The 144,179-nt window shown below is 46.9% G+C and overlaps 1 protein-coding gene across 2 annotated transcripts; it reads right to left on the reverse strand.

The window, feature by feature from the left end:
- Positions 1-16,079: 16,079 nt before the first annotated feature.
- NEDD9 (neural precursor cell expressed, developmentally down-regulated 9) lies at positions 16,080-73,458 on the reverse strand. 2 transcript variants are annotated; one of them, XM_075532387.1, is made up of 7 exons: positions 73,262-73,458; positions 47,941-48,384; positions 25,741-25,842; positions 25,041-25,142; positions 22,671-23,879; positions 20,423-20,512; positions 16,080-18,061 (listed from the first exon to the last, which is right to left on the reverse strand). In XM_075532387.1, exons 1-7 carry the CDS (start codon positions 73,271-73,273, stop codon positions 17,549-17,551), a joined length of 2,472 nt encoding a protein of 823 aa, XP_075388502.1. In that variant the 5' UTR covers positions 73,274-73,458; the 3' UTR covers positions 16,080-17,548. The 2 variants fall into 2 exon arrangements, with proteins under 2 accessions (XP_075388502.1, XP_075388508.1); XM_075532393.1 differs by lacking the exon at positions 73,262-73,458 and adding an exon at positions 48,475-48,624.
- Positions 73,459-144,179: the final 70,721 nt, after the last annotated feature.

Raw genomic sequence — 144,179 nt, forward strand, 5'->3', positions numbered from 1 at the left:
TTTTAAGGTCTTCTTCCACGTGGACTTGGCAGACAGATTCATTCAATCACCCATCCAGTTATCCAGTCAACAAGCACAGATTGAGCTCCTCGAGTGAGCCAGGCCTTGAGATGAAGAAGATGAGCTCATGAGACAAGATGCAATTGATGTGAAATGCACAACAGAATAGAAAGGTATGGAAGGAAGAAATTAACAGTATGTCCACATGTTTATAGAGCACTTAGGAATTATTTTTAAAGGTTCTATCAATAGAAAACTGGCTGAACAAAATGTGATATACAAGGGGCTTTCAAAAATTCCTGAAAAATTCCATTTCCTTTCAATTTTGTTTTCCCACAGTTTTCCCCAAATTGTCTACAGAGGGGCTCTGGGTCTCCACTCTGAACTCCCCCTCATTCACAGTGCTATGAATTTTTGTTCTGGGTCTTTGATGCCTGATACCTCATACCCTCGACACCTCATGATCACACAGGCTAGTGTGCTTCTTTCCTGTGGGCTTATTTGCTTCCCTGCTAGATGGCTGCTTGTTTATCTTCAAACCTTTAAGACCCCAGATGCTATATCTTCTGATAGCTGGGCACCATCAGCTTTCTTCACCACGTTTGCTTATGCATCCATTTTGTCTTCAGCCATCGTGTCGGGAAGGTGAGCATCATGGAATGCCAGGTTATTAGAACAAAGTGTTCTTGTGTTGAGAGAGTACTTGAGTAGAGGCCCAATGTCCATCTGCTACCTTGATACTTAACATATAAATACATGTACATAGATCTATTTCCCTATCATGATATATAAACATGTTTACATATGAACATGCATGTATTTGAACTTTATAGATGCCTTTTGCTTCCTAGTTCTTTCCTCTATTTCCTTTTACTTTCCTCTTGTCCCACTATAATGTTCGGCCTTCATTCATCTTTCAGTAATTCCTTTCGGTTACATTGCCCTTGATTAAGCCCCACCAGGCATCCTACACCCTTCTCTCCTTCGATTTTAGATCACTTGTTGTCCCCTTGTCCCTGAGTTTGTTCACACCACTTCCTTCCCCCACCTCTCCTCTCCCATGCGCCCCCAGAACCATAGGTCCCGTTGTTTTCTCCTCCGGATTTTTTATCCCCCTTTCTTATCTAGATAGACTTGTAGAGATAACAATAAGCACAAAAACCAGGCAGAGCAAAGCAAAACAACAAAAGAAAACAACAACAACAAAAACAAATAACAATAATAAAAAAAAACAATGACAAAAAAACAAAAAAAGCCTATAAGTAGTTCAAGGTCTGTTTGTTGACCCTTAGGAGTGTTCTCTGGTGGAGTCTGATGGGCTGCCACACCCTGGCCCCAAAGTCTATTTTTGGTGTTCCCCAGGGACTTCATTGCTTTGACCCTCTTGCTGCTCGGTTGTTCCTCATTGAGGGACACTGAGGCACAGTGCGGGAATTGTGCCCAATTTGACCCCACCACACTGGGACAAAACACTAAGGGCATGCAACCGACCTTGAACTATTTATTGACTTTTCTTTTTCTCTGTGCATTTGCTGCTCTGAGCGGCAATATCGTCCTTGGAGATTGGTGGGCCAGGATGTGTTTTATTCTCTCTTCTTCCCTTTGTTTGCTCTCCCACAAAATTTTTGAAGCCCCCTCATATATTTATATGTTTACATAAGGAGCTTTGGTGGTCCTATTGGGTAAGTGTTGGTCTGCTAATGACAAGGTCAGCAGTTCAGACCCACCAGCTGCTCCAAGAGAGAATGATGAAGTTTTCTGCGCCTGGAAAGAACAGCAGCTTTGGAAACCCAAAATTGGGGTGCTGTGAGTCAGAATGTACTTGATGGCAATGTATTTTTGTTTTGGGGGTTGTATGGGGTGGACACAGATGTAACGGAGTATTTTTCCACCATATAAAAGGATGAACTTCTGATATTTGCTGTAACATGGGCAAACCTTGAAAACATTATGCTACATGTAAGAACAAAAAGTCATATCATTGTGAATGAGGGGGAGTGTGGAAGGGATACCTAAAGCCCATCTGTAGAAGACTGGACATCCCTTATAGAAGGGTCCAGGGAGGAGATGAGCCAGTCAGGGTGCAGTGTAGCAAAGATGAAACATACAACTTTCCTCTAGTTCTTGAATGCTTCCTGATCATTATCATGATCCCAATTCTACCTTACAGTTCCAGCTAGACCAGAGGTTGTACACTGGTACAGATAAGAACTGGAAACACAGGGAATCCAGGACAGATAAACCCCTCAGGACCAATAATGAGAGTAGCATTACCAGGTGGGTAAGGGGAAGGTGGGGGGAGAAAGGAGGAACCGATTACAGGATCTACATACCCCCTCCTTGGGGAACAGACAACAGAAAAGTGGGTGAAGGGAGATGTTGGACAGTGTAAGACATGACAAGAAAATAATAATTTATAAATTATCAGGGGTTCCTGAGGGAGGGGGGCGGGGAGGGAGGGGAAAATGAGGAGCTGATACAAAGGGCTCAAGTAGAAAGCAAATGTTTTGAGAATGACAAGGGCAACAAATGTACAAATGTGCTTGACAAGATGTATGTATGGATGGATTGTGATAAGAGTTGTATTAGCCCCCAATACAATGATTTTAAAAAGAAAAAAAGAAAACACTATGCTAAGTGAAATAAGCCAGACACCAGAGTAGGAATACTGTGTAATTCTACTTAGATGAAATATCTAGCATAGACAATTGTGTTGGTTATGTAATTTCATGTCAACCTGAAGATATCTAAAAGTGTAGGGGTGGAGTTTAGCCTGTCAATCAAGTCATAGCCTAATGGTGCCTCTTTGTGGGCGTGGCCTTCTCATAAGGAGGGCCCTGGGAATCTCCCCTTCTCTCTCTGCCTTCACCTTCCTGCTGGCAGACTCTGGTTGTTGCCAGAAACGTTTGATGTTTCCAGTGTAACATCAATGGACTCCTCGTGACTTTGGACCCACTGACTTGTGATCGTCCTGCCTTTTGCATCATTGCACGTGACTGTGTGAGTCTGAAGAGGAACTTATGCTACTTATATTCTGCCTCAGTGTAAGAATGATTTGTTCTAATAATGTGGCATTTTATGATACCTTTCCGACACAACTGCTGAAGACACAATGGGTGCATAAGCAAACGTGGTGAAAAAAGCTGATGTTGCCTGGCTATCAAAAGAGATAGCATCTGGGGACATAAAGGCATGTAATTAAACAAGGGTCCATCTAGCGGGAAAGCAACAATGCCCACATGGAAGAGGCACACTAGCCTGTGTGATCATGAGATGTCTGTGGGAAGAGGTATCAGACGTCCAAAAAATGTTTAGAAAATAATGATGCAACATATGTACAAAATGTTTGATACAATTGATGTATGGATTGTTCCAAGAGCTTTAATAGACCCCAATAAAATGATATTTTAATTAAAAAAAGAAGAAGTTCAAAACCACACAACCAACTCCACGTGAAGGGGTGTGGATGCAATAGAGACCCAAAACTCTCCTGTTAGGTAATTAAACAGTCCCTCTCCGAAGGCCCCCACGGAATGGATAAAAATCCAGGGTGCAGTATGGCACTGATGAACCACAAAATTAGCTGCTAGTTCTTGAATAGTTCCTCTCCCTACTCTTAAGGCTGCTATTTGTTTTAACTCATTAATCATGTTAGGTTTGCGTATGTTCATTTGTATGTTCATATTGTATATTTGTAGATTGTTCTGTACAGGAAAGTCAAGATGGATAACCCTGCGGAAGTAGTAATAGGAGTACTAGTTCCCTGAGGGTACCGGGAGAGAGGAGGAGGTGGAGGGCAATGGGGAGCTGACAGCATTGATGATTATATAACTCCCCTCGGTAGGATGGAACAACAGAATTATAGGTGAAAGGATATATTGAATTGTGTACGATATGTCAATAAAACTATTACTTAAAAAAGCGGGACTAATGGACTAGTGTTGGACTTATGGACTTTAGTTGGTCTGGGCTGGGATGTTTTCTTGATATACGATGACTCCTTGATCTAAAGCTCTTCCTTACGTGTACACTAGTGTAACTGAATTCGTCACTCTAGTCAAACGGGCCTAACACAGCAATATGTAGAGAAAGACAGACCAGTGGGGACTAGGCGGCTCGGGGCGAGAGGGTGGGAAGTTATTGCTTAATGGGTACAGGGTTTCTGTTTGAGGCAATGAAAATGTATTGGAAACAAATAGGTGTGATGGCTGTACAACCCTGTGAAGGTAACTAATTCGTTAATCAGTTCGAAAAACCAAATTGTCCAGTTCTCCTTTCAGCAGCACTGTTTCGGTTATGATCATGAAAAACGTGGTAATGGATATTGGTGGCGGTTGCATAGCCTGGTGAATGTGATTGATGTCACCAAGCTGCATATGTTAAAAATGCTAAGACGGCCAGTGTTATGTATTTCGATTATATCTATAGGTACAACAGTAAACATTGTTCTCCTGGGCCCATGTATTCCCTCAGCCCACAAGGGGGCGCTGTGTGAAGCTACCCTGAGGCCTCATAATGCTGCTTTAGACTTCAACTATGGGGACTCAGTAATCGAAACTTCAAAACCTTCTGGTGGCCAGACAGACGTTGTATGGGGGGTGAGTGTGAGTGTGTGCTGGCCGTTTCTACTGGCTGACAAATGAAGGCGTCTCGGGAGCCCTTTCCAAAAGTGAGCAGCCTCTTGGGAAGTTTGCTCCCCTTGGCCAGCAGCAGAGGACGGGCTCTCTGTTCTTGGGGGAGCAATCGTGCACAGGCCCCTACAAGTCCCCTTCTTCGTATTCCTTGCAGGTCTATTGATTTCTTGCTGGTTGATTTTTCCTTTTGTCAACAGGATGAGTGTGGGGGGGGGGTGCGGCGGGGTGGGGTGGGAGACACCTATTATTGAAGAAAAGCCTCTTTAGTCCCTTCCTCTTGCCGATCGGCCGTCTAGACAGATGGGTAGAAACAATTGCCTGAGGGTGAGGACAACCTTCACTCCGTTGTCCATTTATAGTTTTACATCCTTCTCAAATGACACCCACACTGGTCCTTTGTCTTGGTATTTCAACATCATGTGAGATTCCAGACCATGTTGCTTCTCTGACTGAGGTGGAAAATATGCCATTCACGGCCTTCAGTTTAGAGACATCAGTGCTTGGAGGAAGCCTTTAAGTCACAAAGGGCCCAGAGGGTTCTGAAACGCCCCGTGTTGTGACCTCGGTCATAAAGGAAACTCATAAACTGCCTCTGGGTGGTAACTGCTGTGGGAGGGCGGCCCGTGTCTGAGGGCGCTCCCAGAGACAACGAGGGCATGTTTTCGTTTAGCATCATTCCCTGCTGACGTTTGTCTCCCTGGGAATTGTCTGGGAGGAGACAAACTAAGGAGCCTTTTCTGTGAACTCACAGTTTTCTTAATTATGGTTGCTGGGAACTGTCTTAAATCAGGCAGTTGGCTATGGTTCTCCTCACCTGGCCCCTGCCCCCAGCACCCCATAAGCTGCCGAATAATTGGCTTCAGAAACATCAATTCTGAGATAAATAGTCAACTCTGAGAAAAAAGTCAGTGCTGGATCGCTGCAGTTTCTTCCCTGCACACGGGACTGTACTCATGAAAGACACTCAAAGGGCTGTTTTTCGTTTCTTTCCAACCACAAACTCGACATGTGCCTCGCTGTTCAGGATTCAGGAGGAAAGACAGTGGTCTTGCTGGCAGAGGTGATTCAGTGTGGGATTCCTGCCTTCCACGTGGGAGGACTGGGTGAGATTCCTGGACAAGGCACCTTGTGTGCAGATACCCACCCCACCCTTCAGCCTTACGTCCTCTTCTGCCAGTGCACACCTGAGATGGGCTCGGGTGAAAGGCCTGGCCATCTGTTTTTGAAAGTCAGCTAAGGAATCCCAATGTTCAGATCTGTACCCCTCGATGGGAAGGCCACAGAGGTGGGCAGCGTTTTGTTTCCTGTGCCTGCTGGCGGAGCGGTTGAGCCTTGGGCAGTGGTCGGTGACCGAGGGTGATGTGACAGAAGCTGACAACACTGGCTGTGGGTTTACTAGAGCTTCTTGGAGATGTGTTGGAGTCTCTTGACTGACGCTGCCCCCTTTTCCTCACCTTCTGCCTGGCCTCGCGTCCAGTGCTCTTCAGGAAGAGGTGTAGGAAGTATCCTTTCCCCACAGGATGGTTCCATGAGGCATAGACATCTTTATTATTACACTTACAAGTACACCGGGGGGCTTCAGAAGGTTCATGAAAAAAGAAAAAGCCATGATCTTTTCATTCCATGTTTTCCCATAAGCTTTTTGAAGCCTTTTCATCTCTAGCTTTGAGAGAGACTATTTCTACAACACACTTGTATGTGCTGGAAATATATCCATGAACATAGTACAGCATGTAGTGTGGCAAGTTATGAAAATGTCTTAGCCATAGCCAAACTCCCTAAGGGAAGCACTTGTTGGTTCTGGGGGCTCAGGACTGTCGTCTAGGGGACCCGAAGGCCAATGAGCATCTCAGTCCATGGAGGCCATGTTCTACAGCTCACGTGGTGAAAAGCTCATGTGCCATCATCTAGGGGTGCAGTCAGTGGTCACTCCCGTCTGGAGCAGAGAAGAGTGAAGAGAATCAGACATAAGGAAACATTTCGCTCCAACCGCAGTCTCCACAACCATGAGACCAGAAGAACTACATGGTGCCCAGCGTTCACTGCGGACCGCTTTGAATGGGTTCACAAAAGCAAGTCCTGCAGATAGAGTGAGTGGCAAATGTGGAACAAGACTCAAAAGAAAAAGCACTAGGCTTACACCTCTGATACAGACTCGTGGAGCCTCCGAGACAATGACTTGTCAACACCCTTTAGGCCTGGAATTGAACTTACCTCCACAGTTCAACTGTGAGCCAAACAATAGACAGGTTAATGAGGCGAGACATAACACCAGGGAGATACCACACTTTTTAGGACAATCAGCCGTTTGAGATCCAAGGACAGCATTGGTCTAGGGGCGAAGCTCAGAAGGCAGAAATGATAGGAAAATGGTCCCCATAGGGAGGAAGTAGAAAGAAAGGTGTCACCTTGTGGGGACTGCAATCAATGTCACAAATAAGAAGTGCACAAATTGTTGACTGGAAAACCAAGATGCTCTGTACACTTTCAGTCAACTCACAATAGAAAACCAACAACAAACCACAAAAAACCTAAACGTTGGTTCTTCCTAGTTTGTGAATGGTATCCACAACCAGGAGCCCCCAAGCTAACCCCCTCTCCACCATGTTCATGTCTAACGCATCCTGAAATCCCCAAACCTGACTGGTTCATTGCCATCCATTTGGACTCTGGCAACCCCCTGCTCCCTAGAGGTTTCTTCACAGTTTTCGTTCAGGAAGCAGATAGGGAGGAGTTCCTGCTGTGATGCTGCTGGGTGGATTCGAACTGCTAACTTCAGGTTAGTAGTCAGCACCGCATGTACCACCCAAAGACCCGAAATCATCACTAAGCCTGCTTTGTGGCATAACCTAGGCTCTGTCCACATCTCTCCTCTCCCTAATCCCAGCTTCCACCACTGCTACCATCTCTCCTAACTGAACTCCCGGGACCACCCAGGCTCCTGCTACCTGCCCTCCACTCTTAGCCACTCTCCACCCCATGCTTCCGTTTAAAACACCTCTGTGGTTCACTGGATCAAACCCAGATCTTTCCTGTGGTCGATGCCACTTCCTGGCAGGGCACCTACCCACCTCCAGCCTTCTCTTTCTACGCTCCTCATTCCCTCTGTGCTCCGTGGACACTGGCCTCCTGAGACCCTTTCAACTCGGCAAGATCTTGGGTTCTCAGGGCCTTGGCCGCCTCTCTTCCCTCCGCTTAGAACATTCTCCATTCTCTACCCTCCTCTGATCTCAGACAACACATCTTTTCCTGGAGGAAGCTGTCCCTGCCCCTCACACAAGCTTTGGTCCCTCCATGTCCCTCCTTTCACCCCCACATATCTTTCCATCAGAACACTGAACAGTGTTCCGGGGCTTCTTATAGCTTTTGGTTTTTGAGACCAATAATTCTTCTGTCTTACCAGATGTTAGGTTCCATAAAAGCCAGGGAAGGGCTATTACCCCCCTCACACACACACTTTTTTTTACCCCCTTCTCACTTTTGTAACTCCAGGGCCAAGTACACGAGGTCACCAGGAGTCAACAACGCCTAACAACCACATGAAGAACTCACTGCCATCAAGTCGACCCTGTAGGCCAGGGTAGGTAGAACTGGCCCTGTACGTTTCTGAGACGTCAACTCTTTACCGGAGTAGAACCCCCATCATTCTCCCGAACACATGAAGAGGTAGGGAGAAATCGGAGGTCGCAGTGGAGCAAGTTGTTGGCTTGCTCACGCAGACACGTGTGACTTACGTGATTGATCTCATTTCCTTTGTTTCACTGGCTGTCCAGAAACCTCAAAACCAGTGTCTACAAGACCTCCTGAAAAACAAACCGAACTCACTGCCATCAGGTGCAGGCCGGCTCATAGATACCCCTTGGGTTTCCGCCACTGTAACTGTTTACAGGAGTAGAAAGCCCAGTCTTTCTTAGAGCTGCTGGTGGTTTTGAACTGCATATTGCAGCCCAATTCGTAACCATAACCACGCCCACGGCCGTACAGCGTGCATTTTTGTGTATGAAGTACACCGACAGTTCTCTCTCATATTTTCCCTTTATGAAGTTGCCTTCTTTTAAAGAGCGTATTTGCGTTTCAATCTATCTTGGGGAAGGAGACTGGTTATACACATTGATAACCAATGCAATTTTTAGACTGTCTTAAAAACGCATTTTAAAGAGAGCGATATTCAAAACGATTCAAAAACAAATATAGTCACATTCAGAATTGTAGGCAGATATCTTTGATCCACGTTTGGCTCTTGCCCAGTTTTGGGTCAAGCCACCCATTGCCTTCTTCTCGGGTGATTGGATGTAAATACACCGGAATAAACGACATCCTCTGTGGGTGGTTCCCATGGTTTGGGTTGGCCACTAACCTTAAGGTAGCAGTTCAGACCCACAGCCCCACGGAGGAAGACAGGCCTGGCCATCTGCATCCGTAAAGATCCAAGCCAAGAAAATCCGAAGGAACATGTGCTCTGCCCCTACGGAGTCATCAGGACTCCGAAGTGAATTGAAAACAATGGGTTTCATTTGTGTGTCTGAATGGTCTGTGTCCTGCGGGACAAACCCTCTTTCTGCTGACCACCTTGAGACACTGGTCCAGCTATTGCATCTCTCCTCGAGTTAGCCTTATACCCATGAAACGAGAACAGGGACTGCGAAGACACCTACTCTGAGCCTGCCGAGAGCATGCCTGACGGGGCTGCTGACAGAAACTAGACCCAAATAAGTGACCGCCGCGATGAGTGGCACCGACTGGAGAGCAGTGAGTTGATGGTTTTTAGTCATTGAGACTATTACAAGGAACCCTGGTATAGTGGTTATGCATTGGGCTGCTAACTGCAACGTCAGCAGTTCAAAACCATCAGCTGTTCTGAGAGAAAAAGAAGGGGTGTTCTACTCCTGTAAAGAGTTACAGTCTTGGGAACTCACAGGGGCAGTTGTACCCTGTCCTATAGGGTCACATTGGGCACCGACTCAGTGGCAGTGAGTGCTCTGTGGTACTGTCAGCAGTTCGAGTCCTCCAGCCACGTCTGGGGAGAAAGAAGAGGCTCTCTGTTCCCATAACGACTCACCTTGGAAACCCTTTATAGGCTCACTATGACTCAGCATTCACTAGAGGGCAGTTTTTATTTTTTTGTATTGATACTATTATTTATAAAATAATGTGTTCATTGTTCTCCTATCTTAACCTAGCCAACGTGTAAACACTTTATTTAGAGCATCTCATTCGTTACTGCCATCTTTTCAAGAAGCTTGCCCACGCAGCAGGCACCTCTTTTTAGATTCTTGGGTAAATGAGACAACCTGTCTCTATCTTTTTCTTTTCCCATCTGTGTGTGAGTTTCACTTCTCCCACTTGCTTGGTTTCGACCCAAAATGTACTTCTGCTTTAAAACGACTCAGGTAAAAAGGTCTTGCCTAAAACATTGCTGCAAACATCTTAGTCCAAAGGCCTGGATGGTTTGAGGGGAGTTTATCTTCGAAGCCAATCATGGGTTTGCTCTCTCCATTCTTACCATAGACACCCAGAGGCTGGGAAATGAAGGCTGAAGTCCATCAGTGCACATGTTTCGGTGTCTTGTACAGACTCACGAAGAGCATGCGAGCTGATATAGGTTCTCAGACGCCATTAAAGGTCGAAGTTCTGACTTGGGGCTACATGCCAGTGGGATCAATGAGAGTTCTGTGAGATGAATTTCAGTGACGAACCTCATCTTTTTGAGGGGACAGGAAAACCAAAACAAACTCTCTGGATCTCCTAGACCATGTTTTCATAACTGCGAATGGAGAGAAAACACTTTTAAAAACAAAGCCGTGTCACTAGGCAGTTTCCTTGGGAGAGTTTTTTCAGATGCTCACGAGTACGCCGCCTCCCAGGAAGGAATTCATTGCTCGTTCCTTGCAGTCTAGGAAGCCCTGGCTCTTGGCGACCTATGTGCCCACAGGACAGAACAAAATGTGGCCTGGTCTTCGTGGTGCTTGGTATGCGCCAGTCCAGTGTTGTGGCTGAGGCGCACAGCATGACATTTTCCAACGTTGTTTCCAAGGAACATCTATTTTAGATGTAGTCTTCAAAACATCTTTGTGAACCCTGGGCATGAAAGAAGCTAAAACACCACACAAGACCTCTTTAAGGCGCTGGAAAGCAAGTGTGTTACTTTAAGGACCCAAGTGGGTACACCTGACTCAAGCCGTAGTATTTCCAATCGTCTCATATGTATGTGAAAGCTGGACACTGAATAAGGAAGAATGAAGAAGCATCAATGCATTTGAATTGTGGCACTGGCAAAAATATTCAAAGTACCACGAACTGTAGAAAGAACAAACAAATCTGCTTTAGAAGAAGTACAGCCAGGATGCTCCTTAGAGACAAGGAGGATAGCATTTCTTCTCTTGTACTTCGGGCACGTGGCCAAGGGAGACCAGTTCCTGGAGGACATTGAGCTTTGTAAAATGGAGGGGCAGTGGGACGGAGGAAGACTTTCGACAAGGTGACTTTATCAGTGTCTGCATCGATTGGCTCTAACATCAGCACAACTGTGAAGCGGGTGCAGCACCACACAGTGTTTCCTCCCGTTGTCTGTAGAGGGTTCTCAGTGGACAGGCCTTCACCACTGTACGCCCTAAGTTTGGGCCTGTGCTTTTCAGTTGGGCGTTGGTCTATGATCTGCCCCAAAGTGCTTGAAGGGCATGTTTACTTTTGGCCAAAGAAAGGCTGGAACCAGGTCCTGTAAGTCCCTCTGAGTGCAGAGTCACCATCTCTGGGGCTGAGGGTTTTGGCGGGAATACCGATTCTCCTGCCGAATGGGGTCGGAAATGGAATAAATGAATCTTTGTTGCCTTCCATGTTCTCTGGCGAATTCCTCAACGATTATGAACAATGGTGCCAGGACTTCTGGGAACACATTTAAGCCCAGATGAGCTTTTACTGACTGGGGGGGGGGGTGGAGGGGAGGGGCAGGAACCACATTCATCTTCCTGGTGCATCATGGACATTTTTCAACTCAAACCTGCAAGCGGGTCAATGCCAGCTCCCAGCAAGCCTACAGGACAAGAGCGCTTCCGACACTGCAACTCTTTACGGGAGTAGAAAACCCCCTCTTTCTCCCGAGCAGTGGCTGGTGGTTTCAAACTGCTGACCTCTTGGTTTGTAGCCCAATGCGTAACCACTACACCACCTGGGCTCCTCTGGATTTTTTTTCAGCACAGACTAAAGTAGAAGCAGATTACAGAGCTAGCCTGGATTTTTGACCCTTTATTTTTTTGCTCTTTTACATTTCTGGAAATCGATGATACTATTGACTTGGTGTTGGTGGGGAGAACACAAGAGTTATTTGGGGAAATGCTTGTGTATCTTAAAAGTTTCTGTCTTAAGATAAATTCTGACCATTTTATATCTCATTGCCATTGCCACCACAATCGAGATCAAGATATTACACAGTCCAATAAGGTGGCCATCAGTCCACGTCCAGCTCCTTACAACGAAACTTGTTAAAGTTATATAAAAGGAGAGCCGTTCTCATTTGTGCTCAACAGACCCACGTGACCACTGCATTGCGCCACGCAAGGTGTAAAATGATTCCCAAACTGCAGCAATTTCTATTGGCTATCTCTGATATAAAAGCAATTCCATCACACCAAAAGTTGCCCTGTGTTCTTCCCCAGATCGTCCCCAGTCCCCAGCCGGCCTCAGGAATCCCTGATCTAATTTCTCCCACTACAAATCAGATGTGTGTTCGCTCCAGCTTACGTAGGCACTCATTACTTGCCTGACTTGTGTTCAATGGAATGCTTCTGAGACGGCTCCATCCACTTTCATGCTTTGCATGCTCAATTAGGTCACACCTGTGCATTGCCTAAGGACCCCTGGTGCCATGTGGGTTGCTTCAGGGTCAGGCTACTAACTGCAAGGTTGGCACTTCAAAAGCCCACCGGTGGCTCTGCAGGGGAAAGATGCAGCTGCCAGTCCCTGTAAGGAGTTACAATTTGCTGTCTTGGAAACCCTACGTAAGGTGGATTAGACGTGGTGGCAGTAGGTTTGGGATATTGGGTGAACATACTATTATTTTTATTACGGACTTGTTGGAAATTTCTACTTCGGGAATACTATGACAAAAACAGTTGATTTGGGTGTGGACATCTGTTTTCAGTTCTCTTGGGTCAATGACTGTACTTCGAATCTCTGCATTACATAATAAGTCTATGTTTAGTTTTATGAGACGTTGCCAAAGTATTTCCTGACGTGGTTGCACTGCGTGGCGTGCCTTCCAGCCAGAGTTCCAGTCGCTCCATCCTGTAAATTACTACGGGTGCTTCGGGTGTTTGCTCTCTTCATTTCTAGAAAAGGGGTTTCAAGGTAGCCACTTCTTACTAGAAGTTTGTACGTTTCTTCTTTCAGTGCTCTCGGTTTGGCTTCATGGGCTTGGAAACTCCGTGACTGGATGCAGGTATATTTGGGATGGTAATGGCTTCTTTATGAGCCGCTCCTTTGATCGTGATATGTCCCTATTTGTCCCTGAATTCTACTGTGTGTAATACTAAAATTGCCACTCCAACTTTCAATGTTTATTACAGAGGGATCGATCCGTTTCTTTCTTTCCTTCTCTAGGTTCCTTTAAGTGAGTGTCTTTTCAATAGCATAGGGGTTGGGCCTTCCTTTTGAGACATTCTGACAATCTCTGACGTCTACCAGGAGGGTTTAGATCACTTGCCTACAGAGAGGAAAAAAAGGACAACAATCCTTTATTACAAATGACTTCAAATATTCGGCACATATTTCAAGTGTACAATTTTGTTAATTTTGACACTGTGAAAACAATCGAGAAAAGAGACCCTTCCTTCACCCCTAAAAGTTTCCCTGTGCTTCCTTGTAATCCACCCTTCTTCTACCTCACCCGCACTACCATTGGTCAATTCTGACCTAGAGCAACCGGATAGGGCAGGATGGAACTGTCCCTGTGGGTTTCCAAGCCTTTAACTGTTAGGGACTAGGAAGGCACATCTTCCTTCTTCGGCCTGGCTGGTGGAGTTGACCTGCTGACCGGTGGTTAGCAGTCCAGTGCACTGTATCACTCTTATCCCCAGGCAACTGTGAATTTGATTTCTGCTCCTTGAGACGAATTCCCATTTCCAAAAGTTTTTAGAAGCGGAAATGTCCAGTGTACCTTTTGGGGGTGGGGGTGGGTCTGGCTTTTTGACGAAACATATGAATTTGAGATTAATTCAGTTTTAGTTTTTGTATGGTTTTTTAAAAATCAGATTAGCTCATTTTGTGGACATACCACAATGAGTGTATTCATTCCCATTGGTGAACATTCAGGTTGCTTCCAGATTGGGACGATTACAAGTCAAGCTGCTATAACCATTCATCCGCAAGGTCTTTGTATTGACATAAGATCTCATTTCTCTTGGGTCTTCTCGGCCTCCCTTAAAATGTATGTGGTAAAGCTTCAGTGATTTGGGAAGATGCCCATTTGAGTTTTTAAAGGATTTATGTTAAAAATTTTATATCAGCCCTGACCTCAAAATAATTTTTTTAATGGCACAAAAGTATCCTTTTCTTTGAAGGCACCCTAAAGAGACCACCACAGTGTATTGCTGACAGCAGGTGTCTGCAGCCATCCTCTGGCCGGAGGTGTGTTTCAACAGACTTTACTTGCAATAAACCCATGCAAGGATGAATTGGAGTCTGAACAGCCATACATTTTGGCTTCCCCTTCTATTTTTTTCTTTTCTAATCTAAAAAAACTGTGGTCTATCATAATCACAAAGATTTCATGTTTTCTTCTAGACAGTTTTAAGTTTTACAGCCTAGTCCACGTGAGTTTTGTTTAGGATGGGAAGTAAAACCCGATGTTAATTTCTTTTCCCATAAAGGTCTCTAGTTATTCCAGCATCATTTATTCCAGACAACTTTTCTTGTCCCATTAAAGTGCCCTGATGCTTTTGCTGTAGGTCAATTAAGGTCCTGGTGACGTGGTTACCAGTTGGGCTGTTAATTGCAGTTCAGCAGCTCAAAACGATTAGCCATTTTTTACGAGAAAGATCAGGTTTTCTGTTCCCTAAAGATCAGCAGCCTCAAAACCCTACAAGGGGCAGTTCTACTCTGCCTTAGGGTCACAATGAGTCCGAATAGACTCGGTGGCAGTAAGATTCTAAGAAATTATTATGAGCAAGCAACATGATACATTATATTCAACTATTATGCCCATAAAACCTAGTAGAATACCAGAAAAACTTAACCAAGGATTAAACACGATAATTTGCATGGTTATAAATTTTGTACTTTCATTAAATAGTTTGCTTTTTAATTATATCCTTATGTCTATTCCAGGATGGAATAATTTCCTTTTTGACTTTAAAGCCACATGAATAGTTACATCCATATTATGCCACTACCCAGTACCTAAATAGGCTTTCTGGTGCCAAGAAGCCTTGTTGAATATATTTACACTTGGGAACAGCTTTAAATGCCAGCATTTTCTTGAAATGCAAATACTTAGGAAGTGACCCCCAAATTAAGAAAAAAACACAAACACTTAAAAATGCCTTGTTTCTCTTAAATGATTCATGACAAGCATCATTTAACTTTCTACACTAAGAGTACCAATCTAGCCAAGAGTTATTTCTGTGAGAGGAATACAGAAAAGGAAATACAGTGGCTACCAAAAAAGATCTAACTTTTTAATGATTTAAAAAATAGCTTCTACATACAGGATCGCGTCAGAGTCAACATTTTTATTTTGAAAACTCTTTGACATGTCACCACTTAGCTTAGAATAGGTTTTTCATCTCCTAAGACATAGTATACAAAAAAAAGCCCATAAGGACAGATTATTATTATTTTTTTTGGGTAAGTGTTGATTTTCAGCAACTCCCTTCTGCCCCACACACTTGCCATGTAAACCTTGTAATCCTGGAAGAGAACTTTGGAGAATTACAATAGCAGTTGTTTTAAAAAGCACCTTCTATAAGTTCTGCTGATAAAACATGTTCTTTTCCTAGCCACCCTGTGATTGTTCATTTCCCTTCAATTCTCCCCCATTCGAATACCTTGGTTGTCCACCCCCCTGACTCAGAGTGACTGATGTTGAAAACAAGAACATTAAATTCAGTCAAGGCATATATTGCAATATGTATATTGCAATATATATAAATGTTTGCAGACATAAAAGCTCATGACACACGGAATCCACGAACAGGAATGGGAATAGCAATACCAGAAGGGTAGTGGAAAGTGGGTGGGGGAGGGAGAAATGGGAACCGATCACAATCAACACATAACCATGCACACACACCCTCCACAGGGAAGAACAACAGAAACCATGGGGGAAAGGAGACAGTGGTTGGTGTGAGATATGAATAAAGTAATAATTTATAATCTATGAAGGGGTCACGAGGGTGGGGTGGGGCGAGGGCTCAAGAGAAAGTAAATGTCTAGAAAAGAATGATGGCAACATATGTACAAATATGCCTGATACAATTGATTTATTGATGTTCTAAGAGTTGTAAGAGCCCCCAATAAAATCTTTTAATTAGAAAAACAAGCAAGCAAACAAACAAACAAAAAACCAAACATGTTTGCAAACCATCTAAAATAAAACCATCAAATAAGAACTGGACTGAAATACCATCGCTAGCATACCCTTTTGACTTGATAATCTATGCCCATTAGGTGGAAACCATTTCATTCTGCCCATGATGAGTCCATGCTATTGCCTTTGCTGTGGCCTCACTGACGGGGCGAGGAAGTGGACTATGGACTGATGTAACCGGGTGTTGAGATTGGGGCAGGGATTTGTAAATGCAAAGTCGCTGGGCCAGAGTTGTAAGATCAAATGGATTCTGTGTAGCTGCTCAGAGCACAGGGATGGCACATGAGTCTTGGGGAGGGTGCAAGATTAAGCAGTACATTCTCTTTAGAGAGTGGAATGTGGCCTGGTAGCGCCAAACAGTCAGACGACCAAAGAACTGGCATTTGCCTCGTCATGGGAGTTGTAGCACCGTGTGAATCTTGAGAGCCAGAAAGATGTCTACAGACGGAGCCGTTGCTCCTTATTGCAGATAATCAGTCTGATGTGTCTCCAGACATTCCTGCTACAAATAACACAGTCTCTGAAAATCTACCAACATCCTTTGGAAACCGCAGGGCTCACAAATACACAAGACCAAACAGTCACAAGGAAACACATGCTCTCATTTTATTGTGGCTCCTCTCAGCGTTCAATCACCTTAACCCTAATCACGGACATACATGTCTCCCATACATACCTCCCCATACATGCCTCTCCTCTCCAACACGACTCCTCTCTCCAGCACCGAAACCATTAGATCTGAGGTTAACATTGACTTTCTGTAACCTGACAACGGCTTTCCCAAGGGGACGCAGGGACATCTGGCCGTAATATGTTCAAGTCCACCCATTTGGAAAGGGGTTTTAAGACGAGAACAAGCCACGCCACGCCTTGTTTTGGGGGGAGTGGAAGGAGCATTGGTCAAACACATCGTCTCTGCTTCCTGGCCTTGGGAGTGGACAGTTCAGGATAACCATACGTGTACGTCAGACAGCCTTACCCCAGCTCCTATGCTTCCAACAAATATGCAGCATTTAGAGTTTACTAAGGTGCTTCTTAATTCATGGTTTTTTAAATGGAATGTATCAGAAAAACATCTTCAAACACAAATACACAGGCATACAAAGGCACGCGGACACGTTTCTGTACAATTTATACCTTAGATGTATACACAGGAACCCAAGAGGAAACAAAAAATTCCGTCTTCCATCTCCCTGAATGTGGTCTCATCCATAAAATGTATTTAAAATATTTCATATAAAACATCTACAAAAATAGATAGCCTTTACAAAAACCAGAGAGCATTTCCAGTTTCCCCGCCCAACCCGTCGGCAGGCTGCTGTCCGTCGTCCCCCTAGAACGTGGCCATCTCCAGCAAGGAGCGCTTGAACAGCTGCGCGTTCCGGGACAGGTCTGTCACCTGGTGCACCATCTCCTGCAGCGCGGTCGTGCTGGGGTAGTGGAGGGCGGCCGTCTTGGTGGCCAGGACGATGGCCTTGAGCTGTTCGCACAGCTGGTTGCTGGAGTTCATCACTTTGTGGCGGATGTCCGGCGCCGCGAGCTGCCTGGTGAGCGTGTCCCCGATGAAGACCAGTTTGTGCGCGCTGAGGATGACGAACTTGCTGTGGGCCACGAAGATGCGCGGGGGCTGCGCCGAGCTGACGCAGCTGAAGAGCGCGTCGATGGCGTTGAGCAGGGAGATGTAATGCGTCTCGCACTGGTCGTAGTAGAAGCAGAGCAGTTGCCGATCGGGCGCGCCCACGCCGCCGCTGCCCGGGGCTGGCAGGCTCTTGGAGGGCGTCCACTTAGAGATGTCATTCTCCACCGGCTTGGTGATTTCCTGCTCCAGCAGCTGAAACTGACTTAGCTGCAAGGAAGGGGGGAAAACCATTAAGGACCAGGTAGGGGCGTGGGAATTCTCTTTGGTAGGGGCGTGGGAATTCTCTTTGGTTGGAGTTAAAAGGCACCGGGAGTTGCCTCCCTAATGGGTGCCGGGCTTTCTGAAATGTGCGGCCTTGGCTGAGTGACCTTACTTCCCGAAGCTGGAACATAGGGGCTGAGAAGCATGCTCTCGTTGCCCCGAGGCAGCAGACTCAGGGTCGACTCCCCTCCTGGAGCAGACCCTCCGGCACCGCCACCACCCGGCAGGGAGAGCTTGGGTTTTGCTAGGAGGCGAGCAGGCTTGGGTGGAAGACTCAGGTTCAAGAAAGACCTGGCAGTCTCCTTTGGGAAAGTCTGCCACTCAACACCTCATGGGGCACAGCGGTCCAATCGTGTTGCGCAAGGGATCATCGCAGTGGTCAGGGGCTGACTCAATAGGAGCTAATCCCGTCAAGGGATCATTCCAGCTCACTGCTCCTATGATCAGCTCCCGCGGAAAGGCAGCACCTGAGCCCTGGTTTCTGCACCTTTACGCAGTCAGTTCACATTCCTAAGTGTTTAGGATGATGTGTGGTGTACCATGGAGTCTACGTAGATGTGTATTAAATTGTGAGCCAAATGTAGCTAGCACTCTGTCAAGTACATCACTATTTCTTCCTCCTCGTAGAATGCCTTTACTGAGCCTCTTCAAGAGGCTAAGAGGAAATGTCCATCCATGGGTCCTCTTATAGATACACTCTAATCCAATGGAGATCCTCGAGGGTGAAAATGGCCAGCACTCACAATTGCTCCGAAAAAAAAAAAAAAAACACGATGGAGCAAGCCTACGCAGGGGTGCCTCGGAAAAGAGGTCTGGGGATGCACTTCTGAAAAATCAACTGTTTGGGTTTTTTTTCTTCCATCTTAATATTCTAATGCTACAGGAAAGAACAAACCACTTATGGTAAAGAGTCTCGCTAAACATTCTGGATCCAAATTGTGCATCTTACTATTTGGTGCACAGGGTGGGGGAAAGAAAGGGGCTGGCAGTGTCAGACTAACGAGTGTTAACTTACTTCTTTTGCTCCCCCTGCCTCCCGTTAGTACATCATCGACACAGAGATTGTAATAATTTCCATGGTTTCCACCATGCCTTAGGTGAGAGCTCTCTTTTGCAGCTCAGGACTATCCTGAGCTTAGGGTTCTGCCAGTCCCTTGGGCTGAGTCAAAGCAGAGATATCTCGCATCCTTACTGCTCCCCTGAAAAAGGTCCAATCAGTTCTCCTTTTCTAAGGAACCTGCTTTCTTCCGAGGAATTGCTACTGTTTCAACAAGTTATCTAAAATCCTGTATTCTTGTTTGGCCAAATGTCAAGGCACCAATCAGCAGACATGGGGTGATTTTCCAAGGCTTTGTAATTATAGTGAATTCAATTTAATATAGTGGATGCTTTTGCAGAAGTCCCTGATTGGTGCTCAGCTGGTCACCAAAAGGTTAGAGGTTCTAGTCTACGCAGAGGTGCCTCGGAAGAATAGTTAGGCAATCTACTTCTGAAAAGCCAACCGTGAAAACCTGAATGGAGCCCAGTTCTTCTTTGGCACATGTTGAGTCACTATAAGTCGATGTCAACTCAGTGCCACCTGGTCTGGATCCTTCTGTAAACACATTCAGAAGTAACTCATTCCATGGGGGCAGTTGGTTACTTTTTATTTGATAAAGAAGTATCTGAAGTTCAGAGGTATTAACTGACATGCCTAAAGTCAGAGTTAGAAAGCAGGGATTAGAAAGTAGGGGAGGGGGAGAGACTGAGCCCCACAGGTCTCTTTTGTAGGAAGTTGATGCCCCATACAAGGGGGCTATCAGTAAGGAAGCTGAAAGGACCAGTCATCTGGCTGAACAGGCTTTGGATACCCTTTTAGGATTCCGTGAAAGGTAAAGTTATAAGGGAGCCAAATAAATAGGCGGATGGAGGCAACTGTGAGAAAGGAGGGAGGCACGATGTTGGTTTGTACAGAAAAGGAAGCACGAGGGAGGGCGAGCTCACAGTTCTGCTTCTCCTCAGATTTCACTCTGGTAGTTTCTGTTCTTGACTCAGCTTTGGCTAACTTACTCCTTGAAATCAACAGCCTGAATCCAAATGGTCCTAACATGTTAGGTGTGCAGGCTCAGCCTGGACAAACTGCTGTGTGGACGCCATCCTGTGCCACTCAGTCAATTAACAAGGCCGTCAACCTTCTGTTTGTTCTTGCAGCCTATTATATACCAAAGTGTCCCGGAGGGTCGTAATCTGGAGCCTTTGACGTGAGGTCCCTGCTAAGTGGGGCGGGGATCTGCTCCTCGCCAGGTGGCTCGTGCCTGGAGCGCATACCTGATGATGTTCCAGCTGCGCCTTGTTCTGTTTGATGATGTTTTCTTTTTCCAACAGCTCTTTCTGTTGCCTCTCAAACTCCTCTTTGCCCTGGTCATTTTCAACATAAGGAACATTATGTCACCACTGTGATGCACGCATACTAACAATTGCATTGACAAACATGTAAATACGCTTTCGTTTCCCACTGCCCTGGCAACTCCGCGCATGCCCTGGGAGCCCCAGACAGGGATGACGTGCTCCTGCTCGGCCAGATGTCCACAGCCCGCGTAGGTGGAGGCTGAAAGCCCAAACCACCTTCCACGTAGGGTGCCATGCTCTCTGATCCACCTTGTCACTTTCTGAGAACTACCTATGACCCCCCTCCACCCATCTTTATGAAACACTATTTCTCGGGGTTCTGTCCTAATAGATTATATGTGAATCATGAACTGCTAAACGCAGGTCTCAATCACTTCTACTTTTGTTGAATTATCTATAGACCTCTACTCCAAATTGGCATTTCCCAACCTGCAAAGTTAGACAATTCAACGAGGTCAGGGTTTAATACCTCTAGCTACTCACTCCCCACTCCTCTCTCCAGCACTGAGTGTAGCTGAAGCGCTTTAAGTTGCTTTCATACTCCACAATATGAGCCATGGAGCTCAGTTAAAATTGAAAACAAAACAAAACTATGATGGAATAGGAAAGCAGGTCAAAATTTAAATAATGGATCTTTAAGGAGGCGGCCTGGTGGTATAGTGGGCTGCGAACTGCAAGGTCAGCAGTTTGAAACCACCAGCCGCTCCACAGGAGAAAGATGAGGTGTTCTACTCCTGTAAAGAGTTATAGTCTTAGGAATTCACAGGGTCAGTTTTACCCTGTCCTATGGGGTCCCTATGAGTTGGAATAGACTCAGTGACAGTGAGTTAGTTTATTCATTTTTAATAGAGTTTAAGGAGCCCTGGTGGTGCTGTTGAGTCAGCATGGGACTGCGTACCATAAAGTGATGCTCTGTGGAGGAAGGGCAGGTTGTCTGTTGCCATCGAGATTGTTATCTAAGGTTGCTATGAAGGGGAATTGACCCAAGGGCAGTGGGTTTTTATAGCGCTTTATACTATGAGCTGCTGATGGCGAGATCGGTTGTTTAAACCCACCAGCTGCAACAAGCTAAGGAAGTTTGCTCCTTTAAAGATTCACCATCTTGGAAACTCTCTGTGGGGTTGCAATGAGTTGGAATTGACTTAACGGTACTGGCTTTGTTTGGGCTTGGAACCAGGATGTTACAGCGCCCTGGCTGCACAATGGCTAAATGTGGAGCTGTTAACCGAAAGAACCTATCAGTGACTCCGCAGAAGAAAATCTGGCAATTTGCTCCCGTAAAGATGACAGGGCAGGAATTCACATGGGCAAGATTTCCTCTCTTATGCAAGGTGGCTATGAGTCAGAATCTACTCAACAAAAATCAACACCAACGACAACAACCAAGTATTTTTACTTCTAAAGCGAAAAAGCAAGCTGCCAGGACACCTGGTCAACCTGTTGGGATTTTTCTCTTGTAGAAGGTAGATCGTGACCGTCCAATTGCCCACACGTAGGCTCAACTATAGGCCAGTTGGAAAATACTCAGTGGGCCTCTATGGAAGTTGAGAGACTGAAGTTTCTCTGCAAATAGTTACACACACACAAGCAATAAAGTAGACAGGTCTTAGTCCACTGTCAGAGTCAACTCGGACGCATGGCAACCCTGCAGGACAGAATCTAACTGTTTCCGAGACTGTAAATCCTGATAGAGCAGGCAGCCCCTCCTTTCTCCCAAGAGAGGGACCTTAGAAATTCTCTAATCTATCAGGTCTCTACTTTTTTTTTCATAACAGTGGTACAACCCTCCCCCCCCCCCAAATAAAGTATATTATGGTACAAAATACTAGAAAATAGAAGTGGAGCCAGTATAAATACGAGAGGCTCTACTGTCCTGTTTGCCAGGTCTCTTCCTGTTTTGCCTAAGGCATATCAACTGGATCTAATCCCACCTCATCTTTACCAGTAAGGAATAGAGCCTTGTTCACACAATCAGTGCCAAATAAGGTGTGGAGCCCAGGTCTCAGGGCTCTCAGTCCAAGGGTCATTGGCCCCAGAGGGGTGAACTACATAGAGCATTCGGCTTGTTCTTCCCCTGGGAGCTCAGCCTTCTATGTAGCCTAGCAGTTGTTAGCCCCAGGCAACCCAACTGAGTGTAGGTCTAGTTTGTTGAGCTTGCCTTCTTTACCTGGAGGTGGACATAGTCATAGTCATCCATCCAGCTCTTCTCCGAGCCGTCGCTGCTGCCGCAGTCAGGGGGCTGGTCCTTGGCCAGGCTTGCAGGCAATGCCTTGCCTTGGGCCTGCACCTTGCCACTGGGTGGGCACTCCGGTGAGTGCATGATGCTCTCGGGCCCATTCTTCAGAGGCAAGCTGCCCGGGCCTGGTCTGAAGACAGCCTCTGCATTGGTGTTGATGGTTGTGGTGAGCTGCTTGGCATCGTCGGGCACAGTCTTTGCCACCATCACAAACCTGTCCAGGTCATCGCACTTGTTTTGGGGCTTGTTGAGGGCCAGGAGATTCAGGGACCAGCTGCACTCATTTAAGTCATGGCTGGTTTGGCTGAGGATCTGGTGAGAGTCTTCAACTCTCTGGAGCTCCCGCTTCATTTTGTTGTGCAGGAGGAGGTCGGGGAGACAGGAGGCATTCGCTAGAGCCCCCTTGGCAAAAAGGAGGTACTCTCTCAAGAACAGCTCCACTTTCTCCACTGCCATGCGTATCTCGTTGATATGCCTCTCCATGTATCCGTAACACCGCCAGTCAGTGGTGACCAGGGCCATGAGGGTGCAGACACCCATCTCCAGGCTCTGCTGGAGCCGGTGGAGCCTCTCAATGGCCGTGTCTGGGTCCAGGAGGAGCCTTTTGTCCTGAGACGGAGAGGCTGACAGCGAGGACTCCTTGGAAGTGGTGGAAGACGTGGACATGTTACTCCGGGTACTGCCCGTACTGGAGAAAGATAACCGGTTCATTCCATCCACCACATCCTGAGACGCTTTCATGTCTGGCGGGTGATGCAGAGGGACATCATAAACCCCATCCCTTTCTGCAGGATTCGCCTTCTCACTGGATTCTGCTGGGGGTTCCAGAAACTGAACTCCCCGGGGAATGTCATATGCGTCGTTCGGAGTGCCCCCCAGGTGTCCTGGCGGTGGGGGCGTCTGACTCAGGGGCGTGCTCTGATGTCTTCGGGCCACCAGCTCAGTGGCTCCTGGAATGTCACCGTTGTATTTCATGGCAAGGTCCTTCCCCACTGGCTTGGTGCCAGCTGGAGGGATGTCGTAAATGCCCTCTGGCCTGATATCGGGCCTTCTACCCGGTCTCATTGGAGGCGGGAAATCATACTCTTTCTCTCGAAGCCCTGCTTCATCATGACAGGCAGAAGGTGGACTGGTGTACATCTGAAAAGGCAAAGGAGCAGTCAGTCAGGAGAATGAAACGCGTCTAGGTTGAGTTAGCTTGTGTTGTGGGTCTGTCACACACACACACACCCCTACCCCACCCTTTCTCGGGCACTTCCTGAGGCTCTGCTCGCTTCTGGTTTCCCGTCACTCCACGGGAGCTGGGATGTGGCGTCTTTCCCCTTGGTTCCAGCTGATGTTTCTGAGCACGTCCTAGATCTCCACCGTCCTGTTCCATGCCCTGTGGCCGACTCTGCCTTAACTCACCACCCCAGTTATCAGCAGACCTGAGGCTACTTCCCAGATCCACCAGCTCCGGGACCACGAATAAACCCTTTAAATGCTCCGGCCCTTATCTATAAGATAACAACACTTCCTGTGCAGGCCTGCCCTGTATAGTCCCAGAGTGGATCACGTGAGAAAGGGACTGAGTTGGCTGTAAAATCTTATAGGGGACCCATGATTATTATTTGCCAAACCGAACTAATTAGCTTCCTGCCCAAGTGGCCTCTCCTTAGTGACCACCTCATGTTTCCCCCTGAAGTGGGCCTTCTATATGAGGAAACTGGCATAAGTTCCCAATGAGTTGGCCTGCTGCCTTCTTTTCAGAAACACAATTCTTCAGTGGCCTCGCGGCAGAGATGAGTGTTTGTATTCTAGCCCATGTTCCAGGATGCCTGCTTTTGCGGCGCTCTGGCTTGTGTTAGCTCCCCTCAGGGGGGTGATCTTTGGAGTCCCTGAGTGGTGCCAATGGTGGGAGGCCTGGTCATCTGTTTCTAAGGAAACCAGCCCCTGGAAATACCACGGAACGCGGCGGTTCCACTGGGAACACACAGGTGGCCATGAGTCAGAGTCGACTTGACATCCACTGGTGAAGAGCTTTCTTTCACTACCACTGCCTTGTCTTCTTTCTGTCTGCGTCTCTTACCAAAATGAGTATGGAGTTTGCCCTTCTTGTTCTCTCTCTCTCACACACACACACACTCACACACACACACACACACGAGTCCTTGGGTGGTGCGAATGGCTGCGTGCTTAGCTCTTAGTGGATGCATGCAGGAAACCCTAAGGTGCAGTTCCGCTGCGTGTGCATGTGGGGGTCGCCATGCACGGACATCGGCTGGACACCAGGACAGCAACAGCCCTCCCCCCACTACTTACCCCTTTAGCGGGAGGGATGTCATAAACCCCTTGAGCTTTGCTGTCTCCCACTGGAACTGAAAACACGGGGGCCTTCACTGACGAGGGAGGGATGTCGTACACCTGGAGGAGAGCACTTGCGTTACCCAGAATGAAAATGTCGGATGGGGGGCATTTTCGAGACACAACTGCACGCTGCCTTCAGAGCCCCGCGGCACAGTGGGTTGGGCGCTGGGTCCAACGCTGTCTGCTAGGACCGCGGTGAGTCAGAACGGCCGGGGCGGCAGCGGGTTTGGCTTTGGGAGCGTTTCATTATGGATTGATTTCCCCGGCTCAAGGTCTGGCAGTGTCCCATGGAACAGAGGCTGACGGGAATTGTCTTTTCAGATGTTGTGTTCTTTTCCACAGAAAGAATACACACATGGCTGTCGGCTGAAGTCTTTACCCTGTCTGCACTTTAAACTGTAATTTAAATCTTCAGGCCTTCAACAAAAACGTTCTCAGATAAAAAGACTAGCCTTTCCTAATTAAGCAATCCAGAAAACATAATTTAAGTAACTTTGGCTAAAAAACAAAACCAAAAAACAACCGGCTTCTGGAAGGGTCTGGGTATAAGAGGCCTCCTGGAACTCTGTGACTCACCTTTCTCCCAGAGCCTACCCAATGCCTGAAGGCGGGCTCAGAGGGTCCCCTCCCCCGGCGGTCGCACCCCAGTACTTACCCCCTGAGAGGTGTGGGACGGAGGGATGTCATATGTGTCCTTGGGGTACTGGGATGAGTACTCGTACACGTAGCCATGGCCCGTCCTCACTGGCGTTATCACCTGTGGACCAGGGGACACGGAGATGTAAACTTCCAAGCCTGAGTCCCGAATGAAGCCCCCCCCGCCCCCCGCCCAGGTTCCTAGCCATGTACACCCCTCTTCTTCCCCCTGTCAAAGAAAAATACCAGGAACAGAACAGAGAACAGGAAGGAGACAGTCGCACACCAGGTGAGCAGACCTCGAAATCCTCCTCTGTTTGGAGGCACAGAAAGTTCTTGGGATGACTTTATCCCACACATCGTGGACTCACTTCAAAGTCGCTCGGACGGCCGTTTCAATTCCAGAAATACACTTCCAAGGGGAGCCATTTTTTAAACGTTGAAAGTCCTGGGTTCTCCCTTTGGAGTAATAAAGCTCCCTGCTGCCCCCGGGCCTGGGCCCATTTGTAAAGTGAAGAACAGAGTCCAGGCACTTCACATTCCTCTCGTGCCTTCCTTCCGGCAGGATGCCTCCTCGTCTCCAGACAGGATCATTAGGAGCCTCGCTCAAATTCCACCGGGCACTTGAGTATTTCACAAGGCTGATCCTCACACAGCGCTGCCAGCGTTCTCTAACTTATGAAACCAGTGAAACCCCGAGTCCGAGCGCTACAGGAGCAGGATTCAGTGCTCCTCTCTCGTGCCAATTATTTTCCCCTTTCCACCGGGGAGGCAAACACCCCAGACAGTACCTACACCGAGGGAGGGGTGCCAAAGGTCAACCACTCACCCCGACGTCAGCATCAATGCAAATGGAATGAATCTCACCTGGCAGCTGCGTGATTTCACAGCTACATACTGCTCTGGAAGGCTCCTGGTGGCCCAGTGGTTAAGCGTGTGGCTGCCACCCGAAAGGCTTGCAGTCCGAACCCAGCAGCGCTCGCTCGGTGAGAGGACGCTGTGGCATCTGCTTCTGCATGGACCGCAGCCTTGGAGACGCAGGCCGTACAGAGTTGCTGTCCCTCAGCAGTGAGCGACACTGGTACCCTGAGCACAGGGAGCACAGCTGTTTGGACTCAGTTCATTTTGAAATATACGTAAGCCTTCGAGTGTGCCAGGCTGGGGGTGTGGTGCCTGCAAGGTCGCAGGTTGAAATCCCCAGCGGCTCTGAGGGGCAGGGGTCTCTTCTCCCAGCAAGAGCGACAGTCGCAGAAACTCTCAGGAGCCGTGCTGCCCTGTCCTTCAGGGTCACGACGAGTCGTCACTGACTCGATGGCAGTGAGTTTAATTTTGATTTTTTGGAGGGTTTCTGTATCACCAGGGTCCTGTTTCTGCCTAGGCACCCCACCCCCACCCCAATCGCTACCCCTGCCCACCTCAAGTATAGTTCATGCCCTCTGCAGATATTGCAGGCAGACAGCACAAATTAGGAAGAGTAGTTTTTTGTTTTGTTTTGTCTTTCCCTAATAGGAAAACTCTGGCATGAGGCTGCTTGCAAAACTGCAGGAAAAGGACTCCACCAGGTGTGTCTTCTGCTGACATGCGTGGAAGGCAGCCCTCCCATCACCTCTCACCTCTCACTCCATGCCACCGAATCAATTCCAACTCCTAGTGACCCTAGAGCAGAGAAGAACTGTCCCTTTGTGGTTCCCAAATGTTAAATCTCTACAGGAGCAGACAGCCTCCTCTTTCTCCTGCAGAGTGGGTCTTGGGTTTGAACCACTGGCCTCGAGGTTAGCAGTTCAATGCCCAGTCCGCTGTGACACTACAGCTCCCTCTTCTCCCCAAGGGGTTATGAAATGTCTAAGTTCAATATGACTTTGTGCCAATCCCTGGTGCTTACAACTGCTTATGATTATGCTTTCCACCATATCTGCCCCTGGCCCCAAGGCAGGAGGAAAATGAGACTACTGCTTTAAGGTTTGTTGGCATGAAGCATAAAGAGCCATTTATAGAGCGGCCATTTATAGACCGTGCCAGGAAACCTTCCTTTTAAAAGCAGGATGCCCTCCTCAAAAGAGAAACACACTGTGTTCCCAATGCCCTTTACCATTTACTTTTTTTGCACTGATTGCCTAGGAGAAATGAGGGTATCTTCCTGTCTATCCCATCAGCTCCTCTGTAGCGCTCTATTTTGGCCTTATCATGCAGCCTGCTCACAACACAGCTTTCGCTTGGTCTTGAAAAGTTACTGGGAGGCTGGGTACGGCAGACACGCAAATAGGAAACCCAGGCAGGTGAAGCTCAGGCCCAGCTTGGTGTTCCTCTGTGGTTTACAACAGAGCGACGGGGGCTGGGAAGGAAGGGTGGCCGTGGCCTTGGCTGTGCTTGGTGGAATATCAACATGTAACATGACCCCCGGGAGGGGGGCTGGTGGGCGACACTTTTCCTATTCCTCTTCCCTGGCAGGGCGTGTTCCTGCTTCCCGGTATTTGAGGTCCCACTTCCTGCCAAATGTCACAGAACCTCAACTTGCTCTCTTTTTCTCATTTAGGGAATGCCTGTGGTCATCTGTTTTGTTTTTTTAAAAAAATTTGCATTCCAAACCCGTCATTTTCCTTGTTTATGCATTAAAAGAAACAGATGGCGCAAACCGCAAGGAGGAAAAGCCAACACAGAGTACAACCAAACCCCAGTGCCAGCCCTCGCCCCATGCCACCACTGAATCCACCGGGCCCACAGCATGTAGGGAGGCAGTCAGAGAGGGGTCCGATTGGTCACATCTGGGACATTCTCCCAAATCCTCAGACCATCGCTTGGGGGAGTGCCAGGCCAATTGGGTGTTCTCTGCTCCGCAGGCAGCGCGGACCGGGCTGTGCCCTGTTACGTGTCCAGTTTGTGGTTCACTAAAGTCCTTTTTCCTGCTTCAGAAATGCACAAGAGGATTTTCTACTCCCTCTCCCCAGCCCTCCTCCCCGCCACCACCCCCGCATTACTAACCCCAGCGGAGGAGGCACATCAAGGCCAGGTTTCCGCCAGGGCGCGGGAAGCTCCAAGGTGTCCGTGCCAGGAGGCACGGATGGGATCACACACAGGGCATCTGAGAGGGGCGATTCTTAATGAAAACAAGGCAGGTAGTCCTTCCCCCGCCTTTCGCTTGTTTTCCTTTCCTGCAGTCCTGCCAGTTGGTAAGTTCACCTACAGTTACAAGGGCTTGCCCTTGGGGTAAATTGCCACACACATTAAAAAAATGATCCCCTTCTTCATGCGTGTTGCCCCAAAAGGGGGCCCAACAGTGGGGTCTCCTGGGACCGACGACCCACCCGTCTCGCAACCCCTTCCCTGAATCCACTGCTGAGGATTTCCTTTTCCGCATGTGGACTTCCTATCCCTCCAGTCCAGGAGAAGGGCACCACGCTTGGTAAAGGTGGCAGAAACAAGAGGAAGACCCTCGAAGCAGTGCAGCCGCAAGGAGCTCAGAGGCAGCCAGGACGGCGAGGGTGGCGCAGGGCGAGCGTGGTTTTGTTCCATCGTACACGAGTCCAAATCGACTCGGTAACAGCTCGAGCGAAGGGCAGAGTAGAAATCTAGAACAGGCCTAGACTGTGGGAGAAATCTCCAAGGCTGGGCTCTGGCGGGGACAACCCAAAGTCCAAAGCCTGCGTTCAGACAGTTCTCTAAGTCCATCTGCTTACAGTAAAACCAACACACACTGATGGTGTTTGCTGCAAGACACGCCTCAGATCCTGGGTGGCCTGGCTGCCCCTGGAGATACTTTAGATGTTTTCACGTCTTCTAATTCTAAGAGCCACTCACGCACACACGCACGCACGCACGCTGAGATCTGAAAGAACAGTGTAGCTTGGGCGGCAGTGGGGCCCAGGGAACACAGGAGAACAACACATTCAACTAGGAAACAGTAACGTTTATGGTGATCAGAAATTTGGCAAAGAATCTGTTATAAAGGAGTAATGTAATCAATATCACTGACTTGTACATACGAAGAATGTTGAGTCACACACACACACACACACACACACACACACACACACACACACACTCCACGCCCAAGGAACCTGACGCCATCCTGGGTTTGCCCCTCATCCGCTCATCCGCAGTGCCCGGGCCTTAAGAGCCTGTGAAGCCCAGTAGGACGGTGCGGCAGGGCAGACAGACTCTCCCTGGGCCCAGAGGCGGGAGGGATTGCTCAGCCCAGCCAACACTGCTGTCCTGCAGACATGTGCCCTTGTCTTGCCAGAGTTCTCAAGAGAAGCCAGAAATCTGGATTTTTATGTGAAATCTTCTAATTTCCCAAATTGGCTCAAGTTTTTAGGAACAGTATCTTGGCCAAACCAAACATGCCTGGGCTGTCAGTCTTCACCTTCTTATGTGTACGTTTGTCCCCCCACTCCATGCCTTGGGAGCCTGGGAGGTCAGGGCTGGCAAGCCGGTCCTCGGCGCCAGGCCTTGGCAAGTCCATGCTCCCCCTGGTTTCCATACGTGCTCAGCACGCCCACACCACCGAGTCTGTGTCCAGGAAAGCTCTTCTTCCTTTCCACATGTGGACACCTTATCTGATCTCCAAGGTCAAGCTCCATGCCTCCCTCCCAGCGTGGGCGTCAGAGGCAGGCAGATGCAGGATCTCCCTCCTCGGGGACTCCTGGAGCAGTTCATCTGTGCGTCTCCCTCTCCTGTCACTTGTGCATTGGCCGGAATCAGTCATCAAGCCGTAACTGCTTTTGTTTGGGGTTTTTTTTTCTTCCAACTTTTTAAATGTATTTTTGTTGTTGAGAGCACACAGCAAACGTACACCAATTCAGCAGTTCCTACATGTCCCACGTAGCTGGCACTGTTTGGCCATCACACAACTGTCTCACCTTCCTTTTCTGTTCCTCCCCCATTCACATACACCCACCGCCCCTGAGGTGACCGTCTATCTTGCTGGTAACTGTTGTCAATTGTTCCCATATAACAACCAAGCCAGCAAGTCCATTCCAACTCACAGCTACTCAGTAGGACTGAGTCAATCGGCCTCTTTGCGTTTCTGAGAGTGTAAATCTTTACAGGAATAGAAAACCTCACCTTGACTCTCTGGAGTTGCTGGTGAGTTCGAACTGCTGACCTTGCGGTTAGCAACGCTATGAGTAACCCACTGTGCGAACAGGGTGCCTTTGATCCCAGAAGATAATTCTTAAAAGAGCATAAACGATCAAGGCAGACATTTTACTGGTTAAGCTAAGTTACCACTCACTTTTAAGATAACTTAATGGGATTTTTTTCAGCTTAAGGGTTAAAGATTATAAAATTTTCAGGGCAAGTTTTAGGGGTTCATCTACCTTCCCTTGATGGCACCAGCAGGGTTATAGAGTTCATAAATATTTGAAGGCCTGTTCTTTATTTTCATCCTCTTGATCAGGATTTGCCTATGAATCTTTGATCAGAATGTTTAAGAACGATCGCTGGATACTATCCAAGTTATCAAGTCTCATGGCAAAGGGGGCAGTGATTCATGGAGGCAATTTAGTCAAACACTCGATATCCTTGTCCTAACTCTCCTTTTATCCTCTGTTGTTTCCGGTGAATAGAATTCAGTGCTGTGCCTTGGATGGCTGCTTGCAGCTTTTAAGACCTAAGCACTAGGCTGTGAACTAACAGGTAGAACACATTATTAGGCCAGTTAATTCGTCTGCCGCGTGAAGTCATGACCTTCAACCCCCAAACCAAAGAACTAAATTCCACAAGATGTTTGGTTGTATGTGCCTAGGCAACCTCAACACCTAGTTGTTTTGTTGTAAATATACCTAACATTACTTTGGCCAATTAAACTTATCATTTATTGATTGCAACTCCAACAACTGGCTGCGCAGTCCCACCCTTAATCAATATGACGTTTCCATTACATTAACTCCCCTTTTCCCTCTCCTTCCTCCCCCTGGTCCCCACTAATCAACTTGGCTCTCTATACTTTGCATTCTCGTGTCTCCTTATATACTCCCAAACCAGGCAAGCAGCCCCACCGCCGACAAGTCGATTCTGATTCACAGTGACTCCACCTAGGGCTTCCGAGACTGTCAAACTGAGGCTAGGAGCCGACAGCTTCAGCTGCCTCTCTCGGTGCAGCAGGTCGTTTGAACTGCTGACCCTGAGGTTAGCAATCCGGTGCTAAACTGGCAGCACCATCACGTCCCTTCTGGCGCTAAAGTAAGGCTGAATAAGAATTGTGCACCCGTGTTCCGACTGAAAAGACGCAGGTAGGAACGAATGGCAGTTGTAACCCAGGCGCCTGTAGCAGTGCTGACTGATACACGTGTTGGCTGACGGCACGCAGAACACTCAGGAGTGTTCCCCAGGGAGCTGGTGTGAATGGTAACAGGGCCAGGAAGGGCACCCAATGATGTCTGTCCACAGAGCATAAGCTCCGTTTCCAGGTAAGGCAGTTCCAGCTGGACTGGAACCCATAAAGGGCTGGACGCTATCTTGTCAGTCACCCACAGTGGTTATGATGGTTAATTGTATGTGTCAACTTGGCTGGGCTGTGGTGCCCAGTGTGATCAAACACTAGTTTTAGCTGCACTAATAAAGTAGTACACGTGATTCAGTTAATTGGCCCTAAGTAAAGCAGATGACATTCCATAAGGGAAGAGGGGGGGGCAGACTCATCCAGGCACAGAAGGCCTTAAGCACTAAAACAGACCTTTCCTGAAAGTCTGGCAAGCAGTTACATGCTTGGCTGCCCAACCTAAAGACTGGAGGTTCAAGCCTACCCACAGGAGCCTCTGAAGAAAGGCCCAGTGACCTCGTCTGAAACATCAGCCTGTGGAATCCTACGGAGACCACTCGTTTCTGGCACCAGGAGGTCGCCACCACTCCGTGTCCACTTGACAGTAACTGGGGCCCTGTGATGCATTCTGCTTCTGGCCTGGACTGAGGCCCCCGGTCAGAATTCCTTCACTTTTCCCATCCCCTGACCTCTAGATTTGGGGATTTCAGATGTAGGTTTACGGAGTCCATCGTCTCCTTTTGGACTTGCCTGGTGCCCACAATCAGGTGAGACCATTCCTTAAAGGGAGACGCTCCTTTTAGTCCTATTTCTCCGACAGTGCGTTGGGAAAGTGAGGGAGCCGAGCGGATGGTGGGTGAAGCTGGGCTCCTCAGTCGCACCTGCATTTGGAGAAAGCCACTGCCGGAAGTCAAGGATGGGTAGATCCCTTCTCCTGTTGAGCCTGCATGTGACACTAACCCCTGGGGTCTTCTCAGTCACCAGCTAGAATCACAAGCTTTGAAGAAGAAAGACTCACTGCTTTCGAGTCAATGCTGCCCCACAGCTACTCCCTGTGGGTTTATGAAACGGCAACTGCTCGTGGGAGTAGAAAGCCCAGCCTCTCTCCCTCAGGGATGCCGCTGGTTTCAAACTGCTGACCATGCGGGTCACAGCCCAACGCACAACCACTGTGGCACCAGGGCTCCGGCTGCTTTGATGAAATGAAATAATAAATCATTTTTTAAAAAACCTTGTGTGTTATCTAGCTATCAGAAGGAATGTACATACAATGGTAAGGGTCAGGAGTCGTGCTTGCTTCAGCTCTGAGCATGTGTGACAGGCTTATGTCATAGGAGCTGTGTCCCGGGGGTGATGGCCTGGAAGACTTAGAGAACCTCAACTATAGACAGTCAACCAAATTCACTGCCACCGAGTTGGTTCGGCTCATGGTTGAGTGCCTATGGCTCACAGCAACCCTCTAAGGGGCTTCTGAGACTGTAGCTCTGTACAGGAACACACAGCCGCACCTTTCTCCCAGGGACCAGCGTGGCAGGTTTGAACTGTCCACCACCCGGTGTTAGCAGCTTAATGCTGAGCCCACAGCTCTCAGTCACAGCCCTGCCATTTCATTAGTGGTGAGCGTTGGAGCAAGGTCCTCATCCACTTTAAGCCTGCGTCCTCCACAAGTTAAATGTTTTTCCTCAGAGGCTACTGTATTCAATGAGATCAAGTGCGTAATGTACTCACCAAACTGCCTGGCACAGAATAAACCTTCAAACGTTAGCTCTTACAGTGATGTCACTGAGGCGATGCAGATTTTGCTTTGCACTTCCCTTTCTAGGAACGAGGGAGTAGGTAACGCAGATGAACGATATTGTTGGAAATTTTATGCACACACACATAGAATTTTTTTTAATTTGGAAAATTGACGAGAGATCTTAATAGTACCAGAGAGCTAAAAGAGCGTGAAGAATTTCCCGGTCAATATTTGTGAGAGGCGGAGGAATTCAGGGAGGTAAATCCAAAGTTCAAGGCTGCTTTTGCCCCAATTTTGTTCATTGGAAACAGGCGTCGACACTATTTTAAGAAGAATTTTGGGAGGAAGGGGGATCTGTGATCCAGGGCTCACTAAGGTATGGAAGCAGATAAGTCAGCTTTCACTTTGAGATGGGACCTATGGGCTGCTCCAAATACAAAGAGTAGAAGAGGCCACCCCTCCCCCCATGAAGGCTGCAGGCAGGCTTTGAAGCAGCAGGATTGCACAGAATATCTTAAAATCCAGGAGCTAGATTCGGGTAAGTCTATGATACACGTCCTTATGAGTTGGAATCAATTGAAGGTCTGATGCAAGGCAAAGAGACAAAAGTCCTTTCTTGAGGAAGAAAACATCTCCCCAGGCTTCAGATCATTGCTACAAATAGTTTTTAAAATGCAGTATTCAAAACACAGCTGAAGCTAACCAATGAATGCAGGAGCTGAGACAAGAGAAATAAGACAAACGATCGGCCGTCTTTGCTTTCTTTCTAATCGATGTACTAATAATCAGAACTACCAACGCTGTCTGCGTTCAAAACGTTTCCCGGTAAAATCGTAAGTGAAAACAAATCCAATCATACTTCCATGTAAGGGAGATTGGAGAAAGAATTCATCTTCACCGATAGCTTAAGCGTTTTCAGTTAGGTCTAAGAAGCAATTGGAATTTCAAATCCAAGTGGCTAATGACAAGAGAATTTGGTTCGAGAGGACCATTAGATTCAGGTCATGGCAACGGACAAACCCTGGGGAAAATGTGTGTAAAGTTATTTACCCAGACAAGGATAGCAAAGTCCCAAATTCCTGACACTTCCCAACCTGCTCTTTGGTGGAAGATCACAAGCTGTTTTTGCCACGAGGACCTCATCAAGAAGCAATTCCACCCCCCCCCCCCCCAGGGCCTCTACCAACATTTCCAAGGACAAAGAGAAACCATTAACAAGAGAGGGGAAAATACTGCTGTTTGACAGTTAACATCAGCTGGCGTGGATGACACAGATTGGATGATGACGAGCACACAGGTGGCTTCAACAGCATTGGTCATGTTCTGGTGGGTTTGTTTTATTTTTAACGATTGTTCACATAGTAACCAGAATTATAAAAATATTTTTGTACCTATTATATATGAGTGTGCATACATGTATTTGCAAAACAAACAAACAAACAAACAAAAACCAATCACACTGGCCTCAAGCTAATTCTGACTCATAGTAACCCTATGCATTTGGTTTCTGAGGCTGTGATTCTTTGCAGGCGCAGAAAGTCTCAGAGCAGCTGGTGGGTCCAAACTGCTGATCCTGTGTTAGCCGTCCAAGGACAGCCCATTGTTCCATGAGGACTCCTGCTATTTGCACATATCCCAAATAGATATGTATTTGTATTTATATGTATCAACAATTATACAAATCACAAAAATACAATGAAAAAGTTCAAACATTTAAACTAAATGTCTGGAAATAAAAATAATAAGAAATCCCACTCAGAGGGGTAGGGTGGACTTTTTGTAAATGGTCTCAGCTTCAATGTCTCCTGATTGAAGTATCCGTGTTGAAATCTCTATAGTCAAAAGCAACCATAGTCGTCATCTAAGTGAGGTGTCAGATAAATCCACATAGAAGAAGCACCTCAGGCTATTTGATCAAAGGATTAATAATGGTATAACCCATGATCAGAGAGGGGAATTGTATTGGACCTTAAAATTTGAGCACCCCCGTTTTCAGAAAGCTATGGATGGCAGTGAAAAATCCAAAATCCATTTGAAGAGTTCTTATGTAGACTAAGCCTCCCTCTCCGGCAAGGGACAAGTCATCTATTTTAGGGACTTGCCTGGGTGTATCTTTGATGGAGGTCACTCTACTGGGGGCAGTACAGAGGGTCGCATTGTCATGAGCCATTCCCTATCAGTTGTACCCTGACTTCCTTGGTTGGAAGTCCCTGGACTAATCTTGTAAGCTCTTCTATCCAACATAAGGTACATGTCTCAATCCTGTTCCCGCTTCTGTAGGCCCACTTTTAACTGTGATGTACTGATCTGTCACCAAGCCTGAATTTGTGAAGGCTCCTTTGTTCCATGCCTTATTTAACTAGTGTCCTATGAATCATTAGACACCATTATCACCTTGTGCTAATGGCCTTCCACATCTGGATGAAGTGTTTTGTGTGTTTTTGATAGCTTTGTCCTTAATAAGTATTCTCCTTAAAAAACAAACAACACTCCCCCTCCCCCGCCGCCAAATAAAAACAACCATAGGAGTGAACAGACTCACAATTATTTTGCCCTAGCCACATCTGTCCTGCCTTGGTTATTGACCAGTGGGGTTTACGCAGGCATCTGGGACAGCAGGAAGGTGTGTGACCAGCTTCTGGGGTTCCACCCTTAAGCCCAGTCAGGAACCAGGCAACCCAGGAAACGCAAATGAAATATTCGTGTCATGGGTAACTGGTGAGAAGTTAAAAGGGGGCATGGTGCCAGAATGGTGGTGATAAAGTTCGTGTGTTAACCTCTCTATTAATAGTACCTAAGATCATCTGAATTAAAAATTACATTTCACTGAATAGCAGTCGCCTACTTGCATTTTTCTTGTGAGGTAACTTTAGATCGATGCCTGCCTTTCTCTAATTCCCTCCCTGACTTATTTATATATTCGCTCTCTCTCTGGGTCTTGGGCATTAACCAGGGGACTGGGCTTCTCAAAGCTGCCTGTTGGCAAGGACTCACTTCATTTCAGTGCACGTATAAAGCAGGGGCGGCCACCATAGTATTTCTTAGGGTTTAGTCCATAAAAGACCCGACGCGTTCTCTTTAAATGAAAACCCTCCATAAAGAAACGTGGCCACTCTCCCCACACACTCATTTGAGCCGGGATCCAGTTTTCCAAAACTGCACAGCTAGAGTGGTGGGTCTGCTTCCATTCCCAGATTACTAGTTGCTCTTCTAGGACCAGAAGGAAAAGCCACATGCTGCCTCTCCTGGCTTTATTAATTCTCTATAAAGTCCCCCTGCCCAGTCTGGGTGTAGCAGTGAGCTCATTTATTTACTTGCGTAGCAACAATATCATGAAAACGCGGCCAGGCCTTAAAAATACTGAGCCGCGGCCATCCACAGTTAACCCTTGCCACGGCTTCCCTGGTGTTCCTGGAGAAGTGGTTCCCTCCGGGTGTGGATGGGGGCACCGTTTTCTGCCAAAGCCATTTTGATTCCTGAATTTATGCTGAAACTAAGCCGTATGCCCGCTCCACAGTGGCACGGGCTCATGAGGCGCACTCATCTGACTGGGCATTTGGGCGGAAGCAGCAGGTCGTGATGGAGACACTGCCCGATTGTTAAGCCCCCGCCATGCCTCCCCTGCTGCTTGCAGGAAGTGCTTTGCACAGCGAGGCTAAAGCATTATTTAGTGACGGTGAGACCAAGAGCCAAAGAACCCTTAGAGGCACTAAGCCCCTAATAAAATGTAAGAAAAAAGAAAAAAGAAAATGATGAGGGCAAAGAATGTCCAGATGTGCTTTATACAATTGATGTATGTATATGTATGGATTGTGATAAGAGTTGTATGAGCCCCTAATAAAATGTTAAAAAAAAAAAAAAAAAAAAGAACATGATGGGGTGTGATGTCTGGGTCCCTCACGTGGCAGAGGTCTTAATCCAGACCATGCCGAATACAGTCATGACAAGCTGAGACTTCTTCCCATAGCCCATAGATTGAAGTGCCCTTGGAAGGAAAGATACGAGAACACACAAGCGTTTTAGCTCTTTAAATGGTAACACAAATGCAACAGGACACTGAGCACTTGAGCTGGATTTTGAAACGGACTGAGAGCCGCTCAGAGGGGACGTGCTTATGGAAATGAGGCACAAACAGCGGCTGTCAAGTTCTTTCCATCCCCCAACACGCCCACTGGTGTACGAGCAGAACTGGGCTCCCTAGGCTTTTCAGTCGCTGGGTTTGGGGGCAGTAGACCACGAGGCCTTTCTTCCGAGGCGTCTCTGGTCAGATTAGCAGCCAAGCATGTTTGTAGCATTCATATACTTCCAGAAAGGGGCTACGAGACACTCAGCTTCATGAAGGAGGGGGAAGCTCGGAGGGAGGGGGAAAATGAGCTGATACAAATGGATCAGGTGGAAAGCAAATGGTTTTTTTTTTAGAATGATGACGGCAACAAATGTACAAATGTGCTTGACACACTGGATGTATCTATGGATTATGATAAGAGTTGTACGAGCCTCCAATAAAAAGATTTTAAAAAAGAGAGAGCGTGACTACGGGTGATGGAGCTGACAGCCCAGTGGCAGGACACGTGGGGGACGGGGCTGGGGCACTGCTGTTGTGAAGGGGTGGCCCTGTGGAAGGTTACCAGACCCACAGGAGTCTCTGCCAAGTCTGAGAGGGTTAAACAGAGGGAAGTGAGCAGATGATCATGCGTGGTAGCTCTTGGAAACATAACAGGGATGAGAGATCCCCCTTCATGAGGAACTCTCTGGAAGTTTTCTTGGTTGGTTATAGGAACTAAATTCGAACCCTCCCTGGATCAGCAGACCCCAAGCCCAGCCTCCTTAAATGCTGGCCTGCTCATGGCTTTCTCCTGGCTGGGCCATGGTTTCTGGATGGCAAGGAGGACAGGATCCAAAAGGAAGGGTAAGAAGAATCTGCAAAAACATAGGGACCACTGTAAAGTCACAAGAGGCACCTGTCTGTCTTGTCTTTTATTGTTGTTGTTTTATCTCCTGAATCTGGAGGTCAGGTCATTTAATTAATCCTTTCAAGTGATTTGAGGGAGGAATCCAATGAGGATACCTGGATCATAAAATTTTAGCAAACCCCATTAGAATTCCATGGCTCATTCACAGTTGAAGGAACTGAAGTCCAGGGAGGTTAGCCAGCCTGGTAGTGACAGAGACGTGAACTTGAATGATACTTAGCTCGGTTGGCCCCGTGGTCCAGCTTATGTTCCTCCAAGTCCTGTGGCTGACACTAGCCACGTAGACCGCAAATGCACTACTTTTCTAACCTCCAAATAAATACTCCCAGTGGAAGTGGCGTCCTTGTAGGAGCACAAGCTGGGTAGCTGCACCTGTGTGAGGCTGTGTTGGAGGAGAAGGTAAGTGTTGGACTCACGCCTGCAAGGTCAGCAGTTTGAAGCCACCAGGGGCTCCAGGGGAGAATGGTGAGACAGGTCCACAAAGAATCACACGCTCGGAACCTCTTGAGAGCGCTGCTACTCTGTCCCAGAGGGTTGCTTGGAGGAGGACTTGGCTCGACCGCAGTGGGAATTCATTAGCAAGAATGGGCCTAGGTGGTTCAGTGGCAAAATCTTCGCCTTTCATGCATTTAGACCCGGCTTTGATTTCCAGCCAATGCATCTCCTTCCTGAAGCTTGAGTGTTGCTATAAAGCTGAACTTCCAGACTAAGAGGCACTAGGCAAGACTACTACTTTCAAGACTCGGCCAATGAAAGCCCTACACACAACAATGGTCTAATCTGCAACGGATCATGGGGATGGCCCAGATCCGGGAACTCCTTGTTCTTTGTCCATGGGGTCACCATGAATGGAGACTGTCTCCAAGGCAGTTAGGAACAACATGCGTTGGTAAGTCCATGCTGTGAGAGCTCGAATATCACCTGGTGGACTGAACTGACTCATTTGGAGCAGTCTGACATCATCTGTAAAGATGGGCAGGGAAAGTCACAGCAACGTGCTCGGCAAAATCATGGGTCTCAACACCATCACAACGTGCTCCGGCCTTGTGGGCCAGCCTGGCCTGCAGCTGACACTCCAGCTGGGCGACAGGAGCTGCCACAGTCCTTAACCAAGATGCCCTGAGCCCCGGAGTGGCTCTCTGGGTGTGAAGTGGTGTGGCAGCCCTCTGAAGCCACCCAAGTTCTTCTTGGCCGACAGGATGCTTCTTAGAGCCCAGGATTCTGGTGAGCTGAAAATGCCAATGAAGTATCTAAATGTGCCTCCCTTTTTTTTTTAGGACTTGGCTTCATCCACTAGTAGTTGGGATGTAAAACCCATTAGTTTGGGAGTTAGAAAAAAATTAAGGCTCAAGTATCAACTCTATATTTGGCCAGAGGTATGTCCTTCAGCACTAATTGACTTCTCAGGCTTCAGAGACCTCATCTGTACCATGCAGGGGGAATGCACATCTCGTGGACTGCTGGGATTGGGAAATGAGATGAAGTACACAATGGCTCAAAGGCATGCTAACAGTCACCCCCACTTTCATTCTGAAGCTACCTTAAAGAATGAAAGGGCAGAACGTTAGGGGTTACAGACTTAGTGGTAAATGCATCAACCAACCTCTTCTGACAGACTACTGGTTCAAGCATACCTTCATTGAACACCAACAATTATTTTTTAAAAATCTTCCAAATACATCAGAGGTGAAGATTGCCTTGCTAAAGTATCCTTTGCTTCACATAGTGGACTCCTTCCCATGTTCCTCGAGTGTCCTGCAACTCTCTGGGGCGGTACACTGTCCTAAGGAAGTCAGACCCGGACTTTCCAGAGCAAGAGCGCACTGCTCTGGAAATGTGCCTGGACAACTAGGTAGCAACTAGCTAGAACCAACTGCGTTTTTCCTTTCTGACTCTTTCTAGGGCTGCACTTTGCAAAGGGTGCTCGGACAAGTCAGTTCTGAAAAAAAAAAATCTGTGCAATCAATACTAAGTCTCAGCTTTCTCAGTAAAATGAGTAATTTTATTATCCCTCTTTTCTCCTTACAAATAGAAAGCTATCCACTAAGCAGGCACCATACCACATACAATGTCTTACTTATCTGTTCTGATAACACAGTCACTTAGCATGAAATCAGTTTAGAAAGGAGGAAGATTACCTTTATTTGCTTTGGTGAGGGTTTATAAGAAGTTACTAACGCACTCTTAGAAATATGCACTATCTGTGAGCTTTAGAACCAATTGCAACTGAGTTTGAAGGCCTTGGCACTGACCAAACAAAGGAGACCTTTGTTCGGTGTTAAGGAGGTGTCAGAGCTTGCTCATTCCGCTGGCATGGGTGGCCTGACAAGGAGAGACACTTCTCTTGTTCAAAGTGAGCTCAGAACGCCCTGCCCCTCAAGAGTTCAAGGACCTCCAATTTTGTCTCAGACTTATGATTTACCTCAACTCTTGAGAGGAGCGGTTGTTGAAGAATGCCCCCAAAGTCATGAACTGAGGAGACGAATTCATTTAAGTCAGGATTATCTCTATATGAAAACACAATTATGGAACAGAGTCATGCTTTATTGAGCTCGGAAGTGAAGAAACTGAGATACCCACTGTCCCGGAAATGGTTTGGGGGTGTAAGGTGTGTGTGTGTGTGTGTGTGTGTGTGTGTGTGTGTGTGTGTGTGTGCGAGAGAGAGAGAGAGAGAGAGAGAGAGAGAGAGAGAGAGAGAGAGAGAGAGAGAGAGAGAGAAGGGGATGAAGGAAAGTGAGGTAAAGTCAGATGGTATCTTATCTGGAGGTTTTGCTTCCTCTCTCTATTTTTACTTGCTGGTAGATAAATCATGCTGCTAATATACTGCACTTGACGTGGCTGGTATTTAACATTGCCCTGGGCAACCCAATAAGGACTATGGTGTCTGTGTGGGCGCAAGTGTGTGCGCACAATTCATGATGACTCAGTGTCTGAGAAGGTACAAGCATGTACTCATGTATTTCTGCTTCTTGTTTTACCTTTCAGGAATGGGCCTAAGAAACCTGGCTAAAACCCTTGAATCATTTCCTGCCCGCAGTTGGCCGGGTCCCATGTCTGAAGACAGACCACAGTCTTTAAAGCTGTTACGAGGTCTTAAGAAACATTCTCTTGAGTTTCCTGAGTGCCACCCTCAAATAAGTACTTCCTGCACCTACCCCAATACATATTTTACAATGGCAGGCCATTCCATTTTCAATGAATTCAAGCGTTCACTTGCTCAACAGAAGCGAACTGTTCATCTTCTGGAACCACAGAGGAGGGAGAAAGTGAGCAGGGTGTGGGGAAAGCTGCTCAGAAGGGATGACCGTTAAAGGGAGTTTTCAAGATCCAGCAGGGATTCACTAGGTGCAACAGAGGGGGAAATGCATGCTAGGTAAAGGAGTGAGCATATGCAAAGGAAACTCCACTGCTCAGCAGCAAAAAACATCTCCTCTAGGTGACCATGGAATACTTATTTCATCTTTTTGTCCAGACTGGTCAAAATGCAGACAAGTTAGGTCCTCGGGTGGACCCGATTGGAGCAATATCGTGGTTCTGGTGTGTATTTGAATAAGAGCCCTGGGGGCAGAATGGTTACGCAGTTGACCATAGTTTGAGGGCAGCAGTCTCCTGTAAAGAGTTAGTCTCAGAAACTCAGGGAAAGCTCTACCTTGTCAGCCAGGGTCACTGTGAGTCAGTATCCACTTGATGGCTGTGAGCTTTTGGCGCCCATTTAAGGAAACTGGTGATGTAACAGGTTCCACGTTGAGCAGCTAATTGCAAAGCCCGCAGTTCAAAACTACCAGGCGTCCACAGGAGAAAATGGAGGATTTCTCAGCAAGTTCAAGTTCTCAGCAAGTTGCTGAGTTGAAATCAACTCCGACGACGGCTTTTGCATTTTGGTGGTGTTGTGGGTTTCACATTGGCCTGGTAACCAACCACAAGGTCTGTAGTTCAAATCCACCAGTCACTCCGAGGAAAAAAGATGAGGCTGTCTGTTCCCGTAAAGAGTTACAACCTCAGAAATCCTAAGGGGCGGTTATCCTATAGTGTTACTATGAGTCGGAATCGCCGCCATGGCAGTGGGTTCGGTTTGGGTGTGCATTCTCTGTGTGTAGACAGCTATAACCACAGCAAACAAACAGGGGAGCACATTCTCGAAGGCCTTTCTTGGGGGGAAACTACCTCGTCTAAAAGATGGTAGGGTAAGACTTGAGCAGTGTGTGATGGTCGACAGGGGTCAAGTTCAGAACGGCTCTTTAGTGGCAGGTCAATGCCCACGGAATGCTTTACATCTTGCTTCTACTTTTCTCATTCGTTCATTTGGGAGTTACCCGTGTGTTGGCATTTTCTATATGTTACTTGTGGTCCCTACCCTAATGGGGCCTGTAATTTAGCCCGAGCTGGCCATTCGAAGAAGGCAAAGCCAGCAGAGACCGGCAGCTAGAACACTCGCAACCTGTGCAAAGAATCATGTGAAGTACACCCCGTGATGCCCCAGGCAGATCAAGCCCGCTCCAGCAGCAGTGTGTACCAGTCCGCAGAGAGCGGGACCATGGGACGTCTTAGGTCTTTGGGTGCTTGGAGATCCTACTCTAAACCATACTCCATGGTTGAATTGTTGGCTCTTTGTTTTTAGTAACTCACTGGATTTAGAATGACTTCTTGACACTCAGGGTGCAGACTCAGGAGTCTTCACAAAGTGAGGAAAATCTCACCCACAGTTTTCAAATATCCTGAAGTTGCCGTGAGCCCCGGGTGTAACAATGAATGAAGCCGACATGATGCTGTTTCACAGCTGTCTGCCTCAGTGCTTCTTTGTTCCCGTGTCGCCGAGTCTGTGGGTCGTAGTGTGGAGCCGAACGTTTTTGATGTGCGCTGCTCACAAACATTCTCCTAGGGCCTAGGCACGCTGCCGGTAATGCCTGATGGAGAACGGGCTCGGTGCCACAGCGGGAGTGCAAGGTGCTGATGAAGTGAAGCAAAGGGGTTAGATGGTTTCCAGATCACTCTAAGAGCTCTTTTCCACCCTGGGAAAAAAACTCTTACAAGACCAAAGCGAGAGCAGCGCGCTCAGGGGGCACAGTGTACGTCTAATAAGAGTCCGAGATGATTTGACGTGTGGTAAGAAATATAGACAGGGATCCTGAGGTTCAACATAAACTCAGAGTAAGGAAAGCAAAGGCGGAAAAACAAACTGAAGTGTTCAAGCCACCGTTACATGAAGCCTGAGGTACTGGTGGTTCAGTGGTAGAATTCTCGCTCCTCCTGCAGAACTCCCAGGTCCGATCTCTGCACACAGTCCCTTACACACGGACCCCACCCATCTGTGCGAGGAGACTTGTGTGGACCTACACAGGTTCCAGTGGCCCTTCCAGACCCAAATGGACTAGGAAGAAAGGCCTGGCAAGCTCCTTCCAAAAATCAGCTAGTGAAACCCCATGGATCACATTGTTCCTATCTGCAAGTGATCACAGGGCAGGCAGGACTGGACAGGGTTCCACTCTACTGTGCATAGAGCTGCACCACAAGTTAGGGCCCATCTCAATGGCAGCTAACAACCACAATGACATTGTGTTCAGCCCTGTGCCAGGTAGAGCTATAGAGATCGTTTCATTTAACTCCTTCAATGAGTCTCGTTGCCCAGCTGAAGATACCGAAGTGGAGAGAAGTCAATTGCGGAAGGTGGCCCCGCTTTGAAGAAACCGACCCAAGCGTCTGCCTAGCCCCGCAGCACATGCTCCTGTCAGTCTCTGTGCAGTCTTCTTGCTCCACACGGGTGGGCATGAAGGGACTGTCGACTTTTCTCGCCCTGCCGAGTGAATCCGTGATAGATGGAAATTAACACGGAGGCAGGCGGGAGTTTCCCTGAAGCAAAGCTGCCATGATAGAAGGCAGAATTCTCACCCCTCCCCCCCCACCCCCCTACACCCAATGATTCACTAGAAGAAACACTGCGGTGGATGATATTTCTGAAGCCCACAGCCTGCATGCAGCACCAGAGAAGGAATTTGTAACGATGGAAAGTCCCAGATCACAATCAGATCAGAATGCATCTCCACCCTCTTCACAGTCCTTTCCCCTGTCCCTCCAAGTGTGGTCCTGCACCATCCCGCCCACAGGGCCTGAAGGCGCCGGCCAGCCCAGATGCAGCTCAGTTAGGCCCTGCGAGAGGTGGCCTGGGAACCGACATTTAAACCAGCCTTCTCTCGGAGTGATTCCCATGTTCACACTTTGTGGCTCAGAACAAGATTCTACTGTGTTTTCCATTTCTTCTTCAATAGCTTTTCAGGACACCAGTGTAAACCACTAGCACTATCTCGCTCTGGACCCACCCACCCCCGCCCCCATTTTACAGAGGAGAAAGTAAAAGAGGAAGCTTGAGAAGGACTTCTCAGTAAGCAGGCTGCAGGGAGAAATCTGGAAACCTCCCCAGTAAGATGACCCCCAGGGGGCCATGGGTTAAGTCCCTGGTCTGGTTCCCACCCACGAGACACCCTGAGTCATACATTTATGCCAAGGATCATGTTGGCAGGCCTTTCTGAAGCAGCTGCTATCGCCTAGAAAGCTAAAATCTCCTCTGAGCAGTCAACCATTCCTCCGAAAACAGAAACCGAACTCGGTGCCATCACGTTGATTCCGAGTCATCGCGACCCCATGGACAAGGTAGAACTGCCCCTGTGAGTTTCCCTCCCACACTGGCACTTTTTTTTGAGACTGTAACTCTATCGGAGTAGAAAGCCTCCTCTTTCCCCCCCAAGCATGCCTACTATATTTGAAAACAGGAAGGAGGGAAGGAAGAATGATGGGCAGGAAGGTCCAAAGGGACTGCGACAGAGCTACACTCACACCCGTGGAATGGGGTGTGTGTGGGGGGAGGGGCACTGGTTCAGTGGCGGAGAGTGCCTGGGGCACGAAGTTGGTTCTTGTCATGGGGCCAGAAGGCTACTATGGGTCAGAGCCGACTGGGCACAGTAGGACAGCATCCCTCGGAGGCCTGGTGTGCAGTGGCTGGGCGCTCAGTGGCTAACCGAAAGGTTCAGTGCAAAGATGGGGGAGTCTGCGCACAGTAGGACAGCATCCCTCAGAGGCCTGGTGTGCAGTGGCTGGGCGCTCAGTGGCTAACCGAAAGGTTCAGTGCAAAGACGAGGGAGTCTGCTTCCATCAAGATTCCAACCCCGGGAACCATGAGGACTACCGTCTTAGGAGGTCTCCATGAATTGGGATTTACTGCACGGCAGCAGGTTCCTGGGACTCACTAAAGACAAAAACATCCACACAAACGAACAAAGTGCCATTGCGTGTGCGCTCCTCAGAGAGCACCCTGCACCCGCGGAGAAGCCATTCCCCAGGGACAGGGTGGAGGCCAAGGGGGACGTGGGCTGAGCAGTTCCAGCAAACAAAATGGGAAAGAGGCTGGAGCCTTAGACTTTCCAGACTTGGAGCTGAAAAGGACGCGTCTAAACGGAAAACACGTCGCCTTCCTGCCAAAACAAGCTGTGACGAAAGCTTAGAGCCCAGCACCTTTCAGCCAAGCATTTCCTGGTCAGGCCTCCCCAGTCTGCTCGCACTGGCTCCCATGCGGGGGAGCTGTTTTGAAGGTGCAAACAACCAGGACCAAAATAACAAGGAAGGAACTTATTTATAGTTGCACCTTCCAGCTGTTCGCTTCCCCTCTTGAGAAGGCAGTCAGGAAGCTACCCGAAACTTCTTTAGGAGTTCCTCCTCATAGACCCGACAGACTCGGGGTACACGACCCAGGCACATTTGTAAAGTGTCTCCTACAACATGCTCCTTGTATTAAAGCAGATTTCAAAATGTATGACTGGCTTTGACATTCAAAGGACAAGCTCCGAAGGTAAAGCTCAACCCCTTCCGGAGGACTGAGGTTCCCGCAAACAGGCTTCTCCTCATTTACATGGCTTTGACACGTCAGGCTTTGTACCAGACTCGCTTGAGGCGGAGCGGGTCTGTATCTTGTGCGCTAGGAGTCTTAGCCTCCTCTTGTTGCTCAGGGTCATTTTGTTATTATGCTAAACCAGTTCATGTTACAGTTCTTAGGTGGTGCAGGAGGAGCCCTGGTCTAGGTAGCAGGTTAAGTGTTGAGAGCTGCTAACCGCAAGGCTACTTACTGGTTCTACTCCACTCAGTGGTTCGGAAGAATAAAAGCCAGCAATCTGCTCTGTCAAGCTTCCAGCTAGGAAAAAAATCATGACACACAGCTCTACTCTGAAACACTTGGGGGATCAACTTGATGGAAATCAGACTCATAGTGACCCTACCAAAAAAACCCCTCACTGTCATTGAGTCGATGCTGACCCTATAGGACAAGGGCGAACTGTCCATGTGGGTTTCTGAGGCTGTAACTGTTTACAGGAGTAGAAAGCCAGCCCTATCTTTCTCCCGAGAAGTGACTGGTGGTTTTGAACTGCTGACCCTGTGGCTTACAGTCCAAGGCATATTCTCTACAGCACCAGGGTGACCCTACAGAGCAGAGAAAATCTGTCTGCGAGCAGAAAGCCTCTTCTTTCGCCACAGAGCAGATGTTGGGTTTGAACCACTGGCCTTGTGCCTAGCAGGCCAATGTTTAACCCACTATGCTTCTAGGGCTCTGTTTGAAGTAGCAGGCCACTGTTAATGCCAAGGCTTGCAGGGACCATGGTAGTCCCTCGGGATTAATCAGTAAACGACACATCCCTTTAGTACTCACAAAAGCATCGTGTCTACACTGGCATGCTTTTCCTCGCTGATGTCGGGTTGCTTGCTGCTGTTGAGTCAGTCACCCAACTCAGCGTGGCCCCCACGTTGTGCAGAGCAGAACTGGCTCCTCTGCTTCTGGTGGGCTCTTTGTTGAGCCAGGTCGAGGGGGACATGACTCAGCTCTGGTCCTCGCACATCACTGTGCTGCTGGTACAAGACGCGGGCCCTTGCATCCATTAAGCAAGAAAGAGGAAAGACAGAACACACTTTGTCCACATAACCTAGGTCTAAAAGCAGATCTGCTAGAAGAGATCGCTTAATGACCCAGAATGATCCAGACTGACAGAGGAACTTCAGCTGAGAAGCAATAGTCCTTGGCATATAGTAGGTCATCTGGAAACTTTGGCTGGCCGCATGAATAGAAAAATGATACCCCGAGCTAGGGTAGGGACTACGTAGATTTACCCCTCGGCAGTTGCAAAGTAGTTGTTTAGGGAGCACACCCATTACTCTAAATAGGATGGGGGTGTGTGTAAATGAGTAGACCCCAAAACTCAGTTAGTCACTTACCTTTTTAGTTGAATGGGGACCGATGGTTCCCCCAATGCTCCGCTGCACTGATGGTGGCACTTGGTACACATCTTGTTCCAGAGTACCATGGCCAGTAGGGACTTGGTAAATTCCTTGGTTTTGATAGGACGGCGGCACTTGGTAGATGGTGTCCCGAGAAGCCTGTGGGTTTGGCACCTGGTAGAGCGTCTGTTGACCAAAGGCCTGGGGTAGCAGTCCAGAGGGAGCCTGGTCGTGCCCAGAAGGGATCTCTTGCACGGGACCAATGAGCAGCTTCACACGGTTGCCGGGGACGATGCCTTGGCGGCCGTGCAAGGAGCAGAGCCACCAGCCTTCCAGCCCTCCTGTGTTCTGCTCAATCACCGTCAGGATGTCCCCTTTGCGAAAGGCCAGCTCCTCGGCACACTCGGGCACGTTGTCGTATAAGGCCCTCGCCATAAGCGTCTAGGAAGGAAGCAGCAAGCAGGGAAATCCGGTTAGCATGTTAGCTCAGGCCCTTTCCCACTTCCAGCCAGGTCTCTTAGGGACACACACCACCACTTGGAAAGAAGAGAAGATCTGCACAACCGCCTGGAAGAACAGCAGAGGGTGCCGACAAAAGACAGAGCCCCGCAGCCGCGTCTGCCACCAGTGACATCAGACTGCCTCCTTGGAAGAAAGCTGCAACTGCCAGGAGAGCTCTTTCCTCTCCCGGTAGATGCCGCGCCAGGGAATTATGAGCAGAGCTGCTCCCAAGTTAGAGAATGGCTCGGTATGCAAGAACGTTTTTTTCTTCCTGTCCTAAAGCCAGCTGAAGGGGTAAAAAGAAAAAGGAAAAACAAAAAACAAAAAACCACCACCAGGAAAGCTCTTCTAAGCAATTCAGCTGCAAACCGTTGTCACAAGTCTTTTTCAGACTCTGGCGGTAACGAGAGCGCATCCCCAGCAACTGCTCCTACAAACGACATTTGCATTCAGTGTTGAAATGCAACCATGAGCCCACCTATATGGGGCTCAGAGGGGACAGGGCTCACAAAACGTTCACAGTTCTACAGAGGCAGGGGAATCCACAGGCCAGCCTCTGTCCCACAAACATCAGGCGGGCGCACAGGGTCGCCGTGGTCCATGTATGCAGATTTGAAGGTGGGAAGCTGCAAAGACTTCATCACCGATGCCAACTCCTTCTCTTGGGGTCTCTTACTGCTAATGTTCCTGGGGGCCCTCCCTCCCGCGGCCACTTTATCACCTACTTCTTGAATCGCCCCATTCACATCTGAAAAGCTGCGCCCTCCCCTCTGGTGGGCCCAAACACTCCCCCTCTTTGTGCGAAGGCCTGTCTGGCACATTCAGTACTGCACAGACTCCCGAGCAGGCATTCAGCAGAGAGCGGGCAGGCAGGACGTGCTGACATTCCTGGAAACCGTTCAAAGGCTCGGGAGATTTCGTTTCTTGGCGTTAGTCAGGCTTCCCAGCATGTTGGCAGCCGCGACCGCAGGCTGCCTTCCTCCCCACTACAGAGATGTCGAGCACGTTGTAAATTCACTGCACGCACACGGACAACGGAAAGTCATCTCGCCGATGCTTCACTGAAATGTCTGGGTGCGCTCGGTGGCACTGCGGCGAAGGTGGTTTACGGGGGGACGGGTTGTTAATGTGCCGGACTGTGCAGGCCATTTCACGACACGTGATGAGCATATTTAGGGAATTTCAGACTCATTTTATTTGAACTTCTGGCTCCTACTTTCTTATACAGACTTCATCTTACAGGCTTTGTTTCTCGTGCCGTTATAATGGACATACATTATTTCCCCAGGGCCGTGCCGACTGACCAACAGTCTTACACACGGGGGGGTTCTCTACGCACTGGCCATGCCATTGAAGGGGCTCTTCCTCTGGATGGGAGTTGAGAAGGGTCCTATTGGCTAAGTTCCTCTGAGTCACTGCAACTACTGGCCTATGGAAAGGCGATAAAGCCACAAAGGTCAGGACCCAGGAAGCTTGGTGATGCTCGTCAAGGACAAACTTGAAGTCCTTGACATTCTGAGCGCAGGAGGGCTGTGACCTAGACAGGTGAGCAGCAAGGGATCCTGCTGTTCTCCAGGAAGGCCTTGCTCAGCATTTACAGCCCAGGGAGCTTTGTGGGCCTCTTCCGCAATGAGAGTTCATAGACATAAAGCTACAGCCATGCACTAGCGCACCCCGGCTTCTGGGACCCTGTGAGGATGCGCCACTGTCCTAAAATCGTCCTTCTGTTGGGGTTGTTCCGTCACTAGCAATTTAAAAGAGAAGTCCTAGAGTGAATGAAGTCAAGATTCCGGCCCTTTGCACCCAATGATCTCACGGCCAATGCTCAAGCCAGAGCTGAATTGTGAGTACAAAGCAGGCGACCCTGGCTGGCTGCTCTTGTCTCTGTCCCTTTCTCCTCGGGGCCTTCCTTTCAACCACTGGGGATTCAGGATGAGGAAGCCTCTGGAGGAAATCGGAAGGAATCGTTCTGGTAGACGTGAGGGTGGAGAGTGTACACTTATGTTGACGGGAAAGAAGAGAAACAGGAGAGTAGAGAAAGACAGTGGAGTAGGAGGCCTTGGGAATGGAGTGGCTTTCATGTCAGCACTGAAACAGAGCACTGGGCCATTCTTGACGAGGAGCAGCTAGAAATCCCCTCTCGAGATACCCTTTGTCTCCTGCCCCACTTGCCTTCCTACCACCTGGTAAAGCAGCACGCTAATGTTTCTAGACGCGAAAACTTTCGGAGCCCCACTGCCAGTACAAATGGAGGCACCAGCAGGGGAGTGCTCCTAATTGGAGGTCCGTTATTTCCCAGCAGTCTTCCCCATTGCCCGCAGAGATTGGTATTGAGACAGAGAGGTTGGCACAGTTCCCAATGGCAGGGGCCCCAGCCCCAGCCTGACAAACTGACAAATCGTCTCCGCCTCAGCCGCACAGGACTGTGGGTGATTTAGCATATCTGTGTTTGTGGCAGAGCTAATGTGTTCCCAGTCATTTTTGACCCAGATGGACACAGCTCGGAAGGCCTGAAGAAGTCACCAGATCCAATGTCCCCATTTCATGGTTGAGTAATTGGGTCCAGGGAGGTCAATTTTTATTATTTACCCAAGGCCAACCTGCTGGTGGCAGGGACCAACCGGTTAGAACCGTGGTCTCTTGGGTCTTTGTTCAATTCGCTTTCCAGAAGGCTAAGTTGCCTTTGCTTTACTACACAGTGTCCTTCTAACTGGGCATACTAGTACTCATACTCAAAGGATCTAACAGTTACCACGTTTCCTTTCTTGTCTTTAGATTCTGTAGATTCCTAAGGTTTTGTGTCTTTGCTGTGTTACTTCTCCCCCCTCCCCTCCCCCGCCGTGCCTCAGCTTGCTCATCTGTAAAATGAAGACGAAGGTAATAACACTTAGGGGTTTGGTGGAGGGCTCACTCACTGATATCACGTCGATGACAGTTCACAGTGACACCGTAGGACAGGGTAGAACTGTCTGTGGGTTTCTGAGACGTTAACTCTTTACAGGAGTGAAAGCCTCATCTTTCTCCAGTGGAGCGCCTGGTGGTTCGGAACTACAGATCTTGCACTTAGCAGCCTAACTTTTTAAAGAGCACTTTAAAAAGTGTGTGGAACCTTCAAGACAGGATCGCTGAAGACAAAGCGGGTGCATAAGCAAATGTGGTGAAGGAAGCTGATGGTGCCTGGCTATTAAAAGATATAGCATCTGGGGTCTTAAAGGCTTGAAGTTAAACAAGTGGCCATCTAGCAGGGAAGCAACAAAGCCCACACGGAAAAAGCATACCAGCCTGTGTGATCATGAGGTTTCAATAGGGATAGGTATCAGAAGTTTAAAAAACAAGCAATCAAATTGTGTGGACAAAGTGCAGACCCAAAACCCACCTGTAAGATAATTGGACAGTCCCTCACAGAAGGCCACATGGAAGGGATGATAAATCTAGGGAGCGGTATAGCACTGATAAAACACATAACTATCCTCTAATTCTTCAATATTTCCTCCCCTTACCATTATGGTCTTTGTTGTACCTCATTAATCTTGTTAGACCTGTGTATGTTCCTTTGCATAATTAAGAGTGTTCAATGCATGAAATCCAAGATGGATACCCTTCAGAAACAGTAATGATGATAATGATTCCCTGAGGGTATGGGGAGAGATGGGGGTGGGGGTGGGGGTGGGGGGAGAAGGGAGGGATGTGGAAGCTGATAACACTGGATGACCGTCTAACCCCACTCAAAGGGAACAGATGACAGAATTGCAGGTGAATGAATACATTAGATGGTGTATGATATGGCAAATAATAATAATATATAATACAATAATAAGGGTTCCTGGGGGGCAAGGTGGGGAGGGAGGGGATAAAAGGGAGCTGATATCAAAGATTCAAGAAGAAATGTTTTGAAATTGATGGTGGTCGCAATTGTAAAATTATGCTTGACCTAACTGAATTATGGATTGTTAAAATATCTGTAAGGGCTCCCAATAAAATGATTCATAAAAAAAGTGCGTGGAAAGTTCCATTATCTTTCCATTCCATGTCCCCACTTTTTGAAGCCCTGACATATCTACCCAGTTGCTTTCAGGTCCACTCTGATGCATCGGAGTCAAAGTCAAAGGACTTCTGTGACTGATTTTTCAAAAGATCGTTAGGCCTTTCTGGGCAGATGCCGACTTCCACCTGATCGGCACACAGCCAAATGTATTAACCGTTTGTACCAGTGCTTTATGTGCGTATGCGTGTGTGTCTGCTCCTACCCAAGCTTTCTTGAAATCCGTCATTTCTCTTGCTCACAATTATGTGACAGAGCATCATTTCTTTACAATCAGGAGTCTCTGCAGCTATTGGTCAAGCATTTGCATACAGATCGCAATAATAAAATAAGATTAGTTGACTTCAAGAGACCTTCGGAAACATCATTGTAATAACATTAGTGGACAAATCATGAGGAAATCCCACTAGATTCCAGCAGAGTGCAATGTATCAACGTGGGAAAAGCTGTAGTGACGGAGCTTTGGGTTTGAAGAGACTTGGTGTTGGGGCAAGAGTTCACTAGCTTCAGGTGCAACACAGACTCTCATACGGAAGAGAGGGGTCCTGGTCGCTCCTGAAAAGGTGAGATTCCTTGAGGTTACGGTGTCAGACCGCCTGTCATCTGTCAGTCATATTGTGGTGGTTTGCAGGTTGCTACTGACGCTGGAAGCTATGCTACTGCTGTCCAGCAAGGTCACTCCTGGTGGATCCATTTCACGGGTGCTTCCAGACTAAGACAGACTAGGAAGAAAGGCCTGGTAATCTACTAACAGAAAGGAAGCCAATGAAAACCAATGGGGGTCAAAGTCACACTCTAACCCAATATAGTGCTGGAAGATGAGTCCCCCTCCCCCTGCCAGGTTGGAAACTCAGAACTCAAACCTGCGTCTCGTCATGAAGTTCATTCTGGTTCACAGCATCCCTACAGGACAGGGAAGGACTGCCCCTTCTGGTTTCCGAGGCTCTAAATCTTTATGGGAGCTGAAAGCCCAATCTTTCTCCCATGGCAGGGCTGGTGGATCCAAATGCTGACCTCATGGTTAGTAGACCAAGTCATAACCCCCCATTCCACCAGGGCCCCTCGGGCCTGAAAATACAGTGGCCTTGAAAATACAGTGGCCTTGAAAATACAGTGGCCTTGAAAAGACAGTGGCCTTGAGCAAAGCAACCACAGGAGCGAATCTGCACCTTCCCTTCCTTCTGTTGCTCCAGGTGTTGCCTTGAGTCAATTCTACGGCAATTAATAACATCGACAGCAGATCAGACACTAACGAGGTATCTTAGATAAACCTCCGAGAGGCAGTTTGTCTATTGAAGACCTACTTTTTCTCTGACTGCTTGGATCTTTATCTCCGGGGCAGGGAAGGCTAACAGAGAAGCAAACAAATGAGGGATAAGAACACTATGGCAATTGGATATCCACTTGCAAGCCTCTCCTCCAGAGACTGGCAGTTAGAGACATAACGTTATCGCTTGGCAAAGCGCCAAGACGCTGGGTGCACAGAGCTGGAAAACTGAAAGGAACCTTCGACAAGCAAACCAAAGCTCAAGAAGTTAATCATCTGCCACCCTCCCATTACGGTAGTTGTTGAGGTGGGACAAGAATTCCTTCGGGCTTGCTGTCTCCAGCTCCCTAGCTATGGGGGTGATACTAATTCTACACTGTCCTGTAGGGTCCCTAGGGGTTGGCACCGACTCAATGGCAGGGAGTGTGGTGCTGGTTTGCATTGAGCATCTGGCCATCCCTAAGGGGGTGTGAATGGTTAATACGAACCTCGGCTAACCCAAAGACTGGAGGTTCAAGTACACCAGGAGTACCCCAGAATAACAGCTTGGTGATCTGCGTCCTCAAACTCACCCACTGAACTCCCCATGATGCACAGTGCTGCTCCGACACGCACGGCGGCCTGTGTCGGAGCTGATAGTATCCTGACTCTCAGGTAGTGGCCATCTTCCCTGGAAACGAAACAAGTACAAAACCTCTCCCATTTGCAGCAGCTGTCTTGCCTAACAGCGGCACCGGGCTACCCCAGTTAGGCGTTTCAGAGGTATATCAAAACTCTTCTTCCATGCTCTCAGAAAGGTCTAGTTGTATCCTGACTTTTACCTCGCTGCTACTCTTAGAAGGACCCCTGGTGGTACAGTGAGGTAAAGCTTGGTGGCTATTAACCCCAATGTCAGCGGTTCAGCCCCACCAGTCTCTCCAAGGGAGAAAGGTGGGCTGTCTGCTCCTGGAGTGCAGCAAGTCCTCGGGTGACGGATGTCCGACTTATAGACGTGTATTGCCCTTTAATGCTATGTAACCTTAAATGACCGAACCAACAACCCCAACGGCAGTAAATTCTTGATCACAACCGACTTCAATTGCCACACTTTTAAATCATTGGCAGGCTTCCAGTGTTTTCTTCCACTGTAGTGATGCTACAGGACATAGGAGAGTTGCTCCAGTGTTTTCCTGAGACTGTCCGTCTTTGTGGGAGCAGCCAGGCTCGTTTTTTCCCCCTTGGGGCGCCACCAGCTTGAACGTTAATAGCCGGATGCTTCACGTGCAATGCCACCAGACATCCTTTCTTCCACGAGAAAACCCAACCCAACCCAGTCAGTGCGTCTGTTCCCCTCCACAGAAACCTTACAGAGGAGGGCAACAGGGTCTCTTCAGGGACAGGGTCTCGTCTTTCTCCTGAGGCTGCGGGTTTGAACTTTGGATCTCAAGCACCACCCACCAGGCTTCTCCTCCTTCACGGAATCAGAACCACAAGCACCTGTTCTGACTTACTGCAGAGTGAACTTAAAGAGACACTCAGGAACTTGGTCTTATTCGTAACCTGGGGCTGGCTGTACAATTACATGCCAACTGATTTTCCCGCATGCAACCTCTTCCCACCTCTAGATCCACCTTTGAGACAACCACCACGATTTTCTCAAGACAGTTTGATTATTTCCCCCTGCCAGGGCGCCCTGGCATTCCTTACAGTGTGACTTACACTTCCCCACCCAGACTGTGAGCTCTCTCAGGCCAGGTACCTGGTCTTACTCATTTGGCAGTTCCAGATCCATGGCTCACAGTGTCTGAAACGTAGCACCCACTCGTTAGCTATTTGGGAGACTGAAATGGGACCCGGGCCTGGTTCTCTGTAGAGAAGTCGACACTGTGTTCTTTCGACTTGAGTGAGGCATTGGGGCTAAAAAAAAGTTTTCCAATGAAAATGGGAAAGACAAATGAAATGACCTGACAGATCAATGGTGTGTCCACGTCACTGGGCCTCACAGCCTGAGACTATAGGAAAGTGGCTGCCCTTCCCTATTCAAACTGGATCATGACGTAGATGGGGAGCCTGGACTCCACATTCACAGTCACTGAGCAAACAGGAAGCTCCGAGAAACTCACCGCCCCTGGGAGATTAAATACAATGGCTTCTTTAAGAGCCTTGCCTTCCTCCTAGTGACCATCAAATCCATTGGAATACATTGTCATAGGGGCGGGTAAATGCCTAGCAATGCCCGAGCCCTGGGAAGGGGAGGCTGGACACCCAGCCAGCACTATGGTTACAGAGACTTCTGGGTCACATGACAACACCCCCACTCCACTCCACTCCACTCCACCCGCCTTTGATTTTCCACTGCAAATAAACGTCAAGACAGCCCACGGCTTCTATTGCCAGGGAGACACTGTGCTTTTCCAAACACAGAGCGGCAGTCTGACTCGGACTTTCCATGACCATGCAGGTTGCTCTTTGAAGAGCAATGGGCACAATGGCTGGTATGTCCCTGCAATAAGGCTGATAGCATCATCAACGGCCTGGCTTCCGCTGATTATTTCGACTTCATTCTATATTTATCTGGCTGGGGCTCCTGCCAAGGCCTTGGGGCTGCCTCGGCGGCTCGGCAGCTGAACTGTCCTGCTCCAACCCCCACCCCCAATCCCCACGGCAGCCGTGGACTCTGGTGAGCGAACACACACTCAGGCACATGAACTGGGAAGGGGGAAAGGACGGCCAGATCCAAATATAATTTCTAGAGACCTCTTTAGTAAATCTCAAATGGGCCCGGGCCAAAATGAACCACCTGGATGAGGGAAACCATCGGACCGAGGCCTGTTTTAGGCACCAAAGAGACTCCAATCTCAAGTATCATTTAAGAAGGTTTATGAAGTCTTAAGGGAGACAAAGCCCAACACAAAGACACAGACACCCCTCCGGAGGGGGAAGGCCGTTAGATGAGGTCAGAATGACATGGGAGGATTCGAGTCAAGATGCGAGTTAAACAGAGTGAGGGACACAGGACACATCACAAATTCACGATGGGCGGCAGAGCGGCGGAGCACAGTGACGGAGGGACCGCAGACATGGACGCGGAAACCGGAGTAGGACCAAACCCAAACCGAGCTCACGGCCGTGGAGTCAACGTTGACTCAGAGAGACCCGCTATTAAAGAGCTCAATGGAGATCCCCTCACAGAGGGGTTCAGGAGAGGAGATGAATCAGTCAGGGTGCGAGGTAGTACCGATGAAGAACACAACTTTCCCCCAGATCCTGGATGCTTCCTCTCCACAACTACCATGATCTGAATTCTACCTTGCAGGACTGGATAGGGCAGAGGTTGTACACTGGTACATATGAGGGCTGGAGGACAGGGAATCTAGGGTGGATGATACCTTCAGGACCAAGGGTGTGAGGGGCGATGCTGGGAGAGTGGAGGGTGAGTGGGTTGGAAAGGGGGAAATGATTACAAGGATCCACATGTGACCTGGGAGATGGACAGCAGAGAAGGGGGGAAAGGGAGACTCCGGATAGGGCAAGATATGACCAAATAACGATGTATAAATTACCAAGGGCACATGAGGGAGGGGGGAGCGGGGAGGGAGGGAAAAAAAAAGAGGACCTGATGCAAAGGGCTTAAGTGGAGAGCAAATGCTTTGAGAATGATTGGGGCAGGGAATGTACGGATGTGCTTTATACAATTGATGTATGTATATGTATGGATTGCGATAAGAGTTGTATGAGTCCCTAATAAAATGTAAAAAAAGAAAAGAGGAGAAAAAAATGATTAGGGCAAAGAATGTACAGATGTGCTTTATACAATTGATGTATGTATATGTATGAACTGTGATAAAAGTTGTATGAGCCCCTAATAAATTGCTTAAAAAAAAAAAAAAAAAAGAGCTCATCAGACTTGCCTACAGCCTTCTGACCAAAGCAGTCAGGGCATGTCAGATAGGGCATGACTCATGACCATGTGACCTCTATCTTGTCTCCAGTAAGATGATCTCCACCAAGGATACACCTGGGCAAACCCCTAGGCTGCAGAAGGGGGGAGGGGTCATCTATTTTCCAAGACCTTCTGGCTGAGGGCAGGATCAGAGGCTTAATCTATGTGGGGCCCCTGCAAATTCCTTTTGGGCTCTTGCTGCCACCGAGAGCCTTTTGCAGACCAGGTGCATTACGCTCTAAGACAGGTCATGACGGCGCCCCAAAGATCCATAGCCACGTGGCTAAAGTGCCACACACTCGGGAGGTTGGCCATGAAACCATTATTTTCAGCAGATCAACTTGTCAGAGACAGTGGAGGGGCTACAGAACGGGACCAGGGCCAGGCCTGGATTGAGTCCACTAAAGCAAATTTGAGATGTTTACAGGATTGGTCCAGGTTCTCTGGCCATCTTGGTGGGAGGGGTAGGCCTCATAATCCCGTGACCCCAGCACTCCATGCTCTACCAAGGGCACAGCCAGGCAAGTTCCGGAGGACTAGACGGTTTTCCAGATCCACAGCGACCGCACTTTGCCTGAGAGAAAAGCTTTCTCCGTCGCTGGCCAATGGTTAGAAAGAACCCAATGGAGGCTGAAGGAAAATGGGTTTACAGGTTCCACTGTAATCCTAGCCTCCCGGAACCTCGTGCTAAGAATTTAAGCTCTAATACACAACACAACACAATGCACACATACAGAAATCATTCCTATTGTACGTGGCAGACGGGTGAACGTCATCAAGGTCCGTTTTAGGACACACCGAGGAAGCAATCAAAGGTACGTGTGCTTTTGTGCCTGCCGACAAAATCCGCTTCGGTCTGATGGCTGTCAGAAACCTACTTTGGCTGTTTCGCGTCCTCCTCCCACCACCACCTTCGGAATTAGGGCCCAACCTCATTGCCATAGAGTCTAAGTTGACTCTTAGAGACCCTACAGGACAGAGTAGAATGCCCTTGAGAGTTTCTGTTTTTGTAACTGTTTATGGAAGTAAAAGAGCCTCAGTTTTCTCCTGTGGAGGGGCTGCTGGTTTTGAACTACTGACCTTTGGTTAGCAGCTCAGTGAGAAACCTCTATGCCACATGCAGGCTGAGGAAAAATCAGGCACTGAAAACCTTTTTCTACTCTAAAACTCGTGAGAGAGAGAGAGAGAGAGAGAGAGAGAGAGAGAGAGAGAGAGAGAGAGAGAGAGAGAGAGAGATTGGGCTTTCCCAAAAGGTAGTAACATATTTATAGGTGTCTGGATTTCAGTTCTTGTAATTTTGACTTAAATCCGGGCTCTTTTATCTGCTGATCTGAAACACTGGGTTTCTTAAGAGTTGGATCTTGAGATAGGATTTCAAGTACAAGTGCATTCAGACTCTAGTGACCAGAGAGGGCAGAAAACAAGTGTTCCTTGGGGTTTCTGAGACTGTAAACCTTTACAGGAACAGCCAGCCTCATCTTTCTTCTGACTGTGGGCCACCAACTTTGAACTTCAATCCCCAGCAACCCACCACTCCCTCAGGTCTCCTGACAAGAGCTGGGGGGTCCAATACATCCCGCACTCCACACACACCCCTTCACTGAGTCCGACTCACAGCAATCTTATGTTAAGATTTCTGAGGCTATCAGTCTTTACAAAACCAGAGAGTCTCACCTTTTTACCCAGGAGCAACTGGCACATTGGAACTGTGAACCTGGCAGCCCAAGTGACAGGGCTACAACAGACAGCCCGGCCACCGCTAGGAGACAAACAAGGGGCTTCAGAAACTTGGTGGAAAGTGTCCGAATCTTTCATTCCATTTTCTCCCACCTTTTCTGGAGCCCCTCACAGACCATCTCATGTTTCCCCTAGATCGTGTCTATTGATTGCTTCCTAACACATTTTCATTAGGCGGCTGGAACCAGTTGCACAGTAAGGAGCAGCAACGTTGGGATCACGGTCAACTGTAGACCGCTGATCTGTACTCACACTTCTGGCCGTGGCAGAGGACTCTCCAGCGGCACCTCCCACTCATTCCACCAAGTCACTCAGACCAACAGCGACCCTACAGGGCAGGGCAAACCTACCTCGATGGGTTTCGGAGACTGTCAATCTTTACACGAGGAGAAAAAAGCCTCATCGTTCTCCCTTCTGGCACCTGGAGGCATTTTAATTAATGACGATGAATTTTTATCTATGGTTATTGCAATGTTTACAGTCATATTTCAGGCCCTCGCTGAATCTTCACGTCTTCTGCTTGCAATAAGACCTCGTGTTGCTTGGATTGTTCAGCCTTGTGATCTTTAGCTGTAGCATTCTCTTTCAAATATGTCTGAGTGGGTCACGCTTTGCTCCACAAAGGTCCTTCCCCATAAAGTGATTCTCAAAGATGGCAGCAGCTCATCCACCTGAGAGACCGGGCTCCTCATCCTGCCACTCAGTGATTGACCTAGAGGGTTCCTGTGGGTGCCATTCCAGGGCTCCCGGGTTTAGGAATCTTGCTGTACTTTCCATACTTGCTTATTCTTTCATTAAAAATAACTTTTCATTGTGAATTGATTGGGTGACGGTTTAGGGACCAGATCAGTTTTTCACGCAGTTCATACACATTTTGTTTCATGTCTCTGACTGCAATTCCCACAATGTAATAACACTTATCTAACTTCCTCTTGGTGTTTTCCTGTTACCATCCCTCTTGCTTTTTGAACCCTTCTGAACTTTGGCCTTGGGTAAATGCTGCCCTTTGGATCTAAAGTGGTCGATTGTCCAAAGCTGATAAAGTCACTACTGTGATCGTTCCCTACAGAGACCTGTCCAATGCTTGGCTGAACTTGATCCAAGGGTGGGGGCCTTGTTTATTCTTCATTGATGAGGGACTGTTGTGAGCCCAGCATTACTTCTGTGGCCCATCAGCCAAAGTGACCCTGTTTCTTGAGAGCCAGTGAAGATTTTGTTACAGATTAGGATATTTGGATCTCAGAACACATTACTCTCCTTCTAGATTGGATAACAGGATAAGAAGGGCATAGGTGTGAGCTGGTAAAGCAGTTCCCTAACACCTGGGCTCCTTGCGGGGTTCCCAGGTAGTACAAACAGTGAAGCACGCAGCTGTTAACCGAAAGGTGGCACTTTCAGTGCACCCAGAGGCACCTCAGAAGAAAAGCCTAGTGATCTGCCTCGCCGCAAATCAGCCACCCAGACCCCAGGCAGCACAGTTCTGACACACGTACAGTCGGGGGAGCCCAGTGTCCGCAGAAGGACGCCGTGACTGGCAATGCTGAGGGCCCGTGAAAACACGGAAAACCTTCTGGGAGATGGAGGGGCACGTGCTGACACAGAAAGCTCAAACAGAACCAGTGTGAGGATGGCGCAGGACCAGCAGGGTTTTGTTCTGTTAGGCAAGGGCTCACCATGAGCTGGAACCAACCCGAAGCAACCTAACAAGGGTTTCCCATGGAAAGGAATCCTGGTGGCCAAATGGGTTAAGCATTTGGGCTGCTAACCCATAGATTGGTAGTTCAAACCTCACAGTGGCTCTATGGGAGAATAAGCAATTCTATTCTGTCCTACAGGGCGGTTATATGTCGGAATCAACTCGATGGAAGTGGGGTCATTCTCCCTGGAAGCAGCATTGTGGTGCACTGGCTGAACTCTCAGACACTAACCCAAGAGATCAGCGGTTGAAACCCACTGCCATCTGTGAGAGAAAGATGTCTCTTCTATAAATAACTCTTTATGGTAGTAGAAAGCCCCATCTTTCTTCCTTAAAGGGTCTGGTGGTTTTGAACTGCTTGACCTGGTGGTTAGCAGCCCAGTGTGTAACCACTTTGCCACCAGGGCGCCCTGGTCCAGGATCAAGTTGACTGCTGACAGTACTTGAGAAAAAGTATCTTTTCCTCATAGATCAGAAATAACACATACGTCTTTAAGGGCACAAATAAATCCCTGGTGGTGCAGTAGATTAATCATTGGGCTGCAAATCAGAAGGTTGGCAGTTCAAACCACCCCTCGGCTGCTTCCAGGGAGAAAGACGTGGCTGTATATCCCATAAAGATTTAAGGCTTGCGAAACACAAAGAAGCAATTCACTCTGTCTTCCACCATCGCCATGATGCGGATCTTGGACAGCAAGGGGATGGCACAGTTCATGTTTCTTGGTTCCAAGAGAGCGGTCTTAAAGAAGGTGGAAGAAAGCCTTGGTTTCCGTGGGTATTAGCACTGGAAGTTAACCCTCTCGTGACCAGGGTCAGAAGGGGGCCTAGAGAGCCTTCTGACTTAACCTCTTGGGTTTCCAGCCTGAGCTGTACTGTCTTGTCCAAGTCACCTATTCCCCTGGGGGCAGAGCCTGGACTCGCATCTGGTTGTCCTCTCTGTCTCAAATTGTTTCCAGGGAACACGATGCCCTTCCCGGAAAGCTCCCTCTCAGAGTTGAACGCTCCTGCTCTTAAGCCTTGGAATTTATAAGCGTTTGTCCCAGGTTGCGGCTTCTGACAGACTGAAGTACAGCATATTGGCACAAGATCAGAAACAGGAGGCAGGCACAAACTCTTTTCAGAGTTCTGTCCCTAGATAAATCTGGCAGGCGCCATATAATGACGAAGGCCTGACACCCACTCACTCAAAAGATAGGTTTTATTAACAATAAAACAGCCCCCCTGGAGTCCAGCCAAGGTTACAGTGTTGGCACTGATTCACATCTATCTGCTTGTCTAGACAAATCCCTCTAACGTATAGGTGCTTGGGGGAGAGGAATGAGAATTAAATTATAAGGGAGTGGGAGATTCCAAGCCCACGACATTATGATATATTTAAAAAATAAATCACTTCCCCAAAGGTCAGAAGTCACCAATTACAACATCTAATAAAGCATTTGAAAACAGGGAAGGTTTAGCTATTTTTACATTTGTGCATCTTACCTTCCTGCACTAAGGTCCATACAGGTCAAGGTGTGAAGTTCTGTCTAAATCCATCCACACCAATAACGACTACACATCCTGGAAATTCTCCCGTCTCCCATCCAGAACCGAGCTGATGTACTTTAGGGACCAGCCCTAGCTGGACAGACCTCTTACAGATGTCGCCTGACCTAGGCTTGGAGGCTGATTTCTATTATCCCATTTGATGTGTGAGGTCCTCCAGGAGTTTAGAAATTGGATCCATTCCGTTGGTCGTGGGGGTGCACACAGCCAGGGACTGTCAGACCTGCAGCTGCAGTCTGGTCCAATGGAAGAGCCTTCAGCGGGAGGCTGCTGCAGCCGCATGGCTGGACAAGGAAGAAAAGATGGACAAGAAGCACCTGGAGCAGAAGCAAGCCTCCCGAGGAAACTGCCCTGCAAGTAGGTGCACAGGTAAGCTCTCACATGTGAGGGTCACCAGCCAGTTGGTGAGAAGAACACAGCTCTCAGAAAGGCCCTGTCCTAAATGCCTGCGCCCGTCAGTATTCAGTGCAGACACGGAAACCAGAAGAAAACTCGAGAGAAAGAAGGTTGCCTTAGGGACAGACGGATGGTTTGACACATGACCTGAGACCATAAGTTTCTTAGTACTTTGTGGCAGTCACTTGAGAGAATTGGGGCAAAGCGTATCAAGAGGAAGTCCCTTTTTGGTTAGCCCTGGTTACTTAAAAATCAACCACAAGTGTGATAAAATTGTGGTATGCAGTTATATTTTGGTGTTCCTGTTACCTACAAATGAGGAAGGGAATTTATCGATATCTTCTTTAAAGCAGACGATTGTTATGAATGCTGGGAAGAGGCCAAGGGATGCCGTTAAACATTGGCCATGCACAGGGTCCCCCCACAAATAACTATACAGCCCCACGTGTCAACAGTGCCAAGGCTGAGAAAACGCGGAGAGAGGAATGGTGAATGTGGAGACACACAATGAGGATGGACACAGAAGTGGCAACGAGGCCTGAAGCACAGCGACAGGTAGGACGGCGCAGGGCTAGGGAGTGTTGCGTTCTGCCGGACAGAGAGCATCTAGGATTGGAAGCAACTCGATGGCCCTGCACAACAACAGTGTCAGGTCTCTACATGGCAAAATGAATGCCACTCAAATGCCGGGCCGTTGCGCCTCTGTTTGCCCATCTGAAACATGTGGGCAACGACCATGTTCTGCTTTATGAGACTATTCTGAGGATTATGAAATTACGTATATGAAACGATCTGATTTCTTCAGAAGCAAGGTCTATAAAATCAAAGTATAGCTATGACAGCACTTTTATGAGCTCACGAAATTGCATCTTAAGAACTGGAGTCCTCTCCCTCAAAGGGGGGGAAAAATCCTCCAGGAAAAGAAAACAAACCAGGAATGATCTCACCATGATTACACCTGCCACACCAAAAAACACAGACACAGTTCAAGAGAAACGAAATTCTTTCCCTCCAGCAATGAAGTAAGCCGTGTCTGTAATTAAGGTCTTAATAAGAGGGAGGCAGCAGGCTGCACGCAGATGCTGCGGGGGGGTGGGGGGCGAGGGCGCGGGCAGGAGGCCTAGGATAACCTGCCAGGTTTCAAAGGAGAACAATGCAAACCGCCACCCTGCAGTTGCTGAGCCCTCTCAGGTAGCCCCAATAAATCCCCGTTTCAAAACGGGCTCTCCATTGCAAAGAAAGGGCACCTTATTATTGCTATGTAAATATCTTATTGGTTACTATATAAAATGTTTTGCCTACATCCATTTTGAAAATGCCTTTAGATAATGTCCTGTCCAAAATGTTCAATTTGGTGCTTGTAAAACACGATTACACAGACTATACACACACACACACACACACACACACACCCTCCAAACAAACAAACAAACCCACTGTCATCAAACCAATTCTAACTCACAGCAAACCTATATAGGCTGTCTCGTAGGAAATAGCTTTATGGGAGCAGACAGCCTCACCTTTCTCACAAAGAGCAGCCGGTGGGTTTGAATAAAGGACCTTGTGATTAGCAGCCCACCGCCTAACGCACAAAACCCCCAGGGCTCCCGGTGTGGGTGGGTGTCATCCGTGTACATGTTGTTTTCCTGACTCATGATGAGCCCGGTGTCACCGAGCAGCACTGCATTCCGGGAGGTGTTCTCGGCTCTTCCTCCAGCACCGTCTCTGAGTGGCCCCCCAAGCAACCTTTTGGTGAATGTCAGGTGCTGCCAGGTCCGTTCTGACTCATGGTGACCCTATGGACAGAAGGACCAGACACCGCCCCATCCTTTGATATCCTCACAATCGTTCCTCTGTTTGAGCCTATTTGGGGTCCCCACTCTGTCGATCCAACTCTTTGAAAGGCTTCCTCTTCTTCACCGGCTTTCTATGTTACCAACCATGATGTCTTTCTCCAGGGACGCGAGGGGGCGAGACCGGCTCCCCATCCCTGTTTCTAAGGGGCACGCTGGCTGCGCTTCCAGGACGGACGCACTTGTGTTTTGTTACTCCACATTCAATGTCCTGCATCAGCAGACGATCCAGGCACCCCAGTGCTTAACTTTGTGTCACCATAACCACACACTGGAATTTAAAACATTAAAAATAGACGCTAGCATGCAAGTATAGCTCTTGCTATTGAGTCTGTTTTGCGTCAGATAATAAATTGAAGGACGCAAACGGAATACATACCAGAAAAATAACGATTACCGAGAGATCGTATAGGCTTCCCCAGAGAGCCAAAAGAAACCAGGAAAAATACTAAGGACACATCATACTGTCTAAATAGCTAATACTTTAATAAGTAAAAAGATGCTCTGCTTCAAAATCCCAATTTTACATGTTGTCTTAGTTCTCCTGTGCTCATGGAACAGAAGCACCCCAAGGGGGTGGCTTTGACCAACGGAAATGCGTTCTTCCACAGCTCAGGAGCCTAGAGGTCTGACTTAGGATGCTAGCTCTTGGGAAAGACTTCCGTCAGTTCTGGAGAAGGTCCTTATTTTTCCTGAGCTCTTACGCCTGCTCTCCGGTGACTCGGTGTCTTTATCCGGTCTTCTCTGCTTGCTAGCTTAGGAACCCTTGAGGCACAGGGACTCAAGCTCAGTAGTTCATCCCCACCAACCAGCCCTCCCATGGGAGAAAGATGGGGCTTTCTGCTCCAAGAAAGGCTTACAGCCTCAGGAACTCACAAGGACAGTTCTACCCTGGCCTATCAGTCACTATTCACTTGATGTCGGCGAGTTTTGTTTGGCTTGCGAGCTTGCATGTTGGAGCTCTGGTGACATAGTGGTTCTGAGTGGGGCCATTAACTGCAAAGCCAGCAGTTCTAAAGCCCTTTGGGAGGAAGACAGGGCTTCCTACTCCCATTAAGAGTTACAATCGTTTTTACTGTCTACTTTTCAGGATTAAAAAAAAAAATCAGAAAAAAAAAAAAAAAGAGTTACAATCGTAGAAACCCACAGGGGCAGTTCTATCCTGTCCTGGAGGGTCCTTATGAGCCAGCCTGTCTGGATAGCAGTGAATTTGGTTGCTTGGGCTGGCATTTCAACTCTTTTATATTTCAAAAGAGTGGCCCAAAAGACTCCCTTACACTAACCCGGCCTCATTAACATAACAAAGACAATGCATGCCCAAATGAGATTATAACCACAGGCATGGAGGTTCGAATTTACAGCGCATATTTTGGGGGTAGCACATTCAATTCATAACAGATGTGGTTTGGGGCACTATAACTTTCTATTGAGTTTCACCAGCAATTCTGAGTAATAAATAAACACAGAAAAAATGGAAACAAGAGAATTTAAACGAAATGCTAACGGAAAAATCAGCCATGTACGTGCACGTTTACCTAACCATGACTGCTCACTTTTTGTTTCTGGGGAGCAGAAATATGAATATTCCACATGAGGAATATTTTTTGGTAACATCATAACTATTACCTCAACGTACTGGAAATATCAGGAGAAATTCCCATTTGCATCATACACACCAAGGAGATGCGCAACGAAAAATGATTCTTCCAAATCATAAGAAGCACAATTTAAATAAGAAAAATGCACTACCAACTTCAACATCATTAATGGTTGGGTTATTGGGGAGAGAGCTGGCGGTCATGTGGGATTAGCTATTCTTTTTATTTTTTAAACTTGGGGAGGGCGTGTGTGAAAACAACGTTTACATATACAGTTAGTTCCGTGACGTAGATTAAATTCTGCAGGTTCCACAAAATACCCTCATTAACCTTTTCCAAATTATTCTATCACTAATAGGAGTAGCTTTTATTTCATTTTACTTTTAAGAACTAAATGTGATTTAGTAGTAGTCTCCGGTGCCCTGGAAGCGTAGTGGGTTACCACAAGGTTAGCAGTTCAAAACCACCAGCTTCTCCGCGCGAGAAAGATAAAACTTTCTATCCCCATAAAAATGTTGTACCAGAAACCTGAAAGCGCAGTTCTAGCTTGTCTTCTAGGGTCCCTATGAGTCGGCCTCGACTCGATGGCAGTGTGAGGTGGGTCCCAAGACTGTGTGTTTGGGAACATCCCCCTGATACATTTAATATGTCCGTGGTCAGCCGTCTCATTCTCTACCTCAACCATGAAAATCCACCGTCATTGTACCCCATCGTCACTCACTGTCGCTGAAGTGGCGGTTGCATGGTCCTCCAAAGCTAAGCCTCACGCCCCCCCCCACCCCCGAGACCACACTGTCACTGAAACTACCTGCCGGCACAGGCAGCCTCTCCAGTGGACAGGGGGAAAGGTCACCGCATGTATCTTCCAGTGAAGGCTCTTCAGGAAGATAGTCTTTTGCAGCTTCCGTGCGCAGTCCTCATGTGCCTGTCAGCATTAGCACAGGGAGGGTGCTGGAATGCTCTTGGTGGTGGTGCTGGCGGGGGTTTGTTAACAAATGGTAAACAGGGTTCTTTTTTGGGGGGGGGGCGAGGAGTACTTTTCCCTGCCTAGCCTCCTTGTAATCACCCATCACCTAGGAAACAGGCAGTTTTTCTCTGGTGCCTTAAGTTGGAAATACAGTATTTCTTCCCAGTGACCTGTTTTGTGTGTCTTGGCACGGAAGCCTGGTAACAAAGTCTATATGTTACCACGTAGCAATGCCACCGTTTCCAGGGCCAAGCATTTCAAACCAATTTGCTTAGGTTTCTTCCTCACCCTAACGTGATCTACAAACATAACCGTTTAGACCTCTTACTTTATATTCGCGTCATTCCAATGGGCTCAAATAGGATAGAGACCGCAATTTACCATGAATTTCTCCGGTACTCCTCTTGTATTATTTCAGCACTGAGTTTTTTTAACTGGTTTGCTTTGGGGATCACTAATATTTTTACCAAGGGTAAACAATTCTGGTGAATGGTACAGTGTACAAAGTTTAGGTGCACAATGCTTCAGTATCTCTCTCTCTAAATACATATCATATACATATATGCAAATCTCTCTTGTAATGCCTCATGCAGTAGCTGTCCTTTATTAAGTGCCTCTTCTGTGTTAGAAGCAGATGTTATTTAGATCTTCTACCTTCCCCACCCTGAGGGGACATACCGATACTATCACTTCCGTTTCGTCATTGAGGAAACAGACACTGGAAGGGGTTCGAAAGTAACCAGTCTGAGATTGGAATCACCCGCCTGGTTCTTTCTCCTATGCTGCAGGGTAGAAACCAACTCTGTCATTTTGGCTATTCGCACACATACATCGACACAAAGGATTGGTGCTGGGCTATAAACCTCAACGTCGGCAGTTCTAGTCCACCGAGTGCAGCTTTCGGAGAAAGCCTGGGAAGCTGCTTCCTTCAGCTGGCCACCACTGAGAACCCTCTGGAGGGGCGTTCGGTTCTGATACTCGGAGAAACCACCACCCCTTGAGTTGGAAGTGGCTCAAAAGCAATGGAGTTGGTGTGGGAAATTTGGGGGGATTCTTGGTAGTTTATGCAATTCAACACAACATTCAGCACCTATTGAGTATCTACGAAGAGCCAGGAGACACGCCCTTGACTGCAAAGTAGGATCTAGAATCCGTTAAGGCAGAAGCAGATACCTTGGGGGACTTTTCTCCCTGTTGGTCCTTGAACGACTATTTCATTCTCAAGAAAGCCATCGGTAGGTGCCCCCATGCTAACTAGCACAACACTGGAGCGTAAGGTTGTTTCTCAGAAGAGTGTGGGGCAGACAGAGGGTTGATGTGTATTCCGGCAATGCAAGGGCGCTAAATGGCAATCACACACTACACCACCTGCTAACTCGCTTCAAAGCTTCCAACTCCCCGTGGGGAGGTAAGCCATGTCACTTTGAAAATGAGTTTGTGAAAAGTGGATAGAACAATCTGAAGAGATAAATCCTTTCTCAAGCATTTTTGGGCATTTTCAGTATATTTTTTCCCAGGCAAAATTTTTCAAGGAGTCAAGTATGAGTCTCCAATTGGAATTAGGTGCTATTAATAATTCAGAGGTGAAAGAAGATTTGAAAACAGGTATATTTCTTTATGGATCGAATGGTTCATCCTCCCTGCTGCCCCTACCCCCCTCTGCCCAGTATAGGTCAAATTTGTTGGGTCATTATTGTCAGTGGTTTGGCAGCTATGTGATGATGTAATCACTCCCCCTGACTCCTCCCCACATATTACGTGACCTGATGTGATCAGCCACCCAGTTGTAAGGGCAGGATGAATCACTCTTACTTAGGTCACTGCTTTGATAGAGTATATGGGGAGTTTGCCTGGCGTGTGGCCTGTATCATCTTTATCTTACAAGAGATAAAAGGGAGAGAAATAGGCGCAGAGAAAGAATCACCTCTTTACCACCCTGAAAGAAGAGGCAGGAGTGGAGCTCATCTTTGGGCCCCTCTCCTTTGCAGCAAGAACTTCCTAGACCCAGGAGAACATTGCTGCCGAGACAGAGCAAGATCTCTGAGGAACGCATGGCCCCAGATGCTTACCAAAGCCAGGCCCTTTCTGCAGAGTGACAGGGTGAAAGCTTGGAGCTGGTGCCCAGAATTTGGACTCACAGGCTTCTAATACTGTGAGAATAAATTTCTGTCCGTCACAGCCATCCACTTGGGGGTTATTTCTGTGACAGCAGCATGAGGCAACTAAGGCTTGCTCAGAATCAGGCAGTTATATAAGTCATAAATGACCACATCAATTCAAGGACCTGCCTTCATTTTCTCCCGCAAAGCTAGCCTGAGGAAACAAAAATATTTACAAAGTTCTCATAAGGTTTTTATAGCACACACTTTCTTGTTCCCTCATCCGCCTGCCTCTGTCCCGACGTAACCACAGGTGCAGGACCAAGAGTTGCCCACAGTAGCTTGCTTACCTGTCTCGTGAATGCCATCTATTAGTTTTCTCCAGTCAAAAAGCTTAAGATTAATTTGTTGTATGATAGGCTAGATGGATAATTTGTCAGTGGAACAGTAGGCACCTAAGGGTGCAGAAATTTGGCCAGGTTTCAAAGGACTTCTAGGGGGCTAAGTACTGACAAAGTCTCCCTCCTCCCATCCTCTCCCCAAGGCTAGGACTCGGCAGGCGGAGCCTCAGGCCTCTGCTCAAACACAGCCGCACACATGCACACCTTCAATCACCTTCGAGAAAAGCAGCAGCAAGCATCCACCTCCACACCCTCCAGGGGTGGAGCCTTCCTGGGGTCATTAGTGCCCATCCCCCACGCAGAACAGGCTCTGTATCTCCAGAGAAGCTTATGGAACACGCTCATCAAGGAAGGCACCACAGCGACCTAGCACATAACCACAGACCGAACACCAAAGAGAAATGGAATGTCAGTACGCAGGCCCATGGCCACAGCGTTTACATGAACAAATACAAAAATCCCTCTCCGTGAAATAAAAATAGACTCACTGCGTGCTTAACAAAATAAACAAATAAAATAATAAAATTAACCCAAAGTAATAGCTTGCATTCCGCAGTTCTAAAGATTGTTGTAAACACATAACTGGTTGGCCCGAAGCTGTGTATGTTAAGTGCAAAAGGGATGTTCTTTAGTTATGATCTCAAGCAGCCAAACCAGATAATCTGGTTTTTTTCAAAAAAAATCCAATGGGCCTGAATAATATATCTCTCAATGCATATTTAAGATTCTGACTGTGCTAACTGTATAGTGTGTAGGGCGCCATCGTGTTTGAAAGGCAATGCGGGACTCCAGGAATTTACAATCTGGTTTGACTACCTACGTGGTTCAAATCAAATAAGTAACTGCCAAAGGCAGATTTCACTTGGCCCTGCGGGATTACTGCTCGAAAACATTAAGATCTATCTTGCAGGAATGCTCGGGATGAAATAAAATGTTGAATTTCCTGGAGGAAGTAAACCCTAGGTCTCATGTTCTAGTCAGGCCGCCCAGGCTCAGATCCCAACACTTATTAGCTGCGCGGCATTGGATACATTACGTAGTTTCTCTGTGCCATGACTGATTGTCACATTTGAAAATTAACATCATAACAATGTCCACCTTGTAGAATGTACTGGGACAATCATTCTATTGTCAAGGTAAATCTCTCTATCCCACCACTCCCTTTGTGTCTTCTGCTCCACTTAAAATGATAGTGTGTGGTGGTGGTGGGGGGGGGGAGTTATCCATTATGAACGAAAGAGGGAAAGGAAAAGTCCACTGCTCCAGCTAATGGTTCTTTCCATAGCCAGCTGGGGCTTCTGTTAGTTTGCTGGAGAAAGGCTCCTTAAACTAGCACTCACCGCCCTGGAGTCAATAGTGCCCCGCCCCCCACCCTGTGGGTTTCTGGGGCTTTAACTGTTTAGGGGAGTAGAAAAGCCCTGTCTTTCTCCCAAGGAGCTGCGAGTGGTTTCGAACTGTCGACAATTCGGATTGCAACCCAACTTATAATCACTACACCACCAGGGATCCTTCTTGATCTAGTAGGTGCTAAAACATCATGAGATTGCATGATCATTTTTTACAAACACTGATAAAACCTGATGGGTTTCCCCCATGAATGCCTGTTGTAGGTTGTGATTTGCCCTGCCCGCTGCCATGTTTCCTTTGCCTGAGAGTTAAACTAAACAGGATGAGGACAGTGAATTAACGTGACTTTAGACTTTGTAACACTGTCACCTTCCTTCGCTTGCTATTTTGTAGCCTTGAAGGGGGACTTTCAGCCACCCATGCATAAATGCATGAGAGTATTTTCTGTTTGCCAGTTCATATATATATATATATATATATATATATATATATATATATATATATATATATATATAACAAAGGCATTCAGCAACAGATGAAGAGTTAAAAAACAAAAAAGTAGCCCAGGCAAAGTCTTATCTGGTCCCTCACTGTTCCACACAAGGGACTTGTGGGAGAAAAGATAAAAGACTTCAAGAAACAGCTCCCTGGCCGGGGAGGCTGTGTTTCTGGTTGCACTGTAAAGTCAAATCTCACGATCTCTTAGGATCATCCAGACTCCAATCTCCCAGACCGAGGCAGACCCTTGAAAACTGGTGACCATAGCCCTTGGGACCACTGTGACCGCTCCACGGAGACCCATAACGCATGCCTTGCTCATAACTCTGAGCATTGAGCTCTATTGGTTTTGGACAAGTGATTTATCACTGATGCTAACCAGGGGCGATTAGCTAGAACGGAGGATGCCCAGCCTTGCATGAAGAATGGAGGGCCTCGAGTCTGCAGATCCAGAAGAAAAGCCCCAGCCAGCTAGGCCCATCTTGAAGACCCACGATCATACCAACTGTTAATCCCAAACTATCGCCACGGCGCCCAGATCAGTTTTTAATGATAAAGATTTGTTCAAAGTATGTCTATTCGAGAAGTATTCATCAACTAGAGGGGGGTAAATCAGACCCAATTCACTAGTGTTTGCTTCCATACAAAGTAATTGCCTCCCAGCAAGTCGCTTGTCTGTTTGATTGGGCTACTGGGCGCAAAATGGATATGATCAGCAAATTTTGATACTACCGCCAAGAATAAATACACATAACTGAACAAAATTCATGCGGAGGAGAGGATGCTATCAAAGTATTCTGACATCCTACAAGCTTAAGCCACAAAATGCCCATATACCATCAGTCCATTCAAACGCCAGTTAAGAATTTTTACAAGTGGGTAGTACTTAAGTGGCTAGTACCCATTTGTTCCTGCACTCACATCCACTAGAGGAGGGGGAAATTCTCTAACATCAGCTACGTACGTAGTGGTACTTGAGGTTCCCCCCCCCCAAACAGTAAGTGCTCCCCAGACTTGAGAAGACGCGCGGGCAAAAGTCTGGGAGGCAGTCTAAGAGGCTGCGCACTGGGATGGCTGCAGGGCATCGCAGGCGCTGAGCCAGGGCCGCCTCCGCTTGGCCGCAGAGCCTGGAACGGACTCCTCTGTGCGTCCAGCTCCGGAAACTTGCCGAGAGGATGAGTCCTGGGGCTTAGGGACTAGGCGTCCTCCTGCCTGCTTCCATGCCAGCCAAAGTGACTTGCAATCATTTCAGAACACTCTGGCGCACAGAAAGGGTCCCTTCGGAGGAAGTGCTGCCGCAGTGAGAGAGAGAGAGAGAGAGAGAGAGAGAGAGAGAGAGAGAGAGAGACAGAGACAGAGAGAGAGACAGAGAGACAGAAACAAGCACAACAAACACCCAACACGGGTAAGCAAGCACAGCCTAACGCTTAAAAAGTTTACCTTTCTTACCTTATACTTCATTTCGGCGGTGGTGAATTTAGCCGTTTTCCTTAACTAATTGGACAGCAATAAGGATCGGACTGTCCGTCCCTCCATTGAGTGCGAAATGGAGTGAAAACGAGTCGGGTCCCTGGATGCAAGCTGGTTTGTCCAGCCAACGCAGCCCGGCCCCGCGCACAGTTCAGTCTCCAGCGCGTCAGAGCTCACTGTTATGACCCGGGCTGGAGGAGTCCGGGCTCATTTGCATACCGCCCCGCCATTGGCTGGCGGGGTAAGGTAATGTTGGTGCTCCGCCCACCGCTTAACTTTCTGAAAACTCCTGACAAAGAACTTGTAATGTGATGATTCCTCTTTAGGTTATGAAAAGCGTTGGAAAATAACGAAAGGGGAGAACTTTCCCCAAACTTCCCCACCCCCTCCACCCCACCGAAAGTAAAGGAGAAAAACAGCAGCAGCAAGAACAACAACAAAAAAACCCAAAAAAATCCAGGGAAAGGGAATGCATTCCTTGATGAACCTACATTTTAAAGCAAACGCTTCGCACACCAGCCTGCGGGTCGTGCATCCTGCGCCCTAGCAACTGCTTGGGCGCCCACTCTGTTTCAAAGCCAGGCACCTCGCGATCTGGACATGAAACGCGCTCCGGGAACAAAAGGCTTTCTGTCTGCGGCCCCCTTTTGACGAACCACCCCTGCTGCTATCTCTCGCTCTTTTTGGTGGCTCTTTGCTGTTTTTGTTCTGTTCACTGTTCAAAGTGCCCCCACCGTCAATCTGCAGCGAGTGGGAACACAATCCTCCCTCAGTGCGGAGGCGCTCACCACTGCGTCCCCGGCCGGTTCTCACGAGGGCCTCGCAAGAGCCCAGGGTCACACACTCTCGGGGGCGGGGGGTGGGGCACGACCGGCTGGCCCAGCGTAAAGGTTCGCTGTGACCTCTCAGGGCGGCAGGCCAGTGCAAGTCCTATACATCACGGCTGCCCACTGCAGGCTGCCTGCTTTGATGGCCGGTCTTTCTAGCTCCAGCTTTGAACACTGCAGTCTTTTTTTTTTCCTTTGGGCGGGGGGAGTGGTGGTTCTTCTCCTCCTTCCCTGCTGACCTCTCGCCTGAAGATGACCCATTAACCCAGCAACACTTATTATCCAGGGAACAAAAAATGCCCACTGTGAGATGAGCCTGGTTTAAAAGCCCAGTGAAGCAGAGCCCATTAGGCTGTTTGGTGATTTCTAGAGCGTTAGGAGCAGTCACCATCAGCAAGTCTTCAGATGACAGAAGGGCTAGCAGGACATTCCTTCTCACTGGCCTCAGGATTGCGCCTTGGAGAATCCAGTCAACGGCGCTCCGGGATTGGAATGGCTTCTAAACTACTACATGAGTTGGATGGTAAAATCAGCCCTTACTCTTTTCCTGATGGAGTTAGATTGCTATCAGTCCTCCACACCTCCCACCCGAAATCCCCGGTGGATTAAAACTCTGCTTTTACCATTTACACAAAAATAAAGAAAGAGGACAAGAGGAGAACAGAGTGGCAACCCGATACAGGGCTTCGGTTGAGGTCACAGACAAACGTGACACCGGTTCTCGGGAACCCGGCCAGCCCAGGCCTGATGGTGATGACACACGCCTTTGGGCCTTGCCTCATGGGCAGCTAGTGGCTGCTGCACCACTTATCTTGCTCTTGGACAGTTGGCTGTAGAGCGACATGGACCTGAGCGATCCTGCAAGGTCTCTCTCTGCTCCTGGAGACTTGTAGCGTGTTGTGGTGCAGGCTGGGTGGGTTTGAACGGCTAATCTTTCAGCCAGTGGCCGAGCACCTAACTGTTTGCACCATGCAAGAACTCCTGTAACGCTCAGTGCCTGCCTTCTATTTTGTGAACTCCACTACCCGTCTGTCAGCATATCACACTGCGGTGACTTTTGTGCTCTGCGATGCCAAAGCGATGCCACCAGTATTTCTGGGTCACCCAAGGTGGATAGGTTTCCGTGGAGCTTCTCGACTAAGAATAGTTTATGAAGAAGGACTAGGCTATCCACTTTGGAGGGATTAACCCCCCAAACATTATGAATAGCAGCGGAGCATTGTCAGATTGCGTGCCGGAAGATGAGTCTGGCAGACTGGAAGGCGCTCAAAGCAAAACTGCGCAAGAGCTGCCGCTTCAAAGTAGAGTTGATCACAGCCACTGGGAGGGAGGAAAGCTTTTGGAAAGAGTTCCACCACTGAGCCACCATTGCCACAGCAGGGTGTGTTGGAGTAAAGCTTTGGGGACCTTCATTTGCTGAGGAGGCATGGCTTAAAATGAGAAGAAACAGCTGTAACCCATCTAGTGATGATCAGAATATGGAACAAAGTATCAATCTAGGACAACTGGAAGTTGTCAAAAAATAAAATGGAATGCCTGAAGATCGCCATCCCAGATGAAATGGACTGGTATTAGCCATTTTGAATCTGACAATCACGTGGTTTATTATAACAGAAATCACAAAATCTAGAGAGTGTGTGTCACCTTTAACATCGAAAAGGATGTTTCAAGATCTAGCTTAAAGTATAGTGTTGTCTGTGATAGGATACTATTTATATATATACCGGGAGATCCAGTTAAAACAACTCAGCCAAATGTTCCCACCAATCTCTAAAGCTAGTAATAAAGACATCGAATAATTCTACCAACTTCTGTCATCTGAAGTTGATCAAACATATAAAATAAAGATGCATTGATAATGATTGGGGATTGGAATGTCAAATTTGGAAACAAAGAGGAAGGAACAGTAATTGGAAAATATGGCCTTGGTGATAGAAATGAAACTAGATATCACACAAAACAATTTTGCAGGACCAATGACTTCTTCATTGCAAATACTATTTTTCAACAATAAACAGTGACTTTGCCAGATGGGATACCCAGGAATTAAATTGACTACATGTGTAGGAAGCTCAATATCACATGGAGAAGCTCAATATCAACAGCTAAAACAAGGCTGGGAACCAATGGTGGAACAGACCATTAATTGTTCGTATGTAAATTCAGATTGAAGTTGAAGAATATTAAAACAAGAACACGAGAGTCAAACATGACCTTGAGTATGTCCTGTCTGAATTTCAAGAGCATCTCAGTAATAGACTTGACTAATTGAAGACGAATAAAAGGAGACCTGATGAGCAATGGGATGACATCAAGATCAGCAGACAAGAAGAAAGCAAAATGTCTTTTAAAGGACAGGAAAGAAAAGATCAAAAAAGATGTCAGACAAGGCTAAATCTGATAGAAGAAATAAAGTAACAGAGCTGAGAAGACAAAGTAAAGTATTATAATGTGAAAACACCTGGAGTTAGGATACTAAGCAGGAAGAACCTGTGCAACATATCTTAAACTGGAAGAACCGAAGAGAAAACTGAAGCTTGGCGCTTCAATCTTGACAGAGACTAGGGGTAGAATGTTGAATGATGCAGGAATCATCAAAAGAAGATGGAAGAACACAGAGTCATTCTACCAGAAAGAATTGGTTAGCTAGCATTCAACCGTTTCAAGAGGTAACATAGGATTAAGAACCAATGGAAGAAATCCAAGTTGCACTAAAAGCATTAGCAAAAAATAGGGCTCCAGGAATTGAAACATCTCATTTAACAATCTGATGAGACACTGGAAGCTCTCACCTGTTATATCAAAAAATTTGGAAGAGAGCTGATCGGCCAACTGGCTGTAAGAGACCCACATTTGTGCCCATTATCAAAGAAAGATGATGCAACGGAATATGGAAATTATAGGACCCTTAAATTATAGGATATTAAATTATTAATATCACACGCAGGTAAAATTTTGCTGAGGATCAATCAACAACAGTTGCAGCAGTACATCAATAGGGGGCTGTCAGAAATTCAATCCAGATTCAGAAGACGATGTGGAACAAGAGATGTCCTTGCTGACATCAGATGGATTTTGGTTGAAAGCAGAGAATTCCAGAAAGATGTTGACTTGTGTTCTATTGACGATGCACAGGCAGTTGACTGTGTGGATCAAACCAAACTATGGATGGCCTTGAGAAGAATGGGAATTTCAGAACACTTGATTATGCTCATGCGAAACCTATACATGGAACAAGATGCAGTTATTCCAACAGAATAAGGTTTAAAAATCAGGAAAGACAGTGTCAGGATTGTATCTTCCTGCCAGATTTATTCAAGCTATACGCTGTGCAAATAATTAGAAAATCAGGATTATATGAAGAAGAATGTGGTATCAGGATTGGAAGGAAGCTGTGAGGTAAACAGAGGCCACAACCTCAACTGCTGAAAACAAGTGCCACTTGCTGATGGCAATCAGACTGCAGCCTAGCATGCCAACTGCAACTCAAAACCCTGACCACTGGGCCAATCGATTCCTTCACGGTGAGTGGAGAAAAGGTTGAAGTTGTCGAGCATTTCATCTTTCTTGGATCGATAGCCAGTGGCCATGGAAGCCGCAATCATGACATCAATGCCATACTGCATCTGGCAAATCTGCTGTACAAAACCCCCTTAAAGGGTTGAAGAGCCAAAATGTCACTTTGAGGACGAGGGTGCATTTGACCCAAGGTTGGGCATTTTCAAGTACATGGGAAAGACACACATTGGATAAGGAAGGCCAAAGTAGGATCAATGTCTTTGAATTATGGTGTGGTGAAGAGTAATGACAGCCCCCCGGGCTGCCAGAAGAACAAACACATCTCGCATGCTTTAGACATGTGATCAGGAGAAGAACAGCCCTTGAAAGCCGACGTCCTGCTTGGTACAGTGGAAGGTCCGTGAAAAGAGGAAGATGAGCCAGGAGACGGGGTGACACAGCGGCTGTAACGATGGACTCAAACGTAACAATGAAGGTGTGGCCGGCCGAATCTGGCGGCGTTTCCTTCTGTGTGCACAGGTTGCTGTGTGTTGCCACCGACACGACGACGCCTCACGGCCACAGCACCTTGCAAACTACAAGAGGGAATGCATTGGATTACATGCCAAATTACTCGAGCAGTTAGCTGCCCGAGTGTGGTCATGCCCGGCAGAGTAGTGTTGTGTTCCAGAGGGCTTTCAATGGCGGGCTGTTAAAATTTGGAATTGACCACCAGGCTTTTCTTCTGAGATGTCTCTGGATGGACTTGGATCATCAACCTTTTGGTTTGTAACTGAGCATGTTAGTGATCCCTCGGACCGCCACAGACCAAATCCAGTGATGTATGCTCAGTGTTTCCAGTTCGTACTTGCTTTCCACAGAGGATTCAGGGACGTTAACTTAGCAGTGACATTTTAAGAAAAATGAGGAACACTTAAGAAACGTGCCAGAGTGGTGATGCATTGGGCTGCTAATGGCAAGGTCAGCAGTTTGAAACTACCAGGAGCTCCGTGGGAGAAGAGGAGGCTTTCTACTCCCATAAAAAGTTACAGTCTCAGGAACCCACTGGAGCAGTTCTATCCTGTCCTTCCTATAGGTCACTATGAGTCAGAGTTAACTCTATGGCTGGGAGTTTGGTGAAGGGAGTTTTATGGATGAGATAAGGTTACACTTTCTATCCTCATGCTATTTATTCATAACCAGCTGGGCAAAGGGTTGAAAGGCAGGGAAATAAAAGGAGTTTAATGGTAAAACTGCAGTGGGTCTGACAAAAGTTTTCCTGTGCTGTCACTTGCTAAGAAGTATTCTGTTATTCCTTGCATCGGTTTGTCCAAATAAACAACTTGTTACCTGCAACAGAACCAGCACTTTCTTCTGCAGGGAGAGATGGTAGCCTGTGGATTTTCACAAAGTTCTAAGTGAGCTGCCAAGACCAAGTCAGCAGGGATTCCAGGATTTGACCGAGGACCGTTCCGCTCGGGACAACATCATCATGTGGGTACCTGGTCAGAATGGCATTGGAAGGGGCAAGGGCACCACACTTCCTTCTTGCTAACCCTCTGTGTTTCTTGATAGCTTCCTTAACGTGATGAAACTTCCTGACTTCTCCTTGCGGACCTGTTACTACTTTCTACATGGGATGCACTATGACGGGATGATGGAATGAAGGAGCTCTCCCGGCCTAACTTGGCTACTGTCTCGTGCGGTGTAAGCCCCTCCTGGGGCTGCTTGTTCTCCTTCCAACCTACTCCTGAGCATTGCTATTCTCCGGGCTCACTGGTTGCTTAGAGTCAACCTCCCCATCTGGCTTCCAGCACAGCGATGGGGTAAAGAGGACAGGTGAGGTGAGGTGAGGTGAGGTGTGGTAGGTTGCGGCAGGCTGAGGAGGGGAGTGATTTAAGCAACAAATATCTACTTTCTTGGAACGACAACAACAGCAGAATAACTCCCTGACCCCCCCAACCCAAACCTACTTTCCTGTAGTCGAGTGTAACTCATAGCAACCCTGTTTAGATGGTAGTTCTCTAAGGGAGCAGACAGCCTCATCTTCCCGCTCAGAGTGACTGGTGGCTTTGAACCACTTACTTTAAGGATGCCTGCTCAGTGATGGACTCACACTGCCACCGGGGCACCCTCCCAGGGCAAGCAACTTCTTCAGGGTCTCGAAATGCATTCTTGTTCCTCCTCCCCTTCCCCCAAGGGCCCTAGTGACCCATTCTCAAAGGGAGCCTGTTTGTCCCCTGCCACCTTCATCATCTGCATCCTGGCCTATATCCACCAGCCCTGACCCTGCCACCATCTGCCTAGCCCAGGCTGCTGTCAGCTGGTGCTAATGCGTGTGCAGAAGGGACCCCAGCCATGCAGGACCTGCCCAGAGCAGGTGCTGTGCAGGGCGGGAAGAATGCGCTGTGTGGACACAGCACCCGCCGGCTGCTGAACCCAAGATTCTCAAGAGCTTCCTTCATTTCAGAAAGCAAACAGAGCGCGCCCACCCTCAGCCTCCTATTTTGTCTACAGCAGGAATGTCATTCGGGGCCTGAGGCTGGGTGGTGGTGGAGAGCCCAGCATCTACGGTGGCTGGATCCACAGGCGCATTCCTTTCTGCCCACTGATGCTGTGGAATGAAGAACAGCTCCCTTGTTTATAAGAAGCCTAAGTGAGGGGGTGTGTGTGTGCTCATGAGCATGCACACGGCTGTGACAGCCTCCTGCACACAGGTCTTGGCGTGTGTTGTTAATGGCCACTGAGGCGATGCTCACTCATTGCAGGCCCACAGGTTGCTGCGTGGAGCTGACCTCCACAGAATCGTCTGGGGTTATAATCTGCCAGGAGCGGTTTGCCAGGCTGTGTTTGCATGGTGGGTTTGAACTGCCAACCTTCAGGTTAGCAGAGAGCAAACACCACCCAGGGACCACGGAATTGAAGACATGAAATAGTGTTTTATCTAGCCCTGGTAGTGTCATGGCGACACATTAGGCTGCTAACTCTCAGGTTGGTGGTTCAAACTCAGCAATTGCTCCATGGGTGCTAGGTTTGCTCCAGTAAAGATTTGCAATCTTGGAAACCCAAAGGGCCAGTTCTGCTTTGTCCTGAAGGGTCGTTATGATTTGAAACTGGCCCAGTGGCAGTGGGTGTGTTTTTGACTGACATGGTGTAGGTGGTAACGTGGTGATGTTAGATTTGCTGATGTAGACAAGCAATGTTGCATAAACCGTGAATTTCAGCGGCTGCGGTGCTTCTCTCTCTCTCTCTCTCTCTCTCTCCTCTCCTCTCCCCCACCCCCGCATATATTTGAAAGGAACTTGAATGTCACTGTTTCTACCCTTTTTCAGCCACTCCGGCCAAAGTTCAGGTCCGAGGGGGAAGGATCCTGAGAGCATTTAAGGCTGTGACCCTTCTCTCGTGTCAGTATCGCGTTGGGATTTATTTATTTCATTTTGGTTTTTTTTTTAAACGTTTTATTAGGGGCTCATACAACTCTTATCACAGTCCATACATATACATACATCAATTGTATAAAGCACATCTGTACATTCTTTGCCCTAATCATTTTCTTTTCTTTCTTTCTTTTCCCTTTTCTTTTTTTACATTTTATTAGGGACTCATACAACTCTTATCACAATCCATACATATACATACATCAATTGTATAAAGCACATCCATACATTCCCCGCCCCAATCATTCTCAAAGCATTTGCTCTCCACATAAGCCCTTTGCATCAGGTCCTCTTTCCCCCCCCTCCCTCCCCGCTCCCCCTTCCCTGGTGTGCCCTTTGTAATTTATACATCATTATTTTGTCATATCTTGCTCTATCCGGAGTCTCCCTTCCCCCCCTTCTCTGTCGTCCCTCTCCCAGGGAGGAGATCACAAGTGGATCCCTGTAATCAGTTCCCCCTTTCCAACCCACTCACCCTATGCTCTCCCAGCATCACACCCTTGGTCCTGAAGGTATCGTCCACCCTGGATTCCCTGTGCCTCCAGCCCTCATATGTACCAGTGTACAACCTCTGCCCTATCCAGCCCTGCAAGGTAGAATTCGGATCATGGTAGTTGGGGGGAGGAAGCATCCAGGATCTGGGGGAAAGCTGTGCTCTTCGTCGGTACTACCTTGCACCCTGACTGACCTATCTCCTCTCCTAAGCCCCTCTATGGGGGGATCTCCAGTGGCCGATTCTTGGGCCCTGGGTCTCCACTCTGCACTTCCCCCTTCATTCAATGTGGTATATATATAAATATATATACACATACACACGCACACATTCTTTTTTTTTTTTTTTTGCATGATGCCTTATACCTGGTCCCTTTGACACCTCGTGATCGCACTGGCTGGTGTGCTTCTTCCATGTGGGCTTTTTTGCTTCTGAGCTAGATGGCCGCTTGTTTATCTTCAAGCCTTTAAGACCCCAGACACTATCTCTTTTGATAGCCGGGCACCATCCGCTTTCTTTGCCACATTTGCTTATGCACCCATTTGTCTTCAGCGATCCTATCATGGAGGTGTGCAGCCAATGATATGATGATTTTTTGTTCTTTGATGCCTGCTAACTGATCCCTTTGGGATCACTCGCTCACTCAGGCTGGTGTGTTCTTCCATGTGGGCTTTGTTGCTTCTGAGCTAGATGGCCGCTTGTTTATCTTCAAGCCTTTAAGACCCCAGTCACTATCTCTTTTGATAGCTGGGCACCATCAGCTTTCTTCACCACATTTACTTGTTCACCCACTTTGACTTCAGCAGTTTTGTCGGGAGAGTGAGCATCATAGAGTACCAATTTAATAAACGAAAGTATTCATGCATTGAGGGAGTGCTTGAGTAGAGGCCCAAGGTCCTTCCGCCACCTTAATATTAAACCTATAAATGTAGATAATTAGATCTATTTCCCCATCCTCATATATATGTTTGCATGTACACGTCTTTGTCTAGACCTCCATAAATGTCCCTTGACTCCCAACTCCTTCCTCCCTCTCCCTTGACTTTCCTCCTGCCCCACCACCATGCTCCGTCCCCACCTGGGCTACAGCTATACCTCTTCTCTACGCAACCTTACCCTTGATCGTTCCCCATCAGGCATGTCACTCCCCCCTCACTACCATTTTGGGTCCCATGTTGTTCCCTTGTCCTTGTGTTTATTAACACCACTTCCTTACCCTCCTCCCCCTCCCCCACCCGGATCTGTCTGTCCCCCCGGAACTGTCTGTCCTATTGTTTTTCCTCCAGATAGTTCATCCAGCCTGTCCTATTCAGACAGACCTGTGGAGACACTAACATGCACGAAAACAAGACAGAGGAAAACAAAGCAACAGTATACAACCAGAGAATAAAACAACATAAACAAACCACTGACAAAGAACAAAACAAAACACTTCACAAAAGAAAGGCTTGTAGTTCATTCAATGATCGTTTGCTGGCCCTTAGGAGTGGTTTCCAGTCCAGTTCATTTTGGTTTTTAAAGCAGCATATTCTGTATAGCCGCACAGTCCATCTCAACAAGTGAAATCAATAATAGCATCCTGTTAACACCGCCCACGTGGTTCTCTCTTTCTCCTTCCCATCATTCCTCCCTCCCTCTATAACTTTCTGTCCCCCATCGGCCCTGTCCCTGGCCTCCTATAGTCTTCAAAATCTTATCTTTTGGTGTACCCTTTGCTTTTTCTTAGTTTTTCCCCATAATAATGATTTCAATAAATCTCTAGAAGATTGACTGAACGTGTACAACACAATGTTCCCCAGTTCCGTCAATGTCGTGTGTGTTTATGAGAGTCGTCATCGTTGTCATTGATGCCCAGTACTCCATTGAATGAATGTACCTGAATTCATGTATCCATTCCTCTATAATTGGGGTTTTTGGGTTGCATCCAGGTTTTTGCTAGTATGGAAATTGCTGCAATAAACATAGGTGTGCACATGTCTGTGCTGTGTTCCTGATGTCTTTACAGTGATTGCCGGATCATAAGGTACTTGTATTTACATTTGTTTAAGGACATGCCACACTGATTTCCATAGGTAGAATTCCACAGGCCCATCAGCAACGTACGAGCTTTCCAATCTCTCCACATCCACATTATTTTTAGCTTCAATGGATTTTGCTAAAAGTGCTGGCATGAGGTGGTCTCCCAGGGCTGTTTTCACATGTGTCTCTCTTACTGATCATGAACGTGAACGTTTCTTATGTGGTTGTTGGCTGATGGGTGTGCCCGTGGGTCTGATGACCCATTCTCTAGCCACTCTTGCAGCTTCTGTTCTTAGGAGGGGATAGGCGTTGTGTGAAAAATCAAGCCCGTGCCTGACTACCGCTAGAAGAGGTAGGACATCCGCTTTGTATTTCCCCAGCTCTCGATTTTATCATCTCAAAATCTCTATTTTCAAAATCTCTCTCTCGGTTCCGGTCACTAGGAGAAAAACCAAGAAGTCCTTCCTCCTTCCTCAGACATCTCTGTGGCTTTCTCTTCCCCTCCCTCGCCAGCCCACTCTCCACTCTCAGACTCCTCAACTGCCCTCTTCTCTGTTCCGCCCTCCCCTGATGTTTACGGCGGAAGAAGGAGGGGGCTGTCCGCGCTCATAAAGATTTACAGTTTCAGAGCCCTATACAGCTTGCTGTGTGAGTCAGAATCAACTCAATGGCCATGGGTTTGGTGTGGTGTGAGGCTTTACTCTCTAGAAGTAAATAAACCCTGGTGGGATAGTGGGTCACGCCTTGCACTGCTACCCCGGGTTGAGCTCACCAGTTGCTTCATGGGAGAAAGAGGAAGCTTTCTCGTTGGAGAAGGATTTACAGCAGCATTACTCTGTCCTATAGCGGCGCTGAGTCAGAATGGACTCAAATGCATTTAGTCTGACTTTTCTTTCTTCTCTTCTTCTTTTTTTTTTCCATTTCCCCAGTCTCTTTATTTTTTATTATTTTTAGGGAAGGAGATGAGTCAGTCAGGGTGTGATATAGCACCGATGAAGAATACAGCTTTCCCCCAGATCCTGGATGCTTTCCTCGCCCCCAACTACCATGATCCAAATTCTACCTTGCAAGTCTGGATAGGGCAGAGGTTGTACACTGGTGCAGATAGGAGCTGGAGGCACAGGGAATCCAGGGTGGATGATACCTTCAGAAGCAGGGGGTGAGGGGCGATACTGGGAGAGTAGAGGGTGAGTGGTTTGGAAAGGGGGAACCGATTACAAGGATCTACATGTGACCTCCTCCCTGGGGGACGGACAACAGAGAAGGGGGTGAAGGGAGACGCTGGATAGGGCAAGATACGACAAAATAATAATCTATAAATTATCAAGGGCTCATGAGGGGCGGGGAGTGGGGAGGGAGGGGAAAAAAAAGAGGACGTGATGCAAAGGGCTTAAGTGGAGAGCAAATGCTTTGAAAATGATTAGGGCAAAGAATGTACAGATGTGCTTTATACGATTGATATATGTATATGTATGGATTGTGATAAGAGTTGTATGAGCCCCTAATAAAATGTTTAAAAAATCGTTTTATTAGGGGCTCATACAATTCTTATGAAAATCCATACATACATCAATCGTGTAATGCACATCTGTACATTCATTGCCCTCATCATTCTCAAAACATTTGCTCTCCACTTAAGCCCCTCATTTTTCCCCTCCCTCCCCGCTCCCCAATCCCTCATGAACCCTTGATCATTTATAAATTATTATTTGTCATATCTTGCCCTGTCCAACGTCTCCCTTCACCCACTTTTCTGTTGTCCGTCCCCCAGGGAGGAGGTCACATGTAGATCCTTGTAATCGGTTCCATCTTTCCAACTCACCCTCCCTCTACCCTCCCATTATCGCCACTCACACCACAGGTCCTGAAGGGATCATCTGCCCTGGATTCCCTGTGCCTCCAGCTCCTATCTGCACCAGTGTACATCCTCTGGTTAGCCAGACTTGCTAGGTAAAATTGGGATCCTGATATTGGGGGTGGGGTGGTGCGGGGGGAAGGAAGCATTTAGGAATGAGAGGAAAGTTGTATTTTTCATTGTTGCTACATAGCTGTTTAGGCTGATGTTTCTCTACAAAGTTCCTATCTCTTTTTTTCTAACAGATTCACAGTTTCCTGTCTAGAAACCTGGAGGCCAGATATGTTGTTCAGTTCAGAATGTCTCATATGTTAGAAGAGCTATTCAGAGTAAATTACTCCATATTCCTTCCTGGTGGAGACCCCCGACCACCACTCAGGCCAGCTCTGTCATGAGCTGCTTCTCTTTGCCCACAGGGATACTACCCTGAGGAATGGCACATCACTTGAGAAGGTTAGTCTGGTATTTTAAAAGTTTATATTTGGAGTGGGTTGGGGGACAGGGGTGGCAGAGAATAGAAAAGCGGGGGTGGGGGAGAGATCCTCTCTTTATTTCAATTATAAACTATAACTAAAGGCTCAAGAGTGGAAATATCTTCTCCTCATGGAGGACACCTATAGCAAGAGAGAATGAGTCCACATGCCAAATGGCGCAAGGACAGATTTAGAGTAGAGGAATGGAAAGACACTTGGTCCCATGGTTTGTGCCTCTGGATCGGTCATGTCTAAATTCCAGCCTCAGACACGCCAGTTCCCAAGTCAATAAACACATTTATTATTATTTTGCCTAAGCTAGTTCGAATTGGGGTTCTTTCATTTACAACTAGAGTGTCTTCACCAACCCTCTGCCAGCGAGACTTCGAAAAAGCAAATACTCTAGTGTTTTCATAGATACCAAATAGGAGCCATGGTGGGCAGTAGGTCTGCATTGGGCTAAAAACCACAGGGCCAGCAGTTGGCAAGCACCAGCCACACCATGAGAGAGAGGAGGCTTTCTGTCCCATAAAGAGTAAGAGTCTCAGAATCAACTCACTGGCAGTGAATTTGAGTTTCAGTTGGCTGGCACCAGATACAGAGTCGTTGATTCGATCCAAGGTCATGCATGGGTTGTTAACTAACAAGCTACTAGCCACAATGTACAATTGCGTGTGAGAAGGAGGGACGGTGTGGCAGATAGGAGCATTTCCTACTACTGCTCTTATGGCGGACGTTGAATGGAGATTATGTGCTAGGAAATTCCAGGGTGACGGCAAGCAGGGGCATGGTGACCCGGATGAGAAGCATGTTTAGCCTTTTACTTGCAGTACGTTGATTTAGAGCCATGCCTCGGACAGCGACAGGACAAGTAAGACACAGTCCCACTCATGTGTGTCTTACCTTCCTTGCCAATAACACTGTGTTTCTTAACCACTGGTGTGAGTTCATTCACTGTCGCCCACACTGACTCATTTCTCAGTATCATGCTATGCATTGTGATGGAGCCCTGGTGGGTTATGGTTAAGGCTGTTAACGGCAAGGGCATGAGCCACTCCGAGGAAGAAACTGAGGCTTCCTGCCCCACGAAAGGTGTATAACCTCAGGAACCCAAAGGGGCAGGTCTACTCTGTCTTACAGGGTCACGCTGAGTTGGGCTTGACTCTACGATGTCAGTGAGAGAAAGACATGAAGGATACAATAATAAATACTACTGAAACACTACCCTCTCTTCTTAAATACCAATTACAGTAGCGACCGAAGGGACTTCATGAGGATACACTTGTGTTTGGGTTAAGGGAAAAAAAAGAAAGAAAAGAAAAATCACCCCGTAAAGTTATGTAAGTTTCTATTTTAAGATCATCTGGTTCTAATTTTCTAAATTTAATGCTCCAGAGTCAGTGCCAAAGTGCTACATTTGATTTATGGAAATACTTTAGCATAGTTTTCCATCATGCTCTTGTACAATATATGTTATGGCTTGAATTTTTTTCCCCAAAGTATGTGTCGTCAATCCTAACTTCTATGCCTGTGATTATAATCTCGTTTGGAGATGAGTTATCTTTGTTACGTTAATGAAGCTGGGTTAATGGACAGGGGTATTTTGAGTCAATCTCTTTTGAGATCCAAAAGAGGTCTACACACCAGTGGTTCTCAACCTCTAGGTTGAGACACCTTTGGGGATTGAATGACCCTTTCACAAGGGTCGCCCGATTAATAACAGTATCAAAATTACAGTTATGAAGTAACAATGAAAATAATTTTATGGTTGGGGGGGGGGTCACCACAACATGAGGAACTGTATTAAAGGGTCATGGCATTAGGAAGGTTGAGAACCACTGCTGACTTTGGAAAGAGAAGCCATCGGAGATGGGGAGGGAGAGGTCAAGCCACCTGAAGATCACCTGGGGACAGGAGCTCCAGGGACAAGGATCTTCTTCCAGAATCGACACCGAAAGAAAACCTTGCCCGAGAGCTGACTCCCTAGATTTGGACTTCCAGCCCCTTACATGGAGAGAAAGTAACTTTCTGTTTTTATTTATGATATAGTTAAAGTTTATTGTGCCAATCTGGCCGATAAACTCATGTGGGGTTAGTTTGAAGGGTGGAGCGATAAATAGCTCGGTGAACTTCGCCTTTCAAGTTCTCAGGTCTCTTGCTTTGTGATGGTTGCACTAGGGTGCCGCCGCCTTAGCCAGTTCCCTGCTTCAGCTGGCAACGCTCATTTCCTACAAGACATCCCCAAGGAGAAGCCACATGGACCAACCTCGATGCAGTCATGGGTGTTGGAGCAACCACATGGAGACCCCTGCCAGTGCTGAGATGCTTACACATTCACTGACTCAGCTTTCCTCCTGCAGTCGGCGTCATAGTGTGTGTTTTGTGAGATGGAGGAAGACTTTGTGGATTGGTGTCAGACATTAGTCTAATGTTGGGCTTGTGGGCTTGGGCAGCACTGGGTTGGGATGTTTTCTTGATGCGCACTTAACCTTTATATAAACCTCTCTCTTATACATGAGTTTCTGTGGATTTGTTTCTCTAAAGTACCCAGACTAACACAACACAATTTATTTATTTTTAAGTTATTCATTTGTGGTATTTCTGTTTTAGCAGCACTAAGTTACTAGGACAATCTATTTACCACCCTTTTGTTATGGTTAGAAAGATCATGGACATTCAAAAAGGCCCTCCTTACGAGCTTGCTGGCATTTTATTATGAGACGCTGTAAGATGGAAAAAGAGGTCTATTCACTGAACAACAATATTCACTGAGAAGCATTCCACATGGTTTAACACTCCACTCCCCCTTTTTTCCTCTAATTTAACAAAAAGGTCCATGTGGAAAATAGATGTCTAAAAACTTTCAGTCGAGGCCAATTCCGTTCTTTTCCCTGTAAATGATATATTTTGAGGGGTTTTAAAATAGCATTCATACCATGCCACATGGCTAACAAAACCCAAAAAACCAAACCCACTGCCATCCGATTCTGACTCACAGTGACCCCGTGGACCAGAGTAGAGCTGCTCTTTATGGATGCAGACGGCCCCATCGTCCTTCTTGGAGGGCGGGCTTGGAGTGCGGGCGGGTTCCAGTAGCTGGCCTTTGGGTGAGTGGCCTAACAGTGAGCCTGCTGCACACCCAGGAGTCAGACGACAGAAAGGCAACAGAGTGCCCTGCACCACGCTGCATTCCATCACACCCCACAGGAGGCTTACCGACCATCCCAGTAAAATGGAATGTGAAAATACTGACATAAGGGCTATCTGTGTCAGTGGCTTGCGGGCTGGGTACACACGGCGGGGGCTCATCACACTGCCTCAGGTTAAGGGAGTCGGTGGGCTTCTTTCGTTTTTATTCTGCCCTGACACACTCACCCCACCACAGAGGAGCTGAGGTAAGAGCCTCCCTTAGTTTCCAGGAGAGAACTGGGGCCTTGCAGAGGCTGGGCAGTACCAGCTTCCTGGAAGGTCAGTTCGGCCACTGCCCATGGCATTTGTAAAAACCAGGGCTTGGTGCCAACATTTCACTGAAGCTGCTCAGACATTCTGTGCTTTTGTCAAGGAATCCTGCCTCGAAGTTTCACAATGTTTGACGCAGCAAGGGGGTGCGCTGGTTGGGCTCCTGCTCCACCCCAACTTTACTTGGCTTACGGAAAAAGGAGAGGTTTTTCACTTTATACACACAAACGTCCCACAAAGAAAAGCCCCCTTGTACTTTGCAACCTTGTATCTAGTTAAAACAAGGAAACTTCGATCCTTCCTCAGATCTGAGATAACCGGAACAGAGCAAAATCTGCCAAGGCCATGCCAGTCAGAGGTCCTTCCTTCTCCCAGCCTCCTTTCCTGGGAGTTCCTTGGTGGGGCCAGCAGTTAACATCCGCCTGCTCCTGTTACAGATCAACTGTGTCCCCCAACACTGGGCTGTCAACCCTGAGTTCCTTGCCAGTGGTCTTAAAGTCATTTGGGGGTGGTGGTGGTGGGCTGTTTTGTTATGCTAATGAGGCGGGGGGTAGTGTAGGGAGCATCTCCAGTCAGTTTCCTTTGCTAGGTGAAAGTGTTTGAACACCTAAGCAGAGTAGAGATGGGGTAAGATTGATGTGTCTCTCTCCCCAGGCAATGTCACACGTTCACACAGAGGTAGAGGAATGTCACAAAGAAGGAATGGTCTCATTTTCCTCTCTGTCATCAGGTGTGAATTGGGTAAAGGTTTGCAGGGCAAATCGGTTTTCTATAGAATAATTCATACACATTGTGGTAGTTACACAATCTCATGTCGACTTGATGGAATGAAGAGGCGGAGTCTAGCCTGTCAATCAGGCCACAGTTTGATTGATCGCTCCTTGTGAGCTTGGCCTTCTCATGAGGATTCTGGGAACATCTCTGATTCTTGATTCTCCCATCTCTCTCACACACTCTCTTTGTTATACATTCCTGTTGACAAGCCACATGAAACCATGCTGATGGCAGCCAAACCCCTGGAGATGCTTCCACCAACACTGGATCCACAAGACTTTCCACCCACTGGCCTGTGATCTTCCTGCATTTGGCATCATTGCATGTGTGTATGAGTCTAAAGTGGAATTTATGGACGAGTATCGGACATATGGGCTAATATCAGACTTATGGACTTGATCTGGACTGGGATGTTTTCTCAGGATACAATTACTCTTTGATACAAAGCTCTCTCAAGTGTCTCTGGGTTTGTTTCTCTAGTCAACCCAGACTAACATACATTTTGCTTAATGTCATGATTGCAACCCCTATCATTTAATACCACTTATATAATTTACCTTCCTAACCCTTCCTGTCTTCTGAATTTTGTCCTTGGGCAAATGCTGCTTTTTGAATCTCAAATGACTTATTATTCTAAGGTATATATACCTTCTCAGCATTATTGGTCACTGTGTTTGTCCAGGTAGACTAGAGAAATAAATTCATAGACATGTTAGGTAGTTCTAGCGTAGGGCTGGGGAATGTCCGTTAACGCATGCCCAGAGAGCCAAGCATGGGAACAAGGAGCGGCGCACTGCACATGCTCAGAGGCTCAGGTTTCCCACATGGGTGGGCGCTAAACCTGGATTGGCCCACCTGGGCCAGGTGAATTCAATTCAGCCAATGGGGTCGATCAGGGGTTGTCCACCATGCCTCCCCGTGGAATCCTTGAAAAGGCAGGAGCCTAGAGTCAGACAGACCTTTCTACATGACGCTGAGCAGTTTCCACCTGGCTGCATGGTCAGGAGGAGTCCTATGGGTGCCGTGTAAACCTGAAGCTTCTTCCAACTCTCATAAAACTCACGTGGATCACGAACCAGGCTTCGGCGGGAATTCTTTCTCGTGTGGGCCCAAGGACTGCGGTATAACTCTAGCTCCAGAGAGATCTAACAGACACTCATATGTGCATAAGTAAGAGCTTTATATAAAGAGTAATTATGCATTGAGAAAATATCCCAGGCAGTCCAGATCAAGTCCATAAGTCTGATACCAATCTATAAAGTCCTCTTCAGACTCACAAAAACACATGCAATGACGCTGAATGCAGGAAGATCACAGGCTAGTGGGTGGGAAGTCTTTGCAATGACGCTGAATGCAGGAAGATCACAGGCTAGTGGGTGGGAAGTCTTATGGATCCAGTGGAATTATAAGCCTCTCAGTGGTGGCAGGGGTCTCCACATGGCTTCTCCAGCTCAGGGCACTAGTGTAGCTCTATGTGTCTTATCAGCTGCAATGTCTCCCAGGGAGTGAGCAGAGAGAGAGAGAGAGAGAGAGAGAGAGAGAGAGAGAGTCTCCTGCCTCTAGGGAAGAATCCAGGAGTATGGCTATGATCTGATTGACAGGCTAGACTCCACCCCTTCACTCTTAATCCTCTCAAATTGACAATAGATTACAGAACTACCACAGTCACTTTACCTTAAGTCTGTCTACTGTTTGAGTGGCAATTGTACCACGTGATGAGTTCAGTTACAGGCCTAAAGGGTCTCTAAGGGCCATAGTCTCCAGGGTGCTTCCAGTCTCTAACAGGACAATCTATCTGTACTCTCTTTCAGAGCAGTTGGTAGTTGGTAGTGGTAACCATTTAGTGGGGACCAGTTAGTTCTTCTGGCCGCTGAGTCATGGATGCTGGGCAGGATAAGGTCCATTAGGCCACTGGACTAAATGTTCCCATACACTTTAAATTTTCTCCTCAATTCTTTATTCCAAATGGGGAGAGACCAGCAGTTGTGCCTTAGATGTCCACTCACAAGGTTTTAAGACCCCAGTCTCTACTCATCGAAAGAGGATTTAGAACATTCATTTGTGGACTACGTTATGTAGTTGGCCTCGGTGTCCTGAGATCCCAGGCTAGCTAGCAACTCATTCCCTTAAGAGGTTTGATTATGGCTAAGATGTGTTCATAACTTTGCCCCCACATCCTTTCCTGGATATATCTGGAGCATAGGAGTATCCATATGCAAAAGATAGTCAGAGGGTGAGGGTGGGATGATGAAGACTGACTGGTATTGACTTGGGTGAAACAAGGATGGCGCTACGCATGAGGGAGAAGAGAAATCAGGGGAGGGGGTGGGTGGGTGGGTGGGATAAGATAGAGGGGCTGATGGTTGGTGAGTGGTTTGAACTGTTGAATGCAGAATTGTGATGGTCTGAAATGTAAACCCCCTCCCATATAATTCACAGTAAAAATTCATATGTAAAAAAACTCAGAAAATTTGGACCTAGAATATATAGACTTTATTCATTTTTACCTCCCACCCCCCAATGGAAGTGATAATACTAGAGGATAGAGCTAAGGAGAAGATGAGTAACTTAGATAATGGTCTTGATATACTTTTTATAACACAACTCAAAGGGGGGAAAATACAGCAATCATGTGAAAGAGCTGCTAAGAAACGCCAGCTTGAACACATAGACTAACAGGAATTCTCTGTAGGAGAGATTATCCCACCCCAGAAGTCATAGCAAAGTTTACACAACAGGAAACTCCAAGTGCTCCCAAGGGTATATGGACAAGCTGGAACTGTCTTACATTCCTGGTGGGACTGGTAGATGTCACAAACACTGTGGAAAACAGGATGGCATTTCCTTGACAGTTGGAATTAGAAATATAATGTGATCCAACAATTCTACTAAGTAAAGATCCCAGCGAATGAGGAGGCATCACATAATCAGATATATGCACACGAGGGTCAGCCTTCTCCACAAGAGCAAAAAGATGGAAACCGAATGGAATGCCCATCGGGGTGAGTGGATCAACACAATGGCACACACACACAATGGGATACTGCACATGTCAGAGGAGTAAAGATGAGTCTGCAAAATGCTTCATAACATGGGTGAACCTAGGGGACATTAGGTTGAGTGAGATTAGTCGATGATAAAAAATAGTGTCCTGTTTCGTGACCTGCATGGTGGTTTGACATGAGTATTTATTTTCTAAGAATGAATTGAGCTATATCACAGCGTTTCACATGTTTTCCCTGTTGGTATTATACTCTATTGTGAAAATAGAAAGAAAAAAAAGGGGAAATAAAAGTCTACCATGCTTACCTTGGTTACTACTTTATTGCTCAGTAGGGCCAAGTACGGCAGTCATTACGGCTCTTCCCCCTTTATTTAGTCATTCCACACATCATTAACTGTTCAATCCATACATATCGAATCCTGCAAGTTTGACTGTGAGTGACAGAGGGATCTAAGAAAAGGGTGTTTCAACAAGGCAGGAGTTTCTTTTTCTTTCTTTCCCGTACTAGAAGTCTGGAGGAAAGAGTGCTAGGCTCCTTGAGGGCTTGTAGAGTCTGCAAAGAGCAGGCTTGCTCTCTGCATCTTCAACGCATGGTTCAAGGCCCCTCCAGCTTCAGTCCCCATGTTGGCATTCCAGCCAGGAGGATGGAGAGAGGGTAAAAAAGATGGGTCTCCTCCCAATTGCATTTTGACTGTCTGTTCATTTGCCTTTTGCCAAGGCTTCGGTACATGGCCACAGCTAGTTGCAAAGGAAGCCGGGAAATGTAGTCTTTATTCTGGGTAGTCTTGTGTCTATTTAAAAACTACGGTTCTATTGATAAAGAAAAGGAGAATGGACATTATTGTTGTTGTTGTTAGCTGTTTTGTCTCCTGGCAACCTTATCTACAACAGAAGAGACTGTTACCTGGTCCTGCGGTATCCCCAGGATCACATCTCACCTGAGTCTCCCTCATCCTCACTGGTCCTCCACTAACCTAACAGGATGTCCCCCTTCAGCCATTGATGCCTCCTGCTGACATGTCAAAAGCAAGACAAAGGCAAACAACTTTCTGTTGTAACTCATGGGGTTTTCATGGGCTAATTTTCTGATGTAGATCACCAGGTCTTTCTTCCTGGTTTACCTGGGTTTCTGTACCTCTGAATGCATCTGAGGAGCATCTCTGGTGTGGTATCAACCTTCCTCCCTGCTCACTCAGCCAGCCCATGAGGAGAGGCTCTTACTGGTTCTCAACCTTGGTCTTTCTCTATGGCAGGGAACCCTTCCACTACCATGACCAACATAAAAAAAAAATTAGACCATGGATTCTAGTATGTTTCCATTAGCCTGATAATCTATGGATGTTCAGTAACGATGATGACAAATGCCTTACCTTCATAATAATAATAACACTTGAGGGTTTTGAGTAGCAGAGGTGCTTTGGAATTTTTGTATCAATATTAAACATATACACACAAACAAGCGGCTTCAAATATACACCTGAAATAGATGTGTGTAATATACATCTCAAATATATATGTATGCAAGTATACACATATGGTGGGGGGCATCTTCTAAAAGTTTACAGAAAAATTCTATTTTTTTAATTCCATTTTCTTCCCTGAACTTTTTGAGACACACATATATATGTACTATAGATCTATGTCTATATTTTTACTCATATATGTAAACAAACACAAGGAGTGACCCCTATTGTGAATCATGGACTTTAGTTAGTGGTGGTAGGCTTATTGGTGGATGCTGTGTGTCCATCCAGTCTCATAGGGACCCCAAAGGACAGAACTGCCCTAGGCGGTTCTCTAGGTTGTAGTCTTCATGAGTGCTGACACCCAGTCTAGTCTCCCGCAGAGCCACTGGTGAGCCCTCAACCTCACCATGAGCAAGGGAACACTTTAACAAGGCAGCAACTGCGCCCCACTCTTGGTTCATCAGTGTGTCAATGTACAGAGCTCCCATGTGCCCTCTCCCCCGTATCTCTTTCTGTAAGCCTGGAACTGCTCTAAAATAGAAACTTTTTATGTTAAAAATATAAATGCACAAGAATGATAGATAAGTATACTTACAATTTATAAAACTCGGACAGTTCAGTATAGTGGACCAATGAGGGCAACAGTTGCTCTTCTAGTCTCTAATCTCTACTAACTCCCCCATGCTTAGCCTTCTTAAACTGGGACAGGTAGATGATATTAAATGATCTTCAAGTCCAAACGAAAGTCCACTGTTAGCTAGTTGGTTCCCACTTACAGTGACTTCATATTACAGGATTTCCGAGACTGTAAATCTTTACGGAAGCAGACAGCCTCTTCCACAGAGTACCAGATGGGTTTGAAACTGCCCATCATGCAGGTAGCAGCCCAGCACCTAAATCACAGCACCACCAGGGCTCCGAATGACCTCTACCCACTGTACGTAGGGATTCGAGGCTGTAAATATTTTTTTAATCATTTTATTGGGGGCTCATACAACTCTTATCACAATCCATACACACATCAATTGTGTCAAGCACATTTGTACATTCTTGCCCTCATCATTCTCAAAATATTTTCTCTCTACTTAAGCCCTTGGTATCAGCTCCTCATCCCCACCCACCACCCCTCCCTCCCTCACAAACCCTTGATAATTTATCAATTATTATTATTTTGTCATGTCTTACAATGTCCAACGTCTCCCTTCACCCACTTTTTTGTTGTCCATCCCCCAGGGAGGCGGCTATATGTAGATCCTTGTAATCGGTTCCCCCTTTCTACCCCACCTTCCCTCCACCTTCCGGTATCGCCACTCTCACCACTGGCCCTGAAGGGTTTATCTGTCCTGGATTCCCCGTGTTCCCAGTTCTTATCTGTACCAGGGTACATCCTCTAGTCTAGCGGATTTGTAAGATAGAATTGGGATCATGATAGTAGTGGGGGAGGAAGCATCAAAGAACTAGAGGAATGTTGTGTGTTTCATTGTTGCTGTACTGCACCCTGACTGACTCATTTCCTCCTCATGACCCTTCTGTAAGGGGTGTCCCATTACCTACAGATGGGCATTGGGTCTCCACTCTGCACTCACCCTCATTTACAATGATATAATTTTTTTGTTCTTTGATGCCTGATGTCTGATCCCTTTGATACCTCGTGGTCACACAGGCTGATGTGCTTCTTCCATGTGGGCTTTGTTGCTTCTGAGCTAGATGGCCGCTTGTTCACCTTCAAGAGCCTGTAAATCTTTACAGAAGCAGACAGCCTTATCTTTCTTCCACAGGGGGGCTGGTGGCTTTGAACTGTCAATGTTTGCCCCGCAGTGCAACCAGGGCTTCAAAAGATTTTTAATGCTCCTTCAAACTTTGCTATATTTTCAAGTTCCCATTTATAAACCCCAATTTAACCAGGCCCCAGGCTGAACCCTTGGTTAGCACATTAAATTGGTTTTTCTTACTGGATTGGGAAATAAAACCTCACACCTTCAAAGTCCTTAATTTTAATCTCCAATGTCTAATCAGTGTGCCAAATTTTAATTTTTCTTGGTAGCACACCTGCTTTTTCACGTGTAAAAATGTCCCCATACTTTTGCTGCCCTTAGGAAACTTCAGAAGACAGCCAGATATAGACTAAATGTTCCTTTAATTGGGGTTAAAAAATACAGCCTAGAATGGAAAGAATTAATATAATACTATAAAATGTAATATTCAATAAAATGGCTGGCTATTAGTTCATTCTCTTATCTTAATTCTCTCACCCTGGATAAGTTCATTCACACTTAGTCCATCTGGCCAAGGCCACAGTAACATTTCATGATGAGATCAATACATGGGCTTTGTATTATTCCAATCACCATCTTGCTCTCTTTTAATGGGATACTTATGATGGGGACATTTCAGAGGGCTTAAGATCATAGCAAGAGACCTGGTAGCATCATGGTTAAGTGTTTGGCTCCTAACCCCGAAGTTGGCAGTTCGAACCCACCAGTTGCTCTGTAAAAGAAGGGTGTGTCGTTCTGCTTCCATGAAGATGAAAGCATTGGAAACCCCGCGGAGACAGTCCAACTCTCTTGTACAGAGTCTGTATTGACTAGACAGCTATGGGATAAGGGAGTCCAAGGTAACCTTCGGAGTGGAGGAGGAATTCCAATCCATACTGCAGAAGCCAACTGCTTTCCTTCCAGGGCAACTGCTTTCCTGAAGGGCCATCCCCTCTCTCTTTCGAGGTGGGTGGCCCTAACCTACATTTTGGAGGTGGAGACACAGAGGCCCGTTGGCCCTAGTGATGTGGCCAGTGCAGACCTGACTCCAGATGTCCTTCTGGCAGTTTCTGTTCAGGCAATCAGGTCTTCCCCAGTGACCCCACGCACTGCGCTCCAGCCCCGTGCTCAGCGCGTTGGGGATTTAGGAGCAGTGGTACACAGGGGAACCAAGCAAAGCAAGGCTGGGGTCTGGTTGAGCCAAGAAAGAAGTCTTTTCAGATGTTTCTAGAGAGAAATGACCTTGGAGACTGTACCTTTCCCCAGAGTTTTGACTCATTCCTTTGTGACTCAGTTCCAGGGTGGAATCCTCCCTTAACTTCTGCATAGGAACATGGACTTTCTGGGAGCTGCCAGGCTAAGGCCCCCACTTGGCGACTCACTGGAAGATGAGAGAGGGTTGGGTGCACGAAGCCAGTGCTGACAGCCCCGTGCAGCGCATTCTACCCTGACACACTGTGGGTACAGACTAGGAGTCAGAATCCACGACCTGGTGCTTTATTTTATTTTACTTTGCATTGCACGTAAATGCTTTCAGCATACCAACTGTTCACCTGTGTGCGTTTGACACAGGCCGGTCGCTTCAGGGCATGGTTTCTGCTGCCTGTTAGTCACAGATGGTCTCGTGCTTCCCTGCTGTGAGTTGGGCTTTATAGCTTCTACCTCGGGTGTTGTAGCTCTCCTTCTGCTAGCTCCGAGTTTGAAATCTGCACTTCACCTCTTAGCAATGGCAGTAGAGGCTTCTCTTAACACAACTAGGACTTTCCTTTTTTTTTTTTCCATTCCACACTTAAAAAATATATCATTTTATTGGGGGCTCGTACAGCTCTTAGCACAATTCATCCATCCGTCGTGTTAAGCACATTTGTACATCATCATTCTCAAAACATTTTCTTTCTACTTGAGCCCTTGGTATCAGCTCCTCTTTTTTCCCCTCCCTCTCCCATCCTCCCTCCCTCATGAGCCCTTGATAATTTATAAATTATTATTATTTTATCATTCATTCTTCATGCACCTTTTGTTTCATGACTGCCACCCCCTTAATGTGATATCTCTTATCTCCCTCCCTTCCTCTGCTTCCCAATTCCATTCTTCCTCCTTTAAAAAAAATTTTTTTTAATTGGGGGCTCATCCATTTCTCGTCACAATGGATGCATACATGGACTGTGACAAGAGCCCTATGAGTCTTCCTCCTTTTCTAACCCTCGCTGCACTCTGCCTTGTCCCAGAACAAATGCTGCTCTTTTGTTCCCTCCTTTTTAAATCATTTATTGGGGGCTCATACAACTCTTATCACAATCCATCTATCCATCCATTGTGTCAAGCACATTTGTACATTTGTTGCCATCATCATTCTCAAAACATTTGCTTTCTACTTGAGCCCTTGGGATCAGCTCCTCATTTTCCCTCTTCCTCCCCGCCTCCTCTCTCTCATGAATCCTTGATAATTTATCAATTATTATCACTTTGTCATATCTTACACTGTCTGATGTCTTCCTTCTACTTTCCTTTTCTACCAGCCTGAGTCTGCCATGCCTTTTCCAGCCCCTTGGGAGGCGAGGAGACAGACGAATGTAAAAATCACCGAGGGCTGCGGAGGCCCTTAGAAGGTGCCAATCAGAGGAGCAAGAAGTGGCTCCGGTTGGAATATCTGAAGCAGCTCCTGCGCTCCCAGTTCATAGTTACTCATTTATTTCTTTGCTTCCTTGGAAGGCTTTGAGACAGCCTTGGCAGATGGCGTTCTCTACGGGTATGAGTGGACCATTCCCTTTCTTTGTAAAGAGTAAAAGAAATCATTAGCACAGGCACGTACCCACCCTCCCAACATGCACACACCGTCACAGATGCACACATTGCATGTGATAGCTGACTTTTGCCCAGGCCTCCTGGAAGCTCCCCTTTCCAGAGTCAAAGAAACACAGAAGCGACTCAGAAGGAGTACTAGGAAGCAGATACCTTCCTTGCAGGCTACTGACAATGATTTCATCCTATAGAGCCTTATACACACACAAAACATTAGTATCTTAATGTGCCAAGTTGGAAACGACAGACTGAGGAGAGAAACTAACTCCTAGTCTGGCGCCGTTCTGTGTTCTCAGAAAAAGCACGGCCTTTCTAATACATGGCTTGTTTTTGCGTGTCAATTGGCTTTGTACCCTAGGGTCAACATATTCCAGGGGAAAAAAATAGAGACATGTAGGTGGTAGGAATGCATTTTCCCCCAAGGTGCCAACAAGGGAATAATTCTTTGAAAAAATTGGGCTTGAGCTAGATGTTTTCAGTGCTTTCTGATGGTTGCCCAGTAACAAAACTCATCTTCTGGGTAAACAGTGGGAACATGAGAGTGTTTATTTTGTCTTAATTATCTAAGATTTATGAAATAGCTGAGTGACAAGAAAGCCAGGAAATAGGCCTTCAGGAACCCACAGAAAAGGAACAACTAGGGTCAAGAGGATGGGCAAAAACGCTGTGCTATAGCTTTCCCATCTAGTGCTTGCTGAGATGATATGCTCTTCTGGCTTTGCCTTATTCATGCATGTGGACAGTCACTTCCACATTAAGCTCACCAAAATTTCTCGGCTCAAACTGAGTTTTAATTCTCATCGATAAAACAACAATATTAACAAGAAAACGAGGACCACTTTGTAGGCTTGTTAGGGTGGAAGAGATACCGTGAAATCAAACAAAGACTTCCTCCCTCGTTATAGGACTGTGTCTACCTCTGTTGACATCATAGGTTGTGCCATGTTTTTATGAATATAATTCACCTTACTGTATTTTGCTACCCGCCCGGCCTCCTTGCCCATTTTGTCCTAGGTCAGCGGTTTTCAACCTGTGGGTTGAGACCGACTTTGGGGGTCGAATGACCCTTTCATAGGGGTTGCCCAATTCATAACATTAGTAAAATTACAGTTATGAAGTAGCAACAGAAATAATGTTATGGTTGAGAGTGACCACAACCTGAGGAGCTGTGTGAAAGGGTCATGGCAGGAGGAAGGTTGAGAACCACTGAGTTAGGTGGTCTGTGTGCATGATATGTACAAAATTCAGTGCCCATTTTATTGTTGTCCATTGTGGAGATGATTCTGATGTCTGAGACTCCAAGGGGACTGAGCAGAACTATGTCCCATGGGGCTTCTGGGGCCGTGACAGTTTGTTAATCAGGTCACCGGACCTGTCTTCCCAAGCACCTTTGGGTGGATTTTAACAAGCCCACCTCTTGGCTAGTTGTCTATCAATTACCTTTTGTGCCACCTAGGGACAAGCATACTGTCACAGTATTTCTAAAGGTATAATTTCACTGGAGCATGTAGTTTTTGCTTTTATTTTCTTTACTTTTGTTTTTTCCTGCTTGAAAAGATACATCTCCCCCCCAAAAAAAATTTCTGGAAAATTTGGCATTTTCCTTTCCCCACACCCCCTCATGCCCTGGGACGAACTTGCATTTGATGGTGAGTTCAATCCTACACTTTGATGTTTGTATGTGCTCTGAGTAGATTCCCCAGGCAGAACAACACTGTGTGATACAGCAGAACCACCCGAGAGGGTTTTCAAGTCAGACAGCCAGGCCTTTCTCCTGCAGGACCACTGGCTGCGTTTGAACCGCCAACCTCGAGGTCAGTAGCCAGATGCATACACATCGTGCCAGGGTCCCTTGAGTTTTCATATTAAATTAAGCCAACCAACAAACAAAGAACTCACTGCCATCAAGTCAATGCTGATTCACAGTGAACCCATAGGACAGTGTAGAACTCCCCTCGTGAGTTTCTGAGCCGATAGCTCTTGACCAGAGTAAAATGCCTCATCTTTCTCCACAGAGAGGCTGGCGATTTCGAACAGCTCATCTTGAGGTTAGCAGCCCAACTCTTGACCACTACGCCACCAGAGAGGGTTCTTTCTCTCTGCTAATGTACAATTTTTATGTACAAAAAGGTATGGTCTTGTTTTGACACTGAACTCTAGATGATCTATGGGTACAGTATACAAAGAAACCAGACTGGTATTGAAATCCATTCCTGCTTCCTGGACAAACAAGGCAAATCTACTTTAAGTACATATTTGACTACAGCAGCCTTTGTACACGGCGTGGAATGGACCCAGCACCTGCCCTGTAGGACAATAATGATTTGATCAGTGACAGGACAAGCAGAAAGAGACATGAACAAGCACCCAGAAAAAAACTACAGGCAGTCAATCATTTGGTACTCATATTAGTTTTGTTGTGTGTCTGTGCATTGCTGTGTGGAACCAGCAGTAAAGAATTTGGCAAGGCAAAGGCAACCCCAGCATGTGCTATAAACCTATAGTGACAGTTACCAGATAAAATATTGGAGAGCCAGCTGAATGTGAATTTCAGATAAACAACGGGCAGGTTTTTTTGCATGAGTGTATCATATGAAATGTTTTGGACATATTGACACAAAAGATTATTTTTCACTTATCTGAAGTTTCAATTTAAGTGGGTTGTTGTTGCCAACGAGTTTGTTCTAACTCACAGGGACCCCATGTCCAACAGAACAGAGAGGGCCATGGGCCGTGGGCCCTACTCCCAATTGTTGGTATGTTCGAGACAATATTGCAGCCACTGTGCCAATCCTTCTCCTTGATGTCCTACCTATGTTTTTGCTGGGCTTTTCCTTTACGAAGCATGGGTCTCTTTTTCTGGAATGGTCTCTACTGGATAGCTTTTTGTTCAATCTGGCAACCCTATTATAGTAGAAAACAAGTATTACTACATTGACTGTCATCTGAATCAAGAGGACAAATTCCATAGGACCCAAATGAGGGCAGTTACATATGCAAATTGAGAAATAATCACAATATATTTGTAATAGATAACATTATGTTTCCCTAAAAGGCATGCTCCAGGCCTGTACCAATGAATGTGACCTCCTTTGGATGTCGGGTCTTACTTTGAAGATATTCTCAATTAACTGATGCATGAGGAGGCTGGGTCCTAGTTCTGATCTTTTCTGAGAGTGTCTTATAAAAGGAGAAAACAGACCTTGGAGAGAGTGAGAGGCTCAGTCTATGAGCCAAGGAACTTCAAGACATTCCTGGGGTTACAGTAGCTGAAAGAGACAATAAAAGATCTTTCCCTAGAAGAGAGAGATAGAGAGAGAGAAGATTAAAAGAGAGAAATATTAAAAGAGATACATTTAAAAAGAAAAATTAAAATAGAAAGACAAAAGAGAGATTAAAAGAGAGAATGGCTGTTGATTCAGACTCTTAGCCTCCAGAATTGTGAGAAGAAAAAAAAAAGAATTCCTGTTATTTGAAGGTCTTCCTGGTGGGCATAGTAGTTACACATTAGGCTGTTAACCACAAGGTCAGCAGTTTGAGCCTACCAGCCACATCAAAGGAGAAAGATGTGGCTTTCTACTCCCATAGAGAGTCATAGACTCAGAAACCTACCGAGGCAGTTCTACCCTGTGCTATAGAATTGACTCAGTGTCAGTGAGTTGAGCTCTTGAAGACATTCACTGTACGAGCAGGGTGGTATGTTAAGCAGTTCTAAGACAAAAGCCTAGCTATTTCCAACCCATGGAGAGACTGCCTCTTGTCATTGATATCTGTGCTCTGTGAGCCTTGAGTAGATGGAATGTCACTGGTATTTATTTGTGTTATCTTGAAGTTACTACTTGAGATTATTCCTCAACACCTGAACTTTAACAAGGGTCCTTTGAGTTTAGCAAATATTCACTAAGCACATTTGACTTGGGAGGACGTTTTGTTAGGTCACGTCTCTGTTCTCAAGGAGTTCAGAGCCCAGAAGAAAAGACTAATGTGTAGAAAACTGATGCCAATTTAAGGCAAAGCGTGAAAAAGTACAAAAAAAAAAAAGATCTATAGAGGGACAAGCAAACAACCAGAGAAGAATGGGAGATCAGAAGAAATTCATGGAGGAAGGGCTTGGTGAACAAGGTTTGGTGGGGAAAGGAGATTCTCAGGGGGCAGAGATACAAGCCAACAGCTGGCCAGGCTGAGAAGACAGAATGACCAATCAGACGGAAATAGGAAGGCGTGGTCTGAGCAAGGGTGTCCTCTACACCAGAAGAAGATGAGTCATTCATTAATTTCCTCAGCAAATAGTTACTGAGTGTTGATATACAATGTAATGTAAAATTACAATTGTGGTAAAAAGCTGTGAAGAAGAACTACGTAATTCCTTGAAAGAGTGATAAAGGAGGGATGGCTGCGTGAATAATTTCTTCTACAATCAGGCTGGTTCCTTGAAAGTGGAGGTTAAAGATGTCCCAAAGGTCCAAGTTTACCAAGCTGCTGGGCCAATTTATCATCTCTAACATCACCCCCTGCTCCCCTCCCTAGTAATCTTCCACATCCTCACCTTCTAAACTTAAAACCAAATGCACTATCATCCAGTTGATTCTGACTCATAGCGACCTTATAAGACTGGGTAGAACTGAACCTGTGGGTTTCTGAGACTCTAACTCTTTATGGGAGTACAAAGCCTTGTTCTACTGCTGTGGAGCAGCTGGTGGTTTTGAACAGTTGACCTTTCTGTTGGCAGCCTGCAAGAGTTAGGTTTTTTATGTCAACACAGTTCCCATAAGAACAGGTGGGTAGACTTTAGCCTGTCAATCAGGTCCCAGCTTGATTGGAGGGCTATCAAGATAATTGGCTCTCTGGAGGCTGCCCTCCCTCTCTTTCTGCTTTCATCTTCCTGTTGGCAAGCCACGCGGAGCCACACTGAGACTTATGAGACCCCTGGAGATGCTCTCATTGCCACTGGATCCACAGACTTTTCACCCTCTGGCCTGTGAGCTTCCTAAATTTTGCTTCATTGCATGTGCTGCATGAGTCTGAAGAGGGATTTATGGACTAGGACTGGATTTATGGGTTTATATCGGACTTAGGGACTTGATCTGAACTGGGCTGGGATGTTTTCTTCATATACAATTACTCTTTGATAAAAAAGCTCTTTCTTACGCATACATGAGTGTCTCTGGATTTGTTTCACTAATCAACCCAGACTAATACACAGCTCAACAGTGAATGTTGGCTGTATCACTGTGGTAGTTACGTGACCTGTTATCAATTCGAGACTTAAGAGTGAAGGGGTGTTTATCTGTCAATCAGACTGCAGCTTGATGACCTCATTTGGAGCTGTTAAGGAGATAAGTAGCTCGCTGGAGGCAGGACGCTGGCTCACCCCCTGCAAGACTTTACTGACAATGAGCCTGATGGAGCTACGCCGATGCAGCCAGAGCCCGGAGCTGGAGGAGCCACGTGGAGACGCATGCCAGTACTCAGATGCTTCTACTTGCCACTGGATCCACAGGACTTTCCACCCACTGACCTGTGATCTTTCTGCATTTGGCATCACTGAACAAGCTGTATGAATCTAAAGAAGAATTTATGGACTAGTGTAGGACAAATGGGCTCATATCGGACTTATGGGTTTGATCTGGACGGGGCTGGGATGTTTTCTCAATATTCAATTGCTCTCTAGGAGTCCATATATTTGTTTCTCTAGTCAACCCAGACTAGAGAAGGCTCCTTCTCCTCCCATTATCATCTCCCTCTCATTATCATCTGACTGCCATCAAGTCGATGCTGACTCTGAGTCATTCAGTATCTGAAGGTTCTCTCATCAGCTGGAATATCTTACAGAACTCATGAGCCGGCAAAGAAACGGCTCACACAGTTGTGGAGGTTAACAATCCCAAATCTACAGGGAGTCAGGAGCCAGTCTGGAAGAGTCCCTCACTCACAGGGCTCTAGGGGCTGACGAACACAAAGTGACAGGTCAGATGACAGGCTTCTAGCTCAGAAGGCTGGGGAAGCCTGTCAATCAGGTTAGATGATAGGCCATTTGTTGAAGTCCCAAGACCGGAGGTCAGACAAAGATGAACCAGGTGGAGGACACGAGCAAGAGAGAGAACTTTGCCAGAGCATTCCTTTATGTTAGACGCCGCCACGCTCCCAAGGAAACGAGGAGACATGAGTCATACCCTCTTGTAAGATTGTAACTTGATATATCCCCCACCCACGCACACAATATATGTCCCACCCTACTCCTCTCATGATTGTAATGGACAAACCCTCCAGCCAACCCCATTGCTATCTACTTGATTCTGACTCATAGTGACTCTATCGCAGTGCTTCTCAACCTGTGGGTCGTGACCCCTTTGGGGGTCGAACGACCCTTTCACAGGGGTCGCCCAATTCATCACAGTAGCAAAAAGACAATTATGAAGTAGCAATGAAAATAATTTTATGGTTGGGGGTCACCAAACATGAGGAAATGAATTAAGGGTCACGGCATTAGGTAGGTTGGGAACCACTGCTCTATAGCGTTTCCAAGAAAAAATCTTTACAGAAGCAGACAGCCTCGTCTTTCTCCCTTGGAGCAGCTTGGGGGTTGGAACTGCTGATCTTACTGTTAGCAGTCCCTTGCTTACCTGACAGCACCACAAAGGTTCCATTATGGAACCAGAGTCAGAGGTATAAAAACCCACTGCCAACCCGCCGACTCATAGCCATCCTCTATCGGGTTTCTGAAACTGTACCTATTTATGGGACAGACAACCTTATCTTTCTCCCTCAGAGAAGTGGTTGGGTTTGAACGGCCAACTTTGTGGTTGACAGCCCACTACCAAACCCCGAGGGCCCCCAGGACTCCTTCGCCACAGGTGTAGAGGTTAGGGTTTACAATACATCACACTATGGAGGACTACAGCCAGATGGGTCTTATTCAAAGTAAGTCACTGTATCACAATGACATCGTTTGAGAGGTTGGAGAAGGTGTTTTGTGACCTGAAATGTCAGGATGAATGCAACTAGCTAGGTGACATAGGTTGGTGAGAGCTTTGGAGGCAGAGCATGCGCCCTGTGGTGGAAAGGGCAGGAGGCATTCAAGGAACTGGAAGGCGGCTGTGTGCTTGGCGTATGAGTACACGGTGGAGAAGTATGCCTGAGAGGCAGAGAACAGTGGCATCCACACAAGGTCTTTTGGGCTCTACTCAGGTATTTTAGCCTAATCTTCAGAACACCAGAGGGCCACTGTACCTGTTTAGGTAGCTGCCACTCTGGAGACTAAGATTCAAGCCATGGTATTTTTAGTCACCTCATATGCATGTAAAAGCTGGACACTGAGTAAGAAAGACCGCCGAGGAATTGATGCATTTGAATTATGGTCTTGGTGAAGAATACTGAAAATACGATGGCCCATCCAAAGAACAGGCAAATCTATTTTGGAAGCAATACAGCTGAAAGTGAAGAAGACTTGGAGCACTTGCTGATGAAGATCGACGACTGCAGCTTTCAATATGGATTACACCTCAACATAAAGAAAACAAAAATCCTCACCACTGGACCAATAAGCAACATCATGATAAAGGGGGTACAGGTGGGTGTTGCCAAGGATTTCATATGACTTGGATCCACAGTCAATGCTCTTGGAAACAGCAGTTGAGAAATCAGATGTTGGGGAAATCTGTTGCACAAGATCTCCTTCAAGTGTGTAAAAAGCCAAGGTGTCGCTGTGAGGACGAATGCGTGCCTGAACCAGGCTATAATATTGTCTATCTCTTCATACACATGGCAATGCAAGGTTAATGAATAAGGAAGCTGGCAATGTGATGTCTTTGAATTATGGTATTGGTGCAGAACGTCGGATACACCAGGGATGGTCAGGAAAACAACCCAATCTGTCTTGGAGAAAGTACAGCCAGATTGCGCCTTAGAAGGGTGGATGGCAGTGATTTCTCTCACTTGCTTTGGACATGTTCTTAGTAGAAGGATATCGTGCTCTCTATGAGATGGATTGACTCAGAGGCTGCAAGATGAACTCAGGCTTAACCATGGCGGTGCAGGACCCAACCCAGCAGTTGTTGTTCACTTTGACCTGGGACAGACTTGATGGTACCTAACAAAACACCCTGGGAACATTAAGCTTCCAGAATATTCTGAAGATGCTATTTGTCTCCCAGGAATTTATGGGACTTAAGCAGGCCATCTTTGCTTGCAGTATTAGACCGATGTGAGAATTAGGCCCTAGCAGCCCCACCCCCAACCCCTCCCCCTGGCTCTGTTATAGAAGGTGTGAATAAGCTTCTCCGAACAGACCTTAGAGAACGCCTCCTCTCCCTTAATCACCTCATATGCTGAGTACCAAGAATTGGAAAGGAAGTGGTTTGGTATGCATATTTAAATGAACATCTAGGGCTGCTCTCTTGTTGATTTGAGGAAGTCCTTTGCTCTCTTGTCTGCTTTGAAAGTCAGCTCCTCCTTGGTGTCCTCTCCCTGCGATATGATAGAAAGGTTGCAGGCTCTGCACCATGCACAAGGAGATACGTGGGTGACTGTGCCCACTTCCCTCCCACAGTGAGGGCGCAGCTGAGCAAGCCCATTCAGATCGCTGCGTAGGGTAAAGTCAGTGTCTCAGAGCTGGTTCCGCTGCAAAGCCAGGTGAAGCCCACGCGTGGCTGGAGGAGAGGTTATTTATTACTTCATAGGTTTCTGGCATTGCTGAGGTGATTGTGCAGGAAGAGCTGCAATGTGAAACCGTGAAACCAGAGAAGGCACACCTCCTTCTCTTGACTGGCACTCAGCCTGCTGGCGTTTTCCTTGGGGGTCCTGTGAGGTCGCTTTTGCAGGATCCAGGGGGACTGGAACACGGCCAAGCTTTGGGCAGTGCAGGAGCAGGCCGTGACTTTTAGCTCCAAGGAGATCGTGCTTGGCTTTTCTGCTCTCCCAGGTGGGGTCACCTCTCCTCCTCTCGCCCAGTAACCCAGGAGGGCTGAGAAACCTTGCCAAATAAGACCCTCCAGCAGCAGGAGGCTCCTCCCCTGACCTTTCTCTGACAGCCACACAGGGAGTGCTGTACGGGCAAGTGAAGGTATTCCTGGAAGGGACTTAGTCCCTGGAGCCTGTGCCTCCGAGACAGTCTCCATTAATCTGAGCTGGCAGACCTCACTTCATTCAATGGCCAACTTGGGAGAGAAGTGACTGAGGCCAAAGTCACATCAACGCAGGTCATTTCAGAGTCCTGTAAACAAAAGGTCTGCCCATATCCTTGGATGGACCCGACTAAAATCTGAAGAATGCTTCATCGAGCGGCTGTGAAAAAAAGTGGAAAATCACAGGGGTTGCCAAGAATATGGAGAAACCGGGACACGCATCAACTGCTGGTGGGCGAGCAAAATGGGGCAGTGCTATGGGTAACAGTTTGCTAACTTCTCCAAAAGTTAAACATAGACTTACTGTTGGACCCAGAAATACTGATCTTGGGTACATGCCCCTCAAAACTGAAAGCAGGAACACAAACAGAAACAGAAACTTGTACCCAGCCTTGATAGTCACAGTGGCCCAAACATGGAAACAAGCGAAATGTTCATAAACAGATGACTCTACCCCCAGTTCTAGACATAAGCTATAATTCATTAACTTTAGCTGATGTCTAGAACTCTGGGTACAGTCATCTGTTGATGACCATAATTCAATAACTTTGGCAGAGGTAGTAGGAGGTTAGCTCTAGACTCATGGTAACCCCCTGCACCCTTGGACCAGAACATTGCTATCCATAGGCTTTTCATTGACTGATTTGTGAAAGTAAATTGCCAGCCCTTTCTACCTAGTCTTAGAACTCTGATGAAATCTCTTAGCATCATATCTACATGGAAACCTCAACAGATAGATGGAAGTGCCTTGTCCCGAAATTGACCCCAGGTCTCCTACATAGAAGATGAGAATTCTACCACTGAGCCAGGAGCCTGTATAAAACTGTAAAATATCCAAACCCACTGCCTTTGAGTTGGTCATGATTCATATTGACCTTATATAGGGTTTCCAAGACTGTAAATCTTTAGGGGAACGGACAGCCTCATCTTTCTCCAGTGTACTGGATGGTGGCTTGGAACCATGGACCTTTGGTTGGCAGCCCATTGCCTAACGCATAGTGTCACCAGGACTCCTTAGCAACGTGAGTAGTGGATTCTAAATATATGAGGGTCCTGGTCATCTGGAGTAGGGACAGTACTGAAGAGAATGAAGGTGCAGAAAGTTGGAGTCAATGTTATTAGGAGCTGTCCAGTCGACACTGACCCGTAGCAACCCCCTGCACAGTAGACTGGCACACTGCCAGCTCTTGCGCCATCCTCACAAGTGTTGCTACGTTTGAACCTATTGCTGTAGCCACTGTGTCACCTAAGCTCACTGAGGGCTTTCCTCTTTAGCTGCCTTTTTCTTTTACTAAGTATGACGCCCTTTTCCAAGGACTAGGATCTCCATGCGTGTGTTGTCAAAGACTTATTCCCAGTGTTGGTGTTCCATAATAAATTGATCATGTCTTGGTTGGCTCATTATGAAGACAAAGCATGAGATGTTATGAATTATTTTTAAATTACCCTAAACCTAAGCCAATTTAGAAGGAAGCGCAGCTGTCTCCTGAGATTTGTTATGGCTACTAGCAGTTGCTCTTTGACAAGACTTCAGAAGACCGAGCAACTCGGTACTAGCACGGCGATGATGATGATGAGGAGGAGGAGGACGGATGACAGTAGTAGCGATACAACTAGATTTGCATTTTCCCATTCAGTAGCTTAGTTGGTTTATATAACAACGTTGTAAATGGAGTAAAAGGGTGTTCTTATTCCCACACTGTGGACTGAGAACTAAGTCTTTGGAAACTGATATAACTTGCTCAATGATAATCTACAGAGCCAAAGTTTTTGAATTCTTAGTTGAAACTGTTTGCCTCAACAGTTCAGCCATTGATGCAAATAAACCCCCCCAAAAACCAGAAAAGTAATAAGCATAATCATCCTCCCATCCTTCTCTTGAGTTTTAGCTGCGTATTCAATTTTCAACTCATCCTTTCATTTTGTCCAATAGATACTAAAGGCATCTTATTGGCCATTTGCCATGGAAGGAGTTAGAAATACAAGGACATAAAAAATGATTAGGGCAAAGACTGTACAGATGTGCTTTGTACAATTGATGTATGTATATGTATGAACTGTGAAAAGAATTGTATGAGCCCCAATAAATTGTTAAAATTTAAAAAAAAAGAAATACAAGGACAAATATCTCAAAATCATTGCCCTCAAGGAATGGCGAAGCCGCACCAGGCAAACCCACCAGCTGTTCTGAGGGAGAGAGAAGAGGCACTTTGTTCCCATAATGATGTACAGCCTTGAAAACCCTAGGTAGGGCTACTATGAGTTGAAATTGACTGGGGAGCAAAGGATCAATATCCATTATTGGGTGGAATTGAATAATTCAGACTCACAGTGACCCCAGATGACAGAGTCGAACAGGCTCATGGGTTTGGGGGCTGTGATCATTACGGGAGCTTCTGGTTAAGTCTTCGTCCCCCAGAGGTGCTGAGTGGGCTCGAACAGCAGACTCAGGGTAGTTTGCAACCGAGCACTAAGCTATTGTGCCGTGGGGGCTCCTTTTACAAACTCTACCTAGCTTATGATTCTATCTTTCCTAGCTGAAGGTGGGCACACCCACCACATCATAAGTACGAGCAGCTTTATGGAAACAATCAGAGAGCATATCTGTCTTGAAACTCCAGGAGACATATAAGTCTCATTGTTGATCATTTATATCCCGCTTTTACTTTATTTTCCTGCGGCTTCTTGCTCTTCCCCCACTCAAATCTCCAGATGGGTCAAGCACCAGAGAGGTTTCCTTCAGGGTTTCTCTTACCCCCACCTTGCTTAATGCTGTAGGCCATCCTGGAGATGGCTCTCTGGGTACCTTCTTCGGACCCAGTTAAACCTTGGCTTTTATCTTGTTCTGACTGGGGAAACACCTGCCCTTGTTGCCCTAAGGTGGAGACAGGTGACCTGCCCTCTTGGGTAGAGAAGAAGGAAATCTTGAGCTCTGTTCCTATCCCAGATTCTCTGCCAGAAGCCAGCTGGTGTGTGGTGTGGTTGGACTGGGGAGTGATGAGGGTGCTGGAGCCTGAGGCCAGGTTGCCCGTCACCCCCTATTGGCTGCAATTGCTATCCTGGGACAGGGCTCTTAGCGAAAAGCCTTTCCATCCAGCATCTCAGAAAGGGAACATAGAAAGTTCCAAGCTGAACCCAGGAGAAAGCATTTGCTGTTGAGCAGATTCCAACTCCGAGTGAACCCCTAAGTGTCCAAGTGGAACCTTTCTCCACAGGGTTTGCAAAGTAGGTCGCTGAATCTTTCTTCCAAAGCACCTTTCGGTGGGCTTGAGCCCCCATCCCCCCAATTTGGGGGTAGTTGCCAAGGGGCTTTTGTGGATTTCAGAGGAGTTCAGTTGTATAAACAACCAAATCTGCTTTAGTTGGAGGTCACTATAGAAACAGGTGACATTATAATACGGGATATCAGACATTGAAGTGTAAACCCTGGGCCACATTCTCTCCTAGTAAAATCTGCTGGAAATGGTATTACAGAAAATGAGTCATTCTGATTTTCCCCACAGCACTCCTTACGGTGAAAATCGGGGGTGCTCAATGTTTTAACAGGAAAGCTAAAGGAACTTGACTCATTTTTAATTCTCAAGATTTCATGGCATGCACAGTGATTGCATTTTTGGATTTTTTTGAGCCCAGAATATATGCTCAATGTAGGATCATATATATTCCAGGTGATCACGGGTTCAAGGTTTAAAAAAAATATCTTTAAATCTGATAACCAGACAGGGTTTCCCTGTGTGTGTGTGTGTGTGTGTGTGTGTGTGTAGGGGGTTTGAGAGCTCTGATTAAATGCAAAACTATTCAGAAAGGTTCAGGAGTCTGGACAGCATGATTAATAGTCTGCAGTAGATATTAGAAATCCAGACAGACCGAAGGCAAAGTGCCTTCCCTTCTCAGACAGACTGGATTTTAACCTCCAAGGGCTCCACATAGTTAGCCACTCTCTCAATTGAACTGCCTTTGCCAGCCCAGCCTTCCCTGGAGAACAGAGGAGTGGAAAATCCCCCTCACAGGAGTGAGAGCATCCAGTTGCCTGCGTGCTTCATCTGTCTGGCACGTGGAAGCCCTGAGGGTTGTGGAGAGGGCACAGCCTACAGGAAAGGGAGCCATGAGCTCTGTTCCCCTGCCTCTGCCCCTGGGCACGGGTGGTTCCCCAGAAACAGCAGATACACCCCCTGCTTTGAGAGTGAAAGTCAGCATCTTTCACCTCCTCAGGTCACACCCGGACCTGTGACCTCACTGTGTCCTTCCAAGAATGTGTGGTTGGGTCACCGAAGGCCAGGAGTCAGTTTTGCCTGGGGCACGGACACTGACACAGGACTTCCTGCCACCTTTCCAACAAGTTCATTTTTGCTTCTAACTAAACATTTCACTCGTGGGTCTCTTCGATCCTTATTCTTGTGACCCTTTGCCAAGATGGAGACCGGTCCATTTCCCCCCTGACAACCCGCCTAGATATGAGGGCTCTCCAAGTCTTCTGGAAGACAAGCCCAGATTGGAGCACTTACTGGCCGTGTGACTGCGGGCACATTGCTAAACTCTAAGATGCTACCGTTGTTATGTGTCATTGGGCTGATTAGGACTTCTGGTGACCGTAAGTACAACAGGAAGAAACGCTGCCCAGTCCTGGGTCACCTCCCACCTGCTAAGTCAGAGCCATTGCTGTAGTCACTCATGGGGGGGGGGGGGGGCTCCTCTAAAATAAGGACACCAAATAGGGACACCAAACAGGGACTCTTTCTATTTTCGGAAAGAGCTGCTGTAAAAATTCAGTAAGGTTCATTATATAATTATTTTAAAGCACTGCATAACATACACAAAGCCTTCAGTTGATATTAGTAATAGTCCTTGTCCCTTCACGCCCTTAAATATATTAATCCAGTTCTCCATCCCCTTTCCCACAAATAGCTACACAATCTCAAAAGTTAACCATTCTCACAGTTTACTCTGTTCCTGTGCTAAGATGTTTACCAGGCTTCAAAAAGGCTTTGGGGGAAAAAAATTGAACAATGGAGTTTATTATCCACAGCCCTTTGGAAGCCCCCTCATATGTAAAAAAAAAAAAAAAACCCCAAACAATAACAGTTGGTTCCGATTGATGACCTCTCCATATGCCAGAGGAGAGCTGTGCTCCACAGTTCCCAATGGGTGACCTTTTGGAAGAGCTGTGTCCCACAGTTCTCGATGGCTGACTGTTCGTTCGGAAGGAGATCTCCAGGACTTTTTTCCTGACGTGTCCCTGGTTGATCATCTATCCTTCCCATTAGAACCATCAAATTCTTGGTTAGCAGCTAAATGCACAAACTATTGGCACCATACAGGAATAGCATCAGAATTTAGGAGGCTGAGAATAAAGTGGGTGATGCTTCCAGAAGTTAAGAGCATACAGAAAGACTTCTTTGGTCCCCACCAGAGTGACTAGGAGAGCTTCCTGTGCCCCACCCCAAGAAGAGAACTAAATTGTAGATGCTGAGTGGGGAATCAGGTAGAAAGAGGTGGATGATGGGAAGAAAAAGGGTCAGAGAGGTAGAGTGTCTTGGGGGAAGCAAGAAGAGATGGGTTCGTGTGAGGGGAAGGAAGGGAGGAAAAGAGCACTCATCAGAGTTGCTTAGCTGTAGAAGAAGAGGTTTGTTTGCTGATGGGATTTTGGGTGATGAAGAGGTCACTTTGCTCTTGGCCCAGGTACAGAGGCAGTTTTCCTGCCAGAAGTCCAGAGAGAGGAATTAAGCTACCATCACCTTCTGAAGGGGTGTTGACAGCACTCTGGACCCAGCCTGTCTGACTCAGCAGAGACAAACTGGGTATCAGCTCCAGCAATAATTGGGTTCGGTGTCTATAAAACTCTGGAAAGGTCAGCCAAGAATTGAATCTGTAGTCAAGTTGTCCTTTGATTATAAACACAGCTTGCTCCCATCGACACCTCATGGGATCAGGTATCAGGCATCCAAGAACAAAAAATCATATTATTGTGGACAAGGGGGAGTGCGGAGTGGGGACCCAAAGTCCATCTGTAGGCAACTGGACATCCCCTTACAGAACGGTTGCAGGGAGGAGACTGCCAGTCAGGGTGCAGTGTAGCAACGATGAAACACACAACTCTCCTCTAGTTCTTTAATGCTTCCTCACCCACTATCATGATCCCAATTCTACCTTACAAATCCAGCTAGACCAGAGCATGCGCACTGGTACAGGTAGGAACTGGAAACACAGGGAATCCAGGACAGATGAATCCCTCAGGACCAGTGGTGAGAGTGGCAATATTGGGAGGATGGAGGGAAGGTGGGGTAGAAAGGAGGAACTGATTATAAGGATCTATATATAACCCCCTCCCTGGGGGACAGAAAACAGAAAAGAGGGTGAAGGGTGACGTCAGACAGTATAAGGCATGACAAAATAATAATAATTGATAAATTATCAAGGGTTTGTGAGGGAGAGGGGTGGGGAAGGAGGGGGAAAATGAGGAGCTGATACCAAGGGCTCAAGTAGAGAACAAATGTTTTGAGAATGTTGATGGCAACAAATGTACAAATGTGCCTGACACAATGGCTGCATGTATGGATGGTGATAAGAGCTGTAAGAGCCCCCAAGAAAATGATTTTTAAAAATAAATAAAGAAAAGCAGATAAGCGGAATGAAATAAAATAATATAAATGGTGCCAAATTTAAAAAAAGATGAAATAAAATGAAAATACCATGGCTTGGGTCAGGCCTTAGTCCTCAAAGTAATGCCCCTGCTTCTCAACACTCTATGAAGAGGGCTTCGTTTATCCCAATGCTTTGTTTGATCTCTTGACTCTCGGTGCCATGAGCATTGACGATGGATCTAAGCAGGATGAAATCCTTGACAGTTTCAATCTTTTCTCCTTATATAACGGTGTTACCTATGGGTCCAATGGGCTCGCATAGAACAATTGTAAGGACGGTGCAGGACTGGACCGTGTTTCCTTCTGTGGGTCATAGGGTTGCTTTGAGTCGAAGCTGAATCAACAGCACCTAGCAACAATAACATTGGTCCAGTTGTGAGGATTTGGGGCAGATGTACAGTGAGTTGTATGTCCTCACTGAAGACTGCCCTTGATCTTCATCAGCAGGTGCCTCAAGTCCTGCTCAGGTTCAGCAAGCAAGGTTGTGTCACCTGAATCACAAGTTGTTCATAAAGTCTTCGCTCAATCCTGATGCCCATTCTCCTTCATGAACTCCAGCTTCTCTGATCGCTCACTCAGCATAAGTACAGTGAGAGGACACACCTGGCCTGGTTTTAAGCCATGCGCTATCCCCTTGTTCTGTTAGCACATCTGCCTCTCGATTCATGTCCAAGTTCCGCATGAGCACAATGAGGTGTTTTGGAGTTCTCAGTCTTTTCAAGGCTGTCCCTAGTTAGCTACAATGAACCCAGTTGAGTGACTTTGCATAGTCAAGGAAACACAAGTGAACATCTTTCTGGTAGTCTCTGCTGTCAGGCAAGATTCACCTGACATCAGCAATGATATCCCTTGTTCCATGTCTTCTTTTGAATCTCGTCTGAACCTCTGGCAGCTCCCTGTCAATGTACTGCTGCAACCATTGTTGGATGATCTTCAGCAAACTTTTACTTGCATGTGATATCAATGATGTTCTACAGCTTGAGCATTCTGTTGGGTCACCTTTCTCTGGAATGAGTACAAATATGGAGCTCTTCCAGTCAATTGGCCAAGTAGCCGTTCTAAAAACTTCTTGACACAGACAAGGGAGTTTTCCCAGTGCTTCATGAGCCTGATGAACCATTTCAATGGGTGCTCCATCAATCCCGGAGCCTTGCTTACGGTTGTTAATGCTTCAGTGCAGCTTGAACTTCCTTCAGTACCATTGGTTTTTACTCCTATGCTACCTCTTGAAATGGTTGGTTAGCAAGTAGTTCTTTTTGGTAGAATGACTGTATTATTTCCATCTTATTTTGGTGCTTGCTGCATCATTAAATATTTAGACCACAGAATCTTTCAGTATTGCAATTTGAGGCAATTTTTTCTTTGGTTCTCTCAAGATCTGCTAGCATATTCTTCCCTTTTAGGTTTTCTATCTCTAGTTTAGAGCAGCAGGCAGGCATTGCCGTTTAGTAAAGTTCGTGAAATAGAGCAGTTATGAGGACTTTTGACAAATAAAATTACCTGGGCCTTGAAAAACAATTGAGCCCAATTTTAAAAGGAAGAAAAATAAACCTCGAATGAAAATAAACAGTTCAGTAATAGAATGACTGTGGAGGTATTTAAAATGGAATGTAGATCAAAAGGACTATGTGACATATAAGCTAAAGAGGAGAATTTGAAGTTCAATGAACCAAATTAGGGATGGGAGAGAAAGAGTAGAAAAATAAGCTACCTTCCCCATCTTTCTTATTAAGGAGTGAAAAGGTCTTTTAGGAAATATTTCCCTAAAGTCCATTAATTCCTTTAGTTTCCTTTTTATCTGTTAATTCAAGGAAAATCAAGGTTAATTCTTCCAGTTTACAATTACATGAGCGCTCTTTCATTTTTTCAAAGAAGCCCTGGCCTGAACCTCTGGCAGCACAATGGGTTAAATCCATGACTGCTAACCAACAAGGTTGGCAGTTGAAACCTCCTAGCTGCTGTGCTGGAGAAAGTCGAGGCTTTCTGCTCCTGAAAAGATTTACGGCCTCAGAAAGTCTCTATCGGGCGAGTTAGAATCGACTCAATGGCAGTGGCTGGGTGGACTCTAATTCTTGAAATGTCAGTATGAAATTATGGAATACTTCAATGCTTCATTTTTATTTGCTGGGATTTATCCTACCTTATTCTTTTTAAAAACAAACCTATACTTTGCTTACCTTAGGATTTTTGCTTTGGGTTTTCCAGGGTGTGTGGATGGAAGCACCACCCTGTCCTGGGACAGCAATAGCATCTATTGATATATTGGCCTTATAGCCATTAACAGTAACGGGAATCATGTTTAAATTAATGCTGGTCATGATTCAGGTGATCACAAGAAGAGGCAATTCTTCTAAAAAATTTTAATCATTAATTTATTTTTAAGCCTTTCGCTGACATACAATTCACTTATCACATATTTCAAAAGTTCAATCACATTTGTAAGAGTCGACCAACCCTCACTACCACCAGTTCCAGGACATTTCTTCTTCCTTGTACTCATTGTTGTTAACTTCCTATTTCCTGTCAGGCTCCTCTGAGTGTCCCTTTGAATCTATTGACCCAATTGTCTCTATAGGTTTACCTAATCTGGATTTCACATACAGAAGATCATACAAAATTAAGAATACAAACAAACGGCCCATCAACAATGGCACAGGGAAATCAAGAAAAACTTCAATCGATGACAAAGTAGAAAATATTAAAAATTGGAGCAATTATACCTTGGGTCAAGAGGGAGATTGATGACCAAGTGTCACATGTTGACCTACCTCCAATTGCAGTAATCCACCCTGCCATGTACTCTGTCTGATAAAAAGGCCTCTCGCACCTCAGGTTCATTGTCAGAGGGGAATCCCCCAGGCTTCGTCCAGTGGCCTGGGGGACCAGAACAAAAGGCAATTCTTTTGGAAGACTTGAGATGACGGAGTTGGAGAGAAGTGTCATTGGGACAGATGAGTTGCGTTTCTTTAATAATGCCCTAAACCAGCAGTCTTCAACTGCGTGTGATTGTATGCTTCCCGCTGCCCCCCCCCCCCACTCTCCCATTACCTCCTAGGACTTTGGAGTGGTCACGACTTGGGGGTGCTGGTGTTACTGGGTGCTAAATATTTTATGATGCACTGGACAACCCCGCCCCCACACAAATGAACTAACCCCAAATGTCAATAGTGATGAGATTTGAGAAACCCACGGATCAGGACTAGGCAGTGTTTCATGCTGTTGCTCACAAGGTCGCTATGGGTTGGAGCCAATGCAACAGTGCCTAACAACAACAACAATATTCTTGGTGTAGAAGCTACAATATATATATCCCGTTAATCTACCAATGACATTGAACCCTAAAGCAAAGGAACTCGTTTAGGAGATTGTCTTAGTTTCCTAGGACTGGGGGTTGAAGGAACAGAAATGTATTGTTTCTCGGTTCTGGAAGCTAGTAGTCTGAATCAGGGTATTCACTGTGTAGCCATCTTCTGAGGACTCGGAGGCAGAACCTTTTCCAGGCCTTTCTTGTGGCTACCAGCAATCCTTGGCATATTTTAGTTTTCATCTGCCTCCATCATTACACGGAACCTTGTAAGAGATAAAACGCTGGGCTGATAACTGCAAGATCAGTAGTTCAAATTCACCAGCTGCTCCTCTGGAGAAAGATGAGGCTTTCTGCTTCCATAAAGATTCACAGCCTTGGAAACTCACAGGGGTTTTCTGTTCTGCTGGGTCACTACGAGTCAGAATCTATTTGATGGCATCTTTTAAAAGCTACCCTACTCTGTTATGAACTCATGCTAACTGATAGCATCTTCAAAGGCCTTATTTCCAAACAAAGTCACGGTCACAGGTCCAGGGCCTAAGACTTCAACAACATAATTCAATCCACAGCTGAGATGAAATCTCTCCAAGATACACTTATTCTTTCTGGTTACTGAGGCTGCTAGCCAAGCACATTTATGAAAAGCAACATTTCTGCTTTTTATTGGTCTCTAATTAGTCTTCATCTGCTGTATCAATTCATGTTTGTCACCAAGGGATGGCACACTATAATGGTAGACACTGGTCCAAGTCTAACCAAGCACAGCTGTATTTTCTAATGGGACCTCTAGTGACCTTGACCGAGCTGCTCTCTGCTTTCAATCCTCACCAGCTGAGCAAGCCAGGCCAGGCTGGTTGACATCTCTGTGGAATTAGGATTCAGTTCTTCGACACGAAGTTTAACGCAAAGTGGTGCTGTCTTAATATAGATGTGTGTGAGGAATGAACTGTCCTCCCTGTGTTCATCTTAAAGGCCACCCATCACTGTGTATCAGGATCAAAGAAAGCATCACTCGATGGGCTTTGCTTTCCTGGAGCCGGGATTTGGCTCCCAGTCCAGCAGTCTTCATAGCGCCTGTGCCACAGACCATCTGCACAGGCTGGAATTAGCCGTCTGGCTTGTGATTACAAATAGTCCTCTGATGAAAAGCTCAGTATCCCCGGCAGCCTCTTTCAGCAGCTCTTTCTGAAATCAGTATCCCTGGATGTCAATTGTTTTATTAGCCACAGTCATTTCTCTCTGGCGCTGCTTCCTGCATGTGTCTTTTCAAAACAAACAAACAAAACAACTCTAGACCTGGAAATGGCTTGTGACCTGATCTGATCATGCAAAGGACAAATGGTGCTTGCACTGGTTAGATGCCAGCAAACCGATGACCTTCGTCCTAAGCCTGAAGCTGTAATAATGACAGACATCTTCACAAACATCCAAAGTTCCCTTGGTTGGAAGGCTGTCCCAAATATCTTTCATAATGCCTTAAGAATTGTTTTTCTTTCATTGTTTTGTTTTTTAATAGCCCTCTTGTCTATAGCTCAAAGAATGTAGAGTTGGCTTTACAGAAATACAGACTGCAGGGGACTGGCGGAGAAAGCAAGGTCTAGTAGAGGCATTTGCTTTCAGCTAAATGTGCTGATTGCTACCTCTAGTATCAAGTCACAACAGAGATTTTAGTGGGCAAGGATGTGAGCATATGATTCAGCAATTATAGCATCAATCAGCTGGTAAAGAAAGAAAGAGCATGGAGCGGTCAACATCTACTGAGATATGGCTCTTATTTGGAGTGGTGGTGGTGGGGTCACCTTCCATTTTCCATAGAGGAATTAAATCTGAATAGTATATCTATGGCTTATAACAAAGCTCATTTATAAGTATATGCAGTAAAAACAGATGGAATCTGAATGGACACATACAAAAGGGGAACCAACCACCGAAGCCTAACGGCAAATGGTCAGTGTTTGCAACAAAGCCAGGCTTGACCCTCAGTCCTGTGGACCTAGAACTTGACATCCTTCCTTCAGACAGTTCAGAACACACCACCTTACTGATAACACTCAAGCGATTACGGTGGTAGCAGGCAGAGGAGGGTTAATTAAGAATAAGAAATTGTTGGGCCATGTAAATGGTCATGAAATTAACCCTGGGGCGTAAGGGTTCTGTGTTGTGCTGCTAACTGTAAGGTCAGCAGTTCAAAACTACCAGGCACCCTGCGGGGAAGTTACGTCTCGGGAACCCATAGGAGCAATTCTACCCCGTCCTTTAGGGCCGCTATGAGTTGGCATTGACTCACAAGTAAGTAGTGGTGGTAAGCAGAGCAACAAGGATGTACATCACATATATGACTGGAACATGTTTACATGTCCAGGGTCCATATAAAGGCTTGCGGTTGGAGTTTCAGTTCACACATGCACTGGTTTATTCCAAACAAGGCATGTTGAACCATCTCTCCCTGAGCAGCAGATGGCTCCGGCATGTTCAGTAATATGCTTGTCTTAGTCCCATTTGGGTACCTTGAAAAAAAAGATACTTTATAAAACCGGAAAAACTAACTTTTGACTTTAATTTTATAACTTTTTTATTATAAATGAGGCGAGGGCTTATAGTTGAAATCATCAACATTATATTCCACAATTTAAACTATGAATCAACTTAACCACACTTGACTCTTCACTCACTCACAAAGACTACATTTTTTTAAAGTTCTCACATTTTATTTCATTATTTATTCCCCCCTCCCTCTGTACTTATATTTCCCCCCTGTACTTTTATTGGGGGCTCTTATACCTCTCATCACAATCCATATATTCATCCAGTGTGTCAAGCACATTTGCACATATTCCACCATCATTTTCAAAGCATTCTCTTCCCCCTTGAGCCCCTGTATCAGCTCCCCATTTCTTCCCCCTCCCTCGCCCACCCTCCCTCACAAACCTTTGATAAGTTAAAGATTATTATTTTCATATCTTACATCATCCTTCGTCACCCCTCACCCACTTTTCCATTATTCGTCTTCCTGGGAGGGGGGTTCTAGGTTGATCATTGTGATCGGTTCCCCCCTTCTCCCCCCCACCCTCCCCTAATCCTCCTGGTAGCTCTACTCTCCTTGTTGGCCCTGAGGGCCTTATCTATCCTGGATTCCCTGTGTTGCAGGCTCTTATATGTAGCAGTGTGCATGATCTGGTCTAATCTGATTGTAAGGTAGAATTGAGGTCATGATAGTGGGAGCAAGGAAACACCAAAGAACTAGTGTAAAGTTGTGTGTTTTATCAGTGCTATACTGCACCCTGACTGGCTCATCTCTTCGCTTTGACCCCTCTGTGAGGGGATGTCCAATTGTCTATAGATGGGCATTGGGTCTCCACTTCATTCCCCTCTCACCACGCCCCACCCCCACCTGCCATTCACACTGGGTATGATTTTATTCTGGGTCTTAGATACCTGATCCCATCGACATCTCATGACCACACAGGCTGTGGTGTCTTCTTCCATGTGGGCTTTGTTGCTTTTGAGCTAGATGGCCGCTTGTTTATCTTCAAACCTTTAAGGCCCCAGACCAAAGGCTACTTTTTATGCAATGGGGAAAAATGATTTTGATCCCAGGGCTAATACCAAACACAAGTGGACATCTTCCCAAATCATTGAAGCTTTGAAACAAGTGCATGCGAACACTGTGGCCCATAAAACAGCACGTTTGTCTGAAAGAACCCCCAGAAGGTACCTGGGGTGCCGGTGGGTTAGCGATGGAGAGCCCACCAGCTGCTTGGAGGGAGAAAGATGAGGCTGTCTGCTCCCCTAAAGATTTACAACCTCAGAAACCCTAGGGAATGGTTCTACAGGGTCACTATGAGTTGGAATCAACTCAATGACAAGGAGATTTGGTGACGCCCTAGAGCACGGCGAGAATGGTTGGGAATTTGGGGCAGAGGACTGTGAGAACCATAGTTGTTCCATTACTTTGGAGGGGAATCTCTGCATTCCCCTCCTCCAGATATAAATGCAGGTTGTGATGGTAAGCTAGAACTCATTTGTTCAATAGCTTGCACTAATGTATCTATTCACCACAAGTCTCAAGGGCTTCCTCGAGATGCTTTGCTTCCTCTGAATTAAACCTAGATTAAACCATGAAAAACAAACAAACACTGATAAACAAAGAGAAAACACTCCCCAGCTGTAGGAATCGTGCCAACGGCGCTCTTTCCAGCACTCTGTCGTCTTCAATAAAACAAGCAAAGCTGCAGTATTCGTTACCTTAGGCTACAAAATAGTAAGCAATTATTAACTGCTATGAAAGGGAGCTATAATTACAGTTCACCAGGGTATGTGGTTCTCTCCGCCCCCTCCCCTGCGCCCCAACCTGCCTGCTTCTTCTTCTTCTTCTTTTTTTTAATGTCCCAGGGATTCCAATGTATCTTCACTCTGTTCTAATTGAAAAAGTCTCCAGCGATCTCTAGCCCCTGGCATTTCTTACCCTCCCTGGAATCATAGCGTTACTTATCTACCGAAAATAAACAAGGAGACGCTTCCAGGACAGCTGGAGACCTTGAATGATCTTGGCTACAACACATCTGTCTCCAGAGATGTGAAGCAAGGCATGTCGTAGGCACTTACAACTTTTCATAACAGTAGCACCTGCAGCAGCTGCCCGGTGGAGGTGGTATATAAGAGCTGGAAAAGAGCAGCTACGCTTCACCTGCATCAGACTCAGAGAGGTGATCTGTTACCTGACAAAGAAGGCCATTTGGAAAGGGCTCACCTCTTGACACCGTTACCCCCCCTGATTCGTTTACAGGCCCAGGTCTGACTGTTGTCTGCAGAGCATGATGACTGACCAACACGATGCAAAGATGCTGGTCCGTCTTACTGTCATGTGTTCCTCTGCTGATTGCCAAATGAATTAAAATGAATAAAAAAATTAAATTATCTCTACTGAATTTGTCTATTTAACTCCCAGGTTTCTGAAATAAATGGCTTGGGAGACATGCACAAAGTACTGGCGTGCAATGCCAGCTTATCAGGAGAATGGGCCCTGAAGTTAGCTGCGTCAGAGGATGTGACCAGCAGCCGGCGGGATCTTTGCTGCTCACAGTCTTGTAGGAAACCCAGGGGAGATATTACAATAATTTTACTTCCTGCTATTGTCTTTTCTCCTAGGCGTTTTATGCATTTCCAAGACAGCTGGCTTGAACTAAGGGGCCCTTTGGCAGCTCTGGGACTAACTAGTCAAAATACACACAAAACGTTGCCTTCATTGCCATCACCTGATTAGCTATGTGGCTAGAGCGTACTTCAGTGCCATCCACTCACTCACCCAGCATTGGCCGAGTGCCTGTCATGACCGGGGACGCATGCAGACAGAAGGACGACGGCTCCTGCCGCCATAGGTTTGCAGTCCAGCTGGCCAGGCACACCCAAAGACACACATGAGGGAGTCTTGAGCAGGAATTAAAAGGAGGAGAAAGGTTTGTAGATTTTAGGGGAGGTTTTTTGGAGTAGATAATGAATCAGAATCAATTCAACAATGGGCTTGGGTTTTTACGGAATTCCTCCATAGGAGCCCTGGTGGCACAGCGGTTAAAGCTCTCGGCCATGACCTAAAAGGTGAGAGAAAGATCTAGCCGTCTGCCCCCATGAAGAGTGCATCCTTTAAAGGCTCTGTGAGGTGATTCTACTCCGTCCCATAGGGCTACTGAGAGTCAACCTAATCCATCCCATAGGGCTACTGAGAGTCAACCTAATCCATCCCATAGGGCTACTGAGAGTCAACCTACTCCGTCCCATAGGGCTACTGAGAGTCAACCTTGACTCAGTGGCACTGGGGCACCATTTGAATAGCCAGCGGAGTAGATAGTGGAGAAAGAAGAGAAATTAGAGGGGGGAGAAGGAAATGGGAGAGAGGGGAAGAAGAACATAGTGGTGAGAGAAAGGGACTCCCAGGCAGAAAAGGTTTGAGCAAAGACAGCCTCTGAGAACAACTCCGAGTACCATCACTCATTGTAAGTGTAATTTTAGGAGTTGATGTTCCTCCACTGACTGGCATGTCTGCATGAGCCTCTTTTTGGCAGACCAGAGAAACAAGCTCAGATACCGTGGGGCTGTCCTGTGCTACAGAAGAATTTGGTAGCATCATGGGACCTGGGCCTTAACAGTTAGCCGATGCGATCTGTGCTATTTGAGTAGGGCTCAATTGCTCCCCTGAGAGTAGAGGCATGACTGGGTGCAGTCAAAACAGTGAAAGGGGCACTGGTGGTCCGGTGGTGATCCATGCAGGAGATCCGGGCTCAGTTCCTCCCTCTGGCCCCTCGCGTGTGGTTACCAAAAGTCTGTCAGTGTACTACTCTGAGGCTGAACAGCTGACACAACCAAGACTCCAGAATGAAATGGACGGGGAAGGAAGGCTGGCAGTCTCCTGTTGAAAATTAGCCAGTGAAAACCTAATGGATCCCAAGAGTTCAATGTACACCTGGCCATGGGCTGGGACAGGACCAGACCATGTTTCGTCCTGTTGTGATGGGGTCACCATGAGTTAGGGAGGTCACCAGGAGTCAGAAGCTGACTCAAGGGCAGCAAATGACAACAGCAAAACCAAACCAAATGCCAAACTAAATTCACCGCCATTGTGTTAGCCAGGGTTCTCTAGAGAGACAAAACCAGATTGCTAGTAATTACCTGTATATATATAAATAGATAGATAGATAACACAAGAAATAAACAGTTAAATTATAAAGCAGTACGAATGGCTCAGTACAATTCAAATGTGTGAGAGAGTTGTGAGACACTGGCAGTCCTTCAAGTCTTGAGGGTCACCAGGTGGTCCTCTGTAGAGCAATTCAGGCTATCCCAGCACAGGCAGCAAACAGCATGGCAGGTCATCAACTGTCAGCCAGGTCACCAACAGTCAGCCCCCAGCTCAAGAGATGTAAATTCCAATGGTGTGGCAAAGCAGGTCTTGAAGGAACCTCAAACTACAGCGACACAGTCCACGGGTTAGGTGTCCCACAGGTAGTGTAGCTTGCAAATTGAGGCACAGAACAAGCAAGGCAGTCGCACACTGGTCCGATGATCAAAGAACGAGAGACAAGAAAGGCGAGGCTCGCCGAGCCATTCATCTCTCCGCCCTTCCATTAACCCCACATGTGTTTATCGGCCAGGCTGGCACAATAAACTAACTATCTCAGCCATCGAGTCCATGCCAGCACATGGTGACCCTATCAGATGGGGAAGAACTGCTCCCTGGGCATCGGACATTGTGAGTGTTCCCCGGAGTGGAAGGCCCTGCGTTTCTCTCACCGAGCAGACCCGCGGATCGCAGCCCAACACATGATAACCCTGCCACCGGGCTCCCACAGCAACCTGCAGCTCAAGCGTTGCATCTCCAGCAACAAAACAAGCCAACAACAACCACAACCACAAAAAGGGGAGGGGAACGCAGGAGGGAGTGAATAGAAATGAGAAGAGTTCTTCCGGAAGTCAGGCTTGGGCCTCATCTGCTTCATCTCTGACCATCCCTCCTTATTCTGTGTTTCGCAGGAAGGGTACAGAGTCACGACACTTGGCCACCAATTGCACGTGACGACCCGGGAGCTTTGTTTGAGGACGTGACAGGCCAACGGTGGTGATGCTGTGAGTCCCCCTGGACTCTGGACGCCCTCCTCCCCAACCTCACTGGGCTGTGCTCCCAGCTGTTGTTGGTAAGGTGACGATAAACATGGGCATGGCTGCAGGGTGACAGAGAGCTAGCTGCATGCGTGCCGCTGCTATGTAAACAAGGCTCATGCAGTGAAAACCACAGCGAGCAGCAAGACCCGTCCTTTCCCTCAGAGCACATTGCCGTCTGGTTCTAAAATGGAGAAGATATGTTTACGAGAACTGTCTACTTGGTTTTCGTTTTTCTCTCCCAGGTGAATGGATCGCTTTTCTCCGCACCCTGGAATGGTCTGCCTATCCCTGATCCCCTCAGAGAGGGGGCCTGGTGACTATATCTGTCATCCAGGATTCCTTGTTTACCAGGCTGCATTACTAACAGATCATCAAAGGACTGGGACCCTTGGCTTTGAGCTGTCACATGAGGACAGACATCTCTGTTGCCTAACTGCTGACTACACAGTTGAGTCGCAGATGTTAGATCCTGGGAATAGACAAGGTTACGGGTTAGAGGAAGGAGTGGTCATGAGCCTGATGTTGAAAATGACACGGCCGGATGATTAACCTTACTACTTTTCCTTAGAAGAATGCACGTCACCGAACAGAGAGACTCTAAAATGTGTGTTTAAATGGAAATTAGAAAAACAGAGTGTTGATATGCAACAGAGGTGCCGGTTATTCAATATTGGCTCAGTGCACAATTGTTTTTTCATGACCAGTTCCTCTCTATGTGGCCGTTTTATAATGACAAGTGTGCTAAAGGTTGGGTGTGTGTAAACCAGGGAAGCCTGCGTGCGGAACAACCCGTGCAATGTCACACAGAGGCAGCAGGTGACGGGAGTGGCCTCACGGCCAACCTTGCCTATGTCTCTCTGCCTGTCCTTTTACCCAGACCCACCTTTAGCCACACATGCTTCTCCCTGCCCTTCTGATTCCGTCCTCTCGATGACTCAGTATGACTTAATTACGTGAGGCTGTGAGTCAATGCTATAAAAGTCCAATATGTAGGCATTGTTCATGTCTGTCAATATGAATTGACAACATGCGTAGAACACCTGTGAGTCATCCATTCCAGCCCGTTGGTGAAGATGAGGCTGTTCCCTGGAAAATGACATTGTCCACCCCAGAAACCCTGCCTCTGCAAATTTTATTACGATGCTGTGCGACAGGAAATGATTGATTGTGGGGCAGGTGACGCCGTTGAGCTTTTCTGTCTTCATGAGCATTTCCCAAGGGGAGCTCAGAGGTAGCGCACACAGCAGTCACCCCCCACTTCCATTTCCAAGGGCTCCCTTTCCGTTTCTAATGATCACATTCAGCCCCAGGTCCCAGACTGAATCCGAAAATACTGTGGGGTTGATTGTGCGTGACAGTTTTCTTGACCTTCCCCCAACTCCCCAAGGGAAATCCATTTTTCTTTGTGATAAATTCTTCACTTCTTGCTACTCCAAGCCCAAGACACAGGTTAGAACTAGAGTTTAATTTACCAGAAACCTCACAAAGCGTATCACAGATACCGTTCTCCAAGTGCTATAGGAGAGGTGTCAGGGTGGTACGCTGGTTAAGCTCTCAACTCGCTGGAAAGTTGGCAGTTTGAAACCATCCAGATGGACTGCAGAAGAAAGGCCTGGCAGTCTGCTTCTGAAAGATCAGTAGCCTTGGAAATGCGATGGGACACAGTTCTGCTGTGTACACATAGGGTGCTAGGAGCTGGAACCGAAGAGATGGCAACTGGTGTGTGTTGTTCGTATGGGTGTTTCATGGGAGTGAGAGAGAGGATGTTACCACAGAGGGGAACAGCCGTAGGGAGCTGGCCCTCAGCCTGGCTGGCCCCACCATCAGAAGTGGTTATGCCAGTGAACTTACAGGGTGTCTGCCCCCCAGGGCCTTCCTTCTGGCCGGTTCTGGAGATTTCTCAGTCCTGGAAGGGATGCTACCATCGTCTTCTCAGCCACCAACACCTCTGTGCAAAAGGGACTGTGGCTGGTGGTGAAGGCTGGTCACATCGTTGGCAATCTTCACTCTCTCACAGTGACTCCTGGGCCCTGGGTAGCAGTACTCCTGCCTATGAACTCTGAGTTTTCACGTGCCTGCTGTGCACAACACACAGCGCCGCACCACCGGGAGTGCTGTTGTGAGTTGCCATCAAGCTGTGAAGCATGGTGGCCCGGTACAACAGAACGCCATGTCGCCCAGACCTGCACCTTCTTCACTGTTGTTGGCACGTGTGAGTCCTTTGCTATGGCCACTGCGTATTTTGAATGCTCCCAAGCTAGGGACGTCGTCTCCCAGCACTATGTTGGAAGGTACTCTCTTGTGATCCATACCATTTTTATGGGCAAATTTTCAGAAGGAGATGATCAGGCCTTTTTTTTTCTTAGTCTGACTTAGTCTCCAGGCTGAAGCCTGATCATGGGTGATATTTAAACTACCGGTGGTATAATTTCCAGCAATATGCAAGCCACTCCAGTATGACAAAGTGATAGTCAAGTAGAGACCATTTGGGAATATTAAGCTGCACGAATATTAAGCATGTCCTCAAAATGTACATAGTCTGGTGGGAGGCCAGAGTGGACACAAACCAGCACAGGACCTGGTGACAAATGTTAGGATGGAAATATGGACACAGAACGCACAGCAGCTGAGGTGGGTGCCAAATTAATGAATGCGTGACTTGTGATAACATTCATTACAATATGAGACACTCTTCACAAACACTTGTATGAAGGTGGACTTTTTCCTTTTCTAGTGGAATCTGTGAACAAACAGAGAGGCTGCTATTGGAGTTGTGTCCACACCGGAGAAAAGGATCGCTGAAGGTGATTCTTCACCTGACCCAGACCTATTTTTAAATCATTTCCACCTTAAAGATATTGTAATCTTAAGAAACCATCTCAAGACATGTCTTCAGAGACAGACAGTCGCATGGATTGAATTTTGTCCACCAAAATATGTGTCAACTTGGCTAAGCTGTGATTCCCCCGTATTGTGCAGTGGTCCTTCACTTTGTGATCTGATGTAATTATCTTCCATTTGGGGGTATGGGTTGTAAATCCTAAGCCTATGTACTAATGAGGCAGCAGTAGGAGGGATTGTGCCTTGAGCCAGAGCATTATAAGAGAGTGGGCCTCAAGGCTGACACCAACTCAACCTACTACCCTGATTCAAGTGCTCCAGGGATGCTCTTACTCAAGTCATCTCCTTGCTGGAGAGCCACCTTTTATTTCACACAAGATCCCAGGAAAGAGACGTGAGCAGAGAAGAGGGAGCTGATTACACTCCAGGAAGAAGAACCAAGAGAGGTGCCTGCTCTTTAGACCTGGGGGGTCTTTGTGCTGAGGAGCCCTAGACCCTAGGGAAATTGTGCCCAAGATATGTGGAGATTCCCAAGGAACTAGGAAGCAGAAGCTAAACAGACAAATACTTTCCTCTGAAGAGAAAGAAAATCTTCCCCGTGAGCTGGTTCCCTGAATTCAAGCTTCTAGCCTCTTAAACTGTGAGGAAATAACGTTCCATTTGTGGTATTTTTGTGATAGCGGCACTGGATAAGTAAGATGTAGACACACAGCCATATATAACGTTAGTAATTTTCCCACATCTTCAACTCATAATGTCAAACAATATGCTAGGTTGGGAGGCAGGGGACATGTTTCAGCCCCCAAAGTTCTGTCCATGGAAAGAGAGCCATAAGAAATACAGTAAAGACCTTGCCAGCACCAATTGGAGTGAAAAATACTTGGGGAGAAAAGGAGGAGTCTCCATTAAGATAATATATATATTTAAATCATTTTATTGGGGGCTTGTACAGCTCTTATCCCAATCCAGCCATCCATCGTGTCAAGCACTTTTGTACATATGTTGCCATACTCATTTTCAAAACATTTATTTCTACTTGAGCCCTTGGTATCAGCTCCTCATTTTCCCTTCCCTCTTCCACCCTCTCTCCCTCATAAACCCTTGATAATTTATAAACTGTTATTATTTTTTCATGGCTTACACTGACCGAGTTCTCCCTTCACCCACTTTTTTTTGTTGTCCATCCCCCTGGGAGGGGGTTATATGTAAATAATTGTGATCGGTTCCTACTTTCTCCCCCACACAACTTCCCCTTCCTCTCTTGGTATCACTACTCTCATTATTGGTCCTGAGGGGTTTATGTGTCCTGGATTCCTTGTGTTTCCAGCTCTTATCTGTACCTGTGTCCATGCTCTGGTCTAGCTGGGTTTATAAGGTAGAACTGGGGTCATGATAGTGTGGGGGGGCATTAAAAAGAAGAGGAAAAGTCTTCATTAAGATACTATAGATTTTTTAAGAATGGAATTAAATCATATTGATTATCTTCTAGTCATTCATCTTATACGAGCCTGCATCATTACTTGATTGTTGCTAATTTACCTTTGCTCTTTGTCTAAAATTTATGCTCTGAGTGGTCAAGGATTTAAGCTAGGACAGGGCCTTGCTAAAATTAGGTGATCAATGGATACAGCCATTGTTGCTACTGATATTTCTGGTGTACCCTTACCCAAATCAGTGATTAACATATGGTCAAGTCCAATCATCCAGCTTCCATCTCGAGTTCTTTTCTGGAGTCTTTCATGTTGAATTTTTCAAAGGACACTTGACACTGGGAAGGGTCCACAAACTCACTGCCTTTGACTTGATTCTGATCCAGTCAGACAGGGAAGAACTGCCCCCGTGCATTCCTAAGACTGTAAATCATCACGGGAGCAGAGTTTCCTCTTTCTCTTGCAGAGTCCCAGCTGACCTGCTGGTTAGCAGTCTGACTTATAACCGTCTATGCCACCAGGGAAGTTTCACCTCCAGACGCAGCAGAAGGGGATCATAGTAACATGTGCCAGACCTCGAAGGAGAGTTGAGCTGAATAACAGCTGCTGTCATAGCCTAATGGATATGTGATGGAAGGCGTGAATCCCAGAGTATTTGGAATGAACATAATGCAGTACCAGGATAAAAGATTCCACTACATCCAGTAAAGAAATATATAACCATAGGGTCTGGAAACAACTTGAATGAAGGGAAGGAAGCTATGTCACTGCAGGATCTCCCAAGTGTAGATTCTCACAGCAGGATGCTCCAAGATACCCGGCCTGAATCTAAAACCTAATGAGGTTTGTTTATAAGGGGAGGCAGTGGCACGAAAAGGAGAGAAATTGTCACATCGCATCCCTGGGATGAATCCTACCTGGTCGTGATGGATGCTATGTTTTATGTACTTTTGCATTCCATTGGCCAGTAGTTGTTAAGGATTTTTGCATCTACGTTCACTAGGGATATCGGTTTATAGTTCTCTATACCTGTGGGGTCTTCCCCTGTTTGGGTATCAAAGTTATGCTGGCTTCGTAGAATGAGTTTGGGAGTTTGCCATCCTTTTCTATGCTTTCGAATACTTTGTGGAGGATCAGGGTCAACTCTTCCCTGAATGCTTGGTAGAATTCCCTGTGAAGCCTTCTGGCCTGGGGGCTTTTTCGGTTGGTAGCTTGTTGATAACCCTCTCTATTTCTTATTTTGCTATGGGTTTGTTGATGTTCTTGACCTCTGTCTGAGGTAATCTAGGGAGGGGCCACATCGATAAGAAAGGTACAAGATCCACATGATAATATCCATAGACACAGAAAAAGCATTCGACAACATCCATTCCTAATTAAGACTCTCATGAAGAAAGGAATGGAAAGCAAATTCTTCCAGTGAATACAAGCCACCTATGAAAAGACAACATCATAGTCAATGGAGAAAAAACAAAACAATCCCACTGAAAAAGGGTACAAGACAAGGATGCCCCTTGTCCCCACTTCTATTCAATATTGTACTGGAGGTTCTGGCTAACAACACAAGACAATGGAAGGACATTAAAGGTATCCAAATGGGAGAGGAAGAAGTGAAACTATCGCTATTTGCAGATGACATGACCCTAAAGCTCCACAACGGGAGTACTTACAGTGATAGAGGAATACTGAAGAGTGGCAGGATACAAGGTCAGCAAACAGAAGTGGATAGGTTTGCTATACACAATGGACAGGACCGTGGAAGAGGAGATCAAGAAGGCAGAACCCTTCACAGTAGCCAAGAACAAACGGAAATACCTAGGAATATATTTAACAAAAAAAACAACTAAAGACCTATACAAGGAAAACTACAAGACCCTACTACAGGAAACCAAAAGCAACCTCCACAAATGGAAGAACATCCCATGTTCATGGACTGGAAGGTTCAACATAGTTAAGATGTCAATCTTACCCAAAGCACTTTATAAGCTTAATCCTATTCTGATTCAAATACCAAGAATCTTCTTCAAAGAATTGGAAAAACTGACCACCAATTTCATATGGAGATAGAAGAAGCCTAGAATTAGCAGAGAACTCCTCAAGAAGAAGGACAAAGTCGGAGGACTTGCTTTACCTGATTTTAATACCTACTATACAACCCACAGACAAAGTGGGAGGATTTGCTTTACCTGATTTTAATACCTACTATACAGCTACAGGGGTTAAAATAGCATAATACTGGCCCAATGACAGATACTCAGACCAGTGGAAAATAATAGAAAGTCCAGAAGTGAAAGCATCAGCACAGAGACAACTGATCTTCAATAAGGGTTCACAAAACATCTAGTGGGAAGTGGTTTCCCTTTTTAATAAGTGTTGCTGGAAACAATGGATATCCACATGAAGGAAAATGAAACAAGATGTTTACCTCACCCCATGCACAAGAACAAACTCAAGGTGGATCACAGACCTAGAAGGAAAACCCCAAACCATCAGGACCATCAAGGAAGGAATTGGGACTAGCCTAAGATCATTGGCCCAGGGAATTCATAGGCTCACTGCAATAGGGAAGGGTACACACATAGGTGAGCTGGAAATCGACAAATGGGATCTAATAAGAATAAAACACCTGTGCGCCTCAGAAGACTTCACCAAAAGGGTAATAAGACAACCCACAGACTGGGAGAGGATTTTTAGTAATGACACATTGGACAAAGGGCTCATTACTGAAATCTACAACACCCTCATAGCCTGCAAAAAGTCAACCCCCTAAGGAAGTGGGCGAAAGCACTGAAAAGAACTTTCACTAGGGAGGAGACCCGTTTGGCCAACAAGCCCATGAGAAAGTGTTCCTGTTCATTAGTCATGAGAGAAATGCAAATCAAAACAACCATGAGATACCACCTAACACCCCTGAGTTTAGCTCAACTCAGAAAATCAGAGCGCAGCAAATGTTGGAGGGGCTGTGGTGAAGTAGGAACCCTCCTCCACTGCTGGTGGGCATGTAGAATTGTACAGCCACTGTGGAAAGCGATCTTGCAATATGGAAATTGATCTACCTTATGAAACAGCTATCCCTGTACTGGGCATATACTCAGAGGAGGTAAGAAATAAAACACGATCAGTCATCTGCACTCCAATGTTTATTGCAGCACAATTCACAATCCCAAAGAGCTGGAAAAGCCTGCGTTCCACCGATAGACTAATGGATTAGTAAATTCTGGCACATAGACACAACACAGTACTATGCAGCACCGAAAAATACAGATGATCACATGAAACGTATCATTTCATGGGAAGAGTTGGATGGAATTATGTTAAGTGAGGTAAGCCAATCTCAAAAGGACAGGTATAACATGAGCCCCCTGAGGTAAGTACAATCAGCACAGCAGGAATAGAAGAATAAACACCTATCTCACAATATACGGGTGGAAGCATAGGCAGCCACGGGGAGGTCAGACCAAACGCAGGGAGGTACATGCGGATCCAACATAAAGAAGGGGAAAGGGGGAAGGAGGAGGAAGAACGGGGGTGGGGAGAAACTGAGATGATAAAATAGGGGGAGCAGGGCACTAACTCACCCAGGGGGAGAGTATTGGTTGTGTCTCCACAGAATTGGAACTTGCATACAGACCCACCATGACATGCCAAATCAGGAGGGCAACGTAACACGTGGAGGAATCCATGAAAAGACTGGACTAACCAGAACCAGCCTGACCCCCAACCTGGAAGTGTGTGCCACAGAGAACAACACTAGGTGTTCTGGTGGAGGAAAGGAACTGACTTACCATACCCAGATGGAAGCAAACCAAGAAGGAAAAGAGAAAGGGGCAGTCGGCCTAGACTCCATATGAGCACACCAAGCCCAGAGGAGGAGGTCCCTGTATGGAGCTGCTGGGGCACAGAGTGGACTGTGGGACTGCCAACAGCTCAAGACATGTTGCCCCCTAACTGGAGCATACGGAGACAGGGGACCATGGGGACACACGCTGGGGAGACAGTCTGGGAATGGAGCAAAACAGATCAGCAATTTGAGTAGAGCTGAGCCACAGAGTCCCTGAGGAGTCCCAAGAATGGACTTCGAGTGAGTAGGGGCAGCTCCCGGGTCTAGCCTCAGGACCAGGGGGGAGGTTTCTCATGGAGACTAGCAAACAGACCTGGACCTATCTAGGATTTTTTTTTCTTCTTCTTTTCTCTCATCTTTTTCTCTTCCCTTTTCTTTCTTCAACTGTAGGTTTTCTTATTGTGCAGACTAGGTAATGGATGGTTTGCCTAATTATATGGGTTGGACCATGGAAGGGAAGTCCAGGGAGAAGGCAATGGGCCAATGCCCCGGAAGGTAGAGGGGGAAGAGTGGTTAACAGACGGCGTCATGGACAGGGGAACAACCAGGGAAGCGGAACCAGCATCTAGGAGAGGGTAGAGATCTGGGAGTATTAGAGCAACACCAAGATAGTGAAGAGGAAGCACTAAGAGATGGAAGAAGGGGAAAGTGATGGCGGGGCAGGAGGAGGCAAAAGGACACAGAGGCAAGCTCTAGGAAGCAAAGGCACAGACAGGGAGATTAACAGAGGTGAGCACTTATGCAAATACATCAATCCATAGCAATAGTGGGATGGGCCTATGTACATATGTTTATAAAGCAATTCACTGAAGCTGCAGATGGGCTTGGGCCTTGGCTCATACCTTCCTTCAATACAAGAACACTTCGTTCTAACAAATTGGCATTCTGTGATGCTCACCCCCACGCCCCTACACAATCGCTGAAGACAAAATGGGTGCATAAGTAGATGTGGTGAAGACAGAGGATGGTGCCGGCTATTAAAAGACATAATGTCTGGGGTCTTAAAGGCTTGAAGTTAAACAAGTGGCCACCCAACAGTGAAGCAACAGCCCACATAGAAGAAGCACACCAGCTAGTGTGATTGTGAGGTGTTGAGACTGGACAACGGCCACCAAAAGATTCAGAACAAATGGTAAACAAACAAACAAACAAAAATGCATTGGTGAGAATGGAGGGGGCTTGGAGCTGAGACCCAAAGACCAGCTATGGACAATGGAGCACACCCCCCGCCCCCAGAGGGGTCACAGGGAGGGGGTGAGTCAATAAGGGAGCAGTAGAGCACTAATGGGTCACAGAATATACCTCTGTTTCCTGGAGGGCTCCTCACCTCCCATCCCCCTTCCCGCTATCACAACCTCAGTGCTGCTTCCCAATCTAGACTCACTAGACGGGAACATAGGTATAGGCAAGAGATAACACTCAGAACACAGGGAACCCGGGGACAGGAATGGGAATGGAGATACCAAAAGGGTAGGGGGAAGGAGGAGGGAGGTGGGGAGGGAGGGGGGCACTGATCACAATGAATGGCACATAACCACAACCCGCCCCCCCCCGCCCCCAGCCAGGGGGAAGAACAACAGAAACCAGAGGGGAAGGGAGATGGCGGTTGGAGGGAGATTTGAAATTAACAATCTACAATCTCTCAGGGGGCCACAAGGGTTGGGTGGGGGGACGGAGGGAGGGAAGTAGGGAGGGAAAAGAAGAAGAGCTCAATGGAAAGTAAATGTCGAGAAAAGAACAATGGGATACATGTACAAATATGTCACACAATTGATGTATGGTTTGTAACAAGAGTTGTAAAAGCCCCCCCAAAAATGATTAGGGCAAAGACTGTACAGATGTGCTTTATTCAATTGATGTACGTATATGTATGAACTGTGAAAAGAATTGTATCAGCCCCAATAAATTGTTAAAATAAAAAAAATAAAAAAGAGAGAAATGATCACATCCCATCAAGGTTTATTGAGGAAGCCCCCAGACCCTCTGAGCACGGTCTCTTCCTCCTTCCAGCCGGCATGGAAGCTGCTAGACGAGAGGGGCTTGCTGCCTCCATTTGAGTTTTTCAGAACGTCATAGATTGTGAGCCCTCCGGGCTGGTTTTCCAAGGCAAGTGTACACACAGCCAGGAGTGGCCACTTCAGTCGAAAGTGGGAGGTTGGAAGACTGGAGCCTTTATTGGAGAGAAGGTCAGCATGCATGAGGGAGGAAAAAAGAAGTGGCATGTGGGGGGTAAGGTCGTGGTGGAGGAAAAATTTCCAAAGCATGCCCCTAGTCTGGCTCAGGAATGCGCTTCAATTAGCAGAGAAAGTGAGCAGGGAGGTCTGCTTTCTAGGCAGGGGCAGAGAAGTGGACAGAGGTGAGCGAGCAAGAGAAGGGCTCCCACAGGAGCGGTCTGCGGGGAGGAGGGGCTTTGCACACATCCTGAGAAACCCAAGGAGCTCAGGCATTGTCTTTTCAAATGGAACCTGTGCCGACCGAATTGTTGAAGCATCTCAGTTTGCTGCTAACAGTCTTTCTTGCAGAAAAATGTGTGTCTTGTTCAAATCCTACAGCAGACGCTCGGGAAAGCTCACACATTCTATGGATGTTCTTCTCTCGGGTGAAATCCCAGGTCATGAATAATCAATAATAGGTGTCCACACCGGAGGAGCCCCTGAGCAGGCAAACTGTGAAGTGCTCTACTGTTTCTTGAGAGCTCGCTGATTTGAACTCCCCACCCCCACCCCCACCCCAGGAGTCTCCGAAGAAAGACCTACTTCCAGAAGGTCGAGGAAGCAGGGAAGCCACCCTGGAACACCACATGTGGAGCCACTAGGAATGGGAATGAACTTGCCGGCAAGATCTTAACTAGCGAACTGAGAGGGCCCTTGCCCTTTGTGTCCCCCTAGCCTGATGCTTTCTCCATCCTTCTCCGTGTTTACTCTGTGCCCTGGGAAGCTGACAGCTAGGGGCTGCGTGCCCACTGTGGTCTGGTCGCTCACTGGGTTTGGCAAATGTGAAGTTCCAGAAGCTGGAGGACGAGAGAGGGCAGGGTATTTCAGCCCTGCTCCCCTCTGCTTCTGTGTCCTTGCTATGTCTCCCCACAGTCAGTCATCTCGGGATCTCAGTCACGCTACTTCACCCCGCGTTCCCCTTCCGGCCTCAACTAGAACAGCTTCCCACTGCTGCCCCTGCTCATTCCTTTAGCCGTGTCCACGCCTCAGTCTCACCATCTCCACCTGAGAAGTAAATTCTGCTTTCTTTCAGATGCTGAACTGAGAGCACTAATGTTATCCTGTGTCATGGGCCACGCCTGGATCCTAGAACCTTCTGTGGATACTACCTCATTCACATTGCCCAAACTTTACTGACAAGACTGAGGTGTTGGAACAATAAGAAACTTTCCCAGTCAAGTGTCAGAGACAAGGTTAAATCTCTGAGCCCCAAACCAGCGGTTCATCCTGCCTCTTTCTTAGCTTGATGTCACTCACCAGGAGCACAGCAAAGAATGGAAGTCGTGACCCCAGGAGCGCTTAAACAGGTGGCCGAGTGGCCCAGACACTAAAGCACATCCCTAGGAAAAATGTCGCAGACCCTCTTTATTCTTTGGCTGTGCTTCATTCCAACAGGATATTAGATCCGACTAGAGTTTCTGATCCAAAGAAAGTGGGTGCGTTTTATTTAATATTAAAGATTGTGAATTAGGGAGGGGTCTACCTTTCAGATCACTAGTTTTGTGTTCAACAGTTTGAACTACTTATCCCCAATAGCTACCCTACCCCCTGAAATGGAATCATTTCAGGAAGTGTTTCAACCTACCCCTCTACAGGCGAAAAGAAAGCATCGCTGTGCAGTTGACGCATGACAACCCCGCGTGTGTCTGGGGAGAACCGTGCTCCACAGGTTTTCAGTGGCTGATATTTGGGAAGTGGGTCAGTCGGCCTGTCTTTGGAGGCACCCCCGGGCGGCCTCAAATCTCCAGTCTTTCAGTTGGCAGCTGGGCATGGGCGCTGTTTTCATCACCCAGGACTCCTTTGCATCCAGAAGGTTATATTATAAAAGTTCACATTTAGCTGGGGTGATCTTTAGTCTCATTGGTTGTCAACCTTGACTGCATCAAAAAAATCACCTGGCGTTTTTTAAAAAACAATATCTCTATGCCCAGGCCGTATACCAGACTAATGCAAACAGAGCCCTGCAGTGGGGACCCGGGCACTGATGGATGTTTGAGCTCACTGCTGAGCTGAGTGTGCTGTCACAGCTGAGTGCTAGTGCATTCACCCGCATGCGTGAGCTCCAAGACGGCAGGGGTGTGGGCACACCGATGTCAACTTAAATAGCTGCTTGTTTTAAGGCACACTTTTAAGACCCCACACTGTCTTCCTGACAGTCGGCCACCATCTCATTTCTGCCCCGCATTCCCAATAGCGCTCCTCTCGTCAATGATCCTTTCATGAGGGCAAGTATTGATGATTCTTAGGTTAGGGCTATGGTTAAGTATAAACTCAAAATCCAATCATATATCTAAGGTGTATCTACATCCCTGTCGCATTTTAATGGCAGCATCATCAGTTTTTTTAAAAGCTAATATAAATAACCTTCCTGGGGCTTTTGGTCATTCTAATAATACCATCATTAAATTAACTCCTGGTGTAGAATTTAGAATAGTAATGAGATAGGGGACATTTTCATAGCGGAGAAAGCTTTTTCGACGAATACAACTGCCTAGAGCATTTAAGATCTCTGGGAAGTCGTTCACCAGGTCTTTCTTCCCATACCTCTCTGTGTGGGACTGAAAGGCCAGCCCATTGGCTAACAGTTGAGCACATAAGTTTGTGGTACACAGGGACTTCAAACTGCTCCTGACCCAAGACAAGGGCAAGACCAGACAAAACCAAACTCTTAACTGAAACCCATTGTCCTTTAGCCAATGAAAACTCGCAGTGGCTTTCCAGGGCAATATAGTACTGCTCCCCAGGGCTTCTGAGACTGCAAATCTTCACTTGAGCAGACCCCCTATCTTTCCTCCATGGGTCAGCTGGAGGGTTTCAACTGCTGACCTTTTGGTTAGCAGCCCAACTGTAACTCATTACACGACCCGGGCTCCAACCGCCCCCGAGGGCCTTTAACTTTTTTGTTTTCCTCCAAGGGCACCTTATAATAACACTCCAGTATAGGAAATAGTGTCTTTCAAGTGAAATTTCCAGATACCCAAAGTTTATGCTGTTTAAGCCTAAAACTTAACAATGCAAGTTTTTGGAATATAAAGCTTTCCAAAAAGGATGCATTTCCTTTGTTTCAATCCGCAAAGTATACCGGCAATAATTTCACCTTTTTAAATCAGTGACTGGGGGCAATAGTTCCCATTAGTCTACAGGTGCCTAATAAGTGAGGAAATATTGAATGGCAAGAAATGTTTCTCAAGACACGGACACCTGTCAGCCTGTTGTTGAAACTGAGTTCGCCTGCTCTTGAGTCACAGACCTGGATGGCACGGTCCCGGTGGTCTGGTCCTTCCGGAGTGCCTGGACAAATGTAAGAGCACATCAGGCCATAGGAAAGCTCAGTGATGGGGCCAGTGTCTTGCTCTCTTCGAAGCGATCAGGGGCACCAGGAAAGGGGCTCTGCGGATCTGAATGTGAGATACAGTCTTTCAGTTGTCATTGCTGGTTGCGCTTTTGGATTGGGGCTGGAATCTTCCAGCAATCTGTTTCTGACAGCAGACCAAACAACTCTAATTCTTTCCTGATTTTTCTCATGGCTGGTCTCTCTGTTGACATGCTTGCTCATGGGGGGCTGAGGGTGTGATGTGATGATGACTTGTTCCTGCACAGTGAAACTGGCTCTCTTCCAGTAACTGGCTCTCGGCCAGTAACACTCTCCTGTCCCCACAATAAGCTCAGAAGCCAAGGTGCTGACCAGTAAGCCACTCAACAATAAATTGACTTCCATTGAGCAGCTTCCGATTCATAACAATCCAATGTAAGGTTTCCCTGAGACTGTAAATTTCTATGGCCAGCAGTCAGTCTCTTCTTTACTTCTTAGAGTGGCTTGTGAATTTGAACCTCCGAGCTTGCCATTAGCAATCGGCCCAATGCCTAACCCAAAACACCAGTAGCCCTTTTAAACACAAAGAGCCCTTCTCTGACCACCCTCCCTGCCCCTAGGGCTGTCTTTTATTAACTCACCCTGAAAATAAAGATTGCAGCCCAAGTCCACAGGGGGTGACCCTTGGGGACCACACAGTTAAATAATAAAAAGATAACTGTTATGATTAAAAAATGTTGTAACATGATCAAACAAAAGCTGCTAACCACAACGTTGTAAGCTGGCATCTATCCAGAGGCCCCTTGGAAGAATGGCTTGGTGACCTATTTCCCCCAAACCAGCCATTAAAACCCCGATGGAGCACACTTCTCCTGACACACATCGGACTGCCATGAGTTGGAATTGGCATGATGGCAGTTGAGTTCTCTGTTCCATCTGGGGTAGTTAGAAGGTATGTGACCCCCTTGGAAAACTTAGAGCAATGGCCTTGACAGCAATAGGCTTCTGCTGAGGGTTGGGCTTCAAGCACCACCTTGGCAGTATTGACATTTTGGTCAGACAATTTCCTATGGTGGGCCTGTTCTGTGCAGTGTTGGCAACAGCCGTGAACTCTACCCAATAAATGCCATTAGCAAGCTGCCCTCAAACTCAGTGGCAACCAAACATGCCTCCAGACATTACCAATACCAGCTGGCGACAAACCCACCGGTGAGAATGACGAGCCCTAGTCTGCGCTCTGCTGGGCTCAAGGGCGCAGCCACAAAACTGAAGTGTCAATGACCTTCTTGCTGGCACTATTCTTCAGCCCTTAGCTGGGAGATGTGTATCAGAAGGGTTTTTGTGGGAAAATGAAGGATTAGTCAACCTGTTACGCATGGAGGCCTGGACTGGCTGGGAACGTTCCAGCGTTTCGGTTATCCCAAGGTAAAATGAGTGGCATCTCCGTATAGAATGAGCTGGCTGTCCTCTGTCTACTCCTCCAGGACCCGGCCCAGACTTCCACCCCCTGCTCCGTCCCCTGGTGACTGACTTGGAAGGACATGGCTCGTGAGCGTCCTAGCTCGATGGCTTCCAGTGGGAAGGATAAAGAAGACCAGGTCAGGTTGCTTGCTGCCCCATACCTGCAAGGTCACTATGGGATGGCTGTGCCCCTCAAGCCAAGGTTTCAGTCCCTTCAGAGTCCTCTGGCTCCTGGCTATCACAATGCCCTTGCATGGGAGCGAGCTCTGGGTCTATGGCTTCTTTAAGCCTTGCGCATCCTTGTCGCTCATCTCATAATCACATCCTTCTAGTTCCCATTACACTCGGATACTTGGAGTATGTCATCTGCGTCTTGCTGTCACTAATTCACAAAATGATGATTGTTTGATATCGGGAATTCATGGATTTTCAAAATCTCTTCTAAACCTCAGAGTTCTTGATACTAGGATAGGCAGTGGTGAGTGCTTCATTAGTCACCCAAACGCCAGCCTAAGGAGGGAAAAAACCCTTGTCACTCCAGTGGAAAGACAATATTTGCCCATAACTTTCTGTGGAGGAAGTTTCGCATATCTGGAATGCCAAAGCTGCGTGTTGTAGATGGCATTGGTTGTGTACCCAAGAAACACTCCCTTATCCCTCTTCCTCTCGCCCAGAACGCTTGACATTTCCCGCCCTCATCAGAATGACTTTCAAAGACTCTAGGCTGTTTCCCAGCTTCAATCAGCAATGGAGTTAGTTAGGAATGGGCATGTGACATCATTCTGGCTGAGTCAAGAAGGAATTAAGCAAAATGTTTTCTGATAAAGCTTCACCACGCTTGAAGAGGCAGACTGCGGGACTGTGGCCTCTATCCCACCTCCAGACAGCAGGGTGAGTGGTTGTGATATCTGACGCAGCATCAGGTATTGTGCAATGATGAGGATCAAGCCCGAACCCATGGGCATGGAGTGGATTTTTACTCAAAGCAACCCTAGATATGTTTGATGAGAAAGTACACCTTTCTAGGAGCAGAAACCTCGTCTTTTTCTCGCAGAGCAGCCGCTGGGTTTGAACTGCCAAAAGAATGGTCAGCAGCCCAACACCTTATCATGACAAGAGCAGAACCCTCGAGCGATGCAATCTTGGTACTTGGGCATCTCGGAGCCAAGGAATTAGCCACTCTCCGTGCTGCTATGCTTCCAGAATTTCGTAACTTGAGAAACGTTTACATTGCTTAAGCTATTTTCATCAAGCCATTTCAAAAGCCAACTAGCAACCAGCTGTAGATGCTTGTTTTGGGGTTTATACTTGTTCAGTAAGCTGGTGTGCGGACACAGGTGCACCCCCACGAGAAACTCGTACTGATCAGCGAGAGCGCGCATGAGACTTTAGGCTTTATCCTTCCCTGCCTGTGTCCACATCTCTCTCAGTACCGTCCTCGGCATTTCTGCCTGAGTGAGGTTCTAGAGTACTTGTAGGTCTACTTGGGGATTTTCACTTCACCAGCTTTGGTGCGAAACCTAATGTGTCCAAAGACCCAGAATCTGGATGGAGTTGGGGAGGGGTCTCCTCTAGCAGAGAAGGGACAAGGGTAAGATGCTAACCCATCACCTAGCAGGTGAGAGGTGCCGCTTAACCGTCTGGCTTCTGGAAGCTGAGCTTTGTAATGAGCTGTCATTGTATTTCTCACGTAACAATTGCTGCAATTGGAGAAGGTGAGAAAAAACCTGGAAAATATTACTGTGTCAACTGCATTGGCATCTTTGATGAAGCTGTCTGTGGCTGGTTCCCAGAGAAAGTTGGCCCGTGGCCTGTGAAAGTGGTTTAGGCTCCATCCATCCCGTTTACCCCGCCCACCTGCTTCTGACTTACAAAATGATAATGTTTTGTCAGCTCACGAAACGCAGCTGTCTCTTGAGAATGTCCTGGTCTTGACTCTGTACTGCGCAGTCAAAATGACATAGGACTGGTCTAAGGAGCAGTTATGGAGGAGCATACGGAGGCCACGGGGGTTGCTCGTGGTCCCAGGTGGAACCCATAACGTGGTGTTTATCTTGGAGAACACATCACGTAGGCTCATGGCTGTGGGAGTCTCTGGGTGGTGCAAGCGGTGAACACGCCTACTGCTAACCCGCAGGGTCAATGCTCCGGTCTACCCAGAAGCAGCTTAGAAGCAAGGGCCGGTGATTACATCAGCCACCAATGATGTCCCACAGGGTACAGCTCTTTGGTAATGCACCCAGTGCCTCCAGGAGTTGGAGTGGACTTGACCGTGACTGGTTGGTCAATGCCTGTTCAGTGCATGGAGGTGTGCTTGTGTGCTTACATTGGAAGCAGCTGACAGCAGCACATGGATTAATTTAAAATGGAAAAATACAACAGATAGTACACTAAAATGTCTTTACTAGATGTTGATGGGGTGTCAGCTGCTTGACCTCTGTGACCCTCCAGCTCTCCCCTTTTACTGCTTCCTTGTCAGGCCCACGTGTTCTAGTCACAGAGCCTTTGGCCACGCCACTCTTGATAGCATCACTCAGCCTCCTGCTCCCCGACTTGCAGTCACAGGCCTCTCGGCCTCACTATTGCTCTCCACCAGTGCAACGGACCGAGGCGGTGCCCCCACACTTTCCACATACAGAGATGCTTCCCTGGTTTGCTCTCTCCACTGGCTAACTACCTGTAAGTCTTTGCCTTATGCATTTCAGTAACCTACCTCTGAAGGCTTACCACTTCCAAGTTCTTTGGAGAGACCAACTGGCCAGCCTTCCAGGATTAGTAGTTGATTTAAGGCCAGGCTTTTTCAGAGAACTCACCTGTGAATCGGCCAATCCATTCATCTCACCGCTCTTAAAATGGGGACACTATTTCCCCAGCTCACATGGAGGAACATTTGTAAAACAGACTGAACAGTTAGCAGGGAATAAAGATAACGAGACAGAAAAGTTGGAAAACTAAAGGCGCGTTTCATTGGACTCAATAGTTTACCATTTTTCTATCTGATCTGTAAAACCTAAGAAAGGTTAGTGAATTTTGAGAAAAGACAACTAAGTAAAATAATATCATTTGAGGACTGCTAGACACCGGCTTTCTATTACAACTGCTTTCTGACTTGATGTGGTGGAGCAGCATTTTGTTAAATCAGCACCAAGCTTTGTGGCCATGTGGCAGCTCTTCTGATCCCCCCCACCCCCCTGCTGTTTTGTTAGTTTCTCAG

This window comes from Tenrec ecaudatus, chromosome 1, assembly GCF_050624435.1.
Source record: "Tenrec ecaudatus isolate mTenEca1 chromosome 1, mTenEca1.hap1, whole genome shotgun sequence".
Taxonomy (NCBI): Eukaryota; Metazoa; Chordata; class Mammalia; order Afrosoricida; family Tenrecidae; genus Tenrec; species Tenrec ecaudatus.

Bases quoted from the DNA above. Each gene is read 5' to 3' on its own strand.
- NEDD9 (XM_075532387.1), bottom strand. The intron at 25,843-47,940 runs GTAAGTGACTAA...CCTGGTCCACAG, and splicing joins GTCCCCATTCAACTAAAAAG to GTGATAACGCCAGTGAGGAC. The intron at 23,880-25,040 runs GTAAGTAGTGGG...TTGCCTTTTCAG, and splicing joins ACATCCCTCCCGCTAAAGGG to ATGTACACCAGTCCACCTTC.